Source organism: Nannobrachium achirus (assembly GCF_963921795.1).
Source record: "Nannobrachium achirus genome assembly, chromosome: 3".
Classification (NCBI taxonomy): Eukaryota; Metazoa; Chordata; class Actinopteri; order Myctophiformes; family Myctophidae; genus Nannobrachium; species Nannobrachium achirus.
In genome coordinates, this window is record NC_137812.1 from 27,630,891 (window position 1) to 27,752,809 (window position 121,919).

General features: G+C 41.3%; 6 protein-coding genes across 7 annotated transcripts; 4 read left to right on the forward strand and 2 right to left on the reverse strand.

Annotated features, from left to right (window-relative positions):
* Nucleotides 1–800: 800 nt before the first annotated feature.
* LOC308281143 (hexokinase-1-like) lies at nt 801–28,549 on the reverse strand (the record flags this gene model as incomplete). Of its 2 annotated transcripts, XM_080721247.1 has the most annotated exons (18): nt 801–951; nt 2,537–2,770; nt 4,122–4,277; nt 4,963–5,146; nt 6,830–6,929; nt 9,642–9,737; nt 9,948–10,067; nt 10,667–10,815; nt 11,602–11,906; nt 12,952–13,185; nt 13,695–13,850; nt 15,297–15,480; nt 16,172–16,271; nt 16,463–16,558; nt 17,111–17,230; nt 20,648–20,796; nt 24,982–25,144; nt 28,487–28,549. In XM_080721247.1, 18 exons carry the CDS (start codon nt 28,547–28,549, stop codon nt 801–803), a joined length of 2,760 nt encoding a protein of 919 aa, XP_080577373.1. The 2 variants fall into 2 exon arrangements, with proteins under 2 accessions (XP_080577373.1, XP_080577374.1); XM_080721248.1 differs by lacking the exon at nt 16,463–16,558.
* Nucleotides 28,550–29,394: 845 nt separating this feature from the next.
* myom2a (myomesin 2a) lies at nt 29,395–87,815 on the forward strand (the record flags this gene model as incomplete). The annotated part of the gene is given in 42 exon segments (XM_080722488.1): nt 29,395–29,424; nt 30,138–30,165; nt 33,720–33,817; nt 34,056–34,107; nt 45,739–45,760; nt 45,762–45,800; nt 49,211–49,303; nt 49,978–50,113; nt 52,387–52,541; nt 53,010–53,102; nt 56,796–56,884; nt 57,089–57,130; nt 59,374–59,538; nt 60,355–60,516; nt 61,943–62,084; nt 64,034–64,233; nt 64,336–64,389; nt 65,253–65,380; nt 67,005–67,194; nt 69,263–69,437; nt 70,532–70,653; nt 70,839–70,856; nt 71,405–71,592; nt 72,626–72,752; nt 75,577–75,755; nt 76,150–76,264; nt 76,610–76,769; nt 77,467–77,573; nt 78,054–78,098; nt 79,059–79,195; nt 80,077–80,221; nt 80,861–80,920; nt 81,644–81,711; nt 82,243–82,350; nt 82,892–82,979; nt 83,098–83,136; nt 83,841–83,946; nt 84,565–84,728; nt 84,877–84,913; nt 85,014–85,036; nt 85,392–85,447; nt 87,318–87,815. Coding segments are annotated over 42 exon segments (4,683 nt in total).
* Nucleotides 87,816–91,281: 3,466 nt separating this feature from the next.
* Nucleotides 91,282–99,311, forward strand: LOC308282145 (uncharacterized protein; the record flags this gene model as incomplete). The annotated part of the gene is made up of 4 exons (XM_080722489.1): nt 91,282–91,728; nt 94,404–94,568; nt 96,453–96,577; nt 97,187–99,311. The coding sequence occupies 4 exons, from the start codon at nt 91,282–91,284 to the stop codon at nt 99,309–99,311; spliced, it is 2,862 nt and encodes a 953-aa protein (XP_080578615.1).
* Nucleotides 99,312–100,794: 1,483 nt separating this feature from the next.
* Nucleotides 100,795–105,815, reverse strand: lgsn (lengsin, lens protein with glutamine synthetase domain; the record flags this gene model as incomplete). The annotated part of the gene is made up of 6 exons (XM_080722490.1): nt 100,795–101,994; nt 102,522–102,691; nt 103,616–103,917; nt 104,468–104,572; nt 105,100–105,356; nt 105,786–105,815. 6 exons carry the CDS (start codon nt 105,813–105,815, stop codon nt 100,795–100,797), a joined length of 2,064 nt encoding a protein of 687 aa, XP_080578616.1.
* A 1,678-nt stretch (nt 105,816–107,493) lies between these two features.
* Nucleotides 107,494–109,954, forward strand: LOC308281881 (uncharacterized protein). The gene is made up of 2 exons (XM_080722215.1): nt 107,494–107,650; nt 109,730–109,954. Exons 1-2 carry the CDS (start codon nt 107,612–107,614, stop codon nt 109,832–109,834), a joined length of 144 nt encoding a protein of 47 aa, XP_080578341.1. The 5' UTR covers nt 107,494–107,611; the 3' UTR covers nt 109,835–109,954.
* Nucleotides 109,955–110,276: 322 nt separating this feature from the next.
* On the forward strand, nt 110,277–115,910 carry ptp4a1 (protein tyrosine phosphatase 4A1). Its single transcript, XM_080722214.1, has 5 exons — nt 110,277–110,410; nt 111,037–111,129; nt 113,505–113,635; nt 113,813–113,887; nt 114,556–115,910. Exons 1-5 carry the CDS (start codon nt 110,306–110,308, stop codon nt 114,671–114,673), a joined length of 522 nt encoding a protein of 173 aa, XP_080578340.1. The 5' UTR covers nt 110,277–110,305; the 3' UTR covers nt 114,674–115,910.
* Nucleotides 115,911–121,919: the final 6,009 nt, after the last annotated feature.

Consider the following 121,919-nt stretch of genomic DNA (forward strand, 5'->3'; position numbering starts at 1 on the left):
TTTACATGTTCATTCAGAAGTTTCACTTAAACTGGTATTCTAACCCGGATATAAAAAAGGACAGGGATTTTGTTTGTCTATGTTTCAAATACTGTGATGACCTCTGGGATTTAAAGTGGCCTACAGTATATAAATACAATTTTCTATATTTACCTCCCATATAAAAATAAAATTAGCAACACACAAATATTGCACGTCTACTGTAAGGAGTTGAGATGTGTATATATATATCAGGTTAATGACAACAGGCTACCAAGGAAAATGTACAAACGTGGAAATAATAAACCTTCCGTTGCGGTATAAATAAATATTTAGACATTTAATTTGAATTCCCTAATGCATATAGAGTCTCTCTCTCTCGCGTGGAAGAGGAAGGGGCCAGCAGGTGGAGCAGCAATGGAGTGAGGGATGGGACGATAATCGTTATTACCGTTTAGAGTTATAAACGCTCACAATAATCGCATCGCAGAGATTTTAATTTATCGTGAAATTGTCCTCCGTCATACACTACGGCTTTTGTTGAGCTGCAAATTCAGTACCACTTAAACCCTCTATACCTGATGAAACAAACCTGTAAAGAGATGTTGAAAGTGTTAAAAAAAAGTGGCATTTTAAGTTTTAAACATATTTTGATCATCGCGATTATATCGTTATTCACAGACAATAATCGTGAGGTGTCACTGTCATATCGCCCCATCCCTATAGATGGAGTCACGGCTGCCAATGGGACATGGAGAGAGGTGGTGTTAAAGGTGGGGAGGTGCACGGAGCAGCAGCTCATCATGGGGTGGAGCGGTGTCTCAGTGTTGCTGGGCCTCCTGCTCTCTCTGGCGACAGCCCACGGCAGTGATGAGGGCGGCGCCCTTGCCGCTGCCGTCCTCCGATAGTAGGAAAGTGACGTTACATTTGGGGGCTAGGTCCTTTACCGTCTGGTGGAATATCCCAGAGAAGCTGTGAAGAAGTTGGGGAACAGAAAAATATGATCAGGAGGAGACGGTGTGAGCGAACTTGGGTCTCTCGCGTGGAAAGCCAACATCATATTCACTACTAGCCTAAAGGGGAATTCCCCCTTGGCCGGGAGGAGATAGGCTTTTGATCATCAGGCAGTTCCCAACTGATCTTATCAAACAGAGACCGATATATAATTGATACACTTTATATTAGATATACATGTTTAATACTCTATTAATAATATAGTATGTAATAATTTATATCACATGATGCTTATGCCTGTATTTGGCTATTAATAGTTCATACGTTATGCTAGTCAGTCCTACACAAGTGCAGGTGGTCGGGCCAGACCTTTAGTCTTTTATATTTGTATCTTATCTATAAGCCTTCGTTTACCCTGGGTGAGGGGAGTTATAAAAAGACAGAGACGGATTAGCTACTGATATTAAGCCTAGGGCTCTTCTCCTACAGCTCTTTGCCTACAGCTTGGACAGATTCATAGGCCCTTTAGCTATATAACTTCCGGCAACGATAAATGCAGAGTTGATAATATACTATTATGATTATTACACAATCATTATTTCTCTACTCATGTGAAATCAGTGACTTAAGTAATACCCCACTGTAAAATGTGTGAATGTTTAATAGTCAATTTGGTACATTATTGTCGACAGAAAGTTTTGATTATTATGCAAAAATGCCAGCTCAGAAGATGCAATTTCTGAACATGACTCCTCCGGCTCCTAGAAATCACTAGGAAGGCTTGGTTTTCCAGACATTCTCATGGCTATTGCCCCTAGTGGCAAAGGGAAGAATGGCTGTAATTTTTCATTATCTGATTGTATGCTGATGAAGAACCGGTAGGATTGAAACGTCATGTCCAATGGTGTGTAAACAAATGGAACCAAAATAATTGTTTAAGCTTTGGAGATTTTATCCTTTTTGGATTCTGTCCTCAGCCCAGCCATTGTGGTCCGTGGGCAATGTGCTTGGGCAATATAGAGTGTTGACTTGACGGACTAACATAGTTGATGCATTGATCATTACTCATACCGATAAACACATGGTGATGAGGTTGAAAACAGTGGCGTATTCAGTATTATGTTTAAATCAAATTTGAAATGTGATCCCCTCCCCTCAGCATAGCTTGAAATGTGACAGAATGAATCGCGACCGTTCTTACTATCAGAACCGTCACAGCTTGTCCGTATACGTCCGGACGGACGGGTAACGCCTGACACTGTGGTTCCCCTGACACATCACTGTGGAATCACAGGTGACATCACAGTGATGTCAGATACTCGGAGCAGGGATCTCCATATATGGGCAGAAACGGGTGACATCACAGTGATGTCAGATACTCAGAGCAGGGATCTCCATATATGGGCATAAAAGGGGTTCTGTTTGGGATCTCCATATATGGGCATAAAATGGACTGTATCCCAGATGATGCCCTGTCTGGAGAACCACACTAACAGAATCCATATATGGCCAAGACAGATGACCGTGGTCGCTTTTCGCCCTTAGGCATCTTACTGGTAAAAATATAAATTTTCTCTTCTGTTTTCCTCTTTCAGTCACTTACTGTGGGTGGAGTTTGTAGAGAGTGCCGTCCACACCTACAGTGATGTCCAGATGGTCCAGTCCTCTGTTCTCACGGATCTTGTCCACGACGGCGGCCATTCCGGCTCCGCAGATCTGTGCCGCGCGGTGGGACACGGTACCGCACACCTCTTTGACGATAATACTGTCGTCACATGTGCTGTCCAAGCCCAACTGCTGCAAGATGGCCCTGACCTGGAGCAGAGCCAGACGGTCGCTGCGGAGGAGAGAGGGTCCAAAGGTCAGATAACGATATGAGGGTCACCAGAAAGCCTACAGCTGTCCAAGATGCTCAGGTAGACGTTCACGTTGTTCTTGTTTAACCACTTGAAGGTAGAGCCCGACCGACTACAGATTTGTAGGACCGATCCTGATTGTGGAGCGTCTTAGACCACAGATTATGTTGTGGTAAAAAAAAAAATTAAAAGAAAAAGAAATGTCTAAGATGGGGTTGCCAAGTTGTAAGTGGTTAAATATTGGCACATTGGGACATGTCGGCTGCATAATTGCCGATAACGATGTCATCAAAAAAGTCAAATGATGGCCAACCTGATATATCGGTCTGACTCTACCTAAAGTTATTATACAGTATGTGTCCTGAGGGGGACATTACTTTTCTGTATTCACCAGCAGATTTCTTGCCAGTCATTGTTAAGGTTTAATGGGTCCAGTTCAAACTACAGCTGGATAAAAACCTGACAGCCTGCTTAGGACTGACAGTTAAAATAATACAACATTTAGGTAAATGGGCTGCAGACTGCAGTCACAGTATATAGCGCTTCTCTCCCAAGCGCTTTACAACCTGCTCATCGGGAGCAGTTGGGGGTTCAGTGTCTTGCTCAAGGACACTTCAACACTTAGCCAGGAGGAACCGGGAATTGAACCTGGAACCTTCGGATTCCAAGACGGCCGCTCTACCTCCTGAGCCACTGCCGTCCGGTGTGTGAATGTGCATGCATTGACCATTGGCATACCCACGGCTCTGACAACACCTAACTCTAAAACACCCATTATAAATGTGTTTAGCTGCAGCTGCCTTACTTACTAGGCTGCCAAACTACAAACTCAGCCTAGGGTGTCATGCCCGCTCACTCATGCACAATTCAACACTTACATGGGCGAGCCGAGAGTCACAAGAGTCAAACCGCTGACCTTCTGAGTACTCCACAGCCTCTATACACACTCAGCTACGGCTGCCCTATTTTATAGTTCATCATACGATGGTGTTGCACCAATTATTACAATGAAGTATAAAATATATTTTTGAGAAGAAAGATTTAACTTTTTGCCTATGATGAGATGTCCAAAATAGGGATGCCAGGTTGAAAGTGGTTAAACTACACTGCGCAAAGAAATGAAGGGAACAAAATGTTCCCTTCATTCTTTGAGCTTTCTTTGAGCAGTACTACAGTGTAGCCTACTATACTCAAATAAATTCAAATAAATGAAGGGAACATTTTGTTCCCTTCATTTCTTAGAGCAGTATAGTTGATTTACTGTTGTTTTGCAATGGCAACATATGTTTGGCTGTTCATGGTGATGGTGCAGTGTGAATTGAACTCACTCACCTCTCTATCTGGGACAAGAACTTGGTCTCAAAGATGCCCCTGGTCTTAAGCGTCTCAGATATCTGCCCGCGGAACAGGAAACCACGCTTGGTGAAGTCGATCAGAACGTTCCTGACAATCTCTCCCAGGTACATACCACTGCACATCTTCTCATACCTAAACATAGGAAAGAGAAAAGTCTGATTTGTGAAAAGGTGAGGTATTGTAAATCCGTAGTTGTGAAAACAGTTGTGATGGAAATAATATTTGTGACAAATAATTGTCTATAATTTTAATATTTGATTGCTTTGCATTGTGGGTATGTGTCTGCAGAGACAACATATCGTCCCTGTCAGGCAGTTACGTTTTTTGTCCATTTATGGCCTACTTCGTCAAACAAGAGTGAAAATAATATTTGTGTGTTAATAACACAACAGACTCTATGAGGACGGGCTTGAGCGGAAATGGTACAAGTTCACAACCACAACGTGTCGTAAACATATAGAACAGCACTTTTAGCTGGTTTTGATACTCCTTTAAAGTTGCCTGGTGTTGCCAGCCTCTATCACACCGCACTACAACACCACTACCGCCAGGGGGTGTCGTTGTGTTCGGTCTGGTTTATTAACCAGGCAACCTTTAAAGTGAAAGTTGTTAAATGTGTTTGTGGGTTTTATCAATAATTATGTATCCAAGTGAAAGGATTAAAAAGAGCTTGTAACGAAATAACCATTAGATTTTTTCCCCTATTTCCTGAAAAGTAATAATTTGGACTTACAAAGGCTTCTATATCTAAATGACTGCTACGATATGGCAATTGAAGAACAATACAATTTCAAGTAGCGGAGAGATTTCCCTCTACCTCTGTTTGCCTTCGTTGAGTGAGTTTTCGTCCACCGCAACGTCATACTGGGTCCTGATGTCGTCCAGACAGCCGTTATCACCGAACGCCCCCCACTCCATGTTGACACACATGCGTCCCTCATTTCCTTCCACTGTCTCTATGTTCTTCAGCTCCTCCATGTAACACGCATTGCTGCCAGTCCCTGAGAGATGTACAGTATGTTACAACACATAGCACCAGAAACAACATACCTTTAGTTACATTGGTGGTATAAATGTTGCCGTCACGTTTTTGTCATGTATTACAATTCCTGAATCTTTTCCTGAATCTTTAATGATATTAGTTTTTTTATGGGGCTTATTTTTTTCTTTTCTGAATAATAATACAATTATTATAATACAGCACCTTTCCAAAACAGAGTGAATTAAAAATACAATAAGACAACAGAGGCAGTTAAACTGGATTATGGATAAGTGTAATAAAAACAAAGCAAGACATTTAAATAATGTCAAGCCTAAAATTACTACTTAAACCCTATATGCAGTAAATTCATATATAACAAATAGTGAAAATAGCCTATCTAGAGGCTTGTAGATGCTACAAGCTCATAGAACTGTGAGCTTATAGATCTGCTATTTTCACTATTGTTCACTTTAAGTTATTTGAAAATGATTTGAACTTTTCCGCCTATAACAACATGCCCAATATAGAGCATCGCAGTTGAAGCCCCACCCCGTCCTCACTCTGGTGTCGGAAGCGTTTTCTGCATTCATTTCTTCCATGGACGTTTCATAAAGTATTTATTTAAACGTTTTTAAGCCTTGGACAAAGCCACCTCGGCTGGAGAGGGATCATGTCAATATTCACATTTTTTTGAATGCAAAGATTAATTAGAAAGCTGAAAAAAAGGGCAGGGTACAAGACTGTGTACATCATTATTTTTGAGCGGTGGTCACACCGTCTCCATAGCGTGGCCGTGTGTGTAGGTATGTATGTTTGTTTGTATGTATGTATGTATGTATGTATGTGGGTGGGTGGGTCTGTATGTAGCCTCAAGCCTGTGGTGTAGTACCTTTTCTGACCACACATGTTAAGGGAGGGGCGCTGTTGTTCAGGCCAGGCCAGAACAGGCAAGGCACACTCACACTCACACTCACACACACGCACGCACGCACGCACGCACGCACGCGCACACACACACACACACACACACGCGCGCGCGCACAGACTCCACCGCTCAGTTCACACGGGTGTGATTTTTAAAATTGCGGAAACTACACTCCCAGAATGCATTGCGAATGTTGTTGTTGTTTCCTGAAATAAAGCCCTAAATCACGCTCAGTTTAGTTATCCAGGCCAGCATATGGCCTGAAATGTAGTGATTGTCATCTCTGTGGACGCTCTTATCGTCATCCTTAACATAGTGCATCATATTTGTAAAAGAAAGACGATCGCTCACGGAGTTCTGCTGATGTGCAATAATCCGCCGGGAAGACAGGGGGCAGTAGCTACTTCCGCGGTAACCGCAAGATATGTGAAAGAAGAAGAAGCTAGACCAATCACAGACGTCGATTTCACCAGATGTACATGTTTAGCAGTATGGGAATTGCAGTTCTTCTCCGTGCGATCTTGATTAAAACGTGTTTTACTAAAACTAGAGTGATTGCATACATACTCAGGGGTTCTACAGGAGCATATAGAACCATTTTACAACCACCAGCCTAGTGGTAAGTGTACATTGAATTGCTACGACTTTGTGGCTGATAATGAAAAACCCTATGGTGAAAATGAATGGAAAATGGACTTCCGACACCTCACTGCGATGCTCTATAGGGACGCTAGGTTGAAAGTAATTAACACTGTCCAGAAGCAGTGACAAGCATACCTGCAATAAGTCCCACCTCACAAGTGGGTTCCTCGTATGCACAGGTCATCATTGTCCCCACTGTGTCATTCACTATGGCTACCACATCCAGCTCAAACTCCTGTTGACAGAAACAGCACAAGGTGACTTATAGTTCTACGCTCTAATGTATTCACAGGGTGGTGTTAGATCATCTCTCACCTTCCAATAAAAATCATGCGTTATGATATAATCATCTCAAAGGTAATGCGGTAAATCTCGATGCAGTGAATATGATGTCATTTTTCTTTTGTGGGTGTTTGAGTTATCTTAATTTTGTGGTTAGAAAGAATTATTGATGATGTCATTTCTACTGTTACTTTTTTATTCTTGAAAAGTGTTCACCCAAAATGACACATCCAAAATAGTGATGGCATATTGATTATTAATTTATTTTTTTGCCCTGTTGTCCACTCCAAAAGTAATATTTGAACCCAAATGGTGTAATATGATTAATTGAAAGAATAATTGAATGATGAATAAACCAGTAAGACTCCCTAATCGGGAGATAAGCGACCGTAGGTCACTTATCTCCACAAATAGAGCAAAAATTTGTTTTTCCAAAATCTTCCTGAGCATGTTGATGACATGAGTGTAGACATACTGTGTAGTGATTTTCGTGGTTTTAGGGCAAAATCTGAATCGGCCTCATGGTGGCGCTAGAGGGCCATGTGAGAAATGAGGGGTGGGGTCTCCGCGCCGCCAAGGCGGACGAATAGGTACCGGCCCCGGCTCTCCCGGTCGCTCCTAGCCCGAGTTACGGCATTTTATGTGAGCTGCAGTGGCAGGGGGTCCTCCACTGGGGGCGCCACCACTTTTGCATCCGTTCTGGAGCACCAGGAGTGGGTGGTCCCCGGGAATGCCCCGTGAGCAGCCCCGTTGGGGTGGTCATTTGGTAATTTTTGCACATGTGCTCATTTTTTACACTTGGGGGTCCCCGAGGGAGCTGGGGGTCCCTGGAGCTCCGGGGGTCCTTGGAGGTTGTAGTTTGGCAGGTAAGGAGTGTGTGTGCAAAATCTGGCATGGATCGGGGCAACGGTTGCGGAGATATGAGCAGGGCAAAAGTGTGACGTGTGACGTGTGTGACGGACGGACGGACGGACGGACACCTCGAGCAGCTTTCTGTAGTAAGTGCGACCTACGGTCGCAATGATAATGACAATAACAAAACAATTAATTAGTTGGCTATTGGCTGGTTTAGTTGGACAATGTCAGTCAGATATGGTAACCTTTCACAGCAAGCAAATTGCACAAACCTTGTACACAATAGGCACCAACATATTCATTTCACTAACTTGGTTCAAATACCTCAAAACAAACCATTGAATTGTATGTTTGCAAAATGTTTGGGGATTTTTAACATAAGAATAACAATGCAACACACCAATCACCACTCTCGACATTCTATCACATGCTAATCCACACATCGCATTTCAACTTCGCTTTACCTTTAGCTTAAACTGTAATTCACTTAATACTTACTGGCTCCTCGATCTAAAAGGGTAAAATCAAATATAGAATTTGAAAAATGATGGCTTGATTATGAATAAGGCCGCCCCCTCAGGTAGAACAAAATAACAGATTGATGACAGATGAGGGACAGATCAGTTGTTCATGATAGCATGTGAATAGAAGGTATATGTAGGCCGCGTAGCGCCCCTATTCTGGGCATGTCATAATACAGTAGGTAAACATTAGCTGAAAACGAATCTCTCAAGACTAGCCTGATTTCAGACTCTGCGCTGGAGCTTGAGTCTGACATTGTCCCATTGTGTTGAGATTTCAAAGGGGAGGGGATTTGAAATTTGAAATTCCCAATCACGAGATCTGGTGGCAGGGGTTGTGTTTGACTTGTGTGTACACAAAAACATTCCCCCCTCCCCCTCCCCTCTATGACAGGCAGGTCGTTGTATTTGATGCTTCATTGATTAGAGGTGTGCACAAGTTTCACTAACGAGGTGTGCACAAGTTCACAACCCCCTTTGAAGTTCAAAGGGGTTAAGAGATGTGGCTGAGCTCCCCCTCCCCCCACTGTTTCTGCTGATTTGCTGTCTCGTTAAACCCACTCCCTCCTCCGAGGCTCCAACTCTCATTGGCCTGGTTTGCCTCAGACCAGAGAAACTATAGGTTCATTACGCAACACCAGACCAAGAGAACCAGTCCACTCAAAGAGTGGGCGGGTCTATGGGCTGGAGCCAGGCAATCTCAAGACAGATTCTGGTGTTAGCGGAATCTGTCAGCAACACTGCCCTAAATATGGCGTGTTGTTGTTAGTAGGAATAAACACAGAAGCACCCGGGAGGAAGTGGGCTAAGAAAGGGGAGGAGCCAAACCGAGTTCCTGTTTCTTCACAAAAAAGGAGGCATTTCCCCCCCCCGAATGGGTTCCCAGATTGCCACTCATTCGACAAAAAATACTATTTTTGCTATTTGACATGCAACCTAGTATACAGGGTCTAAATAAATAGTGGTTAAAATCTGGCAAGGGCTAACCTTAGAATGATCTTGTATAGATGGGTCCCATACACCACATATCCTGCATTTGTAATCATATGCTAGAATAATGTGAAGCCCGATACTTTAAGAGGAGCGCTACTGTACAGTAAATTAAGTGCTTCATCAGTTTACAGGGTTTAATGAAATGCAATGTGTTAATTTGGTAATGATTAAAGGATAAAGGGTGAAGAAGGGTGAAGACAACATCATATATGCTGCTACATATGATGATGCATATCATACATATCATACATAATGATATGATGCAGTAGTTGAGTGTTAAATAAACACCCTGTTACCTCTTTCCTCTTGATTCCCTCTCGTAGAAGATCCACCACATCCTCACCCTCACAGTCAGTGGCTTTGAAACCTTTGGTCCAGTTTACAAGAATACCCTGTAAAAGGTAAAACACTTTGATAGAATGCCAAGTAGTCAATTTAAACTTAACCTATACCTATTTGATAATGACGATTATCATATCAATAATGCTAAGTATGTCTTACTCATAAAGTAAGCTCCCAGCCAAACCAGAGCACTGCTTGTCTTATTCAAGAATGTTTGGGAACAGTTGTTATATTACATATATAATAGACTTAAATCTTACTGCGTCAAGGCTTTTCTGGTGACAGGGGAAAGAGAAGGTAAATCCCAGGGGCAGACGTGCAGACTTCATACCCATGTAGTCCAGGAAGTCAGAGATGCAGTACACTATGTGGTCAAAGAGCTGGGGGGGAGAGCGAGAGCTTTCTTAAGTGGTCTTATAGTAACAAGAGAACAAAAGCACTACATCACGTGCAATGAAACAACATATTTATGGTAAGGAGAAATCCATTAATTATGGATGAAAGTCTCTCTAAGGGTAGTGCATGTCACCTCTTGAGTTCCAATTGGTGCCATACTACAACTGAATGCTGCGTGCATTATGATGAGCTTGCTGTATGTACATTCATGATAAATAAATGCTATTCTATCGTTATACTAGACAGTGCAAGAGTGTGTTACTGTATATGCTTTACAACAATAATCAGAAAAAACTGTCATGTTATCCATAAAAGGGAGTGGTACTGTATAGCAGTGGTCCTCAACCTGTGGGTCGGGACCCCCAGAGGGGTCCCCAAATTATTTCGGGGGTCCCCAGTTGATTAAGTTAATGTACAACATTGTTTTCTCACTCAACAGTAAACAAACCAACATAATGTTTAAGTGTATAGAGGGTATCTGCACATTTCTAAAGTTACAATTTAAGGAATTTTTAATACCTCTAAAATGACAAATTAATCGCTGCTGTATAGTAGGTCCAAATAGAGTGAGATCCTTCATTACCTCCTCTCCTGTTCCCTGCATGACTTCGATGGGAATGGCATAGATCTTGTTATGCATCTCTACCGTTCGCTTCTTCCCGCTGCGTATCTTTACCAGAAGAACACGGAAGTTTGTCCCACCCAGATCCAGAGCAAGGAAATCACCATTCTCTGTGACACAAGAACATTTAGTCGGTTAAAGAAATTATACATAGGGTTGTTGATGTCAGGCAGAAACCTTCTATCTCCATATTTTTGTTTTTTGTGTAGTTTGTTGCACATACAGGTATATATTAATGCCTTAGTTTGTCTTATGAGTTATGACATAGGCACAAAAGTAGCGAAAATAGCCACTCTACCAGCTTGTAAGCTTATAGATCTGCTATTTTTGCTACTCTTTAAAAAAGTTGAAACTGAAAGTTTATGTCGGTGTGGGGGATTTGTAAATATTCAACTAACAAAAAGTAAGTATTAACAAGAGCTTGTGACTAAATGATGGAATACAATGCAGGACATTGGATTCTGTGGAACACAGGTGGCTGTTTCAATTTCTTGAAAACGAACTGTTTTGGACATACAGTACAAGATTTCCACTGGCAGTGACAATATTCACATTCATATCTGGATTGTGTGCTTTGTTGGTTTTGTCAGCAATCGAAATGTTATGACATATTGAAATTTTGATCAGAGACCATCACTATAGAAAAGATAGGAAATCGAGGTGCAGGTTGGATTGGTGCAAGTAAAATTAATACAATCTAAATATGTATTGATAATTCTGTCATGATTTATCGATTCTTAAAAATGGCTTATCATCCTAGCCCTGCTTGTCAGCTGCTGTACACACACTCGTACTCTTCATAATATGAAATTTAAACCCGAAAGCTTAATCTAACCATTGTGAAAATGTAACCTCCCTCCCGCTATTGGCTTCAACCTCTCTCCCTTTTTCATCACCTGATCCATCAGGTGTACTTCTGACGTAGGTTGGCAACATTTTGACCGTGGCTTCCTCGTGTGTGTCCTTCCCCAGCCCTCTCTCAATCTCCGTCCTCATCCTTTTCTTCACCTCTAACAACTGATCGTTGGTCAATCGGAACATGTCCAGGGTCTGTTCGATCTGGCGAGCCCGGTCAGCCAGACGGTATGCTACTGCTGTCACCATGGCAGCCCCCTTGGCACTCCCACTCTCTGACAGCAGGAAGCGTACGTCAGATTCTGGTACCAAGCGCCTCACTGTCTTGTGGAGACGCCGGGCATATCTGTTGAGAATGGAGTTAACGTTGTTTTGAGTCTGAATGCGACTTTGATAAAAGAACCATGTAGTCAATACATAATCGTCACTGCCTATTCACAGATTCAGACGTATATCATAAACATGAACCATTTTACCATTAGATTTCACGTACGTTTACATTTTATCGTTTAGGCATTAAATCATTATCAAATATTGGACATTTCTCCAGTGTTTTTGAAATGTAAAATGTTACCTTTTGCAATTAATACACTTTTGTGTACAATTTGTTTCTATTAATGCCACGTTACCAGTACGGTAATAGATAACTGAATAGGATCCCAAAAAAGGGCTCCGCTTTTGTGATCCTTCACAAGGATTCTTCCTTTAGTTTTTTCTAAATATGGCTCTGTAAAGTCCTTTGAGACTGTAGCAGTGATTAAGGGCTATAAAGATAGACTTGACTAAACCTGTCTCAAGGAACTTTAAAGTGTCTTCAACTTTAGTCTTGCATAGCAAGACTTTCAGAGATCTGCAGCTTCTTTCTTAGGTAGAGAGGCATCGAATCGTGGATTTTCTCACTTCACTGAAATGAATGGAATTGAATGGCTTCCCCCAAAAATAAGCTAATCATTCCAGATTGTCCTTTAAAATCAAAAGTGCATTCATGAATCCAGGATGAAGTAAAAGTAACAGAATTCAAAATGTACTGGAGTACAAAAGTATTGTTATCAAAACAAGTACTCATTAATTTGTGCAGAATGTCCCATTTCAAGTTTTCACAATGCGTTGCATCGCAACGCAGCTTGAAGATCGGCTATTTTCAAATGGACAAAATGTGTATAGGGCTGAAGTGGTAATGTATGTTTTGTAATACTAATTAAAACCTACAAAGTAACTAGTAACTAAAATGTTTAAATAAATGTAGTGGAATAAAAGTACAATATTTAGATCCGTAGTGGAGTAGAAGTAAAAGTATTGGATATTGGAAATACTCAAGCAAAGTACAAATACCTCAAAATTGTACTTAAGTAAATCTACTTAGTTACTTTACACCACTGGGAAACACTTACTGAGGGTGCATCTTATAGAGCGATCCATCAATGCCCACAGTAGTGCGGAGGCGTGCAACTCCCTTGTTGTCTTTTAGTCGGGTGAGGATTCCACCAAGTGTTGAAGCAATGAGATTTGCTGAGCGGAAAGATACTATGGTGCACACATGCTGCACAGCCAGGCAGTCCTCATCCGAAGGCTCCACTCCTAGCCTGGTGAGGATCTCCATGCACTTTTTTAAGCCCTCCTTGCTCCTGAAATGGAAATAATTTACTGAGAGTAAGCAGAGCTGTTTTCAAGTCTTTCGGTTCAAGTACAAGTCGAGTAGTGAGAGCACATTTTCGCAACTTAAGTGAGAGTTGAGTCTAAGTTTATACGTTTTAAGTCTACAGCTCAGCCCATCCTCAGAACTGAATATCCATGCAGTTTGGAAGTGCTTAGCCAGTTATCAAGGTTGCTCTCAAAATATGCTACAGAAAGGCAGAACTTTGTACAAAGCAGTACACTAAACTACAGTAGGTATGCACAGTACAGTAGTATGTGATTGTGATACATACAACAAAGTTGCATTGTTCTGTAATAAGCAACTGTTCAAAGCGAAAATGTTTGAATGTTTTTTGCTTTGAAGTCTTGATTCAAGTAAAATCTTAACATTTTCTGACAAGTCAAGTCTACAGAACTAAAAAGAAGTACGTTGAATGAGTTATACTGTATACTTAACTAATGCATACTTTATTTCAACTTCATAGCCTGGAGTTCTTACTTTTCAATGGCTGAAACATGCTTTGTTTCAATCTTTCCCTTTGTCAGGAGTTCAGGGGTTATTCGTCCCTCAAACAGCAGTCCCTCTTTAGCCATCTTGACCAGGATGAGTCGAACAAGTTCTCCCATGTACATACCGCTGGCCATCTTCTCAAACCTGAGCGCACAGCAAAAGAAGGTTTTGAGAAAGGCAGAGTTTGCTGCAGTAGACATTTCCTAAAACAAAATGCAGCAACTTCCTACTTCACAATTACACAGATACACATACACACCAGTAAGGCTTATCGGGAGATAAGCGACCGTAGGTCACTTATCTCCACAAATAGGGCAAAAATGTGTTTTGCCAAAATCTTCCTGATCCATGTTGATGACATGAGTGTAGACATACTGTGTAGTGATTTCGTGATTTTAGGGCAAAATCTGTAGGAGCAGTGTCCAAAAATGTGTTTTTAAAAATCGGCCTGGAGGTGGCGCTATATGGGAGAGATTCATGTTGATGGGATGAGTGTAGACATACTGTGTACCGATTTGCGTGATTTTAGGGCAAAAATTGTAGGAGCAGTGTCCAAAAATGTGTTTTGCAAGAATCGGCCTCATGGTGGCGCTAGAAGAGGGCCATGTGAGAAATGAGGGGTGGGGTCTCCGCACCGGCAAGGCGGACGAATAGGTACCGGCCCCGGCTCTCCCGGACGCTCCTAGCCCGAGTTACGGCATTTTATGTGAGCTGCAGTGGAGGGGGTCCTCCACTGGGGGCGCCACCACTTTGGCATCCGTTCTGGAGCACCAGGAGTCGGTGGTCCCCGGGAATTCCCCGTGAGCAGCCATGTTGGAGTGGTCATTTGGTCATTTTTGCACATTTGGGTTTTTCTTTACATCTGGGGGTCCCCCAGGGACCTGGGGGTCCTTGGAGGTTGTAGTTTGGCAGGTAAGGAACGTGTGTGCAAAATTTGGCATGGATCGGGGCAACGGTTGCGGAGATATGAGCAGGGCAAGAGTGTGACGTGTGAGGTGTGACAGACAGACGGACAGACTGACGGACTGACACTTTGTGCAGGGTTTGATAGTAAATGCGACCGACGGTCGCAATTACAACTGTTGGCCACTGTACAGCTCCACTGGAGCAGTTGCGGGTTTAGTGCGTTGCTCAAGGGCACTTCAGCAGTGTTGAGGGAGGGGTGAGTGTTGGTCATTCACTTCCCTGGCCAGATTATTTCTGCTGGTTCAGGGAATCAAAATGGTATCCTTTCGACCACAAGCACACTCCTATAACCTTTAAACCACCACTGCCCCCAAAAATGCCACAGTGACAAAATGACAGCACTTGGTGAACAAAGTGATTCAGATGAAAAATGTATTACTGTAAACTATACAATTAGTTTTTATTTGTTTGTTTTTATTACTGTTAGCTTTTTCTTCCATCTAAAATATATGATTATACATCTTGTATAGCCCTCTAGTGGTCAAACTGCATTTATCATCAACCTTTTGAATTTATTCTATACCACCACATCCCATTGCTATATAAACAGTCATTTTACTGCATTATCACCAACCACAACCCCATCATTCCCAAAGTTTGTGCAAGCATTCCATGTGGTCTTACAGCTGTTTCCCTGGGTTGAGGGAGCCCCTGTCAATCTCCCGGTCAAACTCTGTGCGGACGTCCTCCAGGGAGCCGTCGTCCCCGAAGGCGCCCCACTCGGTGTTGATGCACATCCGGCCCTCGTCCCCCTCCACCAGGTCAATGTGACGCAGCTCCTCCATGTAGCAGGCGTTGGTACCTGTACCTGGAAGGAGTCACAACAACAACATGACCCCTGAGCTACAAGAAGGCAAATATTCAATGGCAGCAATTACTTCGTGCATGGCATTATGGAAGATGTTTTCATGTGTAGTTCCGATTGTAAGAACATGACACCTTCACTGCACTTATTTTAATTTTTTATATTAGTTTTTGGGGCTTTTATTGATAGGACAGTAGACTGACAGGAATTGGGGTGAGAGATGAGGAGTGACACCCAGCAAAGGTCATCGGGAAAGGGACTCGAACCTGTGACACGCTGTCATCATTAGGCTATTAGGCAAACATTTTCAAAAACGTACTAATTGCATTTGACCTTGTTTTACATGGAACCTGTCATACTGTATACAGTACATGCCAATTTCGTTGCATTACAGAATCTCGCAAACTATATGTCCTTAAATTGCATGCTGCATACATTACATACTGTCTCTGCATTTAACCCATCCTAACTATTAGGAGTGGGCACTATTAATAGAGCCCAGGGAGCAGTTAGGGGTTACAGTAAGTGTCTTGCTCAGGGACACTTCGATACATGGGCCTGGGATCAAACCATAGACCTTCTGCCTCTCAACCCATTCAGCTATGGCCACAACAAATGGTCTACCTATCTACCTATTTGGCTAATTTCACTACACTATTTCATGAAATAATTGTGGTCTCATGTATTTGTTTACCTATGATGATGCCCACTTCACAGCGCTGATCATCAAAGCCACAGGTCATCATGGTACCAGTTGTGTCATTAACGACCGCCATGATGTCTGCCTCGTAGTCCTGAAAACACACGCACACGCACACACACACACACACACACACACACACACACACACACACACACACACACACACACACACACACACACCGCACAGTCAATCAATTGGATGTATTTGAATGTTTTTCATTTTTCAAGATTAAGCTGTTCAAACAGGGAAGTGAACTAGTTAAGAAGAAACAAACCCTCTCACCCCTCGTTTCTTGATGGCCTTGTTCAGAAGCTTGACGACATCCATGCCCTCCACGCCGCTGACTTTAAACTTCTTTGTCCAAGTCACCAAGACAGCCTATAAAACAAACACTTTTATAGGGCCAGTCTCTTGGTTACAATTAGCCAAACTTGGCAACTCTTATATTCGTGTGTCTATTGATATTCTATCCACAGCAGCATCCACCAGGATACACATTTATTTATTACACAATCACTAAAAGAGGAATTTAAAAAGGAGATCAACTTTGCTTTGAACTATGGGTTTACTATTGTGAACTAAGTCTGGAGTTCTCAGGAAAATGCATTTGTATGACACCAGCAAATTGCACTGAGAGAAATATTTAAAAGAAAATGCATGGACTAACTATGGTTCATTAGATGTACACAGATGCTTAAAAAAGTAAAGTTGTGCACAATATAAACTTCATATGTACAGTACTTGGGCAACATTTCATGATAGAAACATGTACTGTACATGTGGAGTCTTTAGAGAATATACTCTTTCCTCTCCTTTAGATTTATTATGCCACATGCTTCTATGAATTCAATAATCTCATTTTAATAAAAAATATATGGAAACAACAGGACACACTTAGAATTTCCATTTGAGTCTTTGGTCTTACTGTACCTCGTCCAGCTTGGACTGGATGCAGGGGAAGGAGAATGTAAATCCTACTGGTATCTTTTGGCCCTTGATTTTCTGCTTCTCCATGAAGTCTCCCAGACAGTCTGCCACATGGTCAAAGAGCTGGAGACATAAAAGGAACTTGTATTGTACAAAGGCAAAGGGCACACAGTTTGTAACACACAGTTTGTCCCATAGACAACATCAAAGTTATTTTGTTAGCACTCATAAATATATTACTTATGTACTTAACAAATATTTTGTTTAAAATGGGAACAAAATCCATCACAGAAAGGAGACAAATTCATTGATTAAACCGATTAGCCCCATATTAAACTTTGTTGTACAACAATGTCACAGACACGAAGATATAGCAATAATAGCCGATCTACACGCACACAACATGTCACATCTCTTTGACCATTGAGCCTGTAGATTGAGTATTTTCTTTTACATAAAAAAAAATCAATATATTATATTCTTTTATATTATAATCAATCAATTAAATGGATTAGTTCAATTAACTGTTCCACCCCTACTCCAATTCAGATACTCGTGTAATGATTTCCTTTTCTTTTCTGGAAGGCTCTGGTCTGCATTCAGTTGTAGAATAAGAATAAACCCCTTGGGCCCAAGGGGCCCATTGGAAACAGTGGCAACAGTGGTGGAAAAAGTACTCAGATGTTTTACTAAGTAAAAGTATCAATACTGCAATATAGAAATACTCTACTACAAGTAAAAGTCAATTAAAAATGTACTTGAGTAAAAGTACGAAAGTATTGGGATCAAAATATACCAGATCTGGTATGAAAATACCAGATCTGCAAGCTCAAAAAGCATCGCAATGCGTTGTGAGCTTGTAGATCTGCTATTTTCAAATAGCCTAGGTATAAAATAGGGATAAAGTGGATTAATGTATGTTTTATAATATAATAATTTATATCTGCAAAGTAACTAGTAACTAAAGTTTTCAAATAATTATAGTGCCTCTCAGATGTAGTGGAGTTGAAGTAAAAGTACTGAAAACTGGAACTGCTCAAGTAAAGTACAAATACCTCAAAACTGTACTTAAGTACAGTACTTGAGTAAATGTACTTAGTTACTTTACACCACTGGTTAGCAATTATTTTAAATTATCGCCATACTTTTGTGACCACCTGTCCCCAAACGTTGACATTTTCAGTGGCACTCTAAATGTTGTTCTACGTGGCACTCTTAACCGACAGTCTCTAGTGTTTTTGACTCTCATGTTACAGTAGGCCTGCCAGCTGCTGTTCTGGAGGTCAGTGTAGGTCAGTGTTTCTCAAACTTTCACATTTCAAGGTCTCCCCTTAACTCTTGACAGTGTACAAATGGAACCAAATGAACCTGTTAGGGTTTATTTGGTTCCATGTGTACAATGTCCGAGCTACAGTCAATTTATGGGTCCATATTTATACCCCCATAAAGGAACCCACAGAGTCCCTGGAATCGGAGATGGCTGAAAATACATAAAAAGTATTTTTGAAAAAATAAATAAATAAAAAATCTAAATACTTGGTCTGTGCTTGGTCAAATACTGACCAGGATACTGTCACAAGGATACTTTCCTGGTGATAGTATCCTGGTAAGTATTTCACATAGTATTTTGAATTTGTATATCAAAAATGTCATCTATGCCTGGAATCCACTTTGAGAACCACTGGTGTAGGTGGTTACATGTCTCCATTCCGACACTAACCTAACCCTAACCCTAACCCTAAACCTAACCTCTATGGAAGTGTTGCCAATGTCGGAATGGAGACATGTCGGAATGGAGAGAAGCCCCCGGGTCACTAGTGTCATGATGACATCACTGTAGTCTAGCAGTGGTTCTCAAACTTTTTAATTCAAACGACCCCCAGCTTGGTATCCATTAGGGCAGTGGTTCCCAAACTGTTTAGCCTGTGATCCAAAAGAGAAATTAGACATTCGCCCTGGGACCCAAACTAGTGAAAATCGCAGATCTACAAGCTCACAACGCGTTGCAAGCTTGTAGATCAGCTATTTTCACTACTTCTTAAACACTTTTTTATTTATTTATGGAATTTTATTTAATTTAATTTATAAAATACTTTTGAAATAATTTGAAATAAATTGAATTGATGAAAAGTTGTGAAGACTCGAAAAGGATATACTCGTGACCCATAAAAATGTGTTTGCGACCCAAATATGGGTCTCGAGTCTCGACCCACTGCTTGGGAACCGTGCATTAGGGCCACAGACACCCATAACTCTGAGTGTACAAATGGAACCAAATGCACCTGTAAAGGTCCATTTGGTTCCGTTTATAGTACACTCTGAGTTACAGACTTGTAAGGATCCATTTGGGTCCTCATTTCTTACTGTCATTCTTATAGCCGGGGACCCCCTGGAACCACCGCAAGGACCCCTGTGTGTCCCAGGACCCGACTTTGAGAACCACTGCCTTATAGCCATTGGGATGTGTATATAATTTAGAATGCAGACTAAACATGAAATGGAGCAGATAATCGATAAATAATGGGATAATAAGAGTATTATAACGTAATAGAGATGTGTTCAAAATATTCCATCCCAGTTGTGAAATATTTTCTACTTGATATTAAAACTGAGCATAAGCTGTATTATAGGTTAAAAGCAATTGATGATAGTAGAGATGGGATTTATGGCTCTCTGAAGTGAGCCGGATCTCTGGGATACGTTCCTTTCAAAGAGCCGTTCAAAAGACTGGCTCATTTGAGTTACTAGTTACTTTGTAGATTTTGATTATAATTACAAACAACTTCAACCCTATATACATTTATTTCTGACATACATAGGTACATACCTGCCATTTGAAAATAGCTGATCTACAAGCTCACAATGCGTCGCAACGTGACACATCGTGAGCTTGTAGATCAGCTATTTTCAAATGACTTTTTTTACATTTTATTCATTGGAAAACCTGTGAAACAGGACATTCTGCACAATGAATACTTTCTACTATTGGTACTTTGCACTTTAAGTACATTTTGATACCAATACTTTTGTACTTTTACTCAAGTATATTACAGGTAACATTCCAAACTTCTACTTGTGGGAGAGTATTTCCACATTGATTGCAGTATGATATTTTTGAGCGGTGGTTACACCGTCTCCTATACGTGGCCGTGTGTGTATGTGTGTGTGTCTGTATGTAGCCTGCAGGCCTGCAGTACCTTTTATGACCACACATGTTAAGGGAGGGGCGCTGTTGTTCAGGCCAGGCCAGACCAGGCACACACACACACACACGCACACACACACACACACACACACACACACACACACACACACACAGGGGGGAAGGGGGGGGGGGGGGGGGGGGGGTAAACCACCGCTCAGTTCACACGGGTGTGATTTTTTTACTTAAGTAAAGAATTTGAGTACTTTTACCACCACTGTTCATTTACAAAAGGAACGTCTCCCTACTGCGAACCGGATCCCATCGTTCATTTCAAAGAGCCGTTCAAAAGACTCGATTCATTCACGAACGTCCCATCTCTAGATGATAGTGTTTACCCGTGTCCCGCTCCCATGGATGATGTCATCAGGGGTCTCATAGACCTGGCTCTCCATTTGAACTGGCTGCTTTTTATCATCTGTCACCTTCACACGCAGGATCCGGAAGTTGGAGCCTCCCAGGTCCAGAGCAATGAAGTCACCCTTTTCTGAAAAAATGAAAAACATGGTGACCCTAAAGCAGCAGTTTTGAAGCTTGGCGTAATTCTAAGTTCAAAGTTTTGTCTAGAGCAAATTATCACTCCATCACACATAGTACCTCCAATGCAATGCTGTTTTCAAGATGTACCATATCCATATATCGGACAGTTACGCACCGCATTTTATTTGTTTGGGCCAATACGTACCGGTATTCATGCAATTTTGTGAGAAGCTACACCCACCGCTACTTTAGTCAATTGATTTGAAGGTGATTTGACAATTCTTAAAGGACCATTTCACCATTATTTTATTGTTGTTTGGGACATGATCATCACAATCCTGAGTTATTTTTCATGTTCAATCTGTGTTTTTAGATATTTTAGCATTATTTTGGCATGCTACAAAGCATCATATGATGCTCTGTAGCATGCTACAAAGCATCATATGATACAAAATGCATCATATGATAGCATCACTCCAGACAAGGAGCGAAAATGTAAATTGATCCTCCATGGACAGAAGTTGTGTCTTAAGTAACACCAGACATCATCAGATCAGATAGGGAGAAAGTTTCAGAAAACCTTTTCATTCAATACTTTTATATTTACAAATTAATGAATGTAATGAAAGAATCCCTGAGTGACGGTGCACCAGTAGCTGACCAGATAGGGTCAACCACATTTACAATATTCCCAGTTCAAGTCCAGCTGGAGACCTGTGTTGCATCTCTTTCCCACTCTCTGACCGTAGTGCGTTCCATCTCTAAACTCTCCTATGAGTCCTATCTAAATAAAGCAAAAACTAAACAACAGAGATTGCATTCCAGAGTGCAGTGCATGCATGAACCAACACTATGCTGCTCTCAATATAGGCCATTTCCACCATAGAGATGTGTGATTATGTAATTTTGCCCTCGATTGTGACCTTGTCTTTTTGACCTTTTTTTAATCTCTTCAGGGCAGCCTACTGATAAATAACACCAAATTGAATGAACATCCACAGTCTGTTATTGAATTTGACCATGACATTTTCAACCCAAAAAGGAATTCTCTTTTTAGGTTAGATTACTGCTTATTGCTGTTAAGTTTTCAGAAAATCCTCCCTTCTGTTCTCAAGTTATTTTGTTCACAGACAGAATTTGAACATTATGTCATTTCATGGCACAATGTGACATCACAGATTTCAAAATATTACATCATATTGTTTACGAGGAAATCCAACGCATCAAACCACGTCTTTCTAAATCTCTTTGATTCCCGGATATGACTGATTATGTCGTTTTCACCATGACCTTCTCAACCCAAAAGTTAATCTCTTCGTGGCAGCCTGTTGATCTTTCCCTCAAAGTTTCATAAACGTCCAGCCATCTGTTCACCAGTTATTTATTTTATAACAGTTTTTGAAAAATCTCTTTAAGACTATTTTGTAAACACGTGTACAAGATATACATTAGGGCCCTATTTTCATCCATGCTAAACCCTAAACCCCTAAACTTCATTTTTTTACTATTTGAAAAACATTTTTAAATAGTTAAAATAGCTGATCTACATGTCAAAATAGTAGAGATGTTACCGATCAATCGGCAATGGATCGGATCGGGCCGATCAAAGCATGATCGGCGATAATCGGTGGTTTAGATCAAAAGGTAAATTCACCGATCCGATCGGATCGGTGTAACTGATCAACCAGCCATTCAGTATGCCCACTTGAGGCCATTTTGGGGTATTGATTTCCACAGTGCTGAAGGAATAATTAGTTACTGCTATGATAATAAATACATAGTAATGCTGCTAAATAACTATAAGGCAAATATATAAATGAATTCATGAGTGAATGAATGAAATAAAGTTAAAACATTAACATTTAGAAAATATAAATAATAACTTGATCGGATCGGTGATTGATCGGGATCAGGTGATCAAACTTGTGTGATCGGTGCTCGGTGATCGGTTCCAAAAAACCTGATCGGACCATCCCTACAAAATAGTAAAAAAAATGCAAAGAAGTTTAGGGGTTTAGCATGGATGAAAAAATTGCCCATAGTGTATGTGTTTATAGCTCATGAAACCATTAGTGTAGATAATGATATCCTACTGTATATGGTCAAAGCCGAGAGAACTATACCAGTTGAGGCCACTGTATAGCTCCTTGCTACAGTTATGGTTTAGGCTGGCATTCAGATGACACTCGTATAGAGTGAATTGTTCAGTGTCATGCTCAAGGACACTGGACCACATGGTTCTCAAACATGTGACCATATGCGATCATACTTGTTGTGACCTATTGGTACTGGAAGCGCTATCTAACCAGTGACGCTACTAAGGGAAACAATGCGGTTCATTTGGTAACACAATATTTGTGGTTGGTGTTTGCTATGCTGCACTATATACTAACCTCTGGTGTTTGCTATGCTACACTATAAACAAGCCCTCTGACCTGCCTGGAATGAAGTACGGTCGAGCTTTTATTATTAGCACTGTTTGGTCGCAGAAGTGCAACTATTTCATAGTCACCTTCACGCCATAAGAATATTAACTCTGCATTACTCTTAGATACTGTTAATATTCCTAAATTGCGACTATATTTTATACAGTATAATGTTGTTTTCAGGTAAACGCATATGTACTTGGCTTTTGTTAGGTTCCATGATCCCTGTGGTGTTTATCATACCAGATCTAGTTATCCCATGAGCACTATGGTGTTAGCTCGGGCCAATGCCTCAACTCTGACCTTTGCTTGATTGCCCACTTACTTTGCTCATGTACCTCATGTCTAGTGGTGGCTATTTATAACGTGGAAGAAGCCTGTGGTTGGTCAGCAGCCCTTTCTATTGGCCTCGTTGAGCCTTCTCATGTCTGACAATCACTTGATGTTATTTCTATATACAAACACTTTGCCAACAAGTACAGGCAATGCCAGACAATGACTATGAGAGCTGTTCAGTTTCTAGTTACTTTTTCATATCACACACACACATTTCATACTCTGATGCACTGTCTTGATAACAAGTCTAGATTTGTATCTTGATCTGGTAACATTGTTGAAGATGTTTTGAAGGTTATTTGTTTACAACATCCACAGAAAGTATAATCTGTATACAAAGTTCTCACTGACAAATATTATTTTAATTGAAGGTGAAATACAACGTGATCTGTAACTATGCAATTCTAACTATAACTAACCCATTAAATTCTCCATGTCCTTGATTCAAAGTCAAACTAATATTGTATCCTATTTTATGATATTTTCTGTTGGAGTGTGAGAGAAAATCCAATTGTTTCTCAGTCTCCAGTGCATCGTTTGTAACATAAGTTCATAGATTACTATGGTGATGTTTGGCAGTCCATCTACTGTTATGGTAGGAAGTGAACTGAACACAGAGTCACGTTGAGCTGCTCCCTTCCTCCAAAACAGTGGTTCAAGTTCACATACGGGGGCCACACACCGAAAGGTTCACATCACATAATGGCCCTGACCATTTGGACACCTCAGCACATTTTTGTAGGACAGATAGACAGGATAGGGCCGATGGAATGTACAACATAACAAAGGCGTTTTTGCAATATTATCCTGCTCATTAATAATATGTTTTAAGCACTTGAAGGCATACCTAAATATACATACATATGCATAAATACTGTACATAAATAAATACAAAGCAGTTTTGCTACATTGTTGGTTACATCGAAAATGTTTTATTCTGGCTCAGTAAGGAATAAATAATCATGATAATGATAATAGTAATTATTATTAATAATATGAATATTAATGTGTCCCTTTTAGTTGATGTTGTGGTATTGACCAAGCACATTTGCACATACCTGGAATTTAATCCCTGCTAACTATTAGATTCAGATAGTGTAGGGACACTTCGACGCACTAAATCAGAAAGAGATGGCGATCATCGAACCATGAACTTTTCAGCCTCTCTACCTCCTAATAATGAGGCATCAAAAATGAGAGCCAGCCCCTGCTGTCAAAAATACCGTCTGAATGTCAGCATGCATTTCTCACCAGCAAGCCCAATTTTCAAATATAGCGACAGGAAGCCATAATTGATATGGTAACCTGTATATTCTGTGAAGTATAGTGAAAGTGACCACTGCTGACCAGACTAGATTCTGGCCATCTACTGGGGCCTGTACTATAATACATAAGTGGCTAACATTGTAACATTGTAATAAACGCTGTACCTGTTCCATCAGGGATGGACCTGACGAAGGTCGGCAGCATCTTGACCGTGGCGGTGGGGTTTGTGTCACGACCCAGTCCAGACTCCAGGTCCCTGCGGAACCTGCCCATGATGTCTCTCAGCGTCTCATCCGAGAAGCGCATGGAGTAGAGGTACTTGTCAATCTGAGGCACAATATAAGATTTATAGTTAGATATTGTAGTCATCCTATGTAGTTTATAGGTTAATGGATTGGCAAAAAACAATACAACATAATGCATAGTTGGAAAATATTGCAATATTGAAGCTCATTGTTGGACTGCATGATTACTTTAATGTAAATGTAAAGTTGCTGATTGTTGTTTTGTTGTGATTTAAGAGTTGCAATTTAGATACATCTCTGTTGTTGCACTGTGTGTGTGTGTGTGTGTGTGTGTGTGTGTGTGTGTGTGTGTGTGTGTGTGTGTGTGTGTGTGTGTGTGTGTGTGTGTGTGTGTGTGTGTGTGTGTGTGTGTGTGTGTGTGTGTGTGTGTGTAGTGTTCAATTTGTTCATATAACTAGAGTGTACCATAGTGTTCAATGTGTTCATATAACCAGTGTGTGCCATATAATACAGGCCATATATTATTTACTGTATGATCAAACTGTATAAACGTTAGGGATGCACAACATATCGGTCATCATCATCATGGCCTGAACCCATTAGTTATAGTGACAATGCGTTATGGGCATTGGAGAGATATCAAAATTGTTCCCAAAATGTCGCACCATGTTGATGTGTTAACTTACCTACATAAAGTGACAATGATTGTGCTGTGGCATTTTTATTTTAAAGTCCCTGAAAGTGAGAACAATTTTGCCATTTGACTGTTCAACTTTAGTCATGCAAAGAGGGACACAATCGTTTAATAGCAAACTTAATAAGTCACCTGAAGATCCCACATGTGTAGCACTCCTCTGCACTTCTGTGGCGCAAATGATATTTTGGAGAGAATGATCGCAAAAGCATTGCGATCATAATATCTGTATATGCGCTTCTATATTGAAGCTTGTTTGTTTAGTTTCAGTACACCTAATAATCAGCTCATAACAAAGCCCTTTAAAAGAATAATCTGCATCTGAATAATCACATAACAGATGTACAGTCACCCTATTGGTGGAAACTGGTATTACAATAGTATCTGTCGGTTGATATGACCATGGACATAATCATATCAGCCAAAATTCCAGCATATTGGATCCCTAATACACTGTGGCATCTTTTATTTCCCCACATTCCTATCAAATAAACCAGCTGCTACAGTACCAACAGAATGGTGCCAAGCATAAAGCCCAAACATTCTTGTTGTGATATTAATAGTAACATTTCATTGTTCACTGTTGAATTTGCCATAGCTACAGTACGAAATTAAGGTGAGCATATTATGCTCTCATGTTCCTGTTTCTATTGAATCGGGTATATCCGATGATGAGCACTACTTAAGCCATTTGAGGCCGATATATAACATGTATGTTGCTATATACTGTACATAGCAACAACAACCCCAAAAGGGATTCCCGGATTGAAAGATATAGTTGTGTATTGGGGTTCCTGGTCTAAACGGGTTAAAGCTGCACTATGTAACTTTCCTCTTCTACTACGGATTTGAACCCAGTTTCCTGCGCTAGTGCTGAAAGTTTTACCATTGAGCCTGCCTGCTTGCTCAGGGGATAAATTCAATATTGATCAGGTCAAGATTTGTGTCAGATCCTGACTGTGTCTAGGTGAGATGTGGCCTTTGCTCTCTATAGAAGAGCAGGGAGACAAAATACAACCACCCCAAAAGTTAGATTGTATTTAACATACTCTACCATACAGATTGGACACACATTCATTTTCTTAAAGAAAAAGAAAAAAAGTTTCACAACGAATGAAATGTTAATAGCATGTTAATACAGTATTACTAACACAGCTAGTGGTTGTATTTGGTCTCCCTGCTCTTCTGTTGAGAAATTCTGATCCTATGGTTGACCATTAGTGGCTCTGTTTGAAGATACAAATTCAATTTATCTCCTGAGCAAGCAGGGCTAATTGGTAAAAAAATATCAGTTGTGGGTGGGTTTCAATAGGACATGATTACTCATGCCATGGAGACTTGAGGTCAATAATATTTTAAGTTTTTTGTCGCATTTAAGACAATCATTATTAAAAAAAAAAGAAAAAAAAATACCCTGACGGTTTCCCCATCCACTGCCATTCATTTGGGTCCCCAACCAGGGCCATGCATCCGGGTCCCCTTCCGGAATCAATTGGGGGTAAATTTACTATAATCACATTTTTGTCTTAGGAATGCGACAAATCCAAAAAAATATTATAAGTCTCCATGGCATGAGTAATCAATAGAAAAAGTCATTTTTGGGGGTGAACTACTCCTTTAAAGAAATACAACCTCTATACAACAGATTAAATTAATTTGTTTCCTTCAAACACAGTTTAAATATATAATTGAATGAGTAATATTTTCCCTCAATAATGAATGTTTTCTTATTCATTAAATATACAGTATCTATATTGACTCTGACTACACAAGAGCCATCTTTGAATGGCAGTGTAGCTTATCCTACTCATTAGTTCCACTCCCACACTAGACAGCAGGAAAGGTGTGCGTGCTGTACCGCACGCTGCACCGCACGCTGCACCGCACACTGCACTGCAATGTCACGTGACATCACACATCTCATCACGTAGTCCATGTATGCACCGAGTCCCCAAGGAGCATTCCTCAGGTTTCTTATCCTGTGCAATACCAGTCAATAATGCACTGGGTGACCTGCACAGGCTCATTTCCTCGGTGGACCAGAGTCTGTCTGTTCTGGATTTGATTGAGGGCAACATCTGCATCTTTCTAACAAGTTAAATGCCATCCTTTGGTAGCCAGTGGTAACGACAAATGTTTGTGTGGATGAAGAGGGAGCTGTTAAACCATTTGCACAGCAGCATTGTACCATTCGTACAGTACACGATGGAAACAAAATAAAAGAAAGAAAAAAAGAAAGTAACCTAAAGAGAGAATGGAGTGCAAAGAGGATGCGCACGACGAGAAGATGTGGAGCTCACGACTCCAGCCGGCAGCCGCCTGGCTGACACCTGTCTGCTCCAGCCTCTCCAGAAACACTCCTTCATTAATGAGCCTGTCTCTACTGCATCCTCACCACCACCACCGCCGGCAACTCAGTGGCCACTGCCCTTTTTTTCTCAAGGACATCCAGTACTGAGCACGATAAAGTAAACCCCTCGGCCAGACAAAAGCATCCACAGTCATCAACATGCATTCATTATTTCGTGCTCTCTAATTGTTACCCAACTGCTCTATCCGCCCGCTCCGCCTCACTACGCCCCACAGGCATATTGTTGTATTGATTGATAAGCATTTAGAAGTCACCATCAACCAGTGGCTCTGTCAGATGACCCTGGTTGTTACACAACAGCTCAAACTCGACACAAGGAGAGGACTGTTGGTTGCACGCTGATGCAAGCTGTCACTCACCTTTTTGAGTTGATCATCCTTCAACTCTGTGAAGTAGTAGGCCAGAAGCTGAGCCGCTATCATCCTGCCTGCACGTCCGCCAGCCGGAGCTGTCAGCGACCACGGGTAGTTAAGACAGTGGGAGGGGGGGACACGAGGCAATGGAAGCCCGCTTGCTTCTGTCCACACCGGCTGATCCCTTTTTATCCTAAAGCACAGGGAAATGTTATAGGCCTAAGCTGCACAGTCCTGAAGGCAAGACCAACGTAGTAAAAAAGCAGGAGAGGTTGTGGACTGTGCCTGCTAGTCTGTGGCTGCGCACGCGCACAGACACTCTCTGTCTCTCTCTCTTACACACACACACACACACACACACACACACACACACACGCACACACACACACACACACACACACACACACACACACACACACACACACACTGAGAAGAACACACACTCACGCAGAGTGGCTGGGTCTGTTGTGTGTCTCCTCCTCAATGCCTCCTCAATGCTGCTAGCTCCCTGCCGCTAGTTCTCAGGAGATGCACCAGTCCTGCAGTGAGTTGCACTGGAATGGTGGTTCACTATGTCCTGCCCACATCACATGCCCTGATTGGTTGAGCTTGTGGCTGTCAAGAGAGAGACAGACAGGGAGGGAGGGGATGTGAGGGAGAGATAGGGAGGGCGGGGGACCAGAGCTTCTCTTTCAGTGGGAGAGGAAAGGGCAGAGAGAAGGAGGGGGAGCTTGGGGGGGATTGTGTGTGAGAGAGAGACTGAGAGAGCGAGGTAAGAAAGAAAGACGGAAGTAGGATCTGCAAGATAGCCCACCCCTCTCCTATAGCAGCAGAGAAGGAGCTGGACAGTGACCACCCCTCCAACCCCTCCATCCCCTCCCACCTAGCCGGCACGCGACGTCACACACGTTGCCATGGCACACAGGGCTTGGCCCAGTCACATGGTGACGTAATGAACTCGCTCCCCTCTGCATCACAGCCTGTAGGCAGCATCCTCCTGCTCAGCTGGAGACAGAGGAGTGACTGATGGACAATCTGATAGAGGCCGAAAAAATAAAGAAACCCAGCCATCTCCCAAATCACTTTAGCTGTCAAGTACACAGAGGAAATTGTCTTTAAGACAGTGATGCAGACATTTATTGATAAGTCGCAGTGTTCCGTGGTGTACGTTGCTGAGTCTGACACTTGCTACAGAAGGACAGTCAAACCTCACATAGAGTGCACTGAGCAAAATGAGTGTTATGTTTAACTGTGAGACTGTACAAATTGACCTTAGGTCCAGGAACAGTGTAGTCAGTTGACTCTGTGCCGGCAGTAGGCCTGTATCAATACTTCACACCTTGCTGTTCAGCACGGTGTGGAGTCTTGGGATCCTTACTTGTTGCACCCCCAAAATTCAGCTACTCTTGTGGTGATCTCTTTCTTTCTTCTTTCTTTCATGAAGGCTCGGTACAGAGCCTTGATTTGCATTCAGTTAACCCTTCATATTAGAACAATAAACCCCTGCTGTTAGCAATTATTTTATCACTATATCACTTCACTTTTGTGGCCAGCTGTGCCAAAGCTTTTCATTTTTTTGCCACTCTTTTCACGTTTTTTTGTATGTGCGTGGCACTCTTAACCGACAGTCTCTAGTGTTTTGTCTCTCATGTTACAGCAAGGCTTCCAGCTGCTGTTCAGCACAGGTTAGTAGTATCATATGTCACTCTTGTATTAAAGGGGAAAACAACTCATTTTCAACAATCAACTACTGTATGTAGTTTATATACCTTAGAGCCGTTGTGTGGAAATATGAAAAAGGTCCTCCCCTTCTGTGTTGCTTAGAACTGGAGAATTGATTGTTTGGGTGACATATGGAATGTGTACTCTATGTATTCACCAGAATGAGGAATCTCACTTCCAGCTGAAACATTACTTAAAATGTATAATGGCATATGGTTATATATATCGCAAGAGTACTTGTTGATAATAACAATTGGAAAATGTGCTCCAACAACTCGGCTGTTCCAGCGGTTTCAGCTTGAAGTGAGATTCCCTAAGGTCAAGGTCAAGGTAAACTTTATTATCCCGTACATGGAAATTCATATGGTCCAAGGTGCAATTACAAAAAACACATAACATCACAGACAACATCCAACAATAAATAAATACAAATGTGCATAAAAGTGCATAAAACATGTTGGTAACATGTATTCATCTGCTGTTCTTTTTCTTTTCGTTCAAGAGTCTGATTGTCCATGGGACAAAGGATTTGCTGAACCCGGGAAGTTCTTATTTTCCTTTGCAGCATCCTTCCATTGCCCTGTTTACTTAGTTGGAGTTTGCTATGCAAGGGGCACATTCTAGAGAATTAGTCAGTATGTCACTGAAGGGGAGGACCTTTTTCATATTTCCACACAACAGCTCTAAGGACGGTATATAAACTTCATGTTGAAATGTTGAAAATGAGTGGTATTCCCCTTTAAGGGATGCCCGTTTTGGTGTCCATAGAGCAGTGGTTCTCAAACGTGTTCATTTGAAGGACCCCCATAACTGTCAGAGGTGCAGAACAGACCTGTAAAGGTCCATTTGGAACCCCCTCAAAGAACCCAGAGGGTCCCTGGAACCCACTTTAAGAACCACTTCCTTAGAGCCACTGGGATGTGTGTAGAATTAGGGTTAATTGAATAAATTGATTTAAACAATTACACAAAAATAATAGATTTTCATAAAATAATCACTAACTAGAAGCGGTGCTCTTTCGAGCACAGGTCTCCGCCAGCTCAGGTAGCTTATTGAGGGCTCCTGGAGGCGCTATAACAGGCCGATGTGAAAAGGGTGGCATTTGTTCCTTGACCTAGTGGGAATGTGCAAGCAAAATTTGAGGCATTTTGTTAAGGGACCAATCCTGCAAACTTTGGAATCCAATCTTAGCCAATCTAAGGGTCGTTTTATACCGTTATAAGGAACCTAACTAATTTCGGTTTGGGAGGACGCCCCGACCCGAAATTATTTAGGTTCGGGGGGAGTTCATCCATACTTTCTTAACGGCTAGTGCCCAAGTCGCTTGTAAATATTGGAGGTCCGTGGCATGACGACGTTTGTGGCCGATGAATGAGCGTTGCAGGGCGGATACATAATTATCTGACTGGCCCTCGCGCTGCACACTGAATGACTGGAGGTCCAGTGAGTAGCAGCTCCAGCAGGGTTACACCCCGCCATTCCGAAACACCGCTATTCCGAACGTTGACTTCTAACCCTAACCCTACCCCTAACCCTAACCCTAACCCTTACCCTAACCCTAACCCTAACCCTAACTAACCCTAACCCTACCCCTAACCCTACCCCTAACCCTAACCCTAACCCTAACCCTAAACCTAACCCTAACCCTGCTTCGGAATAGCGGTGTTTCGGAATGGCGGACTGTTGCCCTCCAGCAGGCAGCAGCACCAGCGGCCGGGGTCTCTTCTCTCTCACTCACACTCACAAACGCTCGGCTCGAGCTCTGTCAAAAACATTTAATCTACAAGCTCACATTATAGACGTGCCGCCTCCCTTGCTGCATGCATGTCATCACGCAGTCACAACTCGTTGTGGAAAAGGAAAACATATCAACACGGAACACTAGCAATTAGCAAAGTTGTGTTTAAGCTCTTCTTTTCTCTTTAAAACGGTCGGCGACGCGTTAGCAGCGATACACGCAGCAAAGGCGTGTGTGTGTGTGTGTGTGTGTGTGTGTGTGTGTGTGTGTGTGTGTGTGTGTGTGTGTGTGTGTGTGTGTGTGTGTGTGTGTGTGTGTGTGTGTGTGTGTGTGTGTGTGTGTGTGTGTGTGTGTGTGTGTGTGTGTGTGTGTGTGTGTGTGTGTCGCGCGCCTCCCAGTCCACCACTCTTCGTCTCCAGTCAGAGCGAGAGCCAGCTGAATATGTATCCGCTCTCTGATGCCCAATACACGGCCACACAAGCATTTGGAAGTCGGCGTGTCTCCCACCCAAACGACGGCTGTTTCCTTGGATTCACAGCCGAGAATATGAACGTGAAGCCAGGATAAATGAATGAGAAGACACCGCTGAGTACCGAAATTAAGTCGGGAGGTCACAACATTTCGTCAGCACCGTAGAGCCGAATTTAGTCGGTTGACGCCCCCCCCCCCCCCCCCGAACCGGGGGATGCGAACCATTTTTGGGTTCGCCTAGTGCCGAACCGAAATTAGTTAGGCTCCTTATAACGGTATGAATCGACCCTAAGAGTACTGTTCAAAAAATGTGTCCATGTGGAAAATGTGGGGCAGAGTGTGTGTGTGTGGCCAACGGCGCAGGAGATTAGCTGGTAACAGACACACGGACGGACAGGGGCGAAAACAGATGCCTTCGACCTAGTGGAGACAATAACCAAAAATACGGAAAATGGCCATGCCACAAGCTCACTGTCATTTGTAGATCGTCTATTTTTGTTATTTTTGCTAAAAGGTTAGGGGACATCCTCACTCAGGGTAAAAAAATATATAGTTTGTACATTAAATTCACTACTGAAAAACATTCTCAACAATCTCTGCAGCCTTTCATGGGAATGATATCACTACGGCTTTTACATTGACTTCTAGTCAGCTGCTGATATACTGTATTTAGATTTACTTCCTGTCAGCTACTGATATACTGTATTAAGCAAACACTGCAACAACACATAAACTTGGACCCATTTAGAATATTTTGTGTGTCAGAGTTTTCGGTACATAATTATTCAGAGTGGCTGTGGTAGAGGTCATAACTCTTGTGTTCCACATGGCCTTTAGAGCGTTTATAGAAACCAGCCACTGACTGAATACTGATCTTATTATCCAGATGTATCCCAGCCTCTGCATTAATAACAGGAAGAGAGTTTCAGAAGGAAACGGACAATCACTCTTAATTCAGCATTATCTTGACATGTTCATCTATGTTCAATGTTAAAGGACCAGAATAGCTGCTGGCTTTTCTTCCTTTGTGTTTAAATATCCTCAAGAATGTTTGACTTGCATTGACACAGCCTACATTTATGTCATTTTAAATACTGCAAGGTGTCTCGCACCAAGAGATGTCATGTGTTGCATCCATCGTATAACTGCAGTATTGCCATATATAGTCATTAAGGAGTTACCGCCCCCGCAGCCTTTGCTGCGTAACCACAGAATGCGTACGGCAGCCTGCTGACTGTGATGTGCAGCACGCGTGACGTGCAGAATGCGTATAACATGCCCTTAATTCCCTCAAGCGTTGTGATTCAGGACTTCCCTTTGGTTTCCCTCTTCCCCCGCTCTCCCCCTCCTCCGCTTGTCCCTTCTACCCCAGCTTTCACAGGTCCCACCAACAAGAGGGGGAGTCGGTGAGAGCATTCATGAAAAGGGCTTTCCCCTCTGTGTGTGTGTCTCTCTCTCTCTCTCTCTCTCTCTCTCTCTCTCTCTCTCTCTCTCTCTCTCTGTGTTCCAAAAAGAGCAGCTCAGAATGTGTGTGAGTGGAAGAGAGAAATAGATGGCCCCTTGCTCTCGCGCTCTGTCCTCTGAATAGTCCGGCGGGTGTCATGGCTGTTCCAAGGTGACCTTTTCCTTGTGTTCGTCTGTCAGGATGTCAGAAAAGAACACGGCTCGCTACAGAGCAACACCGAAGTGTTGTGGAGTCCTATTTTGAACCAGCAAAATACATTTACATCTTTTTAATTAATTAATTTCCCTCCCCCTTTTTTTCTGAGTAATGTTTTTTACCCCAAATTTCAGTAAAACACTTTGAAGATGAGGACGTGCAGAATAGAATGTACTTTAAAGGACACACACACACACACACACACACACACACACACACACACACACACACACACACACACACACACACACACACACACATTCATGTGTGGCTTGTGTGAGCAGGTGCAGGATTACAAGGTGGATTAGATTTGTGTTAGAGTGTTCATAACAGTTATAATCTCCCCATGTGGCGACACCTCAGACCTGATGCAGCCTATGAAGATTGTGTGAAAAAGGTCTACACATGCAATTTCTGCCCTGGCTACTGGCCCCCAAAACTGTGGAATAAACTTCCTGTCGCACTTAGAACTACAGACTCACTCCCTAGCTTCTGCTGTGGACTGAAGACTCACCTCTTCAGACTCCACCTAAACCCATAGCACTACTGTAACACTCCCCTTCCCTCGATGACCACACATGAATGGCTTTAGAATTTTTGGAGCGGTGAAAGCGCTCCCAATAGACAGGTATGTCTGTGGGTGGGTGGCTGGCTATGTGGCTGGCTGGCTGGGTATGTCTGTAGCCTGGCAATACCTTGAGTGGCCACACACAACACACAAGTTAAAGGAGGGGCGCTGTTGTGCAGGCACACACACACACAGCTTCTATGGCACTATTGTGCAGACTAGACAGACACACACACACACACACACACACACACACACACACACACACACACACACACACACACACACGGTATAGCTGCTCAGATTCACCGCTCCACTTCGAACCGAGGTTTGATTTTTTTTTATCTCTTCCCACTATGCAGAGGGAACGTTTGTGCACACGTCTGTGTGACGTACAGTAGGGCTCTGCCTATGAGAGTGATCCCTGGGGGAAAATCTGAGAATGTTAGCTTACGTTTCAACGTTTGACAGGTGTTCTCAATGTGCATCTCCTGAGTAGGTACTACTGTAGTTCTACAGACTGCAGCAAAAGTGGGGTGTGTACTGTGTATAAAGTCATTTTCTCATTGTTTTGTTATATGCATGTGGTTAGATTTAATAGACGTTAAAGAGGCAATTATTGATTTGAAATAACTGCGATGCAGTGTAAAAGATTCACTGTAGACCAACCCTGCAAGCCAAATGACGTCATGATGAAGTTATGATAACGGTCTCCGGTGACTCCAGTAGGGCTGCAACTAACGATTATTTTCATACTTAGTTGCCGATTCGATTACGATTTCTAAATGAGTTGGCAACTAATTGAATAATCGATTTGATTACGATTAATCGATTAATCGTTGCAGCCCTAGACTCCGGTGACGTTCAGAACTAGGCCAGATCACAGCGCATATGGGGATGATCTTGACGTCATTACCAGGACGTCATATGGACTTATGGATTATTGTTATTGTTTGTAATGTTAGTTGAAATATGAGCTTGTAAGGTTATATTCTGGGACATATCTGACTCGTTATGATATTTATTTGGCATCAATCAGACCCTCTCTGATTAATCCAGGACGTTTGTTTTCGTGGGCAGGATTTATGTTTGTTGAAATCAGGTGATATTCTATGCCAGATCTGACTAGTCATGGTTTGACTTGATCTGGCCCCAATCAAGACGTCACCAGGTCCTGACCGTGCTTGCTGGGAGGGGTTCTCAAATTGGGTGCCAAGTGCTGTGACTCAAGTCCAGAGGTGCCTCACTGCCTCAGAATACTTTGATAAACCCTTTATATTTAAGTAAGACGGACCACCAAACCTCTTTACCAAAAATAGCCTATCTACAAGCTAACAAAGCGTCACTTTGTACCGAGTTGTGAGTTGGTAGATCGGCTATTCCTGGTGAATTTTCCCCCCAGAATAGGGATGCTGGGGTTCAAGTGGTTAAATGACAATTATAAAGTTATTTTCAATCTGTCGTGATGAAAACTAATACCTTTCCCTCTTCATAAACATATTTACGTACTGTCATAATAAAATACATTTAATGTGCTATAAAATAACATGTAATACAGCAGGGTGCCGTGGATGAAAAAAGTAATTTACGGGTGACCTGAGCCAAAAAAGTTTGAGAACCACTGGTGTAGACAAACCAGCAGGCCCCTATACTAAGAAATGAATGTAACATTCCAGTGAAGAGGCCCTCAAACGTCTGCTCTAAACTTCCCTGCTCATCACATTATTATGCTCCAATAAGCTCCTTTAGTCCTTGTACAAACGCACTGGGTGCTGGGGCTGGCCAGAGAGCGATAGAGAGAGAGGGGGGAATCCAACAGGGCAGGGGACGCAAAACACACACACACACACACACACACACACACACACACACACACACACACACACACACACACACACACACACACACACACACACACACACAGGTGGTATATTGCTTCTTTATTGTGTGTACAATTGTATTTTCTAGGTTCTGTGATAGATCTATGGAGACGATCTGTTTTGGGATACTATCGTTATCTGACCATCAAGTCATATGTTTCATGACATTTGACCTAAACTCATTCATCATGTCAAAGGTTGCTTACCAAGTCATGAAATTGCTATACTGTTTTTCCTCACTCTGGAGTAAAACTTCATATTCATGTTAATACTGAAATGTTATTGTGTGTTCAAACATGTTGATGTAGCCTCTGGAGATGGCCTACATTCCCCCTGGACATTCCCATGTCCAGGGGTCATCAACATGTCCGTACACTGACAAAATGAGTCCGTGGCAAAGACTTATCCTTGTCCGTGGTAAACACTAGTTTTTAAATCTGGAACAGATTTCAACATTTCGTTGTTGTTCTGGCACGACATACAGGGGACCTTTTGCCTATTGGCTGTCGCGGCCCCCCAGACAATGGGGGAAGGGGGGAAAAGAACTGCATTAGAGCCAATCGCAGGCGAGTTTAACGCTCCTCCAGACTATGGGTTACAAACGGCAACGGGAGTAGAGATGGGATTTATGGCTCTTTGAAGTGAGCCGGATCTCTGGAATCCGTTCCTTTCAAAGAGCCGTTCAAAAGACTGGCTCATTCTAGTTACTATAGTTACTTACTTTGTAGATTTTGATTATAATTACAACAAATAACTTATACAACCCTGTATACATTTATTTCTGACATATATATAGGTACATACCTGCCATTTGAAAATAGCCGATCTACAAGCTCACAATGCGCTTACTTTGTAGATTTTGATTATAATTACAACAAATAACTTATACAACCCTGTATACATTTATTTCTGACATATATATAGGTACATACCTGCCATTTGAAAATAGCCGATCTACAAGCTCACAATGCGTCGCGTTGCGACGCATTGTGAGCTTGTAGATCTGCTATTTTCAAATGATTTTTCTACATTTTATTAATTGGGAAAACCTGTGAAACAGGACATTCTGCATAATGAGTACTTTCTACTATATTTTGATACCCATACTTTTGTACATTTACTCAAGTACATTAACATTCATAAATAAGGATAACGTGCCCACATAACCCCTCTTCTTTTGGTTGCGGTCCATTTTATGTTGTATTTTCCAAAAAAAAGCCTCTTTATTTTATTTTTATTTTATTTCATGTTTTTTTTTATTGTGTTATGTAGGTGGTGGGTGTTTGTGGTGGTGGTGTTTAAAAAAGATGTAAAAAATAAATAAAAAGAAAAGAAAATTATTGCAACTATGGACATAAAATGTGAATTATGAATTGAAATCATTGCAATAAAAAGTATATAGGTAGTCCCCCCAGGAATCCGCGGAGAAAAATTCTTGATTCCGCGGAGAACAATCCTGATTCTGCGGAATTCTGTGGTGAACAATTCTTGATTCCGCGGACATTAATAAACAACCTAAAATGACCAGTTATCAAGCTAAAAATGATATAGTTCTAATAATCAAGTAAAACCCTTCATGAAATAGCTACAATTAATTGTAATTAGTGGTTAGAATAATCAAATAATCATTTTTGAGAATAAAAATCTAATATTAAATCTATTATTTTTTTAATTGTTATTGTTTTTAATAATTACTTTCTGTTGCAAAGACTATATTGTCATGCAAATTAACCAATGCCCATAGTAACCACATTTTAGAGGATAGCCTACCTACTACCTAGTATGGGTGTAATATTTATTTATTCGCTTCTGCATTAGCATTATAGAGGCAGAGAGGAACTATAGTTCAGGACACAGTTTCTGTCAGGAACGAATGTGGGACCGGACCAATACAGCGTCAGTGCAACTAGCAGGAGGGAAGCTAAGCTATTCCCCAGGCTCTGTATGAAGTGGCCACTTGCCAGACCATGTACACATTGTTTTATAATAGTAGTAATGACTACTCCCGCCGCTCTGCTGCAACTCGCGACCGCTATTCCGCGGACGTCAGAAAAGTCCGCGAACGGCCGAGAAATCCGCGGGTGGTCGCGAATTCCGCGAAAAATTCTGCGATCGCGGAATCGCGGATTCCTGGGGGGACTATATAGGGCTTTTAAGCCGTGACATCATTTTGTAGGCAGAGGAGAATCTGCCCCCAGAGCATTTTCTGTCCCTCGCTATTTCAAAAAACGACTAAAAAATAACGACTAAAGTATCATTCTAACACTTTCCTTTCAACAACAAAGAGAAGAAAAATGTGTAAATAGTAAAAATAGTAAAAAGATTCACGGAAACTGGGGGCAGAAATTCTCCTCTGCCTACAAAATGATGTCATACTTAACAGCCCCTATATATATATATATATATATAAAAGTACGTTAACAATCCAAACTTCTACTGTGGCAGAGTATTTCCACATTGATTGCAGTATTGATATTTGTACTTATGTAAAGGAATTGCCTACTTTTCCCCACAACTGTTCATTTAGAAAGGAACGGCTCCTTACTGCGAACCGGATCCCATCGTTCATTTCAAAGAGCCGTTCAAAAGACTCGATTCGTTCTCGAACGTCCCATCTCTAAACGGGAGCCAGAGAGAAAAGACTCTGCAGCTGTACATCGGCTATCATTCTTTGTGTTATGCAACCAAATGTTTATTATACAGAGAGAATCATACACGTGTTGGACAATAAAAACATTGACAGCCAGGGGGAAAAAAATCCATGAAGGACACGGAATGCAATCGTTCACTCGCCGTTGGACTATTCTGGATGTGTGGCTAACGGCTAACGCTAACGTTAGCTAGCGCTAGCTGCAGGCTAACGCAGGCATGTTATACACAATTACTCATGGAATAAAACGGCGACCCAACTCTATGTTTGCTCTTCTACAAGCTCACAACGCGAGGAGGTTAAGTCTGTCAGAACCGTCAGATTATCTTCTGACTGAAGTTACACAAACACTGATTATGCTACATTTAGCACTGTTAGCCCGACCAATTTAGATAGGGCACGACACGAGTCACGGTGTTGCGCACGTTACGTAATAAATTCACTTCAACCTCGTGTTGAGCAGTTAAACCTATTTGCGACGTACGTCTACAAAAACGTTCATATTTCAAAGATAAAGTGCTTACTGAAGTCTCACAGATGTCACAGTATGGTACGCTCAAGCAGAATTACCCGTATCTTTCGTATTGTTTAATAAACAGCATTTTAATCCGATCAGACGTCATTTTCTGTTGTTTTTCAGCCATGCGACCCCATCGGTTGCGAGGTGTACTGCACTTAGATACATTAATACCTTTTTAGGGAAACGACGACCGATCGGATTAAAATGCTCCTCTTTAAATAATACGATCATTACTGGACATTCTGCTGGAGCGTACCCTATGGTGACATCCGTGAGCCTTCACTAAGCAATTTATCTTTGTAATCTGACCGTTTGTGTAGACGTACGTAGCAAATTGGTTAAACTGCTCAACAGCAGATTGTGTTGAATTCACGGTTGGCGCAGCGTAGCGTCTTTACATTTAGTCCAATAATGCTAATCTACAAAGCAATCCATCATGAATGACAAGCCTATACTATTGTTGCATTTAGGCTCTTTATTAAACTATAAGCCTGTGTTTTATTGCTACACAATAATGGTAAATAAAGTAGCTTACTCTAAAATAATCCATCCATCCATCTTCAACCGCTTATCCAGCATCGGGTCACTGGGGTAACAGTTCCAACTGAGATTTCTAGAGTTCCTTAATAATAATAATTAAAATAAACAATACTAAGGATTATAATTGCGACCGTCAGGTCGCAGTTACTATGAAAACCTCCACCGCCTGTCTGTCCGTCAGTCTGTCTGTCACGTCACATCACACTTTTTTGCCCCTATCCATGTGAAATTTTCCACACACAATCCTTGTCTGCCAATCCACAACCTCCACCCTTCCAGGGACCCCCGCAGCTCCAGGGACCCCCGCCAAATTTTTTAAAACACATTTTTGAATACTGCTCCTACAGTTTTTGCCCTAAAATCACACAAATCGCTACACAGTATGTCTACACTTATCTCATCGACATGGATCTGTCCCATATAGCGCCACCATCAGGTCGATTTTTTAACACATTTTTGGACCTAAACTTTTTTTTTTCTAAATTTTTTTTTTCAAACTTTTTTTTTTTTCAAAAACATTTTTTTTCAAACTTTTTTTACACTAACTTCAACACACCAATCCACCAGATTTTATATTGACTGTGTGTCAATTCTTGTTGTTTTTACACACCATTATAATGTCCTTATGTTTCTCATAAGACCCAATTACTGAATGTCAAGTCTCCAGGTTTTCTTCAGAATATGAATATGACAATGCTTTACCACAACACGTATGGTATCGTGACGCCCCACAAGCCCTTAAAACTAAACTCCAAACAGCCCAAAATAAACTAATTAGGGTCCTGCTTAACCTTCCCTATCAGACTCACCTCACCGCTACTCACCAGTTAAGAGTGGGGTGGCTCAGAGTAGATGACAGAGACAGAGTACAGCAACTTGCAATGGGCCTGGTGTACAAGATACACTACACCACTATGATACCCAAGTACCTGTCAAAATACTTTATAAACATTAAGGATGTCCATAATTACAACACCAGAGGCAGCGCCACAGATCACTTCCAACCCAGAGTCAAAACCAACAAAGGGTCAAACTCGTTTTTCTGCTATACCACCAAAATGTGGAAAGCCTTACCGAAGGCCACAAAGGAGTGTGGATCACTAGCATCCTTTAAAATTGCCCTGAAAAACCACTTACAGGCAGCAGCCCCTTTAACTCTCAGAGTTACTGACCTGTTACGGTCATTCAGGGCTATCTCTATGTGTTTCTGGTAATGTTATTGTCTGCTCATTCTGTATGTCCGTGGCATAAATTGAATTTTGACAAAAATGTCCACCACAAGTCAAATCAGGTCAACAACCCAGTGTTGGGGAAGCTACTTCGAAAGTGTAGCTTGTAAAGCTACAAGTAGCTCACCATGGCAGTAGCTTGATCAGCTACATTTCTACCCCTGAAAAATGCTTCCCAGCGTTAAATTGAGAATGTGGTGTATATAAAATTCACATGCCAGCCTCTCAACTGAGTTTTATACTTTTATTTCAAAAAAGGTTGATACTTTCTTTAGTAAACACCTGTGTTCCTAAAGTAAAGTTCCACACACACACAAAAAAAGGAAAAGGTATCTGTATCAGTTGTTTGCCGTTGGACTTCTTTGCAGTCGACATTAAATGTATTTTAAGCTTGTACAGCTCACATGTGAATATTAACGTTTTGTCTATATCCTTGGAATATTGACCATGTCAAGATGACTTCATCCTGCCTTCCTTTCATCTAAGCCTATGGACACACTCCACGGCTGAGAACTGTCATCAACTGCATGTTATTCATAATAAAAACACTGTCTGTTGTACTATTTGTCGTGAGAGACCGCCATTTTCTGTACTCTTACCTCGTCTGTTTCTCTCAATACAGTGATTTACTAATACTCTTTGGGTATACTCTGTTTGTGGAATTATTCTGTGTTTCATGGGAATAGGATTTAAGGCTTTTAACAGACATCTGTTTATTATTTAAATATATCCATCATTCTGCTTGACTGTAAAGCACTCTGATTTAAAAGGTAATACAATATGCAGTAAATATAATTACATTTTATTTATAATGCACTTTATGTTTTCACAAATCTCAAAGTGCTACAGGGTTTAAAATATTGGCATGAAAACAAAGGCAAAGACTACAACATAAGATCCTAATAGGGGTAAAAAGTAGATAAATAGTAGATAAAAACTAGATACTATTGTTCCTGAAGAAACAATGTGGACTCCCTTCAAGCCCCCCAAAAATAGTAGCCTATGAGCTGTGGGAGGTGGGGTGGAGGTGGATAATAGCCAGGGTGTGTGTGGAGGGGACGTTTTAGCATCAAATATACTTGGAGTACATTACCAAATTAAAATTACTCAAATTTTCAGAAAATAGATCTACAAGCTCATAATGTGTCATTGTAGATCAGCTGTACAGTAGCCTATGATGTTACTAAGGAATCTGCAAAGTAACAAGTAACTAAAGCTGTCAAATGCCGTAATTGTAGTCAAAAATGGAAAGTAAAGTAAAAGTACCTCAAAATTGTACTGTGCATTGTAAGCACTTGTGTAGTACTTGAGTAAATGTACTTACTATGTATGCTTTGCAGCAGCACTGAGTGGCCAATGGCTGACAGGCTAGGAATCACCAGGTGCATCTAGAATTGTTAGGGCATCTAGAGTGCAGAGGGACATTGGTTGATATTAATGATCAACTCAAAATGTATACACCACACAGCTTAGAGCTTTGGAGATCAGACCCATGCAAACCTAATGTAAAAAATCGAACCTCTGTTCGAAGTGGAGATGTGTGTGTGTGTGTGTGTGTGTGTGTGTGTGTGTGTGTGTGTGTGTGTGTGTGTGTGTGTGTGTGTGTGTGTGTGTGTGTGTGTGTGTGTGTGTGTGTGTGTGTGCAACAGCGCCCCTCCCTTAACATGTGTGGTCAGAAAAGGTTACTGCAGGGCAGGCTACAGACAGACAGACACGGAGACACGGAGACACGGAGACACAGAGACAGACCCACACACACGGCCACGTATAGGGAGCTTGTGTTCCACACAGCTCCAAAAGAATAGTAGTGTAGAGATTTCAGCCGCAGTGCCTTCATGAAAACATGGGTCATTCCTCCTGTGTCCTGTCTCCCCACCAGCAAAATCCATTACAAATGCATTGGGTGCTTAAAGTTAAACATTTCAAAAACTGCAAATTATTTTAAAGTAAAAATCTCAACTGTGCATGTCCACAGTAATGTGGAATTTTTAAACTGTGAGTCAAGTTTCTTGGTGAAAGTATGAAGGAATAGGAAGGGTCCAGAGTTTTATCAATTAAGTTTGGCCTTACCATGTACTGTCTGTCTTGTACCTTTTCCTATGCAAACCTCTAAAGTATGCATTCAATCAATCAATCAATCAATCAATCAATCAATCAATAATAATAAAATACAAATAAATAAATAAAAACATTGGAAAAACAAACAAAAACTAAAAACAAAAAAAAAACACCCAAGATAACTAGAAAATCCATTTGTGGGTTTGTCTGTATACTGACTCTCAGGTGGTCGGGATGTTATGTGTTATTTTATTAACGCATTTATCCAACTTATAAAATAAGCTTTATATTTTAACATTGTCAATGCACACAGAGGCTAAGTTAGCAAAGGAAAGAAAGGATACACCAACTTTTCACTCATAGATTCCCATCCAAGCATATGAACAAATTATAAACATAAAATCTGCCTTTGTTACAGATGGCCACAATGAGATGGACACGGTTTCCTGTAAAGCAAAGTTTAACTAAAGACTACATCATTTATCAATAAAACATTTTCAACATACTGTACATGCATTTCTTTATACTGAATTGCATTACTATTGGACATTATGCCAATTCCCAGAACCTGTTGACATGCATTATCTGACAGATCTTAAAGGGATAGTTCACCAAAAAATAAAACACTTTTTGTCTTGAATTTTAGACTTGAATTCAACCAATAATTTGACGACCATCAGTGGTTCCATATGGAGACACAAAGATTCTCCTCAAATTACTGGCTTAGAAATGCCACAAAAAACTAAAATATATCCATGAATTCAAGTCTGTATCGAGTGAGTAATCGATGGACAAAGATGTTGAGGGTGAACTATCCCTATAATTGTTGAAACTAGATTGACCTGAGTTTAAATTGTTTTTGTCTAGACATCAGAAACATTTTTTCTGAATCTTCTCTTCTCTGAGAAGAGAGAGGATAGAGATAGAGCATTTCGAAATATATATATTTTTTAAATAAACATTTTTTTAAAATAATGTTATACATTTAAAACAAACAAAGAAACGAATCTAAGAAATTCCACGAATAAAAAGTAATATAATGGTATATTCACTAGTTTGGGCCCCGGGCAATTGTCCAGACTCTCTCTTGTGTCTCGACCTGAAAAGTTTGGGAACCACTGGTTTAGAGCATAATGTATGCTTGTGATTTGGAAGTAAAACTGTTTGGGCTGAAAGATTTGTTAAAGCTGATATAGAATAATGGCTAATTGGCTAGTATCACAATCTGGCCACTTGAAAACTAAACATGTGAACACTAGAGGGCAGCATATACCAGTGGAACACAGCCCTAATTAGTGGATTTGAATGGATCATGGTTCATGGATGCAGGCATGAGGCATCGCAGGGTAAATCAATGCCTGTAGTAATTGTAAAGTAAAGCAAGCCTGTTAACACACCTCTGCTGTATTTTGTGATTATTATGTTCTCACCTTTGAAAAACTGCACTTATGATAGGCAGCCATTTCAAAAGAAAGTAACTTTACTAACACATTTGCCTCCCACATTTCACCAAGCTTGCCATGTCTGTTTTAACTTAATTAATATCAGTTCATTCAACATAGAGTGTATTAAAATAGCTGCAGGGTGGGCTCTAGTAGGCCTACAGTAAGTGCTTAGGGTATCACTGACCCTGTAGACTTTATCTCTGTAGTTAAAAATAGCTCAGCTGCTGCTGTCAAGAAGTGTCCAGACCAAAGGGAGGTTGTCTTGAGAACCCTAAAAAGGTCTCATAACAGCTGAATGAATGAATGAAACACAAAAAAACTGAAATTATAACTAAGAAGCTTTTTGATGTCTAAAATGTCTGTCAGCCAGCCTGTTCAACCACAAGTCCTGAGTGGACTGTGGACATTAAACTACAATTAGGTTTTCAATTGAATGTTTGACATTGTGGTTTACAAAAATAATTGTCAGAGATAAATAGATGATAATCCTCCCATATCGACAACAAGCTTACTTTTGCAAAGCTTAAAAGTTTTCCTCTCTTCATTTCCATGGAAACTCACAAAATCGCAAAAATCAATTGACGCTTGTTTATTGCGCATTCCTCCGAAATCGACGATTTGTTGCCTGCAACAGCTGTGCACTCTCCGGTGCGCAAAGTGGCGAATGAGCCCGAAAAATGGGGTTAAATGCTATATATAGTCTTAAGTGCGTCCATACATGGGGTGGAAGGGGAACGGGCATTCCTTCAGTCAGAGGGTAATATTTTTGTGCATCAGCAAGTGCTTCCCAAGTGCCATCGCTGGTCTGCCACCGCTTTGCGCTGTTTTGATCTCTTGGGGTAAGTTAACTTTACTTTAATATTTTCTTTTAATTTTAGAAGGTTGACTGGTGTTCTTCCTCAAGACACATTTGTATGAAGCAACGTGGGATGTTAATTTAATCACCATTAAGATGTATTTGCTCTAAGGCTAATTGAAGGCTAGTGTGTTTTAAATTGCTGCAGTCAAGTGGTGTTAGTGGAAGGATGATTGTTTTCGCCCACTGTGGTGAAGGGAGTGTGTGTTAGATTATAAGTCTGTTAGCAGAAGGCTGATGTACCTTCCCTCAGTGGTTGTTACTGAATTAAGAGGTCACTGACCCCATTTTGTTAATTTTTGTCTGTCAGTATGGAATCAAGCTTGGCAATAGGCCTAATGAAAAGTAGCCTATTTTATTGAGGTACAGAGTAGGCCTAGTCTGTTTATATGCTGAATTGAGATATAATAATAATGGTGTGGGATTTTTGGTTTTAAATTAATTATTCTATTTTGTCTGAGTATTGAAGTTATTTTTGGGAAGGTAGCCTACAGTATTACATTTTGTCCTCAATAGCAGCTGCAATTCTAACATGGACTATTTCCTCAATACCATGGAATTAGACTGCTATTCATAGATGAGCTTGTATATGAGCATTTGAAAGGTGAAACATTTGAAGTGCTGAGCCCTTGTAATATGGAATGAGAGAGAGGCGATCAGGTCCCTCTTTAACGCCAGACTTGAGCTTGCCTTGAGCTTTATGGGGTGTATGTTTTGCTGCAAATCTTCTTGTGGGCTCTTGTATTCCTGGGTTATATGTGTGCATGTGTATTGTTATACAGACGATCAAACAACAGAGATGTCACTCAGATTATTGCTATTTGCTATCACATAGACTGTTGACAGACTGTTTAGGAGTCAGCGTCATTAGGCCTGGTATTTATCATTAATAGACTGCGATGAAATGAATGACAGGCAACCCTAAACCAATGTCTCTATACTGTACTCCTCCTGGTGCTCTTAACCAGATTTCTTTGAAGTGTTGCAGACATGAAAGCCAAACTCCAAATCAGCACTGATTTTCGTACCCTTCATACTAAGCATGTTGTCAAGCAGCACACTGTAAGGTATGGTGAAGATGTGACATATTTTACACAGCAGGCTGCAGCTCCTTGTGTGGCCATAAGTTAGAGCCGTAGATACGCATAACGCTAATACAGGTGGTGTGTCCTCCTGATGGTAAGCAAGCAGGACATGTCTAGATACAGTCTTTATCTTCCTTAACATGAGTTTATTCTATCTAGGTCTGTTTGCACAGTAAAAACCTGTGTTATTTTAAAGAGAGTGTGTACAGGTCAATTTGGTTCCATTTGTACACGTAAGAGTTACAAATGAATGAATGAACACAGGATTTTACTGTGCATCTGAGTTCCACACCTACTGCAACTATCTATCTGCTTGTCAATCAATCCATCTATCTGCTTGCCGACCAATCCATCTATCTGCCTGTCAATCAATCCATCTATCTACCTGTCCATCAATCCATCCATCTTTGAATTGAACTAACAGGCCATTCATTTCCATTCCACCCCACCCACCCACTGCATTCCCCTTTTGTGGTGCAGGGGCCTTTAGCAGTCACATTGAAAGCCGTAATCTCTTAAAGGGGCAAACTCCAACGGTTCAGTAACAGGTCTCCCAGTCTGTCCAGAAATTCCAAAAATTAGAAAACATGTTTAAGAAGTAGTGAAAATAGCCAATCTACAAGCTTGTACTTCTGCTGTTTTCACTAGTTTGGGTCCCGGGCAAACGTTTAATCTCTCTTTTGGGTCACAGGAAAAGAAGTTTGGGAACCACTGCCCTGCAGGAAAACGATTATGTATGTGATGAAACAAAAACAAAAAGTAGCGGTAGATAGAATTGGAACTGGAACACTATAACATTGAAGCTGATAAATTATCTGTTGCTGGAGAGACAATTACTATTTGAGTATTTTGAACGAGCGACCACACCGTCCCCGTTCATTGAGTTCAATGGACAGGTGGTGCCATCTTGGGAGGTTTTCAGCTATTTTCAGCTTTTTCCTTTCAACAAACCATCACTTACACCCCCTTAACTGGCAATTATCAGGTATTTAATTATACCTAATGGAACATAAAGGTAGTACTAGCGATATGTTACGGCTTGACCTTGTTTGAGGGGTCACACAGAGCCGGGTGTACCTCACCGCCATTGCTTTAGTCTGCCTTAGAAGCATTGCCTCCTGGCCTGTAGAATAGCTCCACCAGCTTGCATAATAATGCCTTAAGTTGTCCTATGCTTGAACCTAGGCCTGAGATTTGGTTAGCTTGGTAGGTACTGTAGTGTAATAGTTTGTATGGCTGTAGTTAGGCCTAGCTGGGCCTCTTTCTGTCCCTGCGAGCTGATACTTAAGCAGGCTACTGCAGGCTGCCATGTTGTGGTGTAGTGTCTGACTTGCATCGTCAAACAGTAGGTTGAACACCACCACCTCCCTGAACATGACCCAGATCTAAGGCCAATCAGCATACCTGTGTGTGGACCAGAGCGTCAATTGGGTATGGCAGCTGCCATACCTTGGCTACAGGGGAAAAATGTAATGTACTTCTTAAAATAAATTCCTCATGCCTGTTGCTAAGGTATGGCAACATGACTGGTATGGCAACATGACTAGTGTCTTGCACGCGCGCCTTCAAGCGTGCACGACACCAGTCATGTTGCCATACCTTAGCTTTTGCTGAACTGACGCCACTGGTGTGGACAGGCACTCCCAACTGAAACCACCACATTTCCCTGTTGACTAAGTGAATATGAGAAGAATTGGGCTTGTCTCTTTGGACCATTTGCTGTTTGTGAGGGTTTTTAAGTAGTACTACTATTATTATTTTTGACAATTCTATCTCCCATTTCCACAGTTCCAATAAAAGGACATGGATTAATCCTCGTTCACAGTCTGTATAATCTGTCTGAAGATGTCATTGAGATGTATTTGACTTTATTTGTGTCTATAATCATCTTTAAACTTGAGGTGAGCTCCTTTAAAAGGGCGTCACACCTCCATACCTAAAGCAGGTTCATCTTGAGTGGGGAGGTGGCAGCAAGTATCTGGCTTTTGGGAATTACCTGTACATTTTACATTTATGTTGTTATTCTTCTGAAGTAGACATTCAACTGATACTTTTACAATTTACAAGAAAATATAATCATTTTGTCAAATAACATACAAGAATACTTACATATATACAGTAAAAAAAAAAAGCTAAATAAATCTGCATTGGGCTTAATTGTCCTTTAACTTGAGTGCAAATAATTCACAATATACCTTTGTGTATATAGGCTATGCCTTTGTGGAATAACAACTTAAATGTGATGTTGGGTGAAATTCACTGGCACAATTGGCTATAGTTCACAGTTATTGGCCATGCATCCCCACAGGAAATCAAGCTCTAAATCGGTGATCCAGGTGCAGCCTCAGGCCACAGAGGCTATGGCGGAACCAGCTTATACGATACCGGCGTTCCGGCAGAGGTGAGTTCCCACTTGGCCATCGCCCCTACCGACCATCTGTGATGCTTATTTTAGTCGTAAGGTAAAACGAAACTACAGTCTGTGGATGACCTTAGGCAAGATAACTTCCTGGGGTTACCATGGGGACCACATATCGCATTATGCTCACTTGACTCTGGCGTACATGATGTCATAGTGAGGGGATTTCTGTACTATTTGCTGTTAACCTGCTGTGGGATATTTTATTTTCTATTGTAAAGTCTCCCATGACAGAGTGTGTTGATGCTAACCAAGGCCAGAGAACAGCATGATTCAAAATAAAGAAAAAAGATTGGTTAAATTCACTACTAATGCATTTGAAAGGTATAGCCAGACTTGTTACTTTAATTAACTATTGAACCGCTGGGAATTGGGAAATAAAGTCTGGCCTAAGTTAGCGTACCCAGAATCTAAAGCTTCATCTGCCAAAGTATTGAGAATTGCTGGACTATAATTTGTATTTTTAGAACCTATGATGATATTAGCCCTGTTATGACCTAATGACTCTCAACATCACTCTCTCATCACACAAGACAAATCCAGACATCATTTTTCCTTGGTTTTCAACTCTGTATAGGTTCTCGAAAACTAGCACTGAAAAAAGGGAGAATTGTATATTCAGAGCCTTGTATTTGACCATTATAATTGTGTTGTAGGAGTTCTGAGGGAGTGGAAGAGTACCAGCGGGTATCCACCCAGGTTGGAAAAGGACTCGCAGCTATACAAGAGGAACTACACCGCATGAGATTGGCTACCAAGACCCAAGTAGATAATATTGCTCTCCAGAATGAGGTAAGCAGCCAAGAGTAACAAGTCAAAGCTTAGATAAATACTGTATGAGACAAGACATTGCTCATGGTTCATAGCTCTGGGCATTATGCTGGGATTTGGTTGTGGGCCAGTGTTGCGTGCCGAAATTGCAATGCAATGCAATGCCTTGTGTGAGTTTGTAGATCAGCTACTTTTGGGCTTTACAGAGCTATGAGCAATGATCAACAGTAAGCCATGAGCCATTAGCCATGAGCCATGGCGAGTCTCACTGTCACACTATGAAATTATGCTTAACACTTCAACAGAAAATCTGAGTATGATGTTAGCAATTTCACTTGCTGTAGTTGAAGAGTTTAGTTTGATAGTTAAATAAATATACACTATTAGGTACTCGAAATTATGACATATTCCTCTTTGACAATTATTTCTGGTACAGAAGTCAAATTGATTATGCAATATTGCTATTTTATATTTATGTTTAACAGAGATAGGCCAGATATGGATTTATCTAATCTAATATTTCTAATATTTAAATCTCCCGTTAAAGTATTTAAACATTGAGCACTGCATTTCAATCACCAAACTTTAAAAAATATAGTTATAGCCTATACAATGTTTTGAAACTCCTATAGATTCAAATAGCCAAATAGATTTGAATACAGAAGAGAACCTTTCAGATGTCAGATCTGTCATCTGCCAAAGTGAGTTGTCAAAGACTGCGTAAAAGAACAACAGTCAATGCGGCAGGCTGTGTTGAGTGCTGGCATTGCTGATGCTCCGTAATGGAAGATGCCTGAGATTAAAAGGTGGACTCAATATGATGACATCATCACCTGCTTCTGGGCTTAGTGATATAATCTCTGAAATCTCTGTCTGCTCTAAGCAGATTGGAGTTTTGAATGATGTGTATGGCTGCTGAGGGTTGTAGATAATGATGATGATGCTATCGTGTGTCAGCACGGCTTCTTGAATCGAAGTAAAAGTGCTCCCTAGCTCAGCGATTCTCAAGATAAATATTCTCTGAAAAGGCACACGCAGGGATGTCGCACCAATTTCTGGGCCCTGGGTACAAGGATTCACTCACATTTTATGCTTTAACTATTGAAAATTAGCAGATATACAAGCTCACAGCTGCGAGCTTGTAGATCTGCTATTTTTGAAAAATCTTGAACATTTGTGCAAGTCTTTGAATATTTCAAATCCTTCTAAGGTTTTTTTTAAAAACCTATGTTTCTATGTCAGTGTCAGTCAACCTTTTCATGTGAAGGACCCCCCAAATGATATGTATTTGGCCACAGACGCTTACAAATATATTCAAAGATTTGCACACATTTTCACAACTTTTCAAAAAAAGTATAAAATAACGAAGGCCCCTCCACCTTGGGCCCTGGTAACTCAGTCCCACTTTTCCCCCCTTGTGACGCCCCTGATTAACACGTCAGCATAACCACTTGTGGTCAGATGGGTGGGCTCAGTGAAAATACTTTTGAGATTTGTAAGTGGGCCCTGGTCCAGTGTTCTAGCTGGTTAATGTACCTCATCAATCATCGAAACATATGGGTTGTTAGGCATCACATCAACACATAAAAATGCATGTTATGTATCATTACTGTTGATGCAAATTGATCTCAGTGACATATTACATATTGACACATACAGTGTGTGGAAAGTATAATTACTGTATTACTTTTAATTTAATTTTGAGTTACTGTTGCGGATCATTTTCCATTTCATGATTTCTACTATATAAAGTTCTAGTGTGCGTGTGTGCGTGTGTGTGTGCGTGTGTGTGTGTGTGTGTGTGTGTGTGTGTGTGTGTGTGTGTGTGTGTGTGTGTCTGTCTGTCTGTCTCTCTCTGGAGTATGGGCAGTTTATGGCCAAATCTGTGTTGCAATGTACAGTTGTGGTATTGCTACTCAAGTAGAAAATCACAATACTTCTTCCACCACTGTTTACTGTACGTTAGGAGGACAATGGGACGTCCCATACAGTTCGCATGAACAGTGATTTATCATTTATGTCAAATACTGTATATCGTCACTGTCGGCCAGAAACCTTGTATCTCAAAGTTTCTTTTAAAGTAAGTAAAGCCCTGCTTCATCATACAAGTCTGTCGTGCAAAACTACTGTAGTGAAAAGCACACATGTGTGCTTGTAGATCTGCTAGTTTCACTATTTTAAATCATTTTTAAAATGATAAATACAAAACGAACGGTTTTGGACAAGGTTTCCAGTTTCCACCCGACAACAACGATATGTACTGACCTACAACTGGTACAACTTGCTCTCCTCAGGTTAAGGACATGATGCACAAGAAGGTGGAGTTGCACCAACTCGCCCACAAGATGCCCGACTTCCTGGTACCGCTGAGGCCCCACACCGTGTGGGAGAAGACTCCTATCAAACTGCTCTGCACCGTGCAGGGTTACCCGGCCCCTGTTGTCAAATGGTTAGAGCATTGTTTCTCAAACTTTTACATTTCAAGGTCTCCCCTTAACCCCCATAAAGGAACCCACAAAGTCTCTGAAATCCATTTTGAGAACCACTGGGTTAGAATACTCTTTATGCGTGGAGTGTGGCTTTTGAACGTAACCGACTAGCTGTGTTTTTAACCTCCGCCACGGAGGCTATGTTTGTCTGCCTGTGACCAACGAATTGCACAAAGCCATGGCCAGATTGTTGTGAAATTTGCCTTGCACATCCTCGATCTCAAGAGGATTAGATCTATTAATTTAGGGGACCACATGGCATTGTAACGGCATCACATTATTTTCTTAAATACGTTTTTTCTCCTGAATAGTTGTTCAGATACAAACTTTGCAACAATTCACACAACGTCACAACACAAGTAGCTTAGTGTTTTTGAGAGAAACAACAACCAACACGCCCACTGAGAGCATTTTTATTTCATTTTCAGGTGCAAGAATGGAGTCCCCATTGACACACTGAGCATACCAGGAAAGTACAAGGTTGAGAACAAGTATGGAGTGCACGGTTTGATCATTAGCAGGTATGTGGCTCATTCAACTCTGATCAAACCTTCTTGTATTTGAAGTACATTTACTTGAGTGTTGTATTTAAAGCTGCACTATTATGTAACTTTATTTTATGAATACATTTTCATTTTGTCTAAGCTGTGTGGTTGAGTATGTTAATTGCGACCATCTCTGTCTGTCTGTCGCTTTTCGCCCGTAGGCTTCTTACTGGTAATATATAACTTATACAATTGGGGTGGTTGTATTTTGTCTCCCTGCTCTTCTATTGAGACATTAGATTGTGTCAAAGGTCGTATCTCACCTAGACACAGGATCTGACACAATGTCAATGTATCCCCGAGCAAGCAGGCAGGCTCTTTGGCTCAATGGTAGAAATGGCATCGCGCAGGAGTCCGAGTTTAAATCCGGGGTAGAATAGGAAAGTTACATAATGCAGTAAAACAAATAGTTTGGGGAAACGTACACGCTTTCACTACACTAATTTAATTTGAACAAATATTGTTGTACTTTTGACTCCTCTACACTTCTCGGAAGGGATCCATCGGGACCCAAACTTACAACAATACATTATGAATTAACCACTTAAGCTAAATTTCAATATAAATACAGTATATATTCCTTGACTCGAGTTCTGGTGTTGAGTCCACCACTGACAAACTGACATAGAATAGAATGGTTAAGTCGACCAACTGTAAAAGTCTTTGCGCACTGCTGTGTTTTTCGGGCCGAATATTGGAGCGAATTTCGGAGCACGTAAAAAAAATCAACCTCACCTTATGTCAATCACGTTTTCACACTGCCACCTGTTTCGATTTTCTTTTTTTTTTACGAAAAAACGCGGTGCAGTGTGCAACCAGCTTTCACTTGTGTTTGTTGTGTCTTGTGACGGCGGGGTAATGTGCTATAGGCATGCTCCAAGGTTTGAATATCAGAAGTACATGTTTGTACAGAAATGGTTATGTTTATAAATGTTTTGGCATCAGGTTAGAAATGGTTTAGTGTTTTTAAAAGGCTCTTCTGATAGTAAGCATTGCTTTAGAGCATTTGTTCTGTGGTCTCCCCATCTCTCCTGTGCTTTAATAAACTGAATATATATTTTATTTCAATCAGGAGAGAGAACCCATTCAGTTTCAATTTTAGAGTGTTCCAATTAAAACATTTAGTTTAGTTTCATCACATCCAATTTAGCTTGTATGAGTTCCCTCTCCTGGTTGGATGAACTTGGTATCCTGATACTGCGAAATGGGAAGATCCCTATTACTGAATAAGCACTCTAGTCTAGAGCAATGATTACTATTGCGATATTGAGCTATTCTCGGTTACAGATGGTTACATTTAGGTATTAAAATGGTTGTATTTAGGCATTAGGTTGGAGATGGTTACGTTTACGGTATGGGTTTGATGTCAGGGTAAGGAGCTGGGAGAGGTGTTGGTAGCTGAGATTGCATGACCTCAAACTCCCGGATTCGGAACTCGTAGCTATCGTGTAGCAGTGCCGGTTCAGGGGACACAAAAATTGTATGAGTAGGAGTATACTGTATGTATCATACAGTACATGTTGATTCTGTCATTTTGAAACATAAATTCCTTTTCCCTAACATTATGTCATAGAAAGGATTGAGGTTTTATCAGAGAGAGCCACCCAGCCAGAGAGGGAGAGTGTGAGAGTGTGTGAGAGAGGTTGCATGCACCCCCTATTTAGTCTAAAGTCAGACTCCGGTTCCAAAGACAGCACAGCACGCTGGCTCCCCCCTCGTCTTCGAGACACCTCAGCTGTTCATGCCGAAATGCTGACCTTTGCGTCATTCGAGCCATGGATTCCTCCCCCCTGCTCTCCCGGCCTCTCTCTTCCTCCCGCTCGTGCTTGCTCTCTCTCCTTTTCTCTCTCTTTCTGTCTCTGTCCTACCCTCTCTCTCTCTCTCTCTCTCTCTCTCTCTCTCTCTCTCTCTCATAACCACATTGAATCTGTCCTCTATTATTGCAGTACCTTACAAGATCAATAAGAAGACCGTACTTAATGTCCTTTTTTCAAAAAAGACTGTCCTGAATTGAAGTCGTTTCCTTTTGCCGATGAAAAACAACCGGAGTCCATTTGGAAAAAAGATTAGCCCGGATAGGTACAGTTTATTCTCTCCCAGCCGAGGAAATGCATTGCCTTTAAAATAGTTCCTTCCAGAGGGGAGGAGGTCACATTTCTCCTTTCTATTCTCACTCTTGCAGGCTCCTCTTGCGTCCTGGTCATTAATAGAGCACTACGCCTGGGTATGGCCTCCCTCACCTGCTTTGCTACGGCACGAGATCAAGGCTCAGCTCAGGGCCTTGTGTCGTAAAATCCAACATTTGTTTTTACCGTATGGCCAGCCTCGAAAAGGTGGAGGCAAGGACATGTTCAGAACATGAGAACATATGGCGACGCGCAGAGGTCATGCACTAAGGCTACACACACAATGGCAATAAGTGGGATCTATTCTGAGTTCTTGCGACGTCATCTTCCACCGCTCAAGTTTAATTCCAACACCCCAAAAAAGCAAGTGCAGAGAATGGTTCAAATGCACACAAGTTTTCTTGATCTGACTCAAATACAGAGGAGGATGCATTGGTTCGTGACTTAATAATATTGAACTCCCGGGGTGCCCGCTGGTCTGCTGGTTCAGGCTCATACCACTTAGGCATTGCCAAATAGGCATGGGTGCCTGGCGGCGGCGCCGTCTCCCCCCATTTCCTGTCAGTCTACTGTCCTATCAATAAAGACAAAAAGCCCCAAAACAAATCTTAAAAAAATAATAATAATATTGACCTCCCCAGGGGTAAGTTCGGTTTCAGCTCAACCCAGCTGATCGCCTCCCACCAGGGGCTTGGAGGGGTTAGGCGTCTTGCTCAAGGACACTTTGACGAGTCATATTAGACACATTGCCGGCCAGGCTTGGAATCGTACCAGCATGGGACAACTGGGGACTGCGGTTCCCCAGGCAGGCTCTCTCACCTTTCATCTATGCCAGGGGTCTTCAACAGGGGGTCCGGGACCCCTAGGGGGTCCTCAGAGTTACTACAGGGGGTCCTCCAAATCGTTTCTCCTTATTTATATTAACCGCTTGAACCCTAGCGTCCATATTCTGAGAACTTTAGCTAAAAATAGCAGATGTAGGTTTGGTGTAGAGGGGAAGAAAAGCAGACTAATTACAGAGTGAAAGGTCAACTTTATTAAGTGTTGATGGTTCAAGTGGTTAAATATCAGAAAACACAAATTGACATGAATCCAAAATACACGATGATTGTGCTGTCAAACGATGAAACTATATGGAATCTATGAAAAGGTTGTGGGGGTCCCTGCTTCATCTCTCTCTCAACTAAGGAGTCCCCGGCCTGAAAACGTTGAAGACCCCTGATCTATGCCTATATTCTTATATTGATTGATTGATTGAATACTTTATTAGAAGTTTGTTTAGGAATAGTACAGGACAGTACAGTTCAGATACAAGGTCTACTCTAAAAGGATTAAAGAACTCAAGGACCACAAGTAAGAATGGCTTCTTTACATTGGGATCCTTTTGTACTCAATTCGCGAACACATTAAATGACATAAACACACCACTATGCAGAAAAGAAGATTGGAATTGTGGAAGAATAGGGAATCGTTGATTGTAGGTGTATAATATCCAACATCATGCTTCTGTCAGTGAAATGGTGACACGTTGGCCTCGTTTCAGGTGCGTTGTGAGTGATACTGCTGAGTACAGTGCGGTGGCAACCAACCCACATGGCACGGCGACTTGCGCGGCTACAGTTACCATCAAGAGTAAGTCTCTCAAACTCTCCCTTTCTCTTCATTACATTTACGTTCATACCCCCTCTCTTCCAACCCCACGTGACATCAACTCTACTTTCTTTCTTTCTTTACTGTTTTCCCTTATCTTGAGTTCCCTATACTTCACTGTGTCTGTATGGAAATGACACATTATTGTGAAAATCTCACCATATCGTTGCTCTTATTTCTTTATAGGAGCAGCAGGGGGAGCTGTGTCCTGCCAACTCAGCGGACTAGGTGAGTGGAAGATCCACTGGTGTAAAGTAACTAAGTAATAGTATTTACTTAAGTACAGTACTTAAGTACAATTTTGAGGTATTTGTACTTTCCTTGAGTACAGTATTTTCTGGACTATAAGGCGCACCTGACTATAAGGCGCACTGTCAATGAATGGTCTATTTTCAAACTGTTTTCATATATAAGGCGCACCTGACTATAAGGCGCACATAATAGACGCTTATGCATCCAACAGATGGAGCTGTACTAAAGGGAATGTCAATGTCAATGAATGATCCATATATAAGGCGCACTGGAATATAAGGCGCACTGTAGTTTTTTGAGAAAATGAAAGGCTTTTAAGTGCGCCTTATAGTCCGGAAAATACGGTATTTGCAATTTACAATACTTTTACTGCTACTCCACTACATCTCGGATCCAAATTTTGTAAAAAAAAAAAAAAAAAAAGTACATTTTTAGATTTTTATTATTATTACAAAACATACAGTACATTAATCACTTCAGCCTTATACATTTCGGCCATTTGAAAATAGCAGATTTACAAGTTTGGTGATCTGATATTTTCATGCATTTTATACACTTGAAAACGTGTGAAATGGAACATTCTGCATAATGAGTACTTTCTACTTCTGGTAGTTTTATTACATTTTGATACCAATACTTTTGTACTTTTAATTCCGGACTTTTACTTGTAACAGAGTATTTCTACATTGCTCTACATCGAAACTGTTACTTAAGTAAAACAAACACAAACAAACAGTACTTTTTCCAACGATGAGTGGAAGATCTTATTCAATTTAGTGTTGGAATCCGTCCCGGACGCAGCTACTTCCACTTGAGATCACTGGCTACAAATAACATTGTGCTGGAGGTGTAAGGCTGATAAGCAGTGGAAAAACTATTGTAAGGGGGTGGTGGGCCCGTCTGGAGCCAATGGAAACAAGGGGAAGCTCTGATCGGGGAGAAGACGTCTCCTCAGTCCGCACGTACCCTACACGAAATGAAGACCTTGTTTACAACCCCTGCTGACATTTTAGATATATTAGTTTACATTAGGCAGGTTATCCTTTCGATAAACTTCAAATTGGTGTTTAACCTTTTAACCTTCACATTTAGAAGGACTTAACTGCTGTAGTCACAAACAATTAACAATCGTTGAACATGTTCTGTTTTCTATGGTATATACTTCATTGACCGGGGTCCCCCAGGTGTCTGTATTTGGCCCCCTCCTTTTTCCCCCCTACAACAAATCTCTTCGCTGAAAAAATATGATTTACAAGGTCACAATGTGTTGCGTTGCAACGCTTAGCCTTAAGGCCACTTTTAACCGCACAGATTCGGCGACGATTCGGCGGCGGAAGGCGGCGGAAAGCGTCTGTTGCCGAACGGGAGCTCATCGTCAGGTTTTCGGCAGCGGGTCGGGAACCTTATCGACCGAAAACTGGAAAACTGGACTTGCTCAGTTTTGTTCAGTCGCCCCTCGCCGTCGGTAAGATTGAGGGAGTTGTAGAATAGTTTACTACTGCTCCAAAACCAAGCCAAAACAAGCCAGAGACATTTTCCCGTCGCATATTTTTACTAAATACCATATTCTCAATCTCAACTCTCAATTCCTATTCCAATCGGATCCAAAGCAAAGCTAGTAGTAGGCTAGTAATAGTCCATCAAGTGCCCGTGTTGTTGTTTTCTTTTTTTCCCTCCTCTGCACGGAGAACAGAGCTGCCTCCGGCCGGGTTAGGGTTGCCAGATTCTGTGAGTGAAATACGCGACCAGGTCTATGAAAATAAGCCCAAAAGCGCGACCAGTTTCACCTCTGAACTCTATTACATTCATTATTTTATAAAATAATGTTGAAAGCAAGGCCAAATAAGCAACTACACTTCAGAAACAAGCCCAAACAAAAGCAACCCACATCTAGCAACATTATAGGAAAACAGGATCAACGTTGCTTATAAGGAGCAGACCTGGCACCACTGCCATACAGTAACTACAGTCGGCGTCGTCTGAAAAAAATAAAATAAAAAATAAGTGCTTAGTTTTTTGCAGTTCTTTGCAGTCTGTGTACAGTCAGAAGGAGTCTCCTGTAGGCTGTTTGGTGTGTAGACACCTTTATTGTGAGCTTTTAGATGTGCTGTTTTCAGCGATTGCCCATTTTCACCAAACGTTGGCCTTATTATGACATGCCCAGAATAGGGACTGGACTTCATGAGGCTAATAACAACCTCCTATTCTCTCTTGCCCAGTGCCCCATCTGGGAGCGATCCACCCCAGTAAGCTGGAAGTTACCCTGCTGGATTGTTTCGGGGTCACCTTCGCAGTAGAGGGAGGATCCGTTAGTCTGGTTACAACCATGATTGTGGTGCCGGACTTGCCCAACTTGCCACCACTGTGCCAGTGGTACAGAGATGGTAAGACCGCTGTGAGGAACACAGACAATGCACTCCTGGATCAGACAATACCAAACACTATGAGTAATAAAGTCTGTCTGTCTGTCTGTCTGTCTGTCTGTCTGTCTGTCTGTCTGTCTGTCTAATTCAGTCATGAATAGAAGCTAGAAACACAGTCATAACCACATTGATAAAGTGACACTATTCAATACGGTAATATTAAACCTCTAAGTTCTAATAAGCAAACACTTAAAGCCTAATGGGCCCTTTTGCTGGGTAAACACAGCTGAAAGTAACGACATTGTGGCTGTGTTTGATTTAGGTGTTACTGTCTGTGTACAAGCATGTACTACTCCTCCTGTACAGTTAACTTGATGCGGGTACACAGAAACGCCTATGTAGAAAAAACCCTATAATTAGTGTCATTACAGTAACTTGCATTTACCTGTCAAAGTGCTAGCTGTATGTGAAAAGGGTCCATTTATGGGACCCTTCTGGCATAATCCTGCTGCAAAATCATTTAACTCTTGATCGTGTACAGATTTACCCACATTGTACATAGTCAGGACCTTAAAAACACACTTCAACTGTGTCTAATTAAGCTCTAATTTGTAAATGTTTCAAAAATAGTGAAAATAACACACCTGCAAGCCGACAGTGTGATTGTAGTTTGGCAATTTGTTTCTAATTTCTGAAATTCTTTTGAACATAGGGTTAGTATACTATAATCACATGCCATAAACAGAGATGCCAGGCTGGAAAGTGATTCAATCTTTTGCTTTCAAAGTGTGTGCAGTATTTGTGTTTGTAACTTGTCTCCACGTTATCTGCTGCCAGATAAGCTGCTACAGCCAGGCAAACTGGTGGAGATGTCAGCGGGTGGTGGTGCAGCCTCCCTCACCCTGAATGACCTGGCTAAGGACGACGAGGGCCTGTACACCCTCCGCATCTTCACCAAGGACGGCACCGCAGAGTGCAGCGCCTACATGTTTGTTTCAGGTAGGAGTACTGTAGGAGTGACGCAGCTATTTTGTTCTTTCATGCCCGACCAACTCCGACCAACTCCCCAAAATAGTTATATTTGAACTGCCTCCCCCCCACCCTGATAAGCACTGATGAATATTTTCATAATTTTTGCTTCTTTCTTATATTATTTGACAATGTTTCACTCATTGTTATAGTATTATTTGTTGATTACTTTTGATGCAGTAATGGTCATTTTAGGTATTGAACATCTCTTAAAAATCCTTAAATTGTCATCTCTCAAAATCATGTGGGAACCCACGGGTTGAGAACCGCTGGATTAGACGATGTTTGACAGCAATTTACAGAACCCTGCCTCGCTTTTCCCCATAAAACAAAAAAACAAAACATGGGCAATTATGATTGGAGGCATTTCTCTCATGTTGTATCCATGTCCCCAAATGATCAAGCTACAGTAAATTTACAGCAATTGTAATTATGTATTAAAAATAAATAGAATAGAAATAGGCCACATAACAAACTAACTATTGTTTGTGGTCTTATCTCTTACACTTCAGCCCCTCCACACAGATTGTTGTTCTCAGAAAGCACAATACTAAAAACTGTTCTATGGGCCACTTCTTAAAGACTGAACCCAAAGAAAACAACTGAGCGCATGATTCACTGCCCTCCAGGCTTTCTACTTCCTTTCAGATCATTTTGCTGAATGTTCACCCAGAATAGCAGAAGGGGGCTGATAGGGTTAATTTAGTTAATCAACACACACTGTCTTCAGAGTCAAACCAACTGGTTTGACTCTAAAGAGGACATCCAACCATTAGTCGTTGGCACCCTATCATTAAAGGATTAAAGGAGTGAATCGTATATTCCAGTATCCAGTATTTTCTTTCGGTTCAGTCACTCTTTTTATTGTTTGAGGTGGTTGTACAGAGAATGGGGTATTGGGGTAACCTACAAAGAAAAAGCTAAAAAGTAGTCTCTTACTTTTATTGAGGAAAAACACACAAACACGTCGTAGTAATCATGAGAGCGTGCAAAGATTTCTTGGCCATGGAGTGACAGGTTAATCGTTGAGTTGATTGCCTTTATTTGCCCATGAACCAAGTCTACGTTGACAACCCCACTGAACCTGAAGATGTGTCTGAGCATGAATGACATTACACTCACATGCAAAATGTCATGACTTTAGGGTAGTTAGATTCCCATCAAATCCCCAAATGGAAACCTGAGGATAACCTTTTTTAGGCAGTAATTTCGTTTGTTACCTTACATGTCCTTGCCTAGCCTGTTTCTTTGCTACCTTAAGTTTAAGTTCAAGTTTTGCTTTGACCTACAACTAGTCTCTCTCTCCCTCTCTGACACTCTCTCTCTGTCTGTCTATCTTTCTGCCTATTTCCTTCCCTCCTTTCCTTCCCTGTGTCCTTGTTTGCTCACTCCCTAGACGCCGCTCCCCCTGCGGCCGGTGCACCAGGTGCACCAATCAGCGTCAAGGCTTATGACGTCAACAATGATTATGTACTGGTTGCCTGGAAACCCCCCAACACCACCAACGAGGCGGCCATCACTGGATACTTTGTAGACAGGTCAGTGGTGGAAAGTAACTAAGTACACTAAACTCAAGTACTGCACTTAAGTACAATTCTGAGGTACTTTTTCTTTACTTGAGTATCTCCGTTTTCCCAATACTTTGTACTTTTACTCCACTACACTTATTTGATTACTATAATTGCGACCGCCAGGTCGCAGTTACTATCAAAACCTCCACCAGCTGTCAGTCAGTCCGTCCGTCCGTCCGTCACATCACATCACGTCACGTCACGTCACGTCACGTCACGCCACGTCACGTCACGTCACGTAACGTCACGTCACGTCACGTCACGTCACACTTTAAATAGTCGATGTACAAGTTCACACCAAGTCATGATGTGACGCTTAATGAACTTGTAGATCTTTTAGTTTCAACATTTTGACTAATTTTGAAACCTTCAAAAAAAGAAAAAGTCACAACACAACCAAAAATAGTTGTACATAACGTTTCTATAATGGATGGATTGCAATTTTATAGCACTTTTCTAAGCATATTGCAAACTAAAAGCACTCACAATGGTCCATTCATTCAAACATTGGGAACTACTATTACTAATTCTGCATAATGAGTACTTTTAGTTTTGGTAAAAAAAAAAAGAAAGTATATTTTGATGCTTTTACTTATAGTACTTGGTACTTTTACTCAAATATAATTTCTACATTGTGGTATGGCTACTTGTACTTATAAAATATCAGAGTATTTCATCCACCACTGTGCTTTAGTAACCTGTGCTTTGAAATGTGCCCATGAACTGCATGACTTCAGTTACCATAGCGACATGAATAACAACATATAACACCATGAAAGGTGAAAAAGCACATTGATAGTTAATGCTGGAACATTGGGTTGTGTGAGGAAACAAATGTACTGACAATGTCTCCTTTTTTGTGTGGGGGGCAGTTTTTCTAAGGATTTAGTTTCATGTACCCACAAGTTTAGATGTATTTGGCTGCGGACCCACATCTGCCTCCCCATATTTGCATATTGCAAGTCGGCTCCCAAATAATTCACAAAACACAAACATTTTATAGATAACATGAATATAAAAAGTATATTTCCATCAATCCAAGCTGGAACATAATCGATTGATGATCATTCAAATAAACATTTTAACCACTTTAAACATTATTTTATACCATGGCTATTCAAAAATAGCAGATAGTGTGGCACCGAGTGCCGCGCTATGAGCTCGTAGATATGCTATTTTTGAAAAATCATGAAAATATATTTTTTTTAAACGAACATTTGTAACCGAAATCTCAGAAAGAATTCTCAGCATACCTGGAACAAAATATTTAGGGTTTTGACATGCGGGTCCGCAGTCAAATACATATAATTCTAGGGGTCCTTGACATGAGCACCACTGATATAGAAACATGAGTTTTTCAGAAAACTACTAGGATTTAGAAGACATTTTTAGAATGGACCACAGGTCTTAAGGGAACAAAAATAACGTGATGAGATTCAGAAAATGAAATCATGGCTTCAAGGTGAGGAGGATATGAGATCAGTGTGCAATGACTCACCCAAACAACATCATTGTCTTGTTGTCTATGAGGGATGATGCCATTAGCCTGATGATGTCACCTTCTGTGTTCAATATTTTTATTAATTACATTTTATTGTATCTTTGACAGTACATAACACCACATTCATCTTACATACAGTACAGTAAACCCTTTCACACCAGCTACACAGTCCCATCCGATCTACACAAACCACATACAACACTCGCAGTTCCCAGTGGTAGAAAAAAACGAAGAAAAAAAAAGAGTAGCCAAAATACAATGCTTCAATGAAACATCAGTTCAACTTTCTTTGAGGGAATCCAGATTCAAAATATGACATAAATGGTTTCCAGACCCTTAAAAAAAGTTTGCTTTTCTCCTCGGATATTGCATCTAAAACGACGATGTCACCTTCTGTCACTGTGCACACACACAGGCGCGAGGCTGGCAGCGACAAGTGGGTCCAGTGCAACGACTCCCCCGTGAAGGTGTGTAAATACCCGGCGTCCGGCCTGACTGCGGGCCACAGCTACCACTTCCGCGTCAGGGCCGTCAACAGCGCCGGCATCGGCAGGGCCTCCCGTAAGTCGGACAAAGTGACCGCCCTGGACCCCGCCGAGAGCGCCAGGCTGGAAGGTACAGAAGGTAATTAGAAAACATGTCCAGTCGCTGACGAAAACCGAAGCGTCCGTTATTAATCTGCTGTTGTTGTTGTTGTTGTTGTTGTCCGCGATACAGTGGTTAAGGTTGACGGAAAGTACGACATTGTGATCAAGGATGATGACCTGGAAGGTAGTATATGTGACTGGGCTGAACCCCTTCAGAGGATGGATCACCTGTGTACTCTTTATATAATGGCTCAATGCTCTGGATAACACAATCCTACGTTGAGCACTAATATCACGTTTTTTCTCCCCTGCCTCATGAGCACCAGCTACTGTAAATAACATTTGCATTTACATTTTAGAATGTAATCAAAGATAGTTACATTGCAATGTAAATGTAAAATGTATTCAACGTCATTCCATCATCGCCATTGTACATCACAGCTGTCCCGGCATCCACCTAGGCTGGCTGTCGGCGTTCATCACATATATAAATGTTGCAGAATGAGGATGAGATTAAGATTAGATTAAAGGAACACAAGTATGCCGACATCGATATAAAACCCTATCGTCTGCAAATGACTTTGCGACGGGCAATACAGAAAAATGTGTTGCTGTGTGCAATCGTACGTTGCATACAGAAAGCAAATAATCTCTGTCCGAGTTATGATGAGTATGTGCTGCATACAACTCTTGTGTAGAGGACAACCGACAATATTACACATAAAACATTACATCTATGGCATCCCCTTTAACGTAATCAATGTAATCCTCTACATAAGCCTAACCACTTCCCCCTCACCTCCCATTCTAACGTTTGTGGTGTCATTTCTTCATTTCACGCTAACTCACTTTATATACGCTTGAATTCACTCAAACCATTTTGCTTCCGGAAAGCCACTAGCTTTTCCTGTAAACTTCATTCTAACAATTTCAGCAAGGCAAAAACTAAACTCATCATCTCACTTGTCATATTTCATAATCAATCTGGTTCCCGATACAAATTCTGTAGTTTTTATGTATGCCTCAACACGTTCACTCCAAATGTAGGTCATGAAAAAATTCCTGGGGAGCCTACAGATGTGCATGCTTCTGAGATATTCAAATCATACGTTGTGCTGAGTTGGACGCCTCCCAAACCTCGCCGAAGGGCTCCGCTTTGGTACGTCATTGAGAAGATGAGCCTCAAGCCCGTCCACCAAACCAAGCCAGTGAAGCCACCGACACAAAGTCCCAAGATGTCGCGATTTCGTTCACCATCTGTTGGGGCAGCTCCGGTGGAAGTTCCGGTGGCAGCACCGGTTAGACTGTGCTCCAACATTTCAATGCACATACATTCATGAGCATGTGACAAATAGAATCTCTTGAAAACTTTTAGTAATTCCTAGCAGTGTAGCTCAGGGGTAAAGTACCTGCAGGGGTGTCGCACCAAATTCTGGGCCCTGGGTAGTGGGTACAAGGATTCACTGCGGGCCCCCCCTTGAATGTTCTTCATAGGGGAAGGGGGTTTAACCCATTTAGACTGGGAACGCATTATTACGCATTATTTTGTGCTTTAACTATTGAAAAGTAGCGGATATACAAGCTCACTGCACGGCACCGAGTGCCGTGCTGCGAGCTTGTAGATCTGCTATTTTTGAAAAACCTATGTTTCTATGTCAATGGTGCTTAAACTTTTTCATGTGAAGGACCCCCAAAATGATTCGTATTTGGCCATGTACCCCCATCTCAAAACACTTAGTTCCAGGGACCCCCAGAAGCAAAATTTGAGTTAAAAAAACATATATTCAAAGATTTGCACACATTTTCACGACTTTTCAAAAATAGTCGATCTACAAGCTCGCAGCGCGGCACTGAGTGCCACGCTGCGAGCCTGTAGATCTGCTATTTTTCAATAGCTATCCACCTTGAGGTTAGATTCCTCCGGGTGCCACCAGGCTTGGCTGAGCCCCCCCCCCCCCCCCCCCCCCCTCATTTGTGGGAAGGGGAAGCTGGCAGCAGAGGGTGGTCTCTATCCCTGCACTGTACTAGTGACTCCTACAGGTTGGTCAGGACAGCGGAGTGGAATTGGGAGGGATAGCGTGTTCCTCTGCACGCGTTATGTCCTCTCTGTGAAACTCCTCACTGTCAGGTGAAAATACAATTATTTTCGCTTTTGACATGGGTGATGTCTATGTCAAATGCCAAAATTAATGTATTTTCTCATCACATTGGATGGACCAGATGCCTTGTCTGGCAACTCCCATGTTTATTGAAGGAGGCATGCAGTCATCTACTGTACACCTCCCCCAAGACCAACAAGTAGGTTTTGGTAGTGACAGGGACCGTACAAACTTCAGGGGAATTGGCATTATTAACAACTATTAAGGACAAAGGACAATAGTTATCACAGCACAAAGTTCTCAGCGAGCGGTTCCATTTTTGCAATTAAATTGACACTGAGGATTTTGATTTGAAGGTATGTAATATTAAACAATATTGCAAAACACATGGATCATGAATTTTGTTGGGGCTCATTTCACTTAGTGACATGGATTTTCAGTCAAAATCCAAGCTTTAAAAGATAACATCTTGACAGCGTTCATACAGTATTTCTACCCTTAATGATTTATAGGCGAGAATGAAGATGAACACCAAACTTTAACCTTTCGAATCAGGATTAAAGTGAATTGAACCCCTGCCCAACTCCTACAATACACATTATTCTTTAGATTGTAAATTACATCTTTGTGTTTTATGCTTCAGTACATTGGTGAAGTTGTTATACAGTATAGATGGCTCTATCTTGTCGACTCTCCCAAGGCCGTAGCGCTCAGTGGATCCTGGGAGAAGATCAACACGGCAGTCAAACTGCAATCCCCTCGTTATCCTGTTTTTGATATGCAAGACGGGATAGAGTACCAGTTCCGTGTGTATTCAGTCAACATGTATGGCTCCAGCGGGCCCTCTGTGGCTACAGAGCCCATACAAAAGGTTGATAAGGATGGTAAGGGTGGGCTTTAATATGTACTCTCAATAAAAGCATAAATAAATAATATATTTATATATATATATATATACACATATATATATATCGTATGTATTGTGTATAACAGTGGTTCCAAAACGTTTTAGCTCAAGATCCAAAAGAGAAATGTTATGTTTGCCCGGGACCCAAACTAGAGAAAATATCAGATCTACAAGCTCACAACACATCATTTCGCGCCACGTTGAGAGCTTTTTTATTTCTATAAAACTATGCTTTTTTTAAGTTGCGATTTCTTTGTTTGAACTTTAAAACATCTTTTGAAATAATGTATTTATATATATTTCTTAATGTAGGAAACGGGGGAATAAAGAAGATACTGTATTTACTCGCAACAAACAATGGTGTACAGTATATACACAATACATACACAGGGCAGCAGATATGTACAGTATTACATGTCTGTTAAGCAATTAAACTGTAATAAGCTATAATGCCAATATATAATCTGCACATAATACAGTATAAGTGACTCAAACTGTCCTTTTGGTAAAGAAAAATAGATGATGTGACTGTATGTTTCAGGGAGTGAGCAGCCTACTGGTACTGTATGTTGATTTAAATGTTTCTCACATCACAACACAGAGTTTTTTGCAACGTCAGTGTCACTGAGTAATGTCACAACAAGGTCAAAATGGTGCACATACTAGGGATGGGACGATACGTGATATCATCGTTTATCGTGATAAAAAAACACTCACGATAATCGTATCGTGGAGATTTAATTTATCGTGATATCGTCCTCCGTCATGCACTGGGATCAATTCACCTTTTATTTGCCGAGCTGCATATCCGCTACCATTTAAACCCTCTAATTTAACCATTTAATACCCTGATTGGTAAAAGGTAGTTATACTGTATACGTACTTGATACAGTCTTTTTTTTCACTCTGTATCAAATGTCTGCCAGACACTCTGTATCAAATATAGCAGATCTACAAGCATCGCGACGCGTTGTGAGCTTGTAGATCTGCTATTTTTTGGCAAATGTTCCGCCCCAAGATGATGGATTTTGATTATCGCGATAATATCGTAAATCGCAATTTCTTTTGTCACAATAATCGTGATATGAAATGTTCATATGGTTCCATCCCTAGCACATACTGTAGCATTCAACATACTGTTGAAGACACTAACCATGACTAATGGACACTACAAGCAGACCCCAGTCCAGTGACACTTGCAAATAAATCAAATGGAAATGGGTTTATTTTGACACATGGGGCAATGGCTGCTGCAAAGGTTTAGAATTTCAAATTAAAAATTATCATTCTATCTGCAAATGAATCTGATGCCAAGTGTACTGTTGTTTGCACCCATCTGGTGCTCTTACTGTACAGTAGCTTGAAACTTATTTTTTTATTTTTTATTATCAAACACAAACTATTTGCAAAAGTAATTTGACTGGGGTCTGGTTAGAGGTTTGCCCAATGTTTTCTCCACATTCAATCTAACTTCATGAAGTTCATCACTTTACACGTATCCTATCACAATCGGGAACATTTCTGCACATTTCACCACAAAACCGATGCAGGATTACAGGTCATTCATCTCTTATCAAAGGTGTGGTATAAACAGTACATCACGGGCCAAATGTACGCACTGTATGTTTACTTGATCACTGTCACATCACTGTGTCTCTTGTTGAATTCTATTGTTGAATTCTCATTCTTTTTTGATTTAAGGTCTGCTATAATCATGCCTTTTTACATAAACGGTGACATATTACAAATGTGCACTTGTATTATTTAAGCGTCCTGCATGAACACGGTGAGTATCACTTTAAGGAAGACACTAATCAGAACCAAAATCAGGTATTTTCACATACAAGGGATTTGACTTGCTAGGTGTGAGCAATGTAAACAGTTGTAGAAGTACGTTTAAATGCTGTCCCATCATCTGTTAAAAAGATCAGTTAGAAATTATGGCAATGATATAGCATGTGTTATACAGTATAATATGTATTATGTATGTATTATATTGTACATAAATACAATACAGCGCACTAATTGTTTATTTTACTCTTGCTACATAGGCGTCCCCTCCGCTCCTGGTCAGGTGATTGCGTCCAGGAACACCAGATCCTCTGTGTTTGTACATTGGGCTCCACCCAAGCACCCCAACAACCTCATGGGATACTACATCGACTCCCGCGTTGCAGGCGGCAAGGCGTGGGCCCCATGCAACCACAAGCCCTTCAAGAACAACAGGTGAGCATATAGCGTACATCTCTAGATTTACAGTATGAGTTGAAGAACTTCCAAAAACACATTTGTGGAATTATGTGGAATATACCAGTGAAAGATTGTATCAAAAATTGTCTCTAATGGAAAAGGTTACACAGTATGACTTTATACGTAATGTTCTATTGTCTACATACTGTACATCCTCACAGTTGAAATGTGTTTGTTTTCAGATCTTTTTTTAATTGGTTAAAAGGATTGTTAACGGAAACCTACAGTACTTTTTGCAAAAGTCCAGTTTAAAAACCAAACAAGATGACGATCAAAAAAAGTAGAAATACAAATATTCATTCTCCTGTTGTCGTTTGGGCTCCTGGCTCTTATTTCTTTGCTTTTCTATTACAGTACATGAAATGACACACAATGCATAAGCATGTGTTACCACATATATGTGGGTGCTGGGTGGGTAGTGTGGCCTTGAACCCTGCCCACTCTATTATTGGTTGATTGAAGTGTGGGTGGTCAAGGTTCTACTGTTGCACACCAGGAATAGTCGTGTGCTGTGCACATCTAAAACCTACTGTGAGTAGGCCAGACGTAGGGATGGGACTATATGAAATTTTCATGTCACGATTATTGTTACCAAAATAATAACAATTTACGATTTTATCGCGATAATCAAAATATGGTTAATACTCTTATAATGACACTTTTGTTAACCACTCGAACACCCATATTCTGGGGCGGAACATTTGCCAAAAAATAGCCAATCTACAAGCTTGTAGATCGTCTATGAAAAAAGTGAAAAAAGACTGTATCAAGTACGTTTACAGGTGTGTTTTACTTATTGTATAGGGTTTAAGTGGATCAAAGGTGAATTGATCCCAGCGTATTACGGAGGACAGTTTCACGATATATTAAAATCTCTGTGATAAAAAAAAAACACTCACAGTGAGTGAGCGTTTATGAGTCTATAGGTTTTCTGCCTGAAGAAGACCATTTTGGATGAAACATGACTAACAAATAGAGATTCTTTCATTTTAGGTTTTTCTTATTCTACTGTCCTTTAATGAGCTACTGTAAATGTCCTGGTGTAACTGTAACATAAACGTGTCTCCCAGGTTTGTGGTTCACGGCCTGGTCCCAGGGGAGACCTACACGTTCCGTGTTCAGGCAGTGAATGTCTACGGCCTCAGCGAGGAGTCACAGGAGTCTACTCCTATCGCTGTGGAGCCTGCCCTTGGTGAGTAATGCCCCATTCATACTTCCTCTCACAACAGTGTCGCACTTAAAAAAATAGCTGACCGACAAGTGTATAGTTTCTGTGTAACAGGTCTAAATCGGTTTTAACTAATGATATAGTATTTGCACACAGAATGACAGTTTGCCATTCATCATCCTGTGGAACATTTCATTTGTTGTGTTTAGGGAAGGGTGTGGAGTACGGTATGTACGTTCATGATGTTCTCCCACTGAACTTATCCACTGTTGTCACTTGCTACACCTATCACTGTATTTATTCACTGTATTTATGAATCACAGTACCATCTATGCCACTTGTTTTATTTAACACAAAAATCACGTGCATGAGTTTGACTCTGGACCACAAAAATATACCCAGAATTGAAATGACATGTCTTCCGTTTGAGTGCCTTTGTCATAAGCACAACTTGTACCAATTTAACGTGATGGTAAAGGGCAACATCACAGATTCTTTTGTGGGGGAGGATTGAAAAGTAATTCCCCAATTTTGTGTCTTTTGTGTCAAAAGCTTGTTCTCTCTGCGCTGGTAAATCTCGGCCAGCCTACATTATACAACATATTTCAACATGTTTTATGTTTATTTTATTATGTTTAACAATTCACATAAAAAATGGTGAAATTGCCCTTTAATTTATACTCTCTCAAGTAGCTTTGGATAACAACAGAGGCATCAGCTAAAAGCCTTCAGTATGCCGTACATGTAAACTAAAAATACACCAAACCCCCAACAGCCACCCCCAGCGCCCCCTTCGGCATCACCCTGCTCAGCTGTGACGGCGCCTCCATGACCATTGCCTGGAAGACCCCTAAACACTGCGGTGGTTCAAAGGTCAACGCCTACTACGTCGACCAGCGCAACGCCGACACTCTGGCCTGGAAGGAAGTCAATCTAGCTGCCATCAAGGAGAGGGTCTGCACTGTAAGTGGAATCTGCATCGTAAGTGGTGTGAGTGTGGGATTGCACGAGGGATGGGACGGTAATCTTTATTATCTTTTATCATGATAAAAAACACTCACAATAATCGTATTGTGGAGATTTACATTTATCCTGAAATTATCCTCTGTCATGCACTGGGATCATTTCACCTTTTATTTGCCAAGCTGCATATCTGGTACCACTTATTCCTTCTATACTTCGTAAAACGGGCCTGGAAATATTGTACTTACTTGATACAGTCTTTTTCTCACTCTCTACCAAATCTCTTTGTCAAAAATAGCTGATCTACAAGCAAATATTTTTGGCAAATGTTCCGCACCAGGATAATGGATGTTGGTAATATTTTGATTATCGGGATAATATCGCAAATCGCAATTTTCTTGGTCACAATAATCGTGGGACGAAATCTTCATATCGCCCCATCCTTAAATTGCACTAAGCATGAGACTGTTGTTTTTCTATGATTTTACTATGGGGAGAATTACACTGATGCAGTAATAGGTTGACACAGTAGCTTGAAGTTAAGAAGGCTCGTGCATGGCTAGATTTCCTGATTTTCTAAATCAGTTAGTTTGGCAAAATAAGGGTTAAGATCCCGCTCCGCTTTCTAAAGACACAGAAATGCCAAGGGGGCATGCCTGGAATTTCTGGACCGTCATGGCATTTAGAAAATTCAATTCCAGACATAGAAAGTCATGGAATTTGTATCTGTTATTTTATTTTTCCATGGTCATGATCATAGACTAATTATTTATCTGGTTTATGTATATTTCACTCTCAACAGTGGATGATCCTGTTGTGGTACATTATCCAATGTACCCACAAAAAAAAAGGTCAAACATTTCTACTTATTGTGTACATTTCTTGGAATCTCAGGAATCTGGTCATGAAAACTAAAGAAACCTGATAATATCACCTTGCATTTAGTGTGGGAACCCTGAAGGCACTTTAATGTGTTTGTTATGTCTTTGAAGATGATGTGATTTCACATGTCTTTGATTCCTTCTAACTCCAGGTTGACGGTCTGACGGCGGGAACCTTCTATGAGTTCAAGGTTCAAGCTGGGAACCTGGCTGGTGTGGGAGTGCCCTCGGCTCCCAGCAGCCCTCTGAAGTGTGAGGCCTGGACCCTGGCAACACCAGGTTGGAGACACTTAACTGTCACTCAATGTATCATTGTCTCTTAAAAACATAGTCTTATATCGTTGCCGTCGATCTGCTATATCCATCTTTTAACTTTCTATGTTTTTTCATGAATTAATGAATGCCCTACGTCAGGGGTGGGCAACTTTGATGATGGTGAGGGCCACTATATTTCCACCTTCACTCCAGAGGGCCACATTGCATATTGCTACGTCCTACGTTGTCATTCTAGTATCTCATACAAAAGAGCGATGCGTTTTGAGCTTGTAGATCAGCTATTTTTGCTTCTTTTGAATTGAAATCCTGAATTATCTTTTGTTGTTTTTGAATTGGAATCCTGAAATGTCACATTTTGATCTAATTTCAAATGCATTTAGTTATATAGTCATGTTAACTTTATGAACCTAAATACAAATACATTGGACATTAATACATTTTAATACTACTATACTAGTCATTACGCTACTAATATTGACTGACGGAATTAAAGCAGGTCATGTTTGGAATTGTAACAGCTGAAATCAATAATATATCAGTATTCCGGTATTAACCTGCGGGCCACATTAAGTGAAGGTGGGGGCCGCATGTGGCCCCCGGGCCGCCAGTTGCCCATGTATGCCCTACGTGATCATATTAGAGTGTCCCACTAAAGTATCAAAAATAGCAGATCTGCAAGCTCAAAGATCGTTTTTAACTTAGTCGATCTACTATTTTTGCAAATTTTTAAATCCTGAAAAGTAACAGATTTGGACATAATAAGGTTTCCACGCGACAGCGACGATATACTTAGTCGTACGCCAAATAGATAACTGATCTACAAGCTCACAACATGTCCCATCATTGTGAGCTTATAGATCTGGTATTCTAGCAATATTATATATATATATATATATATATATATATATATATATATATATATATATATATATATATATATATATATATATATACTGTGTATATACTGTGTGTATATACAGGTATATATATATATATATATATATATATATATATATAGAGAGAGAGAGAGAGAGAGAGAGAGAGAGAGAGAGAGAGAGAGAGAGAGAGAGAGAGAGAGAGATTATTTTGTAACAATTGAAAATGAAGATTTGTTGCTAGTGTTAATGTGGTTACCACTGCCACCAACAGTGGTGTGCAGGTATTCTGTACCATTGTAAAGAGTGGCAACGTAGAGGTTTGCATAGTTAGTTGAGTCATGTAGCTCATTGCCACACTTGAGCTTTGACCACCAACTTGTACTGTATTGAGTCAGTTAGATATCTAATACTTGTATTATGATATTGTGTTGTGTCTAGATGATGACACAGTGTATTGAATCATTGCAGACATACCGTACAGTATTATACAGACACACACAGACGGACAGCCTCATTACAATTGTTCCATAATTGTTTTGTGGTTCAACTAGCAAATTAGGTGTCATTAAGGTTGTGGTATGCTAACCGCGAGTCAGCTTTGCTGTACTTTGTTGAGAAGTATTCGCTTTCAAGTCACTTGTACTGTAGGTAGATTTGAGCTATGTGGTGAACCTGCTAAGATGAAGTGTAATTGTATACCCAGGACTAATGGTGGACCCTCAACGCAACATGAGCTAAACATTGGTTAACCGATATGGTTAACCAATGTGGTGAACCTGCTAGATTATGTTTAACCACAACAACTAATGGTGGACCTTCAAGACAATGTGAGCTAAGATTGGTACTCCTGCCAAGTCAGACATCACATCACAACAAAACAATAGTCATTATATCAAAATTACATATTGTGTTTTACGTATATATAATGCACGGTCAAACTCTTAAGACCGCAAGTCATCCTATGCGTGTGACATCATCATCATACCCGGAAGTTATGCAGGAACGCCTACTGAGTGGCAAAAAACTACTTTCTGGCCATGACAGCCCATACATCCAAACAGAAAAGTCTGATCTGATTGCATTAAACAATGTTAAGCAACTTTAAACTCACTTTGCCACTCACTTTGCCACTCGATTTGCCATTCACTTTATGCATGCGCATACCCTCTATACATTAGTTTGATTACTAGTAAGACACCTCAGGGTGACATGCGACCAAGGGCGAGGTCGCGCCAATTCTTGGCCATCTGGCCAGTGATGTATGTGGGACCAGTTACTCATATATGGAGACCCCTTCATGATAGTTATGTTATGTCAAAACATGCCCATATATGGACATTACCAAATATGGGCATTCCCATATATGTCCTTAATATTGATAACATAGGAATCCCCATATATGGGCATAAAACGTACGTTAATTAGTAATGCCAAGCAGGGCTTTGGTGAGTTAGGGCCTTGGTTTGATGCCTGTGGATCTCCATATATGGGCCATATATGGTACCCTAACATTCTCATTTTCAACCTGGGATTTATGACATCAGAAATCTCCATGTGTGGACATAAAATGTTTTTTCTTTTTTCTGGGAATGACCATATATGGACTTTTATACCCTGAGAAATCTCGTAGCTTGTCTGACTGTCAGTACAGGAAGTGATGTCACGTGACATCCTTTTTATGCCCATATATGAGTCATTCTGTACCACATCACTGTGACTCACTGACTTCACACTGACATCACTTCCTGACTGTGACTTACTGACATCACACTTACATCACTTCCTGTACAGCCGGACGGACAGACAGACAGACAGACAGACAGACAGACAGACAGACAGACAGACAGACAAGCGACAAGGTTTTTCAGGGTATAATGCAATAATTCATGTGAACTCTCTCCATTTATACAGTATGTTCAGTCATGGGTGGTATATGTTTTGACTCTTAGGTCCAGCCTATGACCTGAGCTTCAGTGAGGTGAGAGGTCATTCTCTGGTCATCTTCTGGAAAGCTCCAGTCTACACTGGGGCCAGTGCCATCACCGGGTACCATGTGGAAATGGCCAAAAAGGGCTCCAAGGACTTTGTCACCCTGAATGCAGTGGCTGTTGGCCATCGTAACCTGCCTGTAAGATTCCCACTATCATTCAAATGGTTTGTGTGTGTGTGTGTGTGTGTGTGTGTGTGTGTGTGTGTGTGTGTGTGTGTGTGTGTGTGTGTGTGTGTGTGTGTGTTTGAGAGAGAGAGAGGGGGGGGCTGTACCATATGTACTGTATAATGTTACAATGGCAGATTCGTGTGAGCAATTGTTTGTGTCATCAGAGTTGAACCTCTTGCAACTTAATCAGCTGGCATCAGCTGATCCGCAACGAGGTGATACAGATCGTTGTAATTTTTCCAATGCTGCAACGTTCTAAAACCATTTCGCCCTATCGTGAATCTTTGGCCTGATCTGGGCTTTAAATCTCATGTCTCCAGTGACACTGAGATGAAGATGTGATGTTTGTTGTATTCTTTTGCAGGTGACTGGTCTGGTGGAAGGTGAATCGTATGTGTTTAAAGTGCGTGCTGTCAATGGTGATGGTGTAGGAAAAGCTTCCCAGCCGTCTGAGCCTGTGGTTGCCAAGGCTGTTGCAGGTAACAAAAGATCTAGGATGATGTACACAAATATTGTATTGCACACAAAGTCCATTACTTATTTCCTAAGTATTGTTACATCCCACAATAGTTGCACATCAGATATTGAATTTAAAATGTGGGTTCCTTATCATTTTCCATACTTTTTTTTAAACATACTTTTCATTGTGTATTTGTGATTACATTGGAGAATAGAAGTACAATAAATAAAAGAAAATAAAAACACACAAATGAAAAAAGAAAAAAAAAAGTATAAGGTATATTGTTTGTAAATAGAAGCATATTATGGACTTTATTTAAGTATATCAAAATCATCATCATCATGACATTTCTTCCAATTCCAAGGCTCCCAGGAGATCCACTGTGGTGTGGACGAGGAGACGGGAGACATCTTCCTGTCCTTCGAGGCCTGTGAGATATCTGAGACCTCTAAGTTTGTGTGGTCTAAGAACTATAAAGCAATTGGTGACTGCCCCAGGGTCTCTGTTTCAACTAAAGGAAAAACGTAAGCAAACCTGTCAAGCTACAGCTAATGCAGACATACATCGGAAGTCTAAATTTGCTGCTGATTTGCTCTGTGTGTGCACTGTGGAATAATATACTGTACCTATACCAAGGAACAATATCATTCCAGTTCCAGCAATGCATTGTGAGCTCTTGGGTTGGCTATTTTCACTACCTTTGAGGCCTTGTGCGAATCTCTTGTTTATCGAACTATACCATTCATTTACAGGGAAAGAAAAACATAATACCTTGAAAACAAGGTTTCTGTCTGACTGCAACGATACGTTTTACCAGGATTACTTTAGCCTGGACTGTGTCCTTAATGTATTTAACTCTCAGATGAAGAACTGTGCGTACATCTGTTCTCATAAAAGAGAAGTTTGCAAACACCATTTCAGAAGTGCTGAACTTCAAGGTTCAAGGTTTTCATGATGTGTTACTTACTGGACAATAGGGCTGTGGCAGCCTTGTACTTCTTGTACTCTTACGCCTCCTCAACAGTGTGACTGAAAATAAGAATTAAATAAGATTAATACATAGTGTGAGTAGTGCAGGAGATAATATATTATACAGTCGTACTGTGGTACAACACACTAAACAATGCTAAAGAAAGAAGTTGCCTGCATGTTTCTGTGTTTCTTTTTCCGAGCGATGGTTTCTATATCCATTCTTATTCTTGCTGTATTTCCTTTTGTCAGCACCAAGCTGACCTTCACCAACCCAGATAAAGAGGATTTGGGCAAATACTCTGCTGTTGTCACCGACACAGATGGTGTCTCTGCCAGCCACACTCTGACTGAAGATGGTAGGTGTTGTAGATTAGAATATCCATGAAATCCTCTCAATTGAAGCTACAATCCTTGAAATGTTATTTTAACTGTTTATCTGTATGGTAGAGCATGTTAATACAATATACAGCTACTACTGTGTAGCACACATGCAGTGGTTTAGGTGGTCTCCTACTTTTCCATAGATTAATTTAGACCTTGGTGTAGGATTGGACAACTACTGTAGTTTGACAACGAGTACTGCCTGAAGATCATAATGCAATGTCGCCCCAAGCAGCCTTATTGGCAGAAAATGTGGTTTCTCCTTTCGGGAGATCCCACATGAGTACAGTACATAATACAGTATAATGTATTGTGATTCACGATTCAAAAAGATTTATTGTCCATCACCTCACAATGTGTAGGCTTAATTGTAGCTTTGTTTTTGTCTGTATTGGCTATTAAGTGACAATCATTTTTCCTTTCTTTTCTTTCTTTAATCAAATCTCGTTCTGCAGCCCTGAATACCATGCTGGAACTCAGCCACGCCATCAGGCATCCAAGTAAGTATCATGTTTAAGTTGGCAACTCCTTTATTTCTCGACTTTTCTTCATCATTTACTTTTTTAATTAGAATTGAAAACCTGTTCGTCCAATATTCTATGACTGTGTAGATACTAGACAGCACATAGTGACGGGTATTGGTGCCACTATTGTCCTTTATGTTATCTACCGTCCGTTAGAAAGGAAAATGATTCACTTTTTATTTCAGTCTGAGTCAGAAGGCTAGCATTGTTTTCTTCTACGTTGGTTTGTTAACAACGTCTACACGCTTTGGAGTATATTATCCTGTGATGATCCTAGTATTTGTAAAGAGGCTACGATTTGTTTTTAAAAGACTGGGTGACATTTGGGAAGCAAGTTGTGAAATCAGTCATGTATTCAACACCTCAGCATTTTCTTTCTTTTGTACCTTGGGGTAATTATCCGTGTAGGAACTTGCTATGAAATAATGCTATTGTAACGGCACGGTTGGCGCGGTTAAAGGTTATCACCCAGAATCATGTAATGGCATGATTAAGGGTGTTCTCATAAAAATAATAATGATGTAGAGTACCCACACTGATCTTAGCTCCTACTGTTAATTGCAGATATGATCCATTTTCCCACCCTCATAGTGGTAAGAAAATCAAGGTCAAGGGTAGAATAACATTTAGTAACTTTCCGTAAATATGTTTTAGTTTATACTGTAGGCCTATGTATTAAAATGTCGTTAAAGAACAACAGAGAACTAATCATTAAAACTTTGATCAGAAACAAATATGTAAAATCAGACATGGCAGTACAATTTAACGGGGAAGGAAGTGGGATGTTGACATTAGTAGCTTACTTACTGTTACTTACTTATATAAGGTTGTGTGTGCCTGCTGCTCTTGCTTTTGTATTTTTATTTGGTGCAATCTAGCTACTTGCATTAGGTGACAGAGATTTTGTGTTAATCCATGGTTTTTGTTTTTGCCCAGTTGTTCACCTGAAAATCCCTCTGACCTACGAGGTTCTGGAGAAGGGCCATGTTCGTTTCTGGCTGCAGGCCGTGAAACTCTCCTCCGCCGTGTCCTACAGGTTCATCTTCAACGACAAGGAGGTCAAGAGCGGCGAGGTAGAGCCACCTCTTCACTAAAGTTCTTAGTCACCACGGCTGATTTCAGTCATTTGAAAGCATGTCCTGCAATGAAAATAGCCGATCTATATATAGAAATAGCGCTGCGACGTGTTGTGAGCTTATTGCAGTTATTGTTATTTTGAGATTAAAGAGAAAAAATACTTTTTTTCTATTGATTACTCAGGGCATTGAGACTTGAGTTCAATAATTTTTTTTATTTATGTTGCATTCCTAAGTCAAAAGTTTGGTTATAGTAAATTTACCCCCATTGATTCCAGATGGGGACCCGAATGCATTTGTGTCCCCCTTAGGAATGCAACAAAAAACTACAAATAATATTATTGAACTCAAGTCTCCATGGTGTGAGTAATCAATAGGAAAGAAGTCATTTTGGGAGTGAACTACTCCTTTAATGTCTACCACTTGACCCAAGGCGCAATCCTAGCTTATCCAGGGGTCATATTGCGCTTATGAGCTTCAGACAGGACTAAAGTTGTCAAACAGTCTGTGCCCTACTGTTTGACACCAGGGTCTACATTTCTCAATGGAAGACTAAGGAAGTACCACCTCCAACCATAGCAGATGCGCTAGTGTTATTGTAATAAGTAAGTAACAGATAGGTTAATAATATTGTATTAATTCCAATACGTTCCAGATTGCAGTTTTAACTGCACTTTAGGAATGTGTATACCAGTAGCAATACATGTACACGCCATTACGTAATATAAATGGAATGTCCATCGAGCGAGAAAAAGCTAAAGGTTATGCAACGGCAATATTATCTTAACTTATCTTACATAACATAACTTACATAAACTTAAATAAACTATAGTAATAACATTTAATAAAGAAAGGGTCTCTGTGGTGTCGGTTCCCAGGGTAATAAGATCAGCCATGACGTGGCTACTGGAGTCATCCAGATGACCGTGGAGAGCTTCACCAAGAACAGCGAGGGAACCTACACCGTTCAGATCACTGACGGCAAGGCCAAGAACCAGACCTCCCTGGTGCTGGTGGGAGACGGTGAGTCTCTGCTTCATATCATGTCGCACTGTTGGAGGAGAGAGACTGACTGACTGACTGATTGAATACACATGAACAATAATGATATCTGGAATTTATATAGTGCTTTTCAAAGTACTCAAAGTCACTTGTATATCGTTGAATATATCGTTGCTGTCTGGGCAGAAACATCTTATCCATATTTGAACTTTTTTTTTTTTGCTCATAACTTTTTGCGAAACACGGTGTGAAACAGCGCAAAACACGTTGTGAAGCTCTGCTAGATCTGCTACTTTGGCTATTGTTCTTTTTTTTACATGTATGTTAGGCAATATGAATACCTGAGTATTAATTGTACAAATGGAAACCATATGGGTCCATTTGGTTCCATTTCTAAACTCAGATAACACTCAGATAACACTCTGTATTAACAAACGGTGTATTTTTATATGCAGTACTTTTTATGTACAAATTAGGAATTCATTTATATTACGGTTACCTCCTGGAAGAGTACCAGAGCTGGGCTAAAAATAAATTCCAGTTAAGTTGAGTTAGTACAGTATATTTGACTAGGTTAAACAGTGTGGACATGCAGATAATATGTGTGTGCGTTGGAGGCCATATATTTACATTGCTGTGTGTGGGAATGTTCTCTTTCAGTGTTTAAGGCTGCTCTGAAGGAGGCAGAGTTCCAGAGGAAAGAGCACATCAGGAAGCAAGGTACTGAACAATGACACTAATGACAGACAAGTGTCAGCTGTTTGAAAGACGTATTTATAGACATTCAAACTTTGTGTTTGTTACTTTGTTTGCAAGGAGACATGTGACAAACGCATGTCAACATCCTCCCTAGCAGGTGTTTACATTTGCATTTGCATTTTGCATGCTAGTTATTTGGCCAACAAGTGTAGCAGGTGTTTCCCATGTTTTAGGACAGCTGTCTCATTGTTTACTGCATGAAACTCTATATGTTATTTTAGCCTACTACTGTAACATACTGTGTATGGTTCAAGACAACACAATACATGCCTGCATTTTAATGACTATTAATAACATTGATTTAACCCATTAAAACTGGGAAAACATCTGTGTCATTGCGACCGTTAGGTCGCAAGTTACTATGAAAAGCTTGCTGTCTGTCAGTCTGTCCGTTATTTTATTACCTAGGGTTCACCTATTCTATTTATACATATTTCAAGGAACTGATGCTGTGGCCTGCCTGTTTGAAGTGCAATGCTATTCTAAATGACCAACTATAGTTCTAGCATAGGCTACAACTATTTATTTATTTGTAAATAGTATTTGACCCAGAATCATTGCGCTTGTCATGTTGGAATAATCATTGTACTCTACATGTTTGTTGGCAGTTGTCTCTTGACATAACCTGCATAGAACTGACAATATCTTGAATAATGTGACATGTTTCTGTGATTTCTTTTCCAGGCCCACATTTCTCAGAGTATCTGAATTTCTCAGTGGATCAGGACTGTACCGTCCTGCTTGTTTGCAAGGTAATACAGAATTAAAAATACTTTAAAAACCATGTACCATAGTATTTCCAGTAAATTACTTTTACTTTTACTCCACTACAATTATTTGAAAACTTTAGTTACATACCAGTTACTTTGTAGATTTTGATTATTATTATTATAAAACATACATTAACCACTTCAGCCATGTATCCATTTCGGCCTTTTAGCCGATCTACAAGACCACAATGTGCCACGATGTGTTGCATTGTGAGCTTGTAGATCTGCTTTTGACAAAAGATTTTATACATTTCATACTTCTGAAAACTTGTGAAACGGGTCATTCAGCATAATGAGTACTTTCTACTTTAAGTACATTTTGATACCAATACTTTTGTACTTTTACTTTGTTCAATTTTGAATTCCAGACTGTTACTTGTAACAGAGTATTTCTACATTGCAGTATTGATACTTTTACCTGAGTAAAACATTTGAGTATGTTTTTCACCACTGATTTTTTTTTTCAGGCTTGTTGCTAAAGTTCCCTCTGTGTGTCTGTCTGTTCTGTCTCAGTTGGCGAATGTGAAGAAAGAGTCTGCTTTCCATTGGTACAAGGATGAAGATGAGATTGTTCTTGATACTAATGTCCTGTCTGGCACCGCTGCTCTGCCCCTCGCGCTGGTAAAATATTCATGGCACACAGTCACACCCTCACACTCTGCAATACTGAACTTCTGCATTGATAACCATGAGGTTTTTCCATCCATAATATATTGCTCAATCCAGTGATTCTCAACCTTTTCAGGCCGTGACCCCCCCCCCCCCCAAAAAAAAGAATTGAACTTGGGACCCCCTCAATATAATCATATTTGAACTGGGGCAACCTGACAAGCACTTGGAATTGTAGGAGTTGAAGCGTTGCATTTAGCTTGACTCGGTTTCACAGATAAATATTGTGAAAATAGCAAAACTACAAGCTTGAGCTTGTAGATCAGCTATTTTCAAATGTATTGCCTCTTTCTTATATTATTTGACATTCTTTTTAGTTTTTTATAGTATGGTTTGATGATTACTTTTGATGCAGTAATGGTCTTATTTCTTTTCTTTTCTTTCTGTCTTTTCAATCTATCGATCTATCAATCTAGCGATACATCGTAGTGTACATTCTGTGTATACAATATTGCTTGTTTAAATGTTAAATGTATGGTGTTTGTTTTCTCAGTTCTCCAGAAAGGACCAGGGCATCTACAAAGCAACTGTCAGTGACGACAGAGGAAAGGACACATCTGTGATTGACATTTCTGGCCAAGGTACAACCTTACGATCTGTACCAGTGAAAGGTCAACTTCTGGGACATTTATTACTGTTGTAAAGCTTATCGATCTTCCTTCTATGATCTGATTTGACCTTTCTTCTTCTGTCTTGCAGTGTTTGATGACATCATCAATGCCATTGCCCACATCGCTGGTAGGAATTGAATTTCATCATCTTATCACACTCTTTCCTGTTACTGCCACCACTTGCTTATTTACATACATGAGTACATTACAAGATGTACCCCTTTTTTAAAGTATTTCTAATGGCCTGCTGTGATAATATGTTGTCGTTTTTGAACTGTCACTGTGCCAGAGTGCCAAAAAAGAAAACATGTAGTGAACTTAACCTCTTTTTGTGCCCTTTTACACCACAAATTGAGCTAATGCTACCAGGCATTGTGTTTACTATACAATAATGACAAGTGTATTACACAATATTGTGTTACTGTCACGTCTCCAATATGGTGACATATCCTTTTTTAACCACTGGCAAACACTCTTAAAGAGCCATCTACAAACTCTTAAAGAGCCGATCTACAAGCTCACAACGCGTCGCATCTATTTTCAAATAGCCAAGGTATAAAATAGGGCTAAAGTGGTTCATGTATGTTTTATAATATTATAATTTATATCTGCAAGGTAACTAGTAACTAAAGTTTTCAAATAATTGTAGTGGAGTAAAAGTACAAAATTCGGATCCGAGATGTAGTGGAGTAGAAGTAAAAGTATTGGAAATTGGAAATACTGAAGTAAAGTACAAATTAAGTACAGTACTTAAGTAAATCTACTTAGTTACTTTACACCACTGCATAATGACACAGCAACGATAAACATGATTGTGTTTGGTGGTGACAGGTGCGTCTGCATCAGAGCTGGTTATCCAGTGTACTCCTGAAGGCATCAGACTGCAGTGCTACATGACCTACTTCACAGAGGAGATGAAGACCAGCTGGAAGCACAAGTACAAACTTCCCTTTGCTTTTGTGCAGTGGTTCTCAAACCTTTTCATGCCAAGAACCCCCCCACAAATTGATATGTAAAGCAGGGGTCTTTAACGTTCTCAGGCCAAGGACCCCTTAGCTGAGAGGGAGATAAAGCAGGGACCCCCCCCCCCCCCCCCCACTACCATATTATATAAAATTGTGTTGCAGATTTTCATCTACTTGTTTGACAGCACTGTCATCAGTCTAAGTTGGATTAGTGTTAATGTGTTTTTCTCTTTTTCAGACATTTAGCCACTTAAATCGTTTATAGTTTACTTAGTAGATTTTACCTTTCACTCTGTACTTGGTCTGCTCTTTTTTTTACCTAGCTCTTTTACCAAGCTCTCAACGCCTCGCACTGCAAGGCGTTGAGAGCTTGTAGATCTGCTATTTTTGGCTGAAGGTCTCCCCAGAATAGGGATGTGAGGGATCAAGTTGTTCATTTAAAAGAATGATCCTATCACACATTTGGTGGCCCCCCCTGTAGTAATTCTGAGGACCCCCTAGGGGTCCCGGACCCCCTGTTGAAGACCCCCGATGTAAAGAATAATAGTGTTTAAGCCTGGACCCTAACATATCTGACGTGAACCTTGCAGGGACAGCAAGATTGCCTCCTCTGAGAAGATGAGGATTGGTGGTACAGCAGAGATGGCCTGGATGCAGATCTGTGACCCCACAGACAGAGAGAAGGGACAGTACACTATTGAGATCTCAGACGGGGTCAAGACATACGCCCGCAGCTTTGACCTCTCTGGACAAGGTGGGCGATGGATCATCTCTTAACACACTCTGAACCAAATGGTTCCATTCGTACAATGAGACACTAAATGAACACTGGTGATTTTACTGTGTAATATACTGTATTACAAATGTCCTAATGTTCTCTTCTTTCTTGTTTGCTATTTCAGCGTACACTGATGCTTATGAAGAGTACCTTAGACTCAAGTGAGTAATTTTAAACGGTTTATCCTATACTATGACATGTAAATTCAAGTTTTACAAATTATAATGATATTAACAATCTCATTGTTATCTTATGTTACAGAGCTGCGGCACATGCTGAGAAGAGTGAGTATATTATTATCTCTAGAAGACATACTGTATTAATTACTTCTATTTATTTTCCCCCATTTCAATTATTTTCACCCAACTACTAGAGATGGTCACTGGAGGAGACGTTTTTTTTTTTTTGTTAGTTTTTTTAAGATAACATTTATACCCTATATAAATCACTGTATTTTACTCCATGAATAAGTAGGATAGGCATCCACAAGCTTTCAGCTTCAGCCTATTCCTTTTGATCACATGTAACAATGACTAAGTGGATCAAAAAATGTGAGTGATCAAATAAACTAAACTAAACTAAACTGTATATCATGCTGCTGCTCAGCAGAAAATAATTGATGTCTATTTAATTTCTCAGACCGTGGCAGAGTGGTCGGTGGCCTGCCCGATGTGGTCACTATTATGGAGAATAAGGTAAAAATCCCATCTACCTGTCTTATCACCTGGACAATTATATAATGTAAATGGACAGGATGTTTTCCATTGTTTCTACACTATGTGTATTGTGCTGTAGGTATATTCTTGATATTCTAGATCAGGGGTCTTCAATGTTTTCGGGCCAAGGACCCCTTAGCTCTGAGAGAGATGAAGCAGGGAGGGACCCCCACTACATATCGTTTAAAATTGTGTTGCAGATTAACCCATTTAGAACGGGTACACATTTTGTGTATCATTATTTTATGCTTTAACTATTGAAAAATAGCAGATATACAAGCTCACAGCGCGGCACCGAGTGCCGCGCTGCGAGCTTGTAGATCTGCTATTTTTTAAAAGTCGTGAACATTAGAATTTTGACCCGATTCTATAAGTGTCTTTTGAATCCTTCTAATTCTAGGCCTAAATGGGTTAAAGATTTACATCATTTCTTATACAGTTTAGACTTGACAGCACTATCGTCTGTGTAGGTTGGATTACTGTGTATTTTCATATATTTACCGTCTACTAGTCTGCTCTTCTTTAACCCTCTTCACCAAACCTCTGTGTCAAAAAACAGCCGAACTACAAGCTGCTATTTTTTTTTCTGCTGTTTTTTTGAAGCAGTGAAAACCGCTTCCAATGAGTGGCTTTGTGTGTCCCACGCCCATATATGGTCATTTCAGTCCAGAATGAACAGGTTTTTTCAAAAACAAAAATGTATGTCACCTCATGTCCATATATGGTCACTCCAGTCCAGAATGAACAGGTTTTTTCTGTCCCGTACGTCCAGAATATCAGTCCAGAATGAATAGGCTTTTTCAAAAAGCAAAATGTGTGTCCCATGTCCATATATGGCCATTTCAGTTCAGAATGAATAGGTTTTATCTGTCCTGTACGTCCAGAATATGTGTGTAGTGTCCCTCCCGGTCTGATGAATGGATACTTTGAGGATTGGTCAAGCTTCACATGATAATTTGGCCTTCAGGTTTTATCTGTCCTGTACATGCAATAGTTCTCACCTACTGCATCCACAACTAATGCTTCACCGCTTCACTTCGAACCGAGGTTTGATTTTGGGCTAATGTTCCACTAAGAATAGGGATGCTTGGGTTCAAGTGATCAAACATGATTACACAAAGATTTGGCGGGCCCCTGTGGTAACTCTGAGGACCCCCTAGAGGTCCCGGACCCCTTGTTGGAAGACCCCTGTTCTAGATCTCTAATGCACTTTAACCCATTTAGAACGGGTACACTGTATTGTGCATCATTATTTTATGTTTTAACTATTGAAAAATAGCAGATATACAAGCTCACAGCGCGGCACCGAGTGCCGCGCTGCGAGCTTGTAGATCTGCTATTTATTTTTGAAAAATCGTGAAAACTAGAATTTTGACCCGATTCTATAAGTGTCTTTTGAATCCTTCTAAGACTTTTTGAAAATCCTATGTTTCTATGTCAGCAATCTGGCCAGCCATCGTCAAAGAAAAGGTCCTTTTCACTTAACTGGAGCTCAGTTAGTCTGTTCTTGAGAGACTACTGTCTCAGTGGTTCTCAAACCTTTTCATGTGAAGGACCCACAAAATTATATTTATTTGGCCACGGACCCGCATCTCAAAATATCTAGTTCCAGGGACCACCCAGACGCAAAAGTTGAGTTACAAACGTTCGCTTTGAAAATACATTATTCAAAGATTTGCACACATTTTCACGACTTTTTTCAAAAATAGCAGATCTACAAGCTTGCAGCGCGGCACTCGGTGCCGCGCTGTGAGCTTGTATAGCTGCTATTTTTCACTGGTTAAAGCATTCAATAATTCTGAAGCACCACACAAATGTCACCTCTTCCCTCTTCCTCTCGACCCATCAGTCCCTGAGCCTCACCTGCACGGTGTGGGGCGAGCCAACCCCCGAGGTCATCTGGTTCAAGAATGAGCAGGAGCTGTCGTCCAGCCCGCACGCCAAGGTCACGTTCGAGGGCGGCAAGTTCGCCAGCCTCGTCATCTCAGAGGTCACGTCCGAGGACTCCGGCAAGTACAGCATCAACGTGCGGAACAAATACGGCGGCGAGTTTGTGGAGATCACCGTGAGCGTCTACCGACATGGCGAGTCGGTGCCCGAGCCCAAACTGGGCCCGTCCAAACCGGCCACCCCTGCGCCGCCCAAGACCCCGACTCCAAGTCCCTCCCCGGCTCCTCCCTCCAAGACCCCCACCCCCGCCCCGTCCAAGTCCGCAACCCCGGCTCCGTCCACGAAGACCCCCACCCCGGCCTCCACCCCGGCCTCCACCCCTGTGCCGCCCAAGTCCCCGTCCTCGTCTCGCCCCTCGTCTCGGTTTTCTAAGTCCCCAACCCCCCCTAGGAAGTAAGGCGAGAGAGGGCATTTAGAGCAGTGGTTCTCAAACATTTAAATGTCAAGGTCTCCCCTTAACTCTATCTATGCAAATGGAACCAAATGGACCTGTTAGGGTCCATTTGGTTTCATTTGTATACTGTCAGAGTTACAGACTTGTAAGGGTCTTGTAAGGGTCAACCCAGAATCCACTTTGAGAACCACCAATTTAGAGGTTACCGATTCAGAGTGAACACCCAAAAGCTGTTACTTTAATGTGTACGTAGCATGTCAGTGTTAGATACCGTTATGTCATTCGACTGGTCACTCGCGCTCTCGACAGGCGAGAAAACGTATAATAAACATAATGGCCAGGTTAGACCGTCCTTCATGTTCAGTGTTTCAAAAAAGCTGCACCTTCCTCTATTTAACGTAGCGGAATGCCTGTATACATTTTCTTGTGAATGTGTAATGAATTGTCAGAGTTGAAACCACGTAGGGTCTGGTACAGGACCAGTGTTCTCCATGGTGGGAATTTAACAACAAACATCAGCCCAATACAATGCATTTCTCTAGTGTTATGGCTCGTATAATGTTTGTCTAGTGTACCAGAAACTTTTGTCAACCATTGTTTTGGAGGTCCTGTTCTAAAACAATAAGTGGCAGGTCATATAGTGAAACTGGCTGGTTCATTTGAGAATGTACCGGCTACTATGGGGCTGTATTAGTTCTTGCCCTTGTTACTATAGCAGAGAGATCTGTCCGGTTTGAATGTATTTCTCCGTGCTTTGTGTTGACAATAAACCTTACTTATCACCCTCTTTCTGTTGTATTTGAAATATATGTTTCCCTCTCTTGCTTGATTGGATTGTACCCTAAACCTATAATATAATTAGCACCCAAAAAAAAGAAGAAAGAAATTGTGTTCATCTCTGGGTTGACACAGCAGCAACTGAACATTACCCAGTGGTGGACAAAGTACTTAAACCCAGCACTTGAGTCAAAGTATAGATACTCCTGGTCAAAGTGTGAACGTTTCTCAGTAAACTGAGTTAAAATACTGGAGAACTTGCTTTAAAATAAAAATCACACCCAGTGTGAAGTGAGCCGTGCCTTTATAGAGTTAATTTAATTAAGCCTCCCGCAAAGCTTGGCCAATGCGCCAAGTGTGGGATGGACATACCAGCACATACAATACATACACTAGTAACACGCCTGAGGGCGACAAGCGACCTCACCCTAGAGGTCGCGCCATGTCTTGGCCATCTGGCCAGTGAAGTATATCGGACCAGTTACCCATATATGGAGACCCCTGGTACCCAGTATGGAGATCCATTTACTGTATATGGAGATATGCTGTGAGAGCCCAAACATGCTTACTCAGTTATTTGTTATGTGAAAGTCCTATGACGTCTATGACATCTGACATCATACATCCAACCCTTTTATGCCCATACATGGAGATCCCTGTTTAGAACCAGCCACACAGATATGGCCTGTTTTGGCCATTTGTTTTGGCCATATGGATTCAGTTAGTGTGGTAAGTGGCCTCCATATACAGTATGGGCATTCCCATATGAAGTCAGTTAGATGTGGGCTTATTATTGATGACATCAGGGAACTCCATATATGGGCATAAAAGGGATTCTGTTAGTGTGGTTCCCCTGACATCACAGTCATGTCAAAGTGGCGAACCCATAGACCGTAAAAAGTGTACACGTCCAGACAGACGGAGACATGATGTTTCACATACTAAACTGCAACCTTCGGTCGCAATAAGTGTAATAAGCAATAAGCATTATTTGCGGGACACTTCCGGTTAACAGCAGACATACAAGCTCACGTCGCGTCGCAGATGCAACCGCTGTGAGCTTGTAGACCACTCTCGGTTGCGGCGCCGGAAGCTGCCTGCACATTCTGCGCAATGCACGATGAGATGTTGGAAGGTTGTGGATATAGACAGTGCCTTTATCCAAGGCGCTTTACAGAGATTGTGCATTACATTCACACACACATTCATAAACCAATGGCAGAGGAAACCATGCAAGGCACCAACCTGCTCATCGGTAGTAATTAGGGGTTCAGCTCAAGGACACTTCAACAGTAACTCTGGGGGAGCCCGGGATCGAACTGGGGACCTTCCAGTTGCCAAGCGGCCACTCTACCCCTGAGCCACTGTCGCCCATACATACATACAGTCAGACAAAGCCAGATGAACCGCTCAAAAATATGTAAGTATCCTTTTTATCCAATTTAGACATTTTCCCCAAAAAAATATAAGATTTTCCTGAATTGTTCCAAATAGCAGTTCTACATGTACATGCTCACTATATTTTAAATATACCTTAAGTGGTTAATTCATAATGTACATAATGAAGATTGAAATAGAATCCCAACATAAAGCCTTACTTTGAAAACGGCTGATATAGAGGAAATTATCCATAAAATGGTATATATTGTTTTGTTTTAGCACAGTTCAAAGTTACATACTTTCCCTTACAAGAATTGTAGTGCAGTCAAAAGTACTCTACAAGTTTGTCTTTCAAATGTAATGAAGTGAAAGTAGTAACTCATTAGTATGCCAAAACAATACGAATACTAAAGCAAAGTACAGATACTAAAAATATGTACCTACTTGAGTAAATGTACTTCAATACTGTCCACCATTGACATTGCATAACACTCCTTATAGGAGAACATTGAGTAGCATTATGTAGCCTACTTTGAGTAGTGGCAGAATGTCCGTATTCTGTATTCACATGCAAACATGTTGTATTGAAACCTTTGTCAATAGCAGAGATAGAAAGGCTCTCTTTGTCTGTTTGGTTACTCAAACAGAAAATGTTAGCCACGAAACAGAGTTGCCTCAGGTGAGTGGGTGTAACTCGCACACAGGTACCGTCTGGTTCAGGTACAACAGGCTGTTTGTTTCCACACCCATCACTGACTGCCTGCTAGCTTTTACATGCCGTATACAGTAGTGCAGCTGCCAAGAATGAATGCTGTGCCGTGTTTCTTTGCGCCTGTGTCAGCATGAGTTTGGTCTGATCGTCCGGGACAAGCAGCGTGCCGCGCTCAGCAGCCATGAAGTAAGTAATTCATTTGATAAAGATAACTATTTACTTTCTTTAGAGGCAGTTCAGGACAGGTAACCTAGTTCACAGCCGGCAGGGTTTGTTTCATATCAGTAGATGAACAGCTTAACATACTGTAGTCTTAGACCCTTAGGTCACAATAGGGTACATGATTTCTATTCCATTTTTCTTTTCCAATTTATAGGCTACATGATTTTGTCCTTAACTTGGCTTATTTTCAAAAACACTCTCCTTTCGGTTCAGTGTGTGTGTGACTCATCTGTTGAGCGTTTTAACATAGCCTGGATGCATGAACATATGTTCGACATGTAGTGTCTGTTGCCCAATAACACTTGCATGACTTGCTCCTTTGAAGGTAAAAAGAACAAAACCAGTTTGAGGCCCAGAGAGATCCTCCTCAGGGTAACAATGGAGTCCAACCCGTCCTGCTTGTCCTCCCAGCATCAGGACAGTGTGGCCCCGCCGTACGTGCAGCCCCACTACAAGGAGGCCTATCGACTGGCCATCTACGCCCTGCTCTGCGGAGGCAGGGACGCCTACGAGGAGTTTGTCAAGGCCGAGCAAATAGGCGCCTTCCTCTCGGAAGAAGAGATATTTTTCATTCTGGAGAATGCAGAGCTGCCGGTTTGCGAGGGGGACGACTCGGAGGTGAGGCCCTCTGGGGAGAAGGGTCCACCTACGTCCACCTACTTCCCAACGGAGTCGGACGAGGAGGTGCCTGACCTTGACCTGGGCTGGCCACAGGTCATGTCTGACAACCTGGACACCAGCATCAGCCTGCTGTTCCACCCGCCGCGACGAAACACGCCGACCATCAAAGAGGTTGTTCGTAGGCAAATTCAAGAGGCAAAGCAGGTGAGGAAGACTTGAGTCTAAAATGTTGTTTATCGATGCATGGTAAAAATGTGGTCAGAATGACTGTATTCATTGAGAGTAGGCTACTAAAGGCCGGTGCAATGGGCCTAGAGATGATGTGCCCTATAGCAAAATGGTACATTATGCTATATCCAAACACAAACATCAGGGATGATAATAATCATGGACCTTTCACCAACAAAGTTATACGATTTCCCCCCTCGAGATCAGACATTGATGAATGCCACGTAAATCCTTCGTGGAGAAGATTAATGCCAGTCTAAAACAGAAGTGCCTGACTTGTCTCAGCTTGAATGACTTTGAATCTCAGCTTACAGCTGCTGCTATTCACTTTTCCGCTGAACAAGTGGAAATAATTCACACTTTTAAACTGTGCATGCATAGTTGCTGACCTACATGCTCTGTCTTTACTTGACCTAATAATTTATATAAAAATAACTGAAGAATTACTCTCTAACAACACAATATGATACAACGTTGTATGGAAGTGGAAAACTGTCTTTGGCTTCCATTGCAAGACATAACATTTTTAAATATCTAAGTACATTTACTCAAGTAATATACAATTCTGGGGTTCTACTCCACTACATCTCGTACTTTTACTTCACTACAATTATTTGAAAACTTTAGTTATTAGTTACTTTGTATATTTTGATTATTATTATTACAAAACAAACGTTACCCACTTCAACCCTATATATACATTTCTGCCATTTGAAAATAGACGATACTACTCAAGTCAATGAATGAATTCCGGACTTGTAACAGAGTATTTCCACATTGCAGAATTGATAGTAAAACACTTGAATACCTTTTCCACCACAGAAGAACACAAGAGTACAGAAGAGCAAATAAACAAAAGCATGCTGTATAAGAGATAAACAAAATAAAACAAGAAGGTAACAAGAGAAACAGATCATTGCAGTGCTACTGTAACAAGCCCTGCATGGCTTGGCCTGGCCCACATCCCAGTATCTGTTCATAATCCTATAAATATGCTTAATTACTCTTAAGCTGCGTATTCATGTAGATAGATGTGCCATCCTTTATCAAGATACTGCATGCCCACATATACAGTACAGGATGTCACTGTTCAACTGTCATCTGCTTTGTAGAACATCATGCTTTATATCTATTCCCATCCCATCTTGCTGACATCTTTGTATCAGTTATGACTCACTCGTCTTCTGGTCAGGAATTAATGCAAACTAAAGGGATAATATAATCGTCTCTGTCGGGTGGCAACCTCATATAAAACTGCAAAACTGTTACTTTTCAGAATTCAAATTAAAACGTATCAAAAGTAGCAGATCTACACGCTCAAAACGTGTCGCTTTGCGCCGCGTTTCCGCTTGTGGATCTACTACTTTTGGTGCTTTTGTGTGACGCTGTAGTATGATCACATACTGCAGGGTGCTGTTCATTTTATGAAAAAACACAACAAGTTAGAATATGGAGATAAGAGGTTTCTGCTCTGACAGCAACGATATTTTGTGTGTGTGTTTGATAAACATCAGAACATATCATGTGACGGTGTGACACTATATTGGTGTCATCTTGCTGTCTGAGCTCATACTTGTTTAAAGATGAGTAATTCAACTGAATGACCTTTAATAGTCAATTAGATAGTCCTGGCAAGCATATACTCCTCAGTTTGCAATTGAGGTTGCCAAACCATGAGGTATTTTTCTTAATGTTACATGTTTGTGTATCTGTATAACCTGACTATCGTATAGCGCATAGCAGTGGCGTCCATTTTGTGGTACCACAGGTAGAAAACCAATACATCCAGGCTCCTGGTGTATCGTGACCATAAAACATTTGATTCTGTGTCAAAACATATTTGAATATTTATTTATCTAACTATTAATTTAGCGAATGTCTGTCTGATATCACTGATACTAGCTACACAGTTTTCCCTCCATGGTAGCCGTCTGTCTGCATGCTGACATCACGTCATAATCTGACGTCATAGGACTTCACAGACTGGTCTGGACACGGAACACCATGTATGGGCATAAAGATCTGCCCAACGGGCACTCCAACATGGAACACCATATATATGGGCAAAAAGATCTGCCCAACGGGCACTCCGACATTACTGCACCCCCCCCCCCCCCCCCCCCCCCCCCGGGCACAGGACTAGTATTATATACTTAATAAATAATTATTTTTTGGGTTTAAATGAGGGATTGAATAGGAGTCTCAGATGTAATGTTGAAGAACCCAGACTCATCTACAAATCTGGGTACTGTTTCCGCATGCGGCTGTTACCATGGTGGCGGTATCAGGGATGTCAGTCATCTCCAAAGTTGGGCACTGTTTCAGCATGCGGCTGTTACCATGCGGTGACGCCTGCGCAGAACAGGCAGTGGTATCAGTGGTGTCAGTTATCTCCAAATGTATTAGTGATGTCAGCATGCGTGTACATCAGACAGACATCGGACAGACAGATGTGTGAAATTACCCCAGAAAGGTTTAAAAGTGAAATTCGCTGTCAACTGGCTGTGTGACTACAAAGTCAAAGTATTACCTTTTCAAAAACAATAATTATGCCTACAACACTTGGTTCTGAATAATGCATTGCAAATCTCCAGACATCAGTAAACCCATCTCATGCCTTTATAACAAGCCCATGTTCATGTCATTGGCAGCTTATTGCTGTGGCCATGGATGTCTTCACTGACGTGGACATATTCAAGGAGATGGTAACAGCAGCGCTCAGAGGAGTGATCGTCTACATACTTCTGGATTACTTCCAGTTCAGCAGCTTTGTGAACATGTCAGAGAGGCTGGGTGTGAGGATCCAAGACCTGAAGGTAATAAAACCACATCAAATCTACAATTATTATCTGAATGGTTTCATCGTTTCATCTTTAATTTGTGTGTTTTAGATTGTTTCACACTGACAGTGTACGGGTTCATTTTGTTCCATTTTGTACACTGTTAGAGTTAAAGACTTGTATGGGTAAATTTTGATCCCCCGAAAGGAACCCAGGAACCCAGAGTCCCTGGAATCCACTTTGAGTACCACTGTTATATCCATGCATAAAAGCAGGCAGAAAGACACAGTCACAAGATTGTGGCCAATTGTTAACATTCTCAGATTTCAATCACCACTTTCAAACATGTTTGGGGTCATTTTAACGTTTACTCATTCTAATATGTGAGGATGCTGTGAAACACTGACACATTAGAAGGCCAATATCAATCTCCAGAACCAAGGCACAGTTTTTTTTTTTTTTAAGATTTGTTTTTGGGCTTTTTATGCCTTTAATGATAGGACAGTAGACTGACAGGAAATGGGGAGAGAGATGGGGAATGACATGTGGCAAAGGTCGTCCGGATCGGGAATCGAACCGGCGACGCCAGCAGGCATCATAGCCTAGTATGTGGTATGCGCCTTGACCACCAGGCCAGCGGGCGCCCCGGCACCATTTTTTTTTTATTAATCTGTCATGGTAAAAATGGAGTTTGAAGTTACAATGTGTTTGTGGTTTGTGGGTGTGGTCTGATAAAATCAATATAACATATCTAGGCTAATACTGAATCAAGCAACTTAAAAAAATCTGTCTGGGGGTGTTCACAAAAGCCTGACTGAGTATAGACGTTAAAATTATCCCAAACATAGTTTGAAAGTGAAATATCCCTTTAAGCTCGATGCTGCATCCGTATTCTGGGAAAACCTTCGCAGAAATATTGCAGACCTACAAGCTCACAACGTGACATTTAAATGCAGAGCGAAACCAGAAAGTATATACGTTCAACGACGTATTGGAGTTTAAGTGGTTTTTAAGACCTTTAACAGATCCATTAGGGTCAGAGTTATATGACTGAGGATTTTATCCATGTGAGGTTGTGTGCTCTACCAGCATGACCTTCATTCTGATGGCAGGAGCATTAATGGATTATGTCTGACATTTACTCCACAGGATTACTGGGAAGCATTCATCAAGCCTGGATGTTCCTGTTTAACCAGCAGCACCTACTAGATAAACTGTTGTGGCTAGAGTTTTAGCAACATGAAACACTTATAATGGTTTTGGTGTAATCATCTCTAACCAACTTTCATGTTCTCCCTAGCACAATGGATGCATGTTAGATCTTGTTGGCAACCGCAAAGGGTGTGATGTGTGACGTGTGTGTGTGTGTGTGTGTGTGTGTGTGTGTGTGTGTGTGTGTGTGTGTGTGTTTGTGTGTGTGTGTGTACACACTTGTATTACTTTACTTGTGAGGACCAATGTCCCCACAATTATCGTAGAATTTGATGAAAATACATTTTTAGGACAATTTTCATTGTCCTCACTAGAGAAACGGTTGTTTTATGGTTAAAACACGACTTTTAGTGTTAGGCTTGCAATTAGGAATATATTCATATTGGGGTTAGGGGTTAGGAGATTTGGTTTTTAGGGTTAGGGATGGATTTACCTGATTTACAGTCTACTTAGTTGTGAGCTGGTGTACTGCACCGAAAATACCAGATCTACAAGCTCACAAAGTGTCACAACATGGCACGTTGGCAGTTCGTTTTTAAATTGGCTTAATAAAATCGCTGTCCTAAAATGTTTATTATGTCCTCACAAGTTTAGTAATACAAACGCGCGTGTGTCTGTCTGTGTGTGCGCACTGTGTGTGTACACGCAAATGTGTAGACGTTTGGCACTGTACACTAAATCTGGGATTCTCCTCTGTTTCTCAACCAGAACATCCGGGTTCGAACTGTGCGAGGACAGCAGTATCAGTGCAGATCTGGGGCTAAATTCCATGGAGCTTTAGAGCAGAAGTTCATGCTGGTCGACTGCAAAACAGTTCTGTATGGAACGTACAGGTCAGTCAGGTCCTTGTGTCATTATGCTGTTGTAGTTCTTATCCAGCTAGTTTACGAGTACAGTACAGTACAGTACATTACAGTACAGTACATTACATCACATCACAATAGGAGAGTTAACCACATGACATGAACAATATGCTTCACTATGCTTCTCAATTCTGGGCCAAACATTTTGTGCGAAAATCTACTGTACAAGCTTGTACAATTGATTTTCATGATTAATATGACATGTTTAAGATCAACAAATACGTATAATGTTCAATTTAAAGTATCTTCTGTTAGAATGAAAAAGTTGAATGGAAAACAAATCTTCTCTATTTTTTGTTGTGTTTCTAAATTCGAAATGTAGAAATTCTAGAATGACCTATAGGCCTATATAGGGGTTAGTTTCATGTAAAGAACCATTACAGTAACTTACAAATGAATAAAAAGAACCGTGCCATCCGTAACATTTAGTGAATAGGGAAATAATGTAACCAATATCAAAAAATAAAGCCATTTTGCGAAGAATGGACAAGGTGTATGGTCCTTTAAGTAAAGTAAAAGTGAATTTTGGTGAGTCACTTTGGAAACTTTGAACTTCCTCTCACTGTCTTCCCCTCCCAGCTTCATGTGGTCCTTTGAGAAGATCAACATGAGCATGATGCTGGTGATCACAGGTCAGCTGGTGGAATCGTACGACGAGGAGTTTCGCCGCCTGTTCGCTCGCTCCTCCGTTCCGCTGGCCAAGGAGAGGCTGCCCGAGCATCCTCTGAGGGAGCCGCTGTTCCTGCAGAGCCCTACCTCCAGCCAGCATTCCCTGCACCGCATCCACATGAGATCCCGAGTATCCCGAGGATTAAGGAGTGCCAAAGACAACGGGTTTAATGGCGGGGCGTTGACCCGGGGTCTGAGCATGCAGGACAGGCTGCACATCTCTCATCACCCTGACATGAATAACTTGGTGAGGGGGCACAGTTACGCCGGCGACCTGCAGAGGTTGAACGCCACATCTCAGCTCATGAGGGAAGGGAGGGCCCTTGGGGCACCTGAGAGGGGTGGGACCCAACTGAGGGGAGGTCAGGATCCGCTGTTGACGAGCAGGGTCAGTCAGTTCCATCAAAAACACTTGACTCGCTACGGTTCCGACCAGCATCTGATTCCGTTCAACTCGGAGACCTCCCTCCACAAGTGGAAAATCAACTCGTACATGAATAACAGCGACGCACCTGCAGACGCGGCATACGATGTGACGTCCCCGCGCGGAAGTCAAAGTGGCTTGAACGACAACCAATTACAGTTGATCTCCAGACGTTCTCTGGACATCAAGTCTAGGTTGGAGGAAGTTAGGCTGAAAAGACTCAGTCTCCAGGAGTGCATCAGTCCGCAGCAGAGTCAGGAGTCACTGTTTTCTGCTATTGCAAATCTGGAAAGATCTAAGGGGAAGACAATATTACGAGATCTGGACAAAAGTAAAAGTATGGCGGAGTTGGAACAGACAATGCAGCCTGGTGTCACAGTGGAACCAGCTGACTATGGAGATAGGGGAAGGGTCAAAGCGATAGGTCAACAAGGTCACCAGGGTACTGAGGGTCGGACTGAAAGAGAGCAACCATTCACACCAGCACTTTTCAAATCAGCTTCACAGAAAGACATTAAAGATGCAAACACCTGGCAAGAGCCTTTATCCCGGACAATTTCGGCAGGTAATCTGGATATGAAATCCAATGACTCCTCACTCAAATCCTTCAATGTCAGGCATTCAAGAGCAATGGAGTCCCTGTTTGAAATCCCAGAAGAGAAGGATGGCCAAGCGAGGGAAAGTCACGGTTCGATAAACAAGCTAGCTAGCACTAGCAGTTTGGATCCAGATGCTCAAAAGGGAGGAAACCAAACGCCACCCAAAGAAGAGAGAACTATTCCAACTGTGAATGTGGTGTCTGGGGGAACAAAGGACCACAGTTTAAATCGAAAGAGTCTAATCCAGAGCCCAGGTTCAGTTGTCCTCAATGATGGAAAGCAAGCAGCGTGCAACGAGGACATGGCTGCCGCAAAACCAAGTCTGGCAGAATCAAACACGTCTGTGAGCTCACATCACAGGGTCGACGCCAAGAGCTCTCAGCCAGCACTCCAGAGGATGAACTCTCTGAGGTCCAAAGTACAGTCACTGCTTTCAGCATCAGATGAACACAAATCGCCTCGGAAAGAGGAAAAACTGGAAAGGAAGAACTCTGTTAGGTCACAGAAAGGATCCAAACAAAAGGCCATTTCGTCAGCGTCTCCCGTCGTAAAATCCCCTGCTTTAGAGCAAACGCCTTCGAAAGATAAGACGGCGAGTCTCTCCAGATCCACCAACGCAATCAGTGATTTACCAGACGTGGAAAAGCTGGACCGGTCCTCTGCTCTGCGCTCGAGCAAGAGAACGATGAACACCGTGGCAGATCAGGAACGAGGCTCGAGGGTCACTCTGGATGGCGGGGGTTTGTCCGTCCCAGAGCCTCGACGGCAGAAGGCGTACAGTCGGTTTGAGCATTTCCTCGGCACTGAGAGGAAGCCCCCAGACAAACCCTTGATGACTACGGTCATGTATAACACGGAAAGGGACAGAAGCTCCATTGTGAGCAGTGCGAGGGATCTTTCTGCTGGTTCCATCAATAGCTGTTCGACCTATCAGACACAAACAGCTCATGACAACAACAAACTGGGGCGATTCATGCAACGATTTGGTCATCTGATAGGCAAGAACAAGTGAATACAAGTGACAAAGTCATAGGAGTTGGGGGTGGAGGGGGGGGGGGGGAACAACTTTTTAATAATGACAGTAGGCCTATATTGCAGTAATGTATTTCATGCCTTGAGTAAAAAAATAATTATACTTGAAAAGCAAGTGAATGACATTCTAGGTCATGGGAGTTTCTTCAGGGCAAATGCCTTGTAACATTTTGTTCTAACTTCTGGCACACATTAAAGCAAGTCACGTACATCAGTCAACTGCCTTTATGTATATGTAACACGCTAGTTACAGCAATTTGTACTTTTATGAGTTTGATATTCTCGCCTCAGTGCTCCTCAGGGAAGACATTTACCGTTAAAACATAATAAAAGAGAAAGGGGAGGTATTCGTTTTCTATTGAGGTCAAACATGGTAAATCTGATAGATGTGGAGTCTTTGTAGCCTAGTTCCAGACCCTGAATTGCTAGCCACACCCCTTTAATTTTGTCAATTCAGGCTGAGTGTCAGGCTAGAGTCTTTGTAATCAGGCCAACAAATTGTATATAATATTTGTATTTTTATGTATTAAAGCCATAAAAGGTCAGTATCATAGGAATCTTTATCTGTCTTCCAGTGTTACAAAGTACATTTTCTTTTTCAAGAATCATTGCATTGCTGTATTGAAATATTATTGAAATAGTAGTAGTAATGGTTTGTTTATGTCATTAGCCATGTACAACGTACAAATATACAGAAAGACACAAAACAGCACAAAACTGCTAGTCTAAAAAGGTGCAGGCTGAAGCTTTAGCTCATAGTGCCTACCCGTTTTAAATAAGCTATATAAAACAAAATTGCAGAATCATCAGTAGAAACAAAGACAATATTTCTGTAAGTTTTGTAAATATTACATTATATTTTTAATATTCTTTTTATAAGCTTTTAATTATACATTTGCAAATAGCGCTACACATATTTTAATCAGATATATTTAGACTATTTGAAATTGGGCTTCAGTGGTTAATTCATAATATATTTTTTGTAAGTTTTGTTCCCAAGAGTCCCTTCTTAGAAATACAGTCAAAAATATATTTCTATTTGAAATGTAGCAGAGTGAAAGTCATGTGCTTGCAAAGAAAAAGAAAATGTCAACAACTGTACTTAAGTACAAGTACTCAAGTAAATGTACTTATTATGTGGAGATCCCCAAACCCGCCCAGGTTGGTGTGACATGGATGACTGACATCATATAAAGTGGCCTCCAAGCACTCTGGGTACTGCACTAGTAATCAACAAAAGACCACACAACACACGTTGTTTTTCACTGCATGTTTATTGTTTGCATGAATACATAATCTACATTTCGTGTCTCATTACAGTAACAGCAGTAGCAGTAGCAATCCATTAGGTTAATGGTATAAAGCTTTTATTTTATTCTGACACATATATTTCTTATGTGTCAGAAGGAACTTTTGCCACTCTTTTAAAAACATGGTCCACATTATTCATTGCAATTCTGCTTCTAGATGAAATACTCCAGACACTTGTTCCGTTCCTCATCCAGCTCTTGTGTCTCAATCTCAAATTTCTTCATCGCAATGAAGTATTGCACGAAGGGCTCTCCGAGGGCACCGCGGATGACGTGGTCCTCGGCCAAAGCCTCCAGGGCATCATCAAGCTTCACGGGAATGGCATACTGTCTCTGCTGAGCGGGCGCCTTGTTTAAAACGCCCTCGACGGTGAGGTTGCGCCTGATGCCGTCGAGGCCCGCGGCCACGGTGGCGGCCAGTACCACGTACGGGTTGGCCATTGCCGAGCCCAGCTTGTTGTCGATGTGCATCTCTCGCCCGCCGTGGCACTTCACGTTGAAGGAAGTGCTGTTCTCGTTGAAGCCGCAGGTGGCGTGCAGCATGCTGCGTTGTTTCGGGTCATTGACCGCCTTAGCCATGTGGCTGCGGCAGCCGAGGCCCGGGGACATCAGGCAGCTCAGGGCGGCGGAGTGCGTGAAGAGACCGGCGAGCCACTTGAAGCCAATGTCCGACAGCTCGCCTTCCTTGTCCCGGCTTTGGAACAGACTCCGCCGGCCGTTGGCGTCCCACAGGCTGTGGGAGAGCACACCGGCGTTGTACAGGCCGTCGTCGGTGAAGAAGCTTGCGATGTAGCTGTGCTTGCGCGCCATCTCCTTGATGCCCGTGCGGAAGGTGAAGGCACTGTCGGCGGCCGCAATCCCGAACTCAGGCCTCAGGTTGATCTCCATCTGGCCGGGGCCGCTGCCCGAGGAGAAGCTGTCCACGTCCGCGCCCATGCAGTACATGCCGTCCACCAGCTGCTGGAAGAAGGGCTGGTCGTGGTTGCTGAGCAGGGTGGTGGCGGGGAACATGAAAGTCTTGGGGCCGATGCGGTCCGGCGCCCCGAGGACGCAGCATTCGTAGGTGAAGGAGGAGTGCAAGGAGAAGCCCAGGCTCTGGAGCTGGCCCAGGAGCTGCTTGGCGATGAGACGGGGCGATGTCCGCAGTGGGCTCCCGCCTACCGTGCAGGGGTCACAGATGACCCGGGCGGTCTGCTCGGCCCAGGGCAGGATCCTGAAGGTCGACAGGTCAGGGATCAGCAGCACGTCGCTGCTGAAGTTGGCAGCGTTGGCGCTGTCTACTTCGTTGCTCTTAGGGCTCAGGGTCAGCTCCAAGTAGCTTCTTGGCATCGGCACGCCATATACTGCTTTCTCCTGTGGGCGCATATCGATAAAACATTAAATGCACTTCCCCCACTTACAGCTTCCATACTGTACCTGCCTCCTCCACTTCCACTGAAAGTTCTTGTCTTGAGATAAATATTGCTATTTCATTTATGGCTCTTTCATTTACCAAGCAATATTTCTTCATGTATTTCTTATGTGATCATAGGGACTCAGGGATGATTGTTTGTTTCATCTGTTTGTCTTGGTGTTTTATTTCTGATCTTTAATAGCTGTGTGTAATATAATGTGACCTGATGTTTTAAACTTGTTCTACTGCACTTAAAGGAGTAGTTCACCCAAAGAAATTAATTAATTACATCAATTACACACCCCATGAAGCCATGAGATTTTTGTTTTTGTCACTTTCCTAAGCCAATCATTTGATGACTTGCGACTCGCAAGACTCGAAGAGTCTCCTAAGAGTACCTAAAATTAAGAATATTGTTTATACTGTAGATGGATGAATGGATGGGTAGATAGATGAAGATGGATGGATGGATGGATAGTTGATTTACATGAAAGAAGCGGACAGGCACGGTCTTAGACCTGGACACTCCGTGGAGATCTGTGGCCTCGAAGCGGACAAAGCTGATGCTTTCTCTGGCAATGTGTTGCTTGATTTGCTCCATGGCCGAAATTAAACTCTGAGTTCCAGAAGGTTCAGTGGTCGCAGCTTTGCCGCCGTCTGTGGAAAAATGTCATAATGAGTGTCTATGAAATGTATAAAGCATGAACGTAATATCCCTCTTATAGGGGGAAAACCCACAAAACAATTAAAAGGAGGCTTATTTAATTTAATTAAGTTCATTACTTATAATTTAACATATTGTGAGTCCAGTCACTAAATGTGTTGGTCCGGTCAAAGGACCACGTATCAATTGTTGTTCTTGATTGTAATTGTAGTGCACTAAATTGAACGGCAAACACATAATTCTTCAGCTACTTCACATTTAATTCCATCAAAGGATACCCTAACCGGTAACACTTTACAATAAGGCACAAATTCATACGCGTTATTAACGCTCAATTAATGCTTAATTCATGGTTAACTAATGCATCACTTAATCATATGTTAATTCATCACAAAGTATTTTTCATCATCATCAATTAATGTTTAAGTAACTATAATTAGTTAAACCTGTTAGTTCACAGTTAGTGAATTCATATGAAACCATATTATGGGCCACACGTGGTGTGTTTGTAGATCTGTTTTTTTCTGGTCAGTTCTATGCCCAGCCCAGTATGAGTGCTCATAGGTGGGTAGGATTAATGAGTTGACTCAGTGATACTGGTTGGTCTAAAACATCCAGGAGTCTCCCATATTGGACTGGCTTACCACCTGACCCATCTAGGGGTCGGCTCTCTGACCGACAAACACACCACGTATGGCTCATAATATAGTTGCATATGAATTCATCTTAACTAACTATGAACCAACAGGCTTAACTACTGATAGATTTGTTTAATTAAGTAATAGCTATTACTCCAACATTAATTGATGAAGAAGAATAGGGTGAATTAATGATTAAGTTATGCATTAGTTAATCATGAATTAAGCGTTAATTACGTGTATGAATTTGTCCCTTATTGTAAAGTGTTACCCACTAACCTGTATGAGAAGTTTCAGCCTGTCCCCAATTCACTCTGCTCTCATGTGTGGGGGACCTGACTCCAGATTGCTTATTTGTGGGGACATCCGACCTGAACGAGCTGGATGCATCCATGCTGGGCACCGGGCTCTGAATGGACATGCTATCCCTGGACGAGCCCCCCCTTCTAGAACTGCCAGAGTGGGGCTTGAAGGTGGTGAAAGTCCTGGGCTGCTGGCTGCTTTCCTCTTGTCGTCCATGCGGGCCACCACCACCACCACCGCCGCTGCTGCCGTGCAGGTACGTGTAAGGACCCCCCGGCCTTCCTTCGTCTTTACCCGGTGGTGGAAAAAGAACTCACGTTTTATACTTAGGTAAAAGTATCAGTGCTGCAGTGTAGATACACTCTGTTAGGCCTACAAGTAAAAGTCCGGAATTCTAAATGTGCTCGAGTAAAGGTCCATATCAAAATGTAGGCCTACTTAAAGTTTAAAAAAAAAGTAAAACTGTAGGCTACTCATTATGCAGAATGTCCCATTTCAAGTTTTCAAATGAGTACAAATATTTAGAAAATAGCAGATCTACACTCTCATTGTGAGCTTGTAGATCGTCTATTTTCAAATGGCCGAAAATAGGGTTGAAGTGGTCAATGTATGTTTTGTAATAATAAAGAAAATCTACAAAGTAACTAAACCTTTCAAATAATTGTAGTGGAATAAAAGTATAACATTTGGAAGTTGGAAGCGAGATGTAGTGGAGTAGAAGTGAAAGTATATTGGAAAATTGGAAACACTCAAGTAAAGTACAAATACCTCAAAATTGTACAGTAAAAAAGTACAGTACTTGAGTAAATGCACTTAGTTACTTTTCACCACTGGTCTTTACCCCGCACGCTGCTCAGGGAGCTCTCCTGCAGGATGGTCTTGAGCTCCTCCATGGTCTGCTTGGACACCTCCATGTCTCCGTAGGAGAGCCTGCTGTTGGAAAGTGGGGAGAAAAGCACTGTTTTTCACTTAAGTAAAAGTCCGGAATTCAAAATGTACTTTAGTAAAAGTTCAAAAGTATTGGCATCAAAATGTACTTAAAGTACCAAAAGTAAAAAGAACTACTCATTTTCAAATGTATACAAATGTTTTTTTGAAAATAGCAGATCTACAAGCTCACAATGCATCGCATCGTGACGGATTGTGAGCTTGTAGATCAGTATTGTCAAATTGCCGAAATGTATACTGTATGGCTGAAGTGGTTAATGTATGTTTTGTAATAATAAACAAAATCTACAAAGTAACCATAGTAACCAAAGTTTAAAATTAATTGTAGTGGAATAAAAGTACGATGGGACTATTTTCCTCTGAGACGTAGTGGAGTAGAAGTAGAAGTATTGGAAATACTCCAGTAAAGTATAAATAGCTAAAAATCTATACTGTAGAGTACTCAAGTAAATGTGCAGTTTCGTTACTTTGCACCACTGCTTTTGGAAGACACGCTCCTCGTCCACTCTTGCCTGCCGGGGGGTTCCTCGGCCACGGGATAGTCCCTCTCCGGGGCCACGTAGGGCCTCTGAGAAGGAGGGCTGATGGAGATGGTGATGGGGGTGTCCGGGGGTCTTGGGGGGCTGGCGTAGGGATGGATGATGGACGGCCCGCCTCCGCTGTCCCAGTCTGTGGGGGCCACGTACTTGCCCGTGACCCTCACACCCTTCTTCTTGCCCACGCTCATGCGTGTGCCATCTATCTGGTCTCTTTGTTTGACGCGGCCGTCCTGGTGAGAAAAGAAAAAAGATGCAGACGTTGAAGATGATACAAGTGATTAATATGCACCTACTCATATCAGAATACTAAAAACTAACTTGGATTTAAACAGTGATATGAATAAAGAATCGCACCGCTGCAAAGTGAGCGGTGCTCTTCGCACGATATCAAACACAACACACGTGCATATCTCCTTGTATGGGCCGGTCTGTCTGTGACGTTAGTTATCTCCATACATGGAGTTCCGTGCTCATACGGACAAACATACAGACTCTCATACATACACACAAATCCAGACGTAGGAGTGGTTAGCAGTAGCACCACACAAGAACAGACAAACAAACAGACAGACAGACAAACAAACAAAAAACTAAACAAAAACAAATAAATTATAATAATTGAGAAAATAAATCTGCAGTGGAATTGTTACCTTTGTTACCTTCAGGGTGAACTCGTCAGAGTCATGCATTTTCTTTTCACTCTATAGGCCTAATGATCAATTGATTTGAAATTTGATAGCCCACATATGAAGGCAGAGTGTGCAACGAGCACATTAACTTATAGACAATTAGCACAATGGTAACGAAGTAGAAACTTCTCTGCCCCCACACACGCTCGGTGGGTGTCCGCGTCCCGTTAGAAACTGGTACACCCAGTGACCACTGATCACACACAGAGCCTCTTCTGGTTTCAGCCAATGGGTCTATGAATATACAAACAATTCAATATGCTTTTGTCTCCACTGCAAACCGGCCGGTTTGAAGGGGGAAAACGCCCGGCTCAGCACTTCTGATTGTGAGTCCAGCCTCCACTCTCATGCTATTCCAGAAAGACACCAATGCTATGTAGGCTATGTCTTCTGGAACAATGGGAACACACACACGCACGCTCACGCTCACACACACACGCACGCACGCACGCACGCACGCACGCACGCACGCACACACACACACACACACACACACACAGTGGGGCGGCAGTGGCTCAGGGGTAGAGTGGCCTTTTGGGAACCGTAAGGTTCCCAGTTCGATCCTGGGCTCCTCCAGAGTATTAGTGTTAGTGTGAGCAGGACTCAGAATCCTAATTGCTCCTGATGAGCAGGTTGGTGCCTTGCAGGTTTCCTCCGCCATCGGTGTATGCATGTGTGTGTGAATGTCATGCACAATCATTGTAAAGCTATATAAATGCACCATTTACCATTTTACACACACATACATTAACAATACATTTCTATCTGAATGTAATTCATTTCAATCCGTCCATCCATCTGTCCCTCTGTTAATCTCCAGCGCCGTTGGCCCGGTCACAGCCAAACTGTCCACACACACTCCCTAGATGCCAATTCAGAGTCAGACCCTCTGCCCAACATTTTTCACATGGGCCTGTTCTAGCACCACCATGAGGCCGATTTTTGCTAAACACATTTTTGGACAGTACTCCTACAGATTTTGTCCAAAAATCACGCAAATCGGTAGACAGTATACAGTCATGTAATCAACTTGAATCTGTCCGATTTACCATATTCCATCCTGATTGGTTCCAAACTTTGCAGGATTGTTCCATTTTGAACAAAATCATGAACACGCGGCATGCAATTTTGATGAAATTTTGCAACAACATTCCCACTAGGCCACCATTTGACATTGGCCTGTTATAGCGCCACCAGCAGGTCAACTTTTGCAAAACACATTTTTGTAATAAAATGCCTCAAATCATGCATGCAGCGTCCGATTTCCGTTCCCAAGAACACATGGCACCCTTTTCATAATTGACCTATTATAGCGCCACCAGGAGGCCACAATAAACTACCTGACCTGGCAGAGACCTGTGCTCAGAAGAGCACCGCTTCTTATGGAATTTCTTAGATGTGTATATATATATATATATATATATATAATATATATATATATATATATATAAAAATATTTTTTTTCTCCTTCTTTTTCTTTTTCTTTTTTTTTAAGATAATGGGGTTTTTAGTCGAGTCGTGTGTCGTCGTGACCCATAGAAATTGGTTCGTGACTCACAAATGGGTCCCGACCCACTATTTGAGAACCAGTATTGTAGAGACTACTTGCGCAGCACGAACGGTGGTGGTGTCCGGGAACGCATCCACTCCGCCTGTCTTTTCAGGGTGGGGTTTGAGCGGAGAGAGCTGAGTCGTTGTTGCGTCCCTGCGTTGCGTCTAGGCAGAGTCTCCAGAAGACTGTATGCTGCTGCTGCAGAACCATTTACTACTTGTACTTCTTTTTAGGGACCGGCTGTATGATTAAGCTACAATCTTCAATGAGTAAGCATATTCCAGTAAGTATTTATTTTCGCAAGCATCGGTGCCGTTTTGTCGGCGATTTTGTCGCTCTTTCTTTGTTGTAATTTTGTACCAACTGGCGTTTTTGTCTTTTCTTTTTTCGTTCGTTTGCTCGTCGAAACCACGGCCCCCGCCACAGCTTTAGACCTTTTGGGTTCTTTAACATGTAATCGCCTGTATTTTACATTGATTTCTCATGCCTGTCAGCTTTTGCAGAGGTTTTTCTGGTGCTAAATTAGAAGGAATCCGTCTTGCTAACGTGCGGAGGCTCCGCAGCGGAGCTTCTGCTTTACACACCGTGTTGTTTTTATTGCAGTTGTTTCAGCGGATGCGCAGCCCTATTTGCCATTCGACATTTTTCCTCGCATAAAACCGACGCATTTTTGTTCGAAACGCATCGTGTGCGCGATTGTCATCCTCCCTGTGCATGTGAAACCGGACGATCTGCCGTCTACTTTAACGAGGCGTTACCTTTGACGGCAGTCAGCAATGTGTGGTAGTTTTATTAGACAAGGACTGTGTCTGCCTGTCTGTGCAGGGCAGGCCCTTTATTACTAGGCTATAAGCAGAGATGCATGGCGCCCATGTCTATGCACACAAAGAACCGCTGACACTAATCACATTTTCTACATCATTTGGACTTTTAGTCTGTTCGTGTCGTTTTGTTATAGAAATATCTATTATATAATGTTGTTTGTAATCACTTGATTGTTCCGCATTGGCCGTTATATTCAGAAGAAAGGTTGTTTTCCATCCGGAAAATCTCAGATTAACAATGCATAGCTCAAGAGCTTAGACAGTAAAATCCCCCAGTCGAGTGTTCATTTTTCAGAAGCAGGATTTGACCGTTGGTTGCTAGACAGTAGCCTTTTTAAATCAGGCAGGGGAGGGGGACATTTCCAGTTAATAGTGATCTTGCAAGGAATTGCACGTGTCATGTCGGTAAAAAAACGGATAAAATTGCAATTATATGACATTAATCGTGCCCTTTTGTCGAGCAGTCTGTAAACCGCAAATCCATGGACATGTATGAAATCGCATTTGTAGCTATAAGGCCTCATGATGATGACTCCAGGCTTGTGAGAGCTGTGACCTAGATGTAAGAAATGGCACATCATTCCTACTGTACCCTGGTAACCGTGTCACAACCTGCATCATGCATCTCAACTGAATGTCAATTCAATATTTTCTTTCTTTCTTTCTTTCTTTCTTTCTTTCTACCAGCTTAGCTTGTCATCTTATTTGGTGGATTGCTTAATGTGGTCTCAGTGGTTCCAGCAAGACTATAATAACTCCTATTTTAGCTTTGCTAGTGTGTGTCATGACAATGTCTTCTTCGCCCATAAATCAAAGTGAAGTCCTACGTGTTGATGTGATTCAGATTATGTGTGGGTCGTTTTTTACACTCAATTCCACACTTGAGGATTTACAGTAGCTGTGGAGCAGGAGTCAGGACTGCTGTATACGTCCGAGCAGTGATGGACGAAGTACTCTCATGTTTTACAAGTTTTAAAAGTAGAAATACCCTCTTGTAGAAATATAGTCTACAAATTCGGTATACATTTTTACTTGAGTAAAAGTACTAAAGTATTGGTATCAAAATGTACTTAAAGTACAAAAGTAAAAGTACCTGTACTCATTATTATGCAGAAGGTCCCATTTCACAAGTTTTCAAATTCATAACAATCTTTTTAAAATCGCAGATCTACAAGCTCACAAAGCGAGGCATTGTTAGGTTGTAGATCAGCTATTTACAAGTAGCAGAAATGGGCAAATACTCAGGAAAGTAATGTAAAAGTACCTCACAACTGTACATAACAAATACACATACTTAAAAGGGAGATTTGGGGGTTTGGCTTGCAAAGTACACAGTGATGACATCATCACCGTGTACTTTGCAAACCAAGCCCCAAAATCAATCTTCCAGTTCTAGGCAACACAGAAGTGGGGGGGACCTTTTTCTTATTTCCACATAACAACTCAAAGGTACATTAATGACATAGTTCAATGTTGAAAACGGGTGGTTTTCCAACCACCACTAAAAGCCACCCCCGTGTCCCTTTGTGTCCCTGCAGCAGTTCTGTGGTGTTCTTGGTCACACATTTATGGAGTTTCTGAAGGGCAGTGGGGACTACTGCCAGGCTCAGCACGCCGCCGGCGCCTATGCAGACGACGAGTGAACCACTTGAACTCGCCACCCCCAACGCACTTGAGCCACAGGAGGGTGCCCCCGCACGTTGGCAGGACCGGGAATCACCTCCCAGAACCAGCACGAAGAACACGGCCTGGATGGGGTAACTCCACCTGCTGCACACTGCCCTCGTTGGCTTCCGCCTGGCCAGAATCAAGGTGGAACCTGCCTTGTTTATTTTTGTTTGTTTCGTTTTCCGAAGGAGGGAGAGAGAGGGGTTTGATTCGTGATTGTTCGCCAACTGCCCGCCCCCCTTACCTTTTGCCTGTTGTTGACAGCCTTCCTTTTTTGCCACCGCCAATCTCATAAGAAGACCTGGAGGATTTTTGTTTCTTGGGGGACACTCTCACTTGACATTTTGGTTTGAATCAACTTCGGCGGTCAGCTAAGTGTTTACGTTCATATTTGTGTGGAGGATATTGTGTGGGCTTTTTTCTCCCCGCCCCAATTTGTTGTCACAATGGCTCGTATGAACAGACCAGCTCCAGTGGAAATCACCTACAAAAATATGAGGTTCCTCATCACCCATAATCCTACCAATGCCACCCTGAATAAATTCATTGAGGTGAGCCTCATTACGGTTGCTAATTGATTTACACACACAAACCCTTTGTGTCCCTTTCCTGGACCGAACATTCAGCAAAAATAGCAGATCTACAAGCCGACAACGCGCCGTGGCACGTTGTGAGTTTGTCAATCACCTATTTTTGCCGAAGGTGGCCTATTTAGTGTAGAGTGAAAACGCGAGGGGGGCTTTCTATAGGGTTTTTTTAGGTGGTAAATGCTGAATGGACTAGTTGAGCTATTTCTACATTTTCAAATAGTAAATGAAGTCAAATTGATAATGAAAGAAGGTGGTGAAATAAATAATACATATTATTTGAATAGCAACAAATTATGTCATCTAAACCCTAAGTAGAACAACAATCACCTCTGAGTTTAGAAATGCATCCATATTCTGGAGGGAACATTAGATAAACATAGCAGATCTGCAAGCCCACAAAGCATTGCTACGTCGCAAGTTCGCAACGTTTTGCTTCATGGGTGTGTAGAGGGAAAAAGGTTTGTCCAAGTGCCATGCCAACTCAGGTCCGTTTGACTAAATCTAATCTAGAGGGTTCAAGTGGTTAAGTTCTTCCTTTGGGGGATGAATAAACATTGTCTTCATGAGAAGCCTCTCTCATTTCACAGGAGCTGAAGAAGTATGGCGTCACCACCGTTGTGAGAGTATGTGAGGCCACTTATGATGCAACCCTGGTGGGGAAAGAGGGGATCCAAGTTCTGGTGAGTTTAGAGCAGTGGTGTTAAGTGACTACCGTAAGTACATTTACTTAAGTACTGTACTTAAGTACAATTTTGAGGTATCTGTACTTTACTTGAGTATTTCCAATTTCCGATACTTTTACTTCTACTCCACTACATCTCGAATCCAAATATTGTACTTTTACTCCACTACATTCTTTTGAAAGCTTTAGTTACTAGTTACTTTGCAGATATACATGATTCTAATATTATAAAACATACATAAACCACTTTAGCCTTATTTTACACCGTGGCTATTTGAAAATAGCCGATCTACAAGCTCACAACACGTCGCGAGTACTTTTGGTACTTTAAAGGGATATCCCACTTTCAAAATAACTTTTGGTCATTTTATCATCTAATCAGGCTTTTTCTTCATTCAGTATTTAGATATTTGATATTCATTTTACACCATTTTCTCCCTTCCAGGACCTTCCTATACAAACCCATTAGAACTTCAAACTCCATTTTAACCATGATAGATTCAATGAAAACAACTTTCCTTTTTTCTGGTGCCTCCTGATACCCTCCGAATACGTGAGCAGGCTGTGTTTTTTCTATAACATTTTTCATTGATTTATGTAAATTGTTTGGGGAAATGAAATTTTTTAAATACAATAAAAGATTATAAAAAATAAATGAAAAAAGTTATGAAAAAAACACGGCCTGCTCACATATTCGGAGTGTGTCAGGAGTCACCAGAAAAAAGGAAAGTTGTTTTCGTTGAATCTATCATGGTTAAAATGGAGTTTGAAGTTATAATGGGTTTGTATAGGAAGGTCCTGGAAGTGGGAAAATGTGAGGAAATTGATCTCAAATATCTAAATACTGAATGTAGAAATTCAAAAATTGTCCTGGGTGTTCCCAAAAGCCTGACTAGATGATAAAATGACCAAAAGTGGAATATCCCTTTAAGTACATTTTGATGCCGATACTTTTGTACTTTTACTCAAGTGCATTTTAGATTCCAGACTTTTACTTGTAACGGAGTATTTCTACTTTGCAGTTTTGATACTTTTACTTTACTCATCTGCTGCCATTTAACAATACCTTTGTACTCTCATATGCCAAACTGTCTCCATAGACTTCCATGTAATTCATAGTGCACGGATCATGCACACCCATGCCTAGATAATGCACCACGTGTGTCCACATTGCTCACAGCTTTCAAACAAAAAAATCCGAATGGAAATCCGTTCAGGCATTCATGAGATAGCAGCCATTATGTTTTCCTAAAATGTAAACAAAGATGGCTGCCATGTTTGAAAGATGGGGTTGCTATGGGGGTTAAACATGCAATTTCGCGATCGCTATCATGCCTACTAAATGTTTTGGGGTCAAAAAATTTAAAAAAAAAATGATTTTTTTTTTTTTTTTTTTTTCAAAAATTCTCGGGTTCCTCGGGCATGGCAGGGTGGTACATCGCGAAATTCTCGGGTTCCTCGTTTTTGGCAGCATATGAGTTAAGTATAAAATGTGAGTACTTTTTCAACCACTGGTTTAGAGATGAAGAGAAAAGTCCAGGACAGCACTCAATATAACAATAATATAATCTCATAATATCACATGAATATTTCAGGCAAGTATGTAAGTAAGGCAATATATTCAAGCATTCTTTAGCATGCTATTAGTGACATGTCAGATGTCAGGTCTGGTATATCTTTTTATAGCATAATTGTTATAGGATTCAGAACCTAGTATTAGTTAGAGCAGGGGTCTTCAACAGAGGTTCCAGGACCCCTAGGGGGTCCTCAGAGTTACTACAGGGGGTCCTCCAAATCTTCCAATCCTTTTAATATTAACAACTTGAACCCTAGTGTCCATATTCTGAGAACTGTAGCCAAAAATAGCAGATTTACAAGTTCACAGTGAGCTTGTAGATCGGCTATTTTCGACCAAGAGGTTAGTGTAGACGGGAAAAAGAGCAGACTAAGTACAGAGTAAAAGATCAATTAAGTTTATTAAGTATTGACAGTTCAAGTGGTTAAATATCTGAAAACACAAATTGACATGAATCCAAAATACACTGATGATTGTGCTGTCAAACAATGAAACTATATGGAATCTATGATAAGGTTGTAGGGGTCCCTGCTTCATCTCTCTTTCAACTAAGGGGTCCTTGGCCTGAAATGTTGAAGACCCCTGGTTTAAAGACTAAAACAATATTTGTTTGTGTGTGCGTGTGTGAGTGTGCGTTTCATAAGCTTGACGATCAAGGCACACAGTGTTAACGCGGCTAAAACCCAACCCCTCTGGCACATTTCCCTGTAGCCTCTGTAGGTTACTGACATCTTTTGTTTTGGTTTCCAAGAATCGGGGGCAGATTGAATCACTTCCTCTCCCTTTTCCCTCCGCAGGATTGGCCATTTGACGATGGTGCTCCTCCCTCCAACCAGATTGTTGATGATTGGTTGAACCTGCTCAAACTAAAGTTTAGGGAGGAGCCAGGCTGCTGCGTTGCTGTCCACTGTGTAGCAGGACTGGGGAGGTGAGGCCTCATTTGTTTATGGCTAAATGTGTTCATTGCATCATAATTTGTGATGCATCATTGTTTTTTTCCCTCCAAAATAGCAGACCTACAAGCTCACAACTTGTAGATATGCTTTTCATTTCTTTTTTTTTGCTATTTGTTGTATGACAAAGTGTATTTGTGTTCTGTTTCTAGAGCTCCTGTTCTGGTTGCTCTTGCCATGATAGAATGTGGAATGAAGTATGAAGATGCTGTCCAGTTCATTCGACAGTAAGTTCACACAGTCACACCATCGAGATCCTTTGGACATTTTAAGATAACCTTTTTAATGAGAGCAGCATTTCTTTTTCAAAAACACTGGACCGAGGAAGGGACCATCAAACAGTATCTACCAAGTCGTGATATCTATGTTAATTGGAGAAAGTGAAACTGACATTGTCTAATGTAGTGACAATAACAATAATACAATTAATTTGTCAAAACCAGTGTTGCTAAGGATATGGGACAGCAACATAATGTCATGCTGTATTCCAGTACTGTCTCTTGATTTTCTCTTATTTATTAAAGGGGAAGACCACCCATTTTCAATATTGAACTATGTCATTAAACCTTAGAAGAGTTAAAAAGAAAAGTTCCCCCCTTCTGTGTTGCCTAGAACTGGAGGATTGATTTTGGGGTTTATATTGTAAAGTACACCGGTGTGATGTCATCACGGTGTACTTTATTTCCACACAACTCTAAGGTATATTAATGACATAGTTCATTATTGAAAAAGAGTGGGCCCCTTTAAGACATATTTGGAAGTAAAATACTTTGGACTTCACAGATAACACATCAGGGAACTGAAACTGAAAACTGTATTGATGCTTACGTTAGTTGTGTGTAATATTAAATCTGTTGAACGGGAATAAATTCCACTCTTGACATTGTCAAAACAGGAAACGTCGTGGAGCTTTCAACAGCAAGCAGCTTTTCTACCTGGAGAAATATCGTCCAAAGATGCGTTTGCGCTTCAAAGATTCCAATGGCCATCGCAATAACTGCTGCATCCAGTAGAGCCAACCTCAGCTCCATGCCAACCCAGCCGTTACAACAGAAAAAGTTCTATTTAATCTTGTAAGCTTATTACCTGGCAGGCTTGTTTTTCTTAGTCATTGTGTTGAAAGTATTTACATTGGAGATCCATTGCTTGGTAAATCATGTTTTACCTCCCCTCTCTAGGTTCAAATTCAAGTGTCAAAAAAACCAAAACGTGAAGATCACAATCCAAGTGTGTTCTCTCGATGTGCCCCGTTTAATTGGCACCTGATTCGAATGTTCTCATCCTATAGCATCCGAGATTATCACTTGTTATCAGTCGATTGTATGGAGCTAGTAGGGCCATGCTCTGCAGACTGAATCGCTTATCAGCCGATTGTATGCACATGCTCTGCAGACTGAAGCGCTTATCAGCCGATTGTATGCACATGCTCTGCAGACTGAAGCGCTGCGCTTCATAAGTAATGCAATTGCATCTTCTAATGGTCAAAGGAAAAAAAAGAAAAAAGGGAATCCCCGGGTAGGATTTGAAACTACTACCTTGGGTTTCCCAGCCACCCGACGCTGCTGCTCACACCACAGGAACTGCGGCGAAGGCACGCCGTCTCAGGCGACCTTGAGCCCCGCGAGACATCGCCGAGCGAGCGAGTCACCGTGTCGAGCGGGTCAAAGGCTGCATGAGCCAACTATGAGCCATTACTGAGTTATGTTCTGTTATGGACAGAATAGTAAATATTAGTCCCCCAGTATCCACGTTGTCAAAGATAACACAAAAAATAGGGGCTTAGGCCAGCCACTCGGTAGCTCAGTAAGTAGAGCAAGGTGGCCACTAACACCATGGTCCGGGTTCGCCTCGGGTTCGATATCTATTCAAGTCAACATGTGTCAGAGCATGCGCACTAACACTCTGACCAACTCAGTCTGCAGAGCATGGCCCTATTATCTTCGTACAATCGGCTGATAAGAGCCGATGATATTGGATGATAACGTTCGAAGCGGGTGGAATTGGTGGGTGAAAGAGCCGAGTTAGTGAGTTGTGTATTGTTGTGTCAAGATGTTGGTTTATCCCGTTGTGACCGCACCCCAAAGACACGAAAATATGGACGCCAGGTTCAAAGTGGTTAAGCTTAATTTATCCTCCCATAGCACGACTGTGTCGCTCGGCGACAGGATGAATTGATGTTGTCAACTAGCGACACCGCCGTTTACTGCCAGTATAAATTAGGCTCTACGTTGCCTGAGAATGTGTGGGGGGGGGAAAAAGAACCAGTTTTCTTCTTTTTCTTTTTAAACTTGAACAGTTATGTATCCCGTAAAAATGTTATGAACACGTTCAAGACAGACTAGAAAGAGGTATGCCTTCCTTCAAATCAATTGGTTCATCCATAAATGCCTTACAATGGAGATGGAACAAGGCAGTTGGGTGGATTAAACCTCCACTAGCATTTGGAAAAGGTTTCATTTTTCTACTTGAAACAAAACAAACAAAAAAAATGGTTGCCTTTGTCTTGTGCAGGAAGTCTTTACACACACTTATGCCCTTTCAGTGACTATTTTTTAATATGAAAAGCTTAATTGTTGCAATATGTTAATTGAAAGTCTAGGAACTTGTAATTTCATTTCCTTCTCTATCAAACCTTTGTTTACTAATTAACTGCCATGTCCAAAATGTGATGTTTCTTTCTTTTAATTTTGTTTTGCTTCAAACTGGACTTCCAACGTCTGCGATATTTTGTATGCCTTTTTATTTGATGTCCGTAACTTAATACTTGGATACTTGATGATTTATGTATTTGAAAATGTGTATTATTAGGTTGGCTATTTATACTATCAATGGATGTGTGTTTTAGTACCTGTTCACCTACTTGTGAGAGTACATTAAAATGATACACTGAAAAGAGGAGAAAAATCAAATACAAGTACTGAGTGATTATTTGAACATGTTGATGTCAGATGGTAGCTTTGATGTCTACATCAGGGGTCTTCAATGTTTTCAAGCCAAGGACCCCTTAGTTGAGAGAGAGATGAAGCAGGGACCCCCACAACCATAAATTCCATATAGTTTAATCGTTTGACAGCAAAATCATCAGTGTATTTTGGATTCATGTCAATTTGTGATTTCAGTTACGTATTTAACCACTTGAACCGTCAATAATTAATAAACTTTACATTCTTTTTCCTCTCTACACCAAATCTCTTTGCCGAAAATAGCCGGTCAAGGCGTTGTGAGCTTGTAGATAGGCAATTTTTGGCAAAGGTTCTCAGGATATGGACACAAGGATTCAAGTGGTTAATATAAAAAAGGAGAAAAAAGTTTCTATCACACAAAGATTTGGAGGACCCCCTGTAATGACTCTGAGGACCCCCTAGGGGTCCCGGACCCCCTGTTGAAGACCCTTGATCTACATAATTGTTTTCATAACACTCTATTTACTCAACCACTCAAGCCTGATATACAGTCAGTATACTTAGTAGTGCCAAAAATAGCCCATGTACTGTACATGCTCACAGCGCATCATCAGCATTACATTATTATCAGCAGTCACTCTGGATAAGAGCATTTTCTGAATAGTCGGTGGTGGAAAGTAACTAAGTACATTTACTCAAGTACTGTACTTAAGTACAACTTTGAGGTAGGCCTACTTTTACTTTACTGGAGTATTTCCAATTTTCAATACTTTAAGTCCTCTACATCTATGAGTGAAATATTGTAATTTTGCTCCACTACAGTGTACTTTTACTCCAATACAGTTATTTGAAAACTTGAGTCACTATAGCTACTTTGCAAATATAAATGATTATATTATAAAACACATTAAGCACTTAAGACCCTATTTTAAGGCTATTTGAAAATAGCTAATGGCATGCAGTTGTGACCGTTGTAGACCTGCTATTTTAGTGTAGCCTAGGCTACTTTAAGTATATTTTTATGCCAGCACTTCTTCCACCACTGTGAATAACTGACTGGTGTAGAGTCGCAGCTTAATGTAGGCCTATTTTTAGTTCAAATATGAATGATGTTTCATAAAACAATAATTGTGTAGTCTTTTCTATGTGTAGGTGTCTTTTGATACTGAAAATGATAAATACAAACATATCAAGATGTTTATTGTTAAGCTACATCTTATAAGCAAGTAAGCTACCTGGGTAAAATTCTATAAAGTAAGTAGTTACATTAGACAACACCTTGAGGTTGAGCCGAGGTGTGTGCCTGGGTCCTATATAGGCCTACCTCTAAATATGATATCCATGTGTGATCAGTTGTTACTGCCAACAGTGACATAATCTGTCTGGAACTGTAGGCTATACAGTCAAGTTCAGAAACAGAACAGGTTCTTGTGCTTTTCTATTGGAAATCATGGGAGTCCAATTCAGCACATGTCCTAGTTAAACAGTCCCAGAGTATATATACACACACAAAACTCGAAATAACCTGTGGAAACAAAATTAAGGGCCTTGTCATGTGTGTTTTCAGACATGGGTTTCAACCAAATGTAAGATCCTTTGATAATAAATGGAGGGTGGGAGGGGAAATGGCACAAAGGCTGCTTTTCAGTGTTCAATAAAACAGTTGAAGAAGTCTACTGTTAATTTTGAGATTGGCGCCCCCTTGTGGGCATATTTAAATTCGCTAGTGGTTTGATCTTTCTCATTTCAATGGGAATTTTGAGAGGCATGAGGAGAACACAAAATAACTAGAAAAGCAGTTCCTGCAGAAACCGTGTGGGATCGCTGAAAACAAGTACAGTACAGTAGGCCTACATGTCTTCTCATTCTGACCCTTGGCCTTGGCTTTGATTATTGAGTATATGAATTGATTATTGCCCCATGCATTGTTGGTATGCTTTGCAGGACCGGCCCTTGGATTTTGGCAGCCCGATAAGCACCACCAAGGCACCATATCATATACACGCCAAGGCACCATATCACACACACACAGTGGGTGGGTCATAAACATCCAAACATCTATAGACAACAAACGGTAGACAAATATTATGCCGTTCAAAGTTTTTTCTTCTTCTTCCGTATCATTATCGTTGTTTGTCTAATCAGAAGAAAGAATATTTTGAGGCAGGGACCAAGTAGGTTTAGTGAGATAGGTCATTGACATGACATCATGATCAGGAGGTTTGAGTTCAAATCCCACTCAATTCTTCACTTTGAAGACTGATAGGACAACTTCAAAACCAGCACAGAAAGTAGTGGGAAATGGGATGGAAATCTTGGGTTGCAGAAATTCATGAACAATATATTTTGAAGGAAATCTTACAAAAAAATGGGTGTGCATCTTGTAGAAATGACTGACAGACAGTCTGAACAAAGATTTAGCTATCAAAGTCATGTGACCTAAGACTTATTGATTCTTAGGTTGCAGAAATTCATGAAAAATATATTTTGAAGGAAATCTTTCAAAATAAAGGGTTTGCATCTTGTAGAAATGACGGAGAGACAGTCTGAACAAAGATTTAGCTATCAAAGTCATGTGACCTAAGACTTATTGAAGTTCTTAGGTTGCAGAAATTAATGAAAAATATATTTTGAAGGAAAACATTCAAAATAAAGGGTGTGCATCTTGTAGAAATGACTGACAGACAGTCTGAACAAAGCTTTAGAAGTCATGTGACCTAAGACTTGAATTGAAGTTCTTAGGTTGCAGACATTTATGAAAAATATAGTTTGAAGGAAATCTTATCAGATGCATTATGGTCAGTAGATCTGACAAACAGCCAGTGTGATTGGTTACTGAATGGGTGGTGGACTGAGTGTGACTAGTAGTTTGAACCTTGCAGGTGATTGGCTCTTATCTTCATGGACTGCAGCTGCCTACCTTGAGTTGATTAGGTGTCTTCCTCCAAACACCAGCACTCTGTTATTTGATTAATGGGTTAAAGTTCTGGATAATGTAATGCCATGGGAGTGTAGGGGTGGGTGACCTCTTTCCATTACTAGTTTGTTGTGTTTTTGTTAGTTGATATTGGGTAAGATATTTGTATTTTTGGTTTCCTTTATATTAGGCAAGAATTGGTTTTGTTTTGTATTTATATGCTACTTTATGGTCCCACCCTGATATGTTTATATCTTAAATATAACATAAACCCGTGTGGACTGGTTGTTTATTGGAGACTGTCTGGGAAGGAGGGAGCCCATCTCTTATGTTACACTTGGGTGACCCTGGGTAGAAAGGTTCGATCATGTGTTGTGTAATTAGGCTCTATATGCACAGGCTGCACAGCAGCCATATTGATATTGCAAAGAAATTGGGCTGTTCCATTCTGATCAAACAGCCAGGGTGTGTTGGCTCACTGGAAACACTATGCTACACCAGAGGGTCTCAAAGTGTGGTCAAGGCCGAGGGACCCTCATGGTTCCTTGAGGGGCCCCTTTCAAATGGAGAGTGTAGCCTACACATCCATTTGTACACTCTCAGAGTTATGGGGGTCCAGGGTCCTTTGTAGAAATTAAAAGTTTGAGTACCATTGTGCTATACTAAACGGAACAGAGCCTTCATTAGAATCATTGATAACACCTGTGAAGGAAGTAAAAAAGCAGGCCGATTTAATTCCATTATGGCCACAAGAGGGCGACAATGTCTGAGTGGGATGCCAGGCCGGGTTACCCAGGTTACCCAGACTGTTGTTAGTCCTGAGGTGCAGGCAGCAGTTATATGTTTGGTTGCATATTTTTCTCCCTATGGGGAGAAGTAACATGTGTTTTAATGGTAAAGAGTGATATAGGATGACTATGGGAGGACTATGACTGTAGGATGACTATAGGATAACTATATGATGACTATGGGATGACTAATATTAAACAGTGTCGCCACCATGGTATAACAATGCCCAGCTGACATCATCAAAGCCCAACTGACATCACTATAATGCCCAAATTTGGAGATGACCTCACAGACTGGCCTGGACACGGAACACCATATATGGGCATAAAAGAGTGCCAGCCAGACAGATGGATACAACGGGTACACAACTGGACATCGATGGTGACTATTCTGCCCAACAGGCACCAGTCTGGGTTCTTCAACATTACTTCTGAGACTCCTACATTCAATCCCTCATCGCACACCCCCGGGCACAGGACTAGTGATGTTAATCTAGTGATACAAGTTCAAGCAAGGTTTCTAGTATTGTTACTTGCGCCAGCAGAGCGTGCAAGTACTGTGTTCGGTGCTGTCTGTTTCCGGTTGTCTGTTTCCAGCCGACAGTCCAAAGGTACTGTAGGGCCTTTAGCCAATGAGGGGGCAGCGTTCTCTGTGATGTCACCACCAAGTGCGACCTGATATAAATAAGGCACAAGTTGGCACCTCAACAGAGACCCACATAGGCTACATACAGACAGCACTCACACCAACACTGTGAGTGCTGTTGGTGGTGACGTGTGACCAACCAACAAGTGTCTTCACATAACCATATACCCAGAACCCATCGCAGTACTTGCGCAACCTGGCACACAAGTAGGACATATGTGGCCACGAGTGCACAAGGAGTAAGTTGGCACCTCGACAGAGTGCAGTCTAGTTCACTGCTGGAGTACATTTTCAAGGCAACAAATACAACAGAACAACTCAAAATCATGAAGAGACATCTGTTCAGAGTACCTGAGTGATGGTGTAGCGGTCTGATGACCATGGCCTCTCAGCACAGAGACTCCATGTTTGAATGCCAGTCCTCCTATAGTTCAATGCTGGAATACTGTGACATTTTTCAAGGCTAAAATACAAAAGAACAACTCAAAAGCATGAGGAGACACCTGCCGAGGGCCTAAAGGCGACTTGGTGCAGTGGTTTGGAGTGCTTGATCGGTTGTCTCTGCTACAGACAGATAGCAGGTTCAAGTTCCATGCCATTAAGGTACACAGAGGACCACCGGGGCGGACCACATCCTCCCCGTTTCCTGAGAAGTAAAGGTGGGGGGTTATGTCTGAAAGACCTCTGTCCAGCTAAGCTTTTACAGTAATACATTCAAAATAAAATAAAATCTGGCAATTGAAACATGTTGTCTAAGGGCAGAACCAATTGTCATGGAGTTTAATAGTTTAAATCGTAAAATATTAGCTGTAAAATAGTTTAGTTTAAAATAGTCCCTCATGATTGCCCTCCAGTACCTTGATGGTGTGTGCCTCGAACCTGTGATCTGTCTGTTAGGCCTGGGGCCAATTCTGATATCTTCACAAATTGGTACCACCCAAGGTGACCGTTCATTTTTTACATTTTTGACTTCCTACATGTCTCTAGTTTACGTTTTGGTATGAT

What these genes read in the sequence shown, in the direction of transcription:
- LOC308281881 (XM_080722215.1), top strand. Translation starts at nt 107,612, where the DNA reads ATGATTAAGCTACAATCTTCAATGAGTAAGCATATTCCA. An exon ending in CAATGAGTAAGCATATTCCA is followed by an intron (nt 107,651 to 109,729) that starts GTAAGTATTTAT and finishes GTGTCCCTGCAG; the next exon opens with CAGTTCTGTGGTGTTCTTGG.
- ptp4a1 (XM_080722214.1), top strand. Translation starts at nt 110,306, where the DNA reads ATGGCTCGTATGAACAGACCAGCTCCAGTGGAAATCACCTACAAAAAT. An exon ending in CCCTGAATAAATTCATTGAG is followed by an intron (nt 110,411 to 111,036) that starts GTGAGCCTCATT and finishes CTCATTTCACAG; the next exon opens with GAGCTGAAGAAGTATGGCGT. An exon ending in TGTGTAGCAGGACTGGGGAG is followed by an intron (nt 113,636 to 113,812) that starts GTGAGGCCTCAT and finishes TTCTGTTTCTAG; the next exon opens with AGCTCCTGTTCTGGTTGCTC.